The following is a 144,179-nucleotide window of genomic DNA, read 5'->3' on the forward strand; positions in this document are numbered from 1 at the left end:
ATCCCGCGACCTTGTGCTCAGCAGCCAAACACCATAGCCACTGAGCAACCACGGCGGGTATATATGGCCAAAGAGCGCCAAGACAGTGTTAGTGATTTCGCGGCAAAATGATGAGTTCTGTGACGAAGATGTGACTTGGCTGTAAAGTGGCCTAAAAATAGTCGCTGTAAAATGCGTAAAATCTACGTGCTATAAAATTATGGCGATGACTAATGACGAATACTATGAACATTAAAATCCATCGTAGAAGAATGATGCAAAATATGCAATATATAAGATGGTAAAATTACTTGCAGCACTGCTGCCTCGCCAGAGCCCTTGAAACACAAGGGCCTAGAGGCATGTGCTATACCAAAGAGCTATCACAGCGGCATCCTCTGAAGAGAGGACCCGCTACGAACAGGTGGGGCTAAGACATGCAGGACAACATCTTTCAGGAAACTTAGGACTGCGTTGGTGTCAAATAAAAGTTCTGGGCCGAGTAGCATTACGGGATGTAGGGGGATGTGCTGCCGGTATGCTAGGGAAAAATGTTTCCTTCTTTCAGATTCGGCTGCCCGACACTCCAGGAGGACGTGGAGGACGGTCAGCCTCTCCCCGCATCTACCGCAGGTTGGAGGATTATTTTCAGTGAGTAAGAAGTTATGCGTGCCAAATGTGTGTCCTATTCTGAGGCGACAGTATAGGACATCTGTTCGCCGCGATTTTGTTACGGAGGGCCAAGAACCTAACTGTGGCTTTATCACGTGCAGTTTGTTATTTGCTTCTGCGTCCCACATACGTTGCCAGTGGTTTCGCAGTTTTCTTCTTAAGAAAGGCTTCAGGTCTGTGACAGGGACCGAAGCAGTAGGACTAACTGCATGCAATGAAACTGATGTGGCCATCTGGTCCGCTAGAACGTTTCCCTCGATGCCCCTATGTCCAGGCACCCAGCATATAATCACATGTTGGTTAGATATATATGCGTTACACAGTACGGAGTAGAGTTCATTAATTACCGGATTTTTGTGGTTACAGAAAGACATCAAGGCCTTCACAACACTAAGGGAGTCCGTATATATAACCGATTTCTGGAGTTTTGATTTATTTATATGCTTTACGACCGACAGCAGTGCGTAAGCCTCAGCCGTGAAGATACTAGTTTCCGGATGCAGTACATCGGTTTCCGAGAAGGATGGACCAACGGCTGCATAGGACACCCCGTCGTGTGACTTCGATGCGTCTGTGTAGAACTCCGTGCAGGAGTATTTGTGCTGGAGTTCCCGGAAATGCATTTGGATTTCAATCTCTGGAGCGTGTTTTGTAACTTGCATGAAAGATATATCGCATTGTATCTGCTGCCACTCCCAAGGAGGTAGCAGCTTGGCTGGATGCATCAGGCGAAGCTCGAGGAGTGGAAGATGCATTTCATGACTAAGCTCCCTCACACGCAGCGAGAAAGGCTGTCTTTCGGAGGGATGATTGTGAAAGAGTGTAGCATATGCCATCTCGTTAACGGTATTATAATACGGATGTTGAGGATTAGAGTGGACTTTCAAAAAATATGTTTGGCTGATGTATGTTCTCTGGATATGAAGTGACCACTCATTCGATTCTGCATATAAACTTTGTATGGGACTCGTTCTGAAAGCTCCTGTGGCTAAACGGATACCTAGATGCTGAACAGGGTCTAGCATGTTTAGCGCACTCGGGGCGGCAGAATGATAGATCGCGGCGCCATAATCTAATCGTGAACGAATCAGGCTCTTATATCAATTAATTAAGCACTTCCTGTCACTACCCCCCGAAGTATGGGATAGAAGTTTCATTAGGTTCATTGTTTTCAGACATTTTTCTTTAAGACAGTTAATGTGGGCGACGAAAGTGAGTCTGTAGTCTAGTATAACACATAGAAATTTGTGCTCTTTGTTTACGGGTATTTGTTGTCCACATAGTTCTAAGCAGGGATCTGGGATCATTCCTCTCTTTCTTGTAAAAAGAACGCAGGAGCTTTTGTTAGGATTGATCTTAAATCCATTCTTGTCTGCCCACATTGAGATTTTGTTCAGGCCATGCTGTACCCGTCTCTCGCAGATTGCGAGGTTACAAGATTTGAAAGCTATTTGTATGTCGTCCACGTAGACAGAATAAAAGATTGCCGGTGGTAATGAAGCGCGAAGCGTGTTCATCTTCACGATGAAGAGTTTGCAGCTGAGCACGCCTCCTAGGGGTACACCCGCTTCTTGCATAAAAGGACGTGAAAGTACATTGCCGACTTTTACCCGGAAGGTACGACTGGACAGATAGCTTTCTATTAGGTTAAGCATATTACCATGGATGCCCATTTCTAACAAGTCTCTTAGCATTCCGTAAGGCCACGCTGTATCATACGCCTTTTCCATATCGAGAAATATCGATAGGAAGAACTGTTTATGTATAAATGGGTCCCGGATATTTCCTTCAACACGTACGAGATGATCGGTTGTGGAGCGCCCTTCTCGGAAGCCGCACTGATAAGGATGAAGCATTTTGCTCTGTTCAAGGAAATAAATGAGTCCCCGATTTATCATCTTTTCAAACGCCTTACAAATGCAACTTGTGAGGGCTATCGGGCGGTAACTTGCCACTGAGGGAGGGTCTCTGCCTTGTTTCAAAACAGGGACCACAATGGCTTCCTTCCATGCGGTTGGAAGGTACCCTGCATCCCAGATGGTGTTGAAAAGTGTGAGTAGCGTAACTTGCGTATCATTGTGTAAGTTTTTGAGCATTTCATACATGATTCTATCAGGTCCTGGTGCGGAGCTCTTGCATGCGCTCAGGGCAGCTCTCAAGTCGGCAATACTAAAAGGAAGGTTGTAAGGCTCATTCTCTCGACATTTTCTTGTTAATGGCTTACGTTCTTCTATTTGTTTATATTTCAGGAAGGATTGCGAATAATGATTTGAACTTGATACGCTCTCAAAGTGCTCCCCAAGTGAGCCTGCCTAATCTTGCAGTGTACCGCCCTGTGTATTTTCCAGCGGGAGTGAATATGTTTGTCGCCCTCCAATTCTATTTACCCGGTTCCAGACTTTGGCCTCATCTGTAAACGAGTTAATACTCGATAAATACTTCTGCCAGCTTTCTCTTCTGGCCTGTCGGCGGGTTCTCCTACCTTGGGACTTTACTTTTTAAAGTTGACAAGATTTTCTGCAGTGGGCGAAGCGCGTAGCAACCCCCACGCTTTGTTCTGATTCCTACGTGCGATTCTGCATTCATCGTTCCACCACGGGACATACCGTTTGCATGCCGAGCCACTTACTTCACGTATGCATTTAGATGCGGCATCTATTATGAAGGCTGTGAAGTACTCCACAGCAGCATCGATTTCTAAAGAAGACATGTCATCCTATGATATACTAGTTAAGTTTCGGAATTTCTCCCAATCTGCTGTGTCAATCTTCCACATAGGAGCCTGTGGTGGATATTCGTTTTCTTTAAGTGTTCTTAATAGTATGGAGAAGTGGTCACTTCCGTAAGGATTGTTCGTAACTCCCCATTCGACTTCAGGCAGTATGGACGGGGAAACCATGCTCAGATCAATTGAAGAAAAGGTATTGTTTGCAAGACAGTAATAAGTGGGTTTCATCTTATTCAGAAGGCACGCACCAGAAGAAAAAAGGAACTGTTCAACAAGACGACCTCGCGCATCTATACAGGAGTCGCCCCACAGGGAGCTGTGCGCATTGAAATCGCCAAGAACAACATAAGGTTCTGGCAATTGATCTATAAAGGATTGGAATTCATGTTTCGTCAATTTGTAGTGTGGCGGTACATAAAGCGAGCAAATGGTGACGAGCTTATTTAGAAGAACGGCTATAGCCACCGCTGCTTCAAGGGGCGTTTGTAGCTGTAAACGCTGACAGGAAATACTTTTATGAATAAAAACGGCAACACCGCCTGATGATACGGCAGCATCATCGCGATCTTTGCGGAACTTGACATAAGGTCGGAGAAAGTTTGTGTGTTGTCGTTTTAAGTGTGTTTCCTGTAGACACAGCACTTTCAGATTCTGTTTTTGGATAAGCTCTTGCAAGTCATCAAGGTTCCTAAGAAGACCTCTAACGTTCTATTGAATAATTAGTGTATCCATATTGAAAGTAAATAAGTGCTGTGTATGGAAACGGAGGTGACGCCTCAGGTTACAGAGCTCTTTCGAGGCCTTGTAACGGGGGTTCTGTCCTTTCTGGAGCGCTCGAGGGTGCCTCGCCGCTCCTTAGGCGTTTGGTGCGCCTTGAGGACAGGTGTAGTGTCCATTGCCTCTTGTGAGGCGCCGGACACGTGCTCTTGCGAGCGAGAAGTTACAAGAGAGAGTCCTGCCTTGGAGGGCAAGACCCCTGCGTCCACCAGTCCGGAGGTCGATGGGGCACCCTGCAGGATTTGGCTGTGCCGGCTGTTGCCAGCGCTGGAAGGGGCCGGGGAGGTTGGGACAGCTTCGGCTGCGCCCACCTTCGGGGTCGATGGTCCCTTCTGCTCGGTTGGCGGAGCAGCGCTAGCTGCAACCACTGTGGGGGCAGACGGCGTAACTGCCGACTCACTGCTTGTGGGTCGGACAGCCGCCGGAGGCGATTGTGACGCTGCCCCCTGACGCGTCACATCGGCAAAGGTTTTCTTGGGCAGGTATGAAACCCGCCTGCGTGCCTCTTTGAACAATATGTTTTCCTTAACTTTGATTGTGACTATTTCTTTTTCGTTTTTCCATGATGCAGAGGACCGCGAGTACGCGGCGTGTTCCCCATCACAAGTCACGCAGTGTGGAGCATTCTCGCAATTGTCAGATGGGTGTTCTTGGGCACTACACTTTGCGCAAGTCTGGTGACCTCGGCAGTTCTGTGAACTGTGGCCAAATCTTTGACACTTAAAGCATCGGAGAGGATTGGGGATGTACGGTCTGACTCGGATCTTTATGTAGCCAGCCTCAATGGTCTCAGGTAGCATACTTGATGCAAAAGCTAGAATTAATTGTTTTGTTTCAATATTCTTGCCATCGCGCCTTATGTTTATTCTCTTGACATTGGTCACATTTTGATCGCTCCAGCCCTCCAGTAGTTCGGCTTCAGTCAGTTCCATGAGGTCGGCATTGGAAACGACTCCGCGGGTGATGTTCATTGTGCGGTGCGGTGTGACCGTCACTGGAAGACACCCGAATGATACTAGATTAGAGAGTTTCTCGTACTGTGTTTTATCACGCAGTTCTAAGAGGAGGTCGCCACTTGCCAACTTAGAGACTTTATAACCTGGGTCAAAAGCTTCACTAAGTGCCTTTGCAACAAGAAAAGGTGAGATGATTCTCGCTGCCTTTTCTTTTTTCTCTGAATGTACAACATGAAATCTTGGGAAATTGTCATTGTTTCGGCCAAAAACTTCTTCGGTGCCCCCTCGTTTATGAAGGCGACCAGGAAGTGTTGGAAAAGAACTTGCCATAGATATATGTGAAAATTCGGCAGCGCCGCCAGCCACCCACCATGGAGCCCAACAAGGGGACACTGCAGGACCGTGAAAAGACGGCCTGCATGCGCCAGCTGTACGACACTACTATAACCAAATCTGTTATAACCAAGGTTGGCTATCCCACACAAGGTTAACCCTTGCCGCCGAGGAGAATGAAGTAAATGGAAGAGAGAAGGAGACAGGAAAGGACTAAAATTGGGAGGGAAAGACGAAGGCTGCAGGAAGAGAGAGGAAAAGGCGACTGCCGATTTCCCCTGGGTGGATCAGTCCGGGGGTGCCGTCTATGCGAAGCAGAGGACAAAGGGGTGTGTTGCCTCCACCGGGGGGCCTTAAAGGTCCAAACACCCAGCATCAGCTCAACCTCCAGGATCCCTCTTTCCCCAGACACGGCTAAGCCGCGCATGGCTACACGCGGGAGGGTCCAACCCTCGTGTGCTCGGGTACGTGGTGTCGCAACACACCAAACGCCTGCTGACGCAGAAGCCCCTGCGGGGACACGCCCACTCACGTCGCTTCACTGAAACGCGCCTCGAGTTGAGTTGAGTGGAGTTGTTGTAGGCTACTGGTGGGATTAGCCTTGCAGTTGCTGCCGGCAATTGCTCCACCGTAGCGACACTTAAAATAAACAATCAGACACAGACGTCCCAATCACAAATGGTCATTCCCCAGTTCACCATGTGGAAGCCAAATCCGTGTCCTCTAGGTAATTTAACAGAAGGCGAGAGACCTCCTTCCTACACAATGGGTTCCCGCGCGGGAAAACAATGTCCTGAAGAGAGCTGTGAGGAAGTCCTGTGTTCTTGAGGGACCCGAATAACACCCTCCTTTCCGCGTTATACACAATACAGCACATTAGGTAATGTTCTATGTCACCGCACACACCACACGTTGAACATAATGGTGATAACGCCAGGCACGTCAATTCACTCAGACCTCAGGCCTATTCACACTCAGACACGTGTTGAATAAGTCCGAGTTGGGCGACCTATGTTTATGAGCCGCATTTTTTTTGATCACACAGTTCAGGATTGCCACGTTGAAAATGATTCATTTATATATGCCTGTAACTTCAGTTTAATTTTAAACACTCCACAGCACAGTGCCTCCCAGGCTTTCTTTCTTGGCACGTTGTTTTGGGCGGTGTTTCCCGTATTGAAGCCATACCAGCAAGCCCAAGTTCGCATTCTCTTAGAGTTTATAATTTCTATGGTTTCATTTGATCTGCCGCATAAGTGTTTTATGTGGCCTTAAACTGACATGCTATGCGAAACATTGTCTCCCTTCACCTAATTATTTAAGGGAAGGGAGTTGAGTGAATCACCTAACGGTCCAATAATTAGTTTTTATCTTAGTTTTTAGAAGGTTTTTTGTAGCTTGACATACGGCATGACTGTACTTCACGCACGGCAGACATGCATGTGATTTCATTTCCGCCCAACCGATTAAACACGTGCGCGCATCGCATTCCTCCTTTAACCCTTTTGCTTTATGACTGCATCGCAAGGGTAACCGCATTTGTCTGTTAAAACCAACCCCTACTGGAACCGACCTGAATTTCTTATAGCAGCGAACATTGCTTCAATGTCCTTGTCGGTACGTGCGGCACTAAAGCGTACCTTGATTCATTCATTCTCCGCACCAGCAGCCAATGGAACTGTTTTTCTCCTCCATCAGAGATACTGCCCTCTTCAAAAATCTGCTCTTTTGCTGTTTGAATGTGCAAGCAGAGCCCTTTAATATAATGACTGCGGTATAATCTGTACGAACTAATTATGTCGATGATTATTATTATAAGGACGATGATGTTGACTTCTTTCAAAAATGGCAACTGTCCACCCATACAAAAATGGTTCCTTACTTTCTTTAGAACTTTTATCAACATCCTATCAACTTTAGTAACATCCTATTGACTTTTACTTTTTAGTAACGTTTGTCAAAAGAAAGTTACTAGAAAGTTAAGACACACTATCTTAACTTTTTAGAAACACGATTCAATAGGAAGTCAATAAAAATAATTATGTTCTTAAAGTACATAACCCAAGTTACAAAACATGCATGAATATTATTCAATAAGGTTATAATTATTCAGTGAACATGGCTGGTGCAAGACAGTCTTGTTTCATGGACAGGTGTAAATTTCCACAATTTTCAATCAACTTTCTAGTAACACTGGTTACTAGAAAGTTGTTAAAAATGATTTAGTGAAAAATGAACATATAACAGCATCTGAACTATAAATAAATATGCAAAGACTGGCTGCTTTTTAAAAAAAAAAATGTTTTTTTTGCACAGTAACTGTTTTCCTAATTTTTAATCAACTTCCTAGTAACAGATGATAGTAGAATGTTCATAGAAAAAAATTGCTTCTAATACCGGACGCTAAGAGGAAATATGGTCTCACCAATTCAAGATGAGGGCACGTATTCTTGAAAACACGACCGCTAGTGCCATGGGAAGCGTGTATATGAGCGGTGATCATGAATTTGTGCTCAGTAGGTGTCAAAGAAGCCCGTAGGCCATGCACCATAGCACTAGATGGAGCTGCACGGACGGCGCGCTGATCGGCTCGTGTTCGCCAACTAAAGCGGGAGACACACGGTCCGATTCGGTGTCCGATCCGGCATCCGACGCGCCGAAACTGCAGCCCGAATCGAGGTGTTTTGCCGTGCCGAAGCGCCGGATCGGACGTCCGGCGTGCGACAAACCGGGCAGATTTTCATCGTCCGACGTGTCCGACAACTGCACCGTCGTCTGGCCGCAGCCAATGGCAGCGCGGCTGGCATGTGACGTTCTCTGACGTTCCCTCCACGGAGGCGGTGCTGGCTGGCCGGTTTCTCGCAGTTATTCTTTTTTCTTGCCTGCTGCAGTTTGTTTCTGACATGAAATAGTTACCAGTTCAGTAAAATTATCTCGAACGTGTGCCTGTTATGCAAACCAGCGCCTTGTACACTAGCACTAAGCTACTGGTGAGATCGGGAGCCGCGACGCGAGGGCATTTCGCGAGCAGACATCACACACCGACCATCTGAGCGAGGCCGCTCGCTTCGCTTGCACGTTTGCCCTTTGCAACGACTGCGTCAAGTAAACCAATTGTATTTAATTACGGCCGACCTAAGTGTACAGTGTTAATTGTTTTGGCAAAAATAAGCACTCTTCGACGAGCTCGGGCTGGATCGCAAGCGCCGTCGGCTGCAACGTCCGCCTAGCTATGCCTACCGGCCCTATCGCTGGCTTTAGCGGAGCAGTCAGTGGACAACGCGCCGTCGTGAAGTGTTCTGTCACTCACAGGGGCATAATTTTATCGACAGCGTTCGCGTAAAGCGAAGCAGTGTTGTGCAGAGTTGTTTATATCGCGTTTCTCGACGTGGATATGAACTCAAGCTGGGGAGCTGGATGTGGGCGGAGCTTACGCGCCGCTCATGCCGTAGCATGCAGCGCCGCACGTCGGATCGGACACCGCATCGTACCGCGTGTGTCTGTATAGCTCGCTCATGGTTCGGCTGAAGTCCCCGTATATTCTTTATAAATAAGGAAGCCTACCTAGGCACTGTAAACCCAACGATTGGGGCCTAATGCCTCTCCGCCTCCCACTACGGCTTCCTTTGAGTGACAAAGTCTGATCTCGAAGGCCGTGCTTTTGCTACCTGCATGCACCTGAAGCAATTACGAATCTTGAAGGCAACATCCGCTTAGTTTTTATTATATATATACATTTCCTTAAACTTCGTATCACAAAGTACAAAGTACACACTTTTGGAACAAACAAATATATTAAAGGACTCTATCAAATGTTATTAGGAAAAAAACACGCAATTTTTTCATTTAAGATACATTTTTCTAAAAAACCGCAGAGTGGCGCTACTGCAGTATCTGTTTGGTCGACACACCACGTTGGTTGTAGTGAATGCTCCTTGCAGTATGGTGGTATTTGAATTATATTTTAGAAGTGCCTAGACAAAACGTGCTCCTTGTCGTGTGCAGTAACCATCCCAAACCCTCCGGACTCGTGTAACGCCATTAGTTCGCCGTGTGTTTCGAGCGATCCACCAGTGTCGTCAGTGAGTGCCCTAGTACAGCGCCCGTCCGAGCTGCCTTTGTTCTGCCGAGCTGCCTGCCCGCGCTCTCGTGAAAAGTCTGGTACTGGGGCTTCGAATTGTAGTGTTTGAAAGACTGTTGAAGGTTGTGCTTTTGTGGAGCTGGAGTTCATCGGAAGTTCTACAGTGCCTGCGCCAGAGAAACGTCGGTGCCTCTGTACCTGTTAGACGAAGGAGCGTTTGCCAAGTCTTGAAAGGTAAGCAAGTTTGGCGCTTGCGCGCATTCTTGAAGCTTATGATTTACGTAATGAGCGTTGTGTAACTAGCTAGAGCAAAGCGCTTTCCTATCGTATGTTAGCCATGTTGCTGTGCACATTTAGCAAGCAATTTCACGAAAGCTTCCTCTGATGTTACAGCGTACTTGCATTCTGCTACCCGCCTTGATTGCTATGCCTGAATGGGCACACAATTATGAAAACACATTGAAAGTTGGTGTTCTTTCGGTAGTTTCCTGGCAAGAAGTTATTCGCTATATAGGCATTCCCGCAAGTACAGTACATGTGTAATGTATGCGTCGATGTATCATGTGCTTCGCGCGTTCACACACGATTGCTATGTTTGACGCTTAAGCAGATAGAAACTTGTATGAAGATTTTTGTATGTATATAGTTCGGTTTCGAGGTCCGCGTCGCGAGAACCTGTGTGTATTGTTTATGTTCTTCAGTGTCTTCGCGTATTTGTCTTCTATGTTACAGAGCGGATATAGGCCGATATTACAATAACGAGGTGCATTTTTAATCTAGACATTTCAATCAGACGCCGGCCTTTAAGAAAGACAGACCAACCAAATCTTAATAACGAGATGCCAGCTCTTGCAATCGTAGGTTACGGCAGTACGTAATAATTTAAAGACTGCGATTTTGTAGCGATACTTACCCCTCGATTCTATATCACTCTTCTTGCCCACCGCTAACGGCCGGCAGCTGCAGTACGTAGCACGGGCCGGGGCGTCGGTCAGCCCACTAACGAATAGCGAAAAGGAATAGCATCGCTACAAAATCGCGGTCTTTAAATTATTACGCAAATTTTGTGCACAATGAGATGTTATAAACACACCTTGCATGTACATGAAAAAAAGGTTTACAACAGAGATGACATATATGCATGGGCACATATATGTGGCAATAAAATACTCGAGCGTCTTTCTGCCTACAGAAAAAGAAGTTATGTCTCCTCGAGGGCATGGCGGCTTGTACTAATGAACCTCTAAGGGAAGGTTTTCTCTAATACCTATTTTTGATATCTAAATGCTTATGTGGCATGTACAAACTGCTTGCATCAATTTCTCATTGGGATGAGCTGTCTAAAATTTAATTTTCAGTAATAATTGCAATAATTAACTCATTTCACCTGTCTTCTAATGACTAAAGTTCTATGCTTCTACCTTGACAAACCTTTTGTGAAATTAGTTTGATGAGGCCCAATATACAGGGCTTTCTAAATTGAAGGTATCAGTACCTATTAAAGACTATGCTAACTATGAAAATGCTGCTTGTGTATGTGGTTTATTCACTCTGTCAGACAAAATCTTTACACCCAAGTGCAGTCAGTAAATTGAAAACTGCATCTCTGCAAGGGGAAGTCAGAATTGTATTTGAAGACAATTGCATCTTGTTTGATAGTTCTCGAGCACTTGTGCATCACTAATCGAGCACAGCTTGGCCCAATACTCGATGAGGCTTGAAGCTTTCAATGTCTGCTAAGCACTAAAACAGCACCAGATCTCACTCTGTGTCAAGGGGTGGCACACATTTGCTTAGTTCTAGGCAGATGCATGTCTTTCTTTCGCATTGAAGTTCCCAATACTTTCTAGTCTTACGTAAAAGTACACAGCTCAGTACAATGCATGTATGGTATACGTAAGGCTGCTTTGTTCTTTAAACCGAATCAACGAGAAGCAGCGACTTCCGTTTTTGCAAACCTTACCCTACTTCCTAACCATTCCTTGATCAAACGTGTATAAAATGAATCTGTGGTTGTTGTATTCTTTCACAGGTAAACATCGGTGACGGTGTATACGTTGAAAAGGGCATGCTGAAGAGGCTGTGCCTGGATGCTAACAACTCAGGCTTTCACTTCGTGGAGGACCTCCTTAAGGCTCCTTTTTCAATAGAAGACGTTGAAGGGAGGTCCTTTTTTGGGCGGCTGTCAAATGCCTTCCACAGAAGGATCCGTTGGATTCCAAGAAGGTCAACACCATAGTAGGTATGTGTGTCACAAAGAAGCATCTTAATATTCTTTGTGCAGTTTTCAACAAAACTCCTTTCATGGCAATTTCAGTGCTATCTTAGGGTATACTCCTTTCTTTCCTGCTAAAATAGCTATTAACCTGATTATAATAGCATATTATAATGCAAGCTTTGTCACCATAACTAGAAAATTGACATTACTGTTGGCATATGTATTTTTGTGATAGAGGCCCTGGTCATATGAATGCACTGATAATATAATATCCTGTCTTATGGAAAGCTAACATGTTTAGTAACAAGCTCACTTTGACAATGTCTGCCTGCACAGCAAAGGCATTTTCTAATCTTGCTGTAGAACGTCTGTAATGCCTGTTCAACTGCTTACATGTTGCTTATATCATTTCGTGGTTCTTAAGTGCAACACAAAAGTCAACTCTTCTATGTACCTGTGCCCAAGTAAAGCTGCAGCACATTTATGACTGGCACCTTGCCTTTCCTAAGATAATTCACACATGAAACTTCCATGTACTGGTCACAATATGAATATCGAAGTTCATTAAACTGAAGTTGATTTACAGCTTTCATTTGTAGATGACAATTGGTATGATAGAGTTTGTGTCGTGCATCTGTTGGTGTTACGCACATCCATCACGCTCCCAGCTTTAATGCACTAATTCAGTCATTTCATGCATTTTTAGGACTTTGCACAAAACAGGTGGAGATGTTTAGAGCTCACAGGGTTGAAAGCTTGTCTCTTGTGCACTTCCTTTTTAAGAAACAGATGCATGGTGTGTTGCAATGTCACTGTAGCAAAACTAATATATTGCCTTTTTTCTTCTCTTTTCTAGACTACACAACGCAACATTTCAGCCTACTTCCAGGGCAGCTGGAGAACTCGTCCTCCTTACTAGCCTGGGGATATTAAATGGATGTGTTCAAGCACAAATGGAAACCTGGCTTCTTTTGTTGCATGCCACACCTAGCCACTTGGCAATCACTATTCGCCACAGACAGATAGTTGACAGGATGTTACTAGCAAGTCGTTAGGATATATAAAGGTGGTTAATAAATAGTCGCTGCACAGTTTTTAGGAAGCAAATAAAAATTTTATTCAGAGATAATCAAAGCTTCTTTTTGCAATATATAATTGCAAAAGTAGTTACCTCTGAATAAAATTTTTATGTACTTCCTAAAAACTGTGAAGCGACTATTTATTAACCACCTTTATACATCCTAACGACTTCCTAGTAACATCCTGTCAACTATCTGTGGCGAATAGGCGACAGGATGTTACTAGCAAGTTGTTAGGATGTATAAAGGTGGTCAATAAATAGTCGCTTCACAGTTGACACTTTCTAACGACATAAGATAATAAGCAGTCGGTAAGAATTCTATCGACATTTTATATCTATACTTTCAATTCAATATCGGTGGCCAATAGTCGGTAGGAGGTTACTAGGAAGTTGTTACGGTGTCTAAAGACGGTTTATAGAATGTCGATAGGTTCTAGTAACATTTGTCTAAAGACGGTTTATAAAATGTTACTAAAAATTTTTGTAAGGGCAGTGCAATAGATAGGCCAAACTTATCTGGTGGCGATACGAGAACAATAATTACGGCGCTTTTTTGAATTCAGGCGAATAAGATGACAATTGAGTGAGGAGAAATAAAAAAATATCTCTAATTCAAAAATATCAAATAATATAAACTAAATTTTTGAATGCGGTAGCGTCACTGATGGCAACAATAAAAGAGGGAAAGCGGTTGCATCGCAGCCGGTGCGGGTATTGAAATAATCAAGGTACGCTTTAGTGCAACACGTAGCATCTCCGACAAGGAAATGGTGTTCACTGCGAGACGAAATGTTGCACGGTTCAAGTCGGAATTCATCTTTAACATACATACAGCGGATTGTTCACGGTGCGATGACAAAACAGTCAAGATGAACTTTTATTGAAGCTGCTAGTGATACGACAATAACTAGAATTACGGTAAAGTTGGAAAACGATTCAACCTCCACTTGAAGTCGATGAAGGACAAGGGTATTCTCAGCAAGTTGGGAATGAGAATGGGGCCGAGTCACTGCACACGGCACTTTGTTGCGTCATGCTTCGCGTTAGGGGAGTAGGAGGAGCGTCGGAGAGCTTAAACGTATTGACTGCACTATGATCGGCATGGGCCAACAATTTGACATGTGATGACGCGCTCATTTTAAGTAAATTCTGGCTTTTTGCAGGCCGAAACTACCAAAACTGCGGTCTGATTATGAGGAATGGTCTAAATGCGGAAAAGCGTCGGTGGCGGGATGATTACAGTATCACGCTTCTATTCGAATCCGGCCGCCAGCCAAACTCATTTGTTTATTTACATATGTATTTATTCACGTATCCATAGTTTTATATATATATATATATATATATATATATATATAAACATATAGGTATTCAAAACATCGTGGCAACCAGTGGCCCCAGCAGCACATATTGGCCCAAATATGCATACTGGAATAGCTCTGGGATTGACCCACTATAGAAGCTAGAAACACACTCGATACAAAAAAAATACATTCATATATATATATATATATATACATTCATATATATATATATATATATACATTCATATATATATATATATACATTCATATATATATATATATATATATATATATATATATATATATATAAAGTTATTTTGGTTATGGGCTTATGGCTTTGTCCTTTGACTGTGTCTAGCCCAAAATCTACTCACGAAAACAAAATGACCTGCAGAACAGCGAATATTCCACTAGCGTTGTTTGCTGTCTGCCTATGAACAGAGCGAGACAGCTGTCCTCGCAGCAGCTGTTACCGAAGTGACAGCTCGACATTGCACATGCTGAATTTTCTTTATAACTTACATTTAATAAAAATAGTGCGTATTAAGAGCGGGGATGGAAAGCTTTCACTCATAACAGAGCAATGGGAACTAGTGTTCCACAAGCGCGCTAAACAGATCAGAACGCTCTGTTGTCGCGAAACCGCACCATCGGTAAGTGAATCGACTTGCAACAACGGCGCCATTCAGTTGAGCAGAAAACGTTAGTAAACGTATTCGTTCTTATTTTCTGTTAGAAAGATGCATTTTTAGTTCTGCTTTTTCGTTCGGTTTTTTTTTGTATTGGCATTCGATCCTATAGTCGGTTGGAATGATATAATGACGTTTTGTTCTTGTTTAAAACAGCTTATTTCTGGAGGTTATGTCCGACAAATTAAAGGTAGCAGGGAAATGTTACTAATTTAGCAAGATGATCATCTTGAAGCAAGACGGAAACACTGTGCAATTATCGCGCATCCCCTTGAGAATGTCCGATGGAGGAGATTTGCGGAACAGACAAATTAACTCGTAATTGACTTAACCAGGCTTCTAAATTCATGTTTCTACTGTGTCTTCTATATATATATATATATATATATATATATATATATATATATATATATATATATATATATATGTGTGTGTGTGTGTGTGTGTGTGTGTGTGTGTGTGTGTGTGTGTGTGTGTGTGTGTGTGAGTGTGTGTGGAATTCAGTGGAAGTGATCCTGGCCTCGCTAGTCCAGCACGATAAAAAAAAACAGAGGACACATGTGTCGTCGCCGACAACTCGCCAGTCACACAAATGAATGCTGGATACCTTATTTAATTTGGCCACTGGGTGCTCTCTGCGCCACCGATGTCCACTCCCGAATGTAGCGAGTCTGTAGCCTTCCTTTGGCTTTGGCAACTATGAATGGAGGAGTTATTCGTGTGAAGAACCCCAAGGACATTCACTCAGAGTCGCCGGCAATCTCGTCCCACTTGAAGCCCATAACACCGAGTTCCGCCATTTTGGACGGGGTGGGCTCCTCTGTTGTTCACAAGATTAGGCCTGTGTAGAGGATCTGCTGGAATGCACTAACTGTGGCACACAGACGGTGAGCTCCTTCATTCCTCCTCCACTGGCTTCCTGCAAAGGCCTAGTCCATGGTGTGGACATAAGCTTAAGTCTATCAGAAATTATAAAGATATCTTCTCGAGTAGATGTACTTTCTGCGCACCGCTCTACCAGACTCGCTGACGATGAGAGAATCCCTACATAAACAATCATAAGAACGTTTGCACGGATGGTTCGCCCATCAGAGATAAAGGCATGGCCATTAATATACAGATTTAAACCTTTAGCTCCATCACCGCTGCAATGTCTAGGGCTGGTGGCACGGACACAGCTTTAATGGCTGTCGATCAAGTGATCGCTGCCGTTTATGCGGAGAAGACTGTACTGCCTAAGGTTGCACGCCTCAGGCTCAGACATGCTGTTTCATGCTACCGACTACTCCAACTGCACTGCAAGATCGTATGAGCTCCATGTCATCGAAACAATTGAGAGGAGGCAGTGCTCTCGTCGAGAAGATCTTGCAGAAGTTAAGAGCAGGGCCCATAGTGTAACAGCCCGTCAGTCATTGCCATCAACTCGTCATTCTCCCAGACAATTGCAACAGTGATAGAAAAAGCATTAGAAAAGGTGTTACTAAACGTATATGACACTTTGCTACAAAATATGCAAGCTAATATCTGGTATGTCTCAGACAATATCAAACAGTGTACAAATTTAGGCCGCCTTATTTACAAAGTCATCTAGGTGTGACAAATACTTGCCCTCAAAGAGCGCAGACTTAGCAAGATCGTCCACTTCACATCAGGTTGATAATGAGTGTCATTCTGACTCTGACTCTCTAGGCAATCAAGGGGTGGATATGGACACCTCGAGTTCTTAAACGCACAATATCGCCTAACAACAAACAGCCTAATGCGCCTAACTCTAATACAAAAAGTGTCCGACCAAATCACCTACGAGGACTGACTATTTGAAACCCAGTATTGTGGACCAAGCAGTTGCGGCTGCTTGTCTACCGTCTACATAGGGTGCATAAGAATACTACATTGGAACTGCCGATAAATGCTGTCACGTAGTAGTGATGGCGAAGAAGGTAGCAAACCTGTGATTAATAAAACTAGCGCTTTATTAGGCAAACTTCTGCCCTCAAAAGCAATAATAATAATAATAATATTTGGGGTTTTACGTGCCAAAACCACTTTCTGATTATGAGGCACGCCGTAGTGGAGGACTCCGGAAATTTTGACCACCTGGGGTTCTTTAACGTGCACCTAAATCTAAGCACACGGGTGTTTTCGCATTTCGCCCCCATCGAAATGCGGCCGCTGTGGCCGGGATTCGATCCCGCGACCTCGTGCTCAGCAGCCCAACACCATAGCCACTGAGCAACCACGGCGGGTGCCCTCAAAAGCAGGCTACACTCAAAGAACAACGATAGCGGCGAGTACGCTCGGGGATCGTCGAGAATCTGATCAGCGGGTCAAGCGCATTGGCTTTTGTACATCAGTCATCGAATGTTCCAGAGTAATCGCTGGGACCCGCGTGTCTTCCACAAAGTTCTATGATATTCGTGTCGCGCATACGTGGAATCAGATTACACAAGCTTAAAAATAAATTATGGGCTTTTACGTGCCAAAACCAGTTTCTGATTATGAGGCATGCGGTAGTGGAGGACTCTGGAAAATTCGAATACCTGGGGCTCTTTAACGCGCACCTAAATCTAAGCACACGGGTGTTTTCGCATTTCGCCCCCATTGAAATGCGGCTGCCGTGGCCGGGGTTCAATCCCGCGACCTCGTGCTCAGCAGCCCAACACCATAGCCACTGAGCAACCACGGCGGGTATTGCACAAGCTTCGTTGACAGACAGCGGATGGAACCACCGATAACATTCGAGAAACTTCTGATACATGCAGGCGCGTTTTGTGCTGCGCTAGAACATTTTTAGGCGGTGAAACGTGGTCGCCCAATAACGATAACCAAGTACACGTCTCAATTGTTTGCAGCATCAACCCGATGCTGCAAACAAAAGAAAGTAATAAACAATAGCACCTCTAGCAAACAAATAAAAAAATGAGGAAGTTCGTCAGCGTGCGTAAAAGAGCTTAAGACGCACCCTGTCAACCACTTCATATCGCGCGCGGCGCCGCAGTGAATACGAAATGCCGCCTGGCAAGACCTTACAGTCCCGTTCGCCAATACGTCGGATGATCTTGTAGGGTCCAAAATAGCGCCTCAATAGTTTCTCCCTGAGCCGTCGTCGGCGTATCGGGGTCCAAACCCAAACACGGTCGCCGGGCTGGTGCTCGACGTAGCGTCATCTGAGGTTGTTGTGTCGGCTGTCGATACGCTGCTGGTTCTTGATCCATAGGCGGGCGAGCTGCCGGGCTTCCGCGCGCTGGAGGTTGGTGGCGACGTCAAGATTCACTACGTCAGTGACGTGCGGCAGCATGGCGTCGAGGGTCGTCGTCGGGTTCCTACTGGAAACCAGCCTGAACGGGGTGATTTGTGTTGTTTCTTGCACCACCCTGTTGTGAGCGGAGGTTACGTATGGCTCTATGGCATCCCAGGTCTTGTGTTCGACCTCGACGTACATTGCTAGCATTACGGCGAGGGTATTATTCAGGCGCTCCGTAAGAACATTCGTCTGTGCATGGTAGGCAGTTGTCCTCCTGTGCCTTGTCTGACTATACTGCAGAATGGCTTGGGTGAGCTCCGCTGTAAAGGCCATTCCTCTGTCCATGACGCGCTGGAACGTTGCAGGTGCCAAGCAGACTCCGAATGACAGGACCTTGAACTTGTAGAGGCCGTCTGGCGTGATGAAAGCGGTCTTTTCACGATCTCTCTCGTCGACATCTATTTTCCAGTAGCCGGACTTGAGCTCCATCGACGAGAAGTATTTAACGTTGCAGAGGCCATCCAATGCGTCGTCTATCCGTGGAAGGAGATATACGTCCTTCCTCGTGAACGTGTTCAGTCGACGATCATCAACGCAGAAACGTAGGACCAGGACTACAGGACTACAGGACTTCTTCACCAGGACTACAGGAGATGCCCGCGAGCTTTTGGACGGCTGGATGATGATGTCGCGCAGCATTTTATCGACTTCTTGCCTAATAGCTTCACGCTCTCGTGTCGAAACCCGGTAAGGGCTCTGGCGGAGTGGTCGAGCGCACTGTTCGGTTATTATGAATATTTTGCTAATGGTGTTTGTCGAATCCTCGATGACGTCGAAAAGCAGTCTTTGTATCACCGGAGAAGACTTCTGAGCTGTTACTGCTTACTCATGGGGGGACCTGGACTTACGTCGAGGTCTGGTTCGGGAACTACGGTCGTCGGGGTACATGCGGCAGAATCCGAGAGGACAAACGCATTGCTGGTTTCCAGAATTTCCTCGATGTAGGCGATCGTTGTGCCCTTGTTGATGTGCTTGAACTCCTGGATGAAGTTTGTCAGCAACACTTTCGTGTTTCCTCCGTGCAGTCGAGCGATTCCTCTAGCGACGCAAATGTCATGGTCAACAAGTAGATGTTGGTCGCCCTCGATGACGCCTTCTACGTCATAGGGTGTTTTGGTGCCGACGGAAATAATAATGCTGGAGCGCGGCGGGATGCTGACTTGATCTTCGAGCCCACTCAAGGCGTGGTCACTACGAGAGCTCTCCGGCGGTATCGCTTGATCTTCCGACAGCATTATCGCTTTCTACTTCAGGTCGATGATTGCGCCGTGTTGGTTCAGGAAGTCCACGCCGAGAATGACATCTCGTGAACACTGTTGGAGGATAACGAAGGTGGCAGGGCAAGTCCGGTCAAGAACAGTAATTATTGCCTTGCAGATTCCAGTTGATGTAATGAGGTGTCCTCCAGCGGTCCGAATATGAAAGCCTTCCGATGCAATTTTAACTTTCTTCAACTGTGCGGCGATGTGTCCATTCATTACGGAGCAATCGGCCCCTGTGTCCACTAAGGCGGTGACTGCATGACCATCGAAAAGGACGCCGAGGTCGGTGGTTCTTTGTCTTACGTTACAGTTAGGTCTTGGCGTCGGGTCACGCCTGCGTCGCGTTGACTGGTGGCTGGTATGTGGCGTCGTCAGGTCGTCTTTCCACGGCATATTCTTTGCTTCCAGACGTCGTCGGGAGAGCAGCCTGTCATTGCTATGTCGTCGAGATGGTCTCTTCGCCGTCTTCCTCGGTGGCGGAGGATCTTCGTCAGTTCGACGAACAGCAACCGCACCTCCATTGGTTGCTGCTTTTAGTTTTCCGCATATGGGCTCGTAGACCGGCCCCGGGCTGGGCCAGTGTTTGGTCGGCGCTGTGGCGACAGATAGCGGCCTGGAGACGGCGAACGGAACGGTCGTCGAGGGCTCCACTGAGTGGCGGCGAGGTAGTCGGCGATATCGCGAGGTCGTTCGCGAATCTGTGGCCGTGGCGCATTAACGGCGAATCCTCGAAGTCCCATCTTCCGGTATGGGCATCAGCGGTAGGTGTGACCCGCTTCTCCCCAGTGGTAACAGAGCGGGTGGTGGTCCCATACGCGCCAGACGCCTCTCTTCCTTTGGTACTTTCGCTCGTGGCGGCGGCATACGGCGGAACTCCGTCGTAACAGCACTCTGGCGCTGGCGCGGAGTGTTACTTTGACGGCGGGCGACAGCGGCGTAGGTCATTGCTTCCGGCTGGGGCTGTGGTAATTGTTATTGCACCCCAGGAACTCCAAGTGATCGCTGAACCTCTTCTTTCACGATGTTGGCGATGGAAGCCACTTATGGCTGCGACGGAGGCAAGACCTTGCGCAGTTATTCGCGGACAATGGCCCTGATGGTGTCTTCAAGGTCGTTGGAACCCAGTCCTTGGATGGCGCACTGCGGCGTGAGTACTTGCCGGTCATACTGCCGAGTGCGCATTTCCAGTTTTCTCGATAGCCGATGCCTCGGTACAAAACTCAGCTATGGTCTTCGGTGGGTTTCGAATTAGTCCGGCAAGAAGTTCTTGCTTGACGCCTTGCATCAGGAAGTGGATTTTTTTTCTTATTCCACATTTCCTGGTCCGCGTGCCGGCCATCTCCTCCATGAAGGTCCCTATGGTTTCATAGGGAAGCTGTACACGGGTTTCTAGTAGCTCTTGGGCGCACTCATTAATCACGACGCTTGTGAATGTTTGCAGGAAGCCACTTCGAAACTTCATTAAGGATTGTGCAATAGAAGTCGGTGGTGACTCCGTTAGACAGGAAACCAGTAAGCTATGGCAGGAGATAAAAGATCTTATCAAGAAACGCCAATGTATGAAAGCTTTTAACCCTACAGTTAGAATAGAACTGGCAGAACGTTCGAAGTTAATCAACAAGCGTAAGACAGCTGACATAAGTAAGTATAATATGGATAGAATTGAATATGCTCCCAGGAACGGAGGCAGCCTAAAATCAGTGAAGAAGAAACGAGGAATTGGCAAGAATCAGATGTATGCTTTAAGACACAAAGCCGGCAATATCATTACTAATATGGATTAGATAGTTCAAGTGGCTCAGGAGTTCTATAGAGATTTACACAGTACCAGTGGCACCCACGATGATAATGGAAGAGACAATAGTCTAGAGGAATTCGAAATCCCACAGGTAACGCCGGAAGAAGTAAAGAAAGCCTTGGGAGCTATGCAAAGGGGGAAAGGAGCTGGGGAGGATCAGGTAGCAGCAGATTTGTTGAAGGATGGTGCGCAGATTGTTCTAGAAAAACTAGGCCACCCTGTATACAGACTGCCTCATGACCTCGAGCGTACCGGAATCTTGGAAGAACGCTAACATAATCCCATTCCATAAGAAAGGGGACGCCAAAGACTTGAAAAATTATAGACCGGTCAGCTTACTGTCAGTTGCCTACAAACTGTTTACTAAAGTAATCGCAAATAGAATCAGGAACACCTTAGACTTCTGTCAAGCAAAGGACCAGGCAGGATTGCGTAAAGGCTACTCAACAATGGACCATATTCACACTATCAATCAGGTGATAGAGAAATGTGCGCAATATAACCAACCCTTATACATAGCTTTCATTGATTACGAGAAAGTGTTTGATTCTGTCGAATCCTCAGCAGTCATAGAGGCATTACGAAATCAGGGTTTAGACGAGCCGTATGTAAAAATACTGAAATATATCTATAGCGGCTCCATAGCCACCATAGTGCTCCATAAAGAAAGCAACAAAATCCCAATAAAGAAAGGCGTCAGGCAGGGAGATACGATCTCTCCAATGCTATTCACAGCTTGTTTACAAGAGGTATTCAGAGACCTGGACTGGCTAGAACTGGGGATAAAAGTGAATGGAGAATGCCTTAGTAACTTCCGATCCGCTGATGATATTGCCTTGCTTAGTAACTCAGGAGACCAATTGCAATGCATGCTCACTGCATTGCAATGCGCTAACCCTGGCGTCATACAAGATGTGGACGTGCTCGGCAAGGTGCGCTGCAGTGACCATAGGATGGTAAGAAGTCGAATTAGCCTAGACGTGAGGAGTTAACGTAAGAAACTGGTACATAAGAAGCCGATCGATGAGTTAGCGGTAAGAGGGAAAATAAAGGAACTCCAGATCAAGCTACAGAACAGGTATTCGGCCTTAACTCAGGAAGAGGACCTTAGTGTTGAAGCAATGAACGACAATCTTGTGGGCATCATTAAGGAGTGTGCAATAGAAGTCGGTGGTAACCCCATTAGACAGGATAGCAGTAAGCTATCGCAGGAGACGAAAGATCTGATCAATAAACGTCAATCTAAGAAAGCCTCTAACCCTACAGCTAGAATAGAACTGGCAGAACTTTCGAAGTTAATCAACAAGCGTAAGACAACTGACATAAGGAAGTATAATATGGATAGAATTGAACATGATCTCAGGCACGGAGGAAGCGTAAAAGCAGTGAAGAAGAAACGAGGAATTGGCAAGAATCAGATGTATGCTTTAAGAGACAAAGCCGGCAATATTGTTGTTCTTTGTATATATATATATATATATATATATATATATATATATATATATATATATATATATATATATATATATTTGTTCTCATAATATATCTTTGTTCTCATAAAGACGCCAAAGACTTGAAAAATTGGAGACCGATCAGCTTACTGTCCGTTGCCTGCAAAGTATTTACTAAGGTAATTGCAAATAGAATCAGGAACATCTTAGACTTCCGTCAACCAAAGGACCAGGCAGGATTCCGTAAAGGTTACTCAACAATAGACCATATTCAAACTATCAATCAGGTGATAGAAAAATGTGCGGAATATAACCAACCACTATATATAGCTTTCATTGATTACGAGAAAGCGTTTGATTGAGTCGAAACCTCAGCAGTCATGGGGGCATTGCGGAATCAGGGTGTAGACTAGCCGTATGTAAAAATACTGAATGATATCTATAGCGGCTCCACAGCCACGGTAGTCCTCCATAAAGAAAGCAACAAAATACCAATAAAGAAAGGCGTCAGACAGGGAGATTTTCACCAATGCTATTCACAGCGTGTTTACAAGAGGTATTCAGAGACCTGGATTGGGAAAAATTGGGGAAAGAAGGTAATGAAGAATACCTTAGTAACTTGCGATTCGCTGATGATATTGCCTTGCTTAGTAACTGAGGGGACCAATTGCAATGCATGCTCACTGACCTGGAGGGGCAAAGCAGAAGAGTGCGTCTAAAAATTGATCTGCAGAAAACTAATGTTTAACAGTGTCGGAAGAGAAGAGCAATTGGTAAGGGAATACATCTACTTAGGGCATGTAGTACGGCGGATCCGGACATGAGACGGAAATAATCAGAAGAATAAGAATGGGCTGGGGTGCGTTTGGCAGGCATTCGCAGATCATGAACAGCAGGTTGCCATTATCCCTCAAGAGAAAAGTGTATAATAGCTGTGTCTTACCAGTACTCACCTAGGGGGCAGAAACCTGGAGGCTTACGAAAAGGGTTCTACTTGAATTGAGGACGACGCAACGAGCTATGGAAAGAAGAATGATGGGTCTAAGTTTAAGGGATAAGAAAATAGCAGATTGGGTGAGGGAACAAACGCGAGCTAATGACATCTTAGTGTAAGTCAAGAAAAAGAAATGGTCATGGGCAAGACATGCAATGAGGAGAGAAAATAACCGATGGTCTTTAAGGGTTACGGACTGGATTACAGGGGAAGGGAAGCGTAGCAGGGGGCGGCAGTAAGTTAGGTGGGCGGATGAGATTAAGAAGTTTGCAGGGACGACATGGAGTCAATTAGTACATGACCTGGGTTGTTGGGGAAGTATGGGAGAGGCTTTTGCCCTGCAGTGGGCGTAACCAGACTGATGTTGATGATGATGATGATGATGATGACTTCGATACAGGTCCCACGTCTTTATGGTTGCTTCTCGATTCTCGAACCATGTCCTGGCGGCGTCTTCCAATGCGAAATAGACATGTCGCAGCTTGTCGTGGCTGTTCCAGCTGTTAGACGTCTCCAGTTAGACGTCTAACGTTAGATCTGTTAGACGTCTCCAGCCAGGTTTTCGGGTCCTCGACTGTGGAAGCGCAGAACGTCGGTGGCTCCCTGGACTATTAGGGACGCTGCGGCAAGCATTGGGTCTGTCTTGGCGACGATCTTCTTGGTCGTCTCTGGTAGAAGTCCGTGTTCCGGGGCAGCTGCTTTAGCCGACGGCTTCCTCGATGTTCTGGAACGACGTTGGTGATGTCTTTGCGGTCCGGGCTTGGATCACGGCTTTGTGGAGGCGTCCGGTACACGATCGTAAAGTATCTCCACCAGATGTTGCGTAGTAGTGACGGCGAAGAAGGCAATCGAACTGTGATTAGCATAACTAGCGTATTATTAGGAGAGCTTGTGCCGTCAAAAGCAGGCTGCACTCACAGAACAACGATGGCGGCGAGTTAACACACTCGGCGATTGTCGAAAATCTGATAAGCGGGTCAAGTACGTCGGCTTTTATACAGCAGTCGTCGAATGTTCTGGAGTAATCGCTGGGACCAGTGTGTCTTCCACAAAATTCTGCACTAATCGCGTCGCGCATGCGTGCATTCAGATTACACGAGGTTCAGTGACAGCAGCGGATGGAACCCTCGATAACATTCCAGAAAGGTCCGATACATGCAGGCGCGTCCTGCGTTGTGCGATAACATTTGTTAGGCGGTGCAACGTGGTCGCCCGATAACGATAAACAAGTACACGTGTGAATACTTTCTGCAGCTAGAGATTTATTATATCTAATCTCCGTACAATCTCCAGGCGCTATACTATTACAAGAAACACATTTTTCCGCGGACCAAGACTTTCATTTCATTACAAGTGTTTTCGATTGGCTTCACGAGCTGGCGGATTAGCTTTTTTTCATTTAATCTAAATTCTTTCATAAAGCAAAAATTTCACATCAGGCTCTAATATCCGAATGTGAAATCCTAATATTAGAAGTAACTATTCCGGGTTGTGCCCCGCTCTTTATAATTACCTTCTATTTTCATGCTGGGCTGCAAGACGGATGCTCACTTGATGTCACAGTGACCTACTGCAAGAAGAACATATTATTTGCAGGAGACTTCAACTCGCATCATGTGTCATGGGTATTCAGCACTGAGTCATTCGGAAAACGTTTATAGGATTCGACTAATGTTAACAATCTCACATGCTTCAGTGCTAAAGTTGTCACTTTCATGCGTTCGCAGTAGCGATCTCTCCTAGATTTGAGGCTTGCTGCCTCAGGCGTTTCCATCTACTTCGGCTGTTGTCGATGAGTAGATGCCACCGCCCGATTATCATTGTGATTAACAACCCCCTGATTTCTATACATAAACATGCGTCGAATTTTGTGGACAATTCAAAATTTAAATATATCTTACAGTAAACTATGTCTTCTATGACAAGTATGGCAAGAGGTATTACAGCGATGAGCTTTGTGCAATATTCAAAGGCACCACTAGAAAATATGAATTTGTAGTCTTATCAACAAAGGGTAGTACTAATTGCCGATGGTGGAATACTGATTGCGCACGATATTATAGATCCCGAAAAGATGCATCAAAAAGCTTTCAGCAAAAAGTGGGGATATGAAAGCACTGATTAGGTTTATCTGCTCTAAGAAGGCAGTTTCAGGGCCCATAAATATTGACTCAGTTGTCTATCACCAAATTTTTGTCAGAATCATTAGATAAAATTGTTAAAGGTTTAGAACAGCACTTCACAACTCAGCTGCAGGTAAACTTCGTGCGGATTCTTTCAGGGGATGATTTAGTAGAGTTCATGATTGTAGAACGGTGTTCGGTTGCTTCTTGGCACAGCTCCGGGTCCAGATTGCACATCAGGAATGGTGAAAATATTGTTTGATGTCGCCCCGCGAGACCTCTGCAATATAGTTATTTAATTTCTCATGAACGCATGAATACCTGTTGACAGGAAACGCGCAAAAATAATTCTCCTGTTTAAAGAGGAAGGAGTGGGAATGAATGCAGATAATTTAAAGCCAATTGCACTAAATTCGAGTGTTCTGAAATTATTAGACAGGCTATTGCACGTTCATGTCATGCAATCTTTAAATGATAACACATTATTAAGCCCATGTCAGATTGTATTTAGACCTGCATGCTCGATATGGAGCGCACATGTCGATTTAGACGGATGCATTTGCTTTGGTCGCCAAAGGCAGCAGTATGCTGCTTTAGTGACCCATGATTCAGCTAAATCATGTGACAGTGTAGAGCATGTCATGCTCCTTAACGTTTTAAATGGCGTGACTTTTCCTCAATTACAAGTAATTTCCCTATGCTGTCCTTGGTGAAGTGTTTGTTGGCTTCTTATGATATGACTAAGAAACATCAAGCCCCTCGGTTAACCCCCTTTCTTCTCGTTTATTTCATAACGTGGGTCTCGAATGCGGCAACATTGTTGCCTTCAGGTAACATGTGTGGGTTTATTCACCCAAAAAGATCACCCAAAAAGATCATGTTCTCGCGACGCCTGTGGCAGAACGGATGTTCTACATCCGCCGCCAAGGTCAGTGAGTGGTGGCGCTGGCTGAACACTCCCAGGGTTCAACTAGGAAACATAAATACCCAAGAAAGTCGCCGGGGAGACGGCGCCGTGGTAGCTCAATTGGTAGAGCATCGCACGCGAAATGCGAAGGTTGTGGGATCGTTCCCCAACTGCGGCAAGTTGTTTTTTCATCCACTTTCATTTTCATTAATTTGAAGTTTCTTTATTTTATTTATCAAGCACAAGTTTTTTCCCTTATGTTGTACTTGGTATTTATGGTATTTAAGAAGCCAACAAACACTGAAAGTGTTTGTTGGCTTCTTATGCTACAGGCCACTCTGCTTTATCGCTCATGACTAGGGATGACAATCACGAAATCTTACTCATTTCGCATTGGAATGGCCGACAACACTCTCTGCAATGCCAGTCTTTGCGAGGAGACGCTGAACACATTCTGCGCGACTGTCCTTAATATAATGCTCAGACACAGTGCCTGGCATCCGCTCTAGGGCACCTTGAAGTAGACCATTGTCAGTTGAAACAATTTTCACATGCCGCTGACCGAAAACATCACAGCTGAAGGCGACGAAGGGATTACTTCGGTTTTTGAAAGAGATGGGCGTGGACAAGCGGCTGTGACAGTGATGTCACATACCACGCAAGAGTGACGGACCGCAACTGACGATGTGTGTGCTGGGCTATGTGCTCTCTCTCTCTCCTCCCCATCTTTCATCCCCCCCATCCCGCCTCCATGTGTACGGTAGGAAACCGGTTTAGCTAAACTGGTTACCCTCCCTGCCTTTCCTTATCCAATTTTTCCATCCCCCTTCCTTCTTATGATATGACTAATAAAAATCGAGCCCCTCAGTTAAGCCCGTTTCTTCTCGTTTATTAGTTTTCCTTGGTATGTTATAAATTGGATGCATCAGTTTTTACAGGGTATGAAATTTTTTTCTTCCTAACGTGGCTTCTTGACGCAAATGTATAATCAATTAAGAGGCGTTCCCCAGGGATCTGTCCTTTCTCCTATTTTGTTTGACGTCTTATTAAGCTCAATTTTATTGATAGATTCCGCACAAGTATATGTTTATGCAGATGACAGCATTATTTGCGTATGCGAGGGATATTCGCTCATTACAAAGAGCACTGTAGTCATACTTAGGAACGGTTGAAGCTTTGTTTGCAGATATTCGTATGTCGCATAATGTCAACAAAATTTCCTTGATTGTGCTTTCATTGAATGTACCGGTTAATCCAGCTCTCAAATACCGACAGGAAATAACGTCGGAAGTTGACTTTATCAAATGTCTAGGTATAATATATGACGCAAAGCTGAGCGTGCGAAATCAACTTTATCATGTTAAATCTAGCGGAGCATGCGTTGTTTCACGATAATGAAAGTTGGCCGACATCACTCTGCACTACGCAGGGAAGCTCTAATAGTCATATATCGCATGTACGTTGAACCAATACTAAATGTGGGGTGCGCGCTATTCTCTGGTCAGCAAGCGAAATAACTCTAGTTCTTCTAGAGCCATAGGCTCTCCGGAATAGTCTCGGTTGGTGGCCGACATCACTCTACACTACGCAGGGAATCTCTAATAGTCATATATCGCATGTACGTTGAACCAATACTAAAAGTGGGGTGCGCGCTATTCTGTGGTCAGCAAGCGAAATAACTCTAGTTCTTCTAGAGCCATAGGCTCTCCGGAATAGTCTCGGTTAGTGAAAATTTGTAGCTAATAACGTTTTATATCAAGAAGCACGACTACCTACTCTTTCCTGCCGATACCGCATTTTAACAGCAAAGACGTGCCTAAATATTTATGAAACTTCTTTGAGGCTATCCCAATTTGGTGGGTACTTATTAGTGAAATGAGAGTATTTTTCAATAGGATTGGCCCCGTTTAGATAGACCTCAGGTTTTGTTCGTACAAGCTGAATTAGATCCACTAAACGTTAATGTAGCGAGGTCATTTGTCCAGACATGCCCTTACCTAATACAAGGATTGAATTTGATTATATATTTCCATCAGATGCCAAAGTCATGCCGACTACATATTTAAATGACATGCTACAAGTTCGTTTAACCCAATTGGGAATAGATCACGTGATTGAGACTGAAGCATCAGTGAATGAGCAAATCGACCTCTGGTTATTTTGTCCGAGCGACTATCCTGGTCCAATGCATTACGCCTCCCCGATTTTACGCCCATATTTCTGGCTGAAGTTTCAGCCGTTATATTAGCTGCTGCAAAACTTCCTTCAAACTATTGAACAACGGTAACAGTGACTGATTCACTGTCAGTATGCACATCACTCACTTCATCTTCAGAGACTACAGTAGCCAACACATTTACATTATTCCAACACAACTACATGAATCCCAGCAAACGTAAACCTGGTGCGGTTTCTTTGGGTTCCGGGCCATCGCGGTATAATCTTAAATGAAATGGCATACTTTCACAAAATGAAAAATACGCGCGACAATAAACGCGGTAAACACAGCACTAACAGAACATACACAATGGACACGTGATGAATAATTACATCAACGATGAAACGCGAATAAAAAAAAAAGAGTCCGGCGGTAAGTTTCGAGAGCAGGTACGAACACGAGGCTTGTATGTGGCATGCTCGCTGAGATGCTGATCTGCAGAGCGTCGCGCTGCTGGTACGTCGCTGCCGGAGACCTTGACAGACTTGCACCTCCTGTCGATCTACCGGCGAAGAGTTCGGCGTCGGGGTTTCAGCCTGCCGACCACATCTTCAGCTGTGTCTCGGTGCGCGACCGCGCTGCTGCGTCTTGCAAATCGCTCTGCTCGATCGCCGAGGTGCTCCAGCCCTCGTCATGCTCTGGCGACCCACGTGACCAACCGGTCCGGCGAGCTGAGGAACAATGGGGAGCTCTTATCCCGATCGCCGTCGGCGTTGCGGCTGCGGCGGCAGTGGCGGCCATATCGAGACGCGCGCGGGCACGCACTTTGTAACACCACCCCGACGACAAGAGTGTTATTCTAATAACATTCAAAAACCCGACATACAATCGCGCACGCGCACCTGAAGGAGGCTGCGCTCCCTACGCATTCGAAGGTCACGCGCACAATCACGTCCTCCTGTGGGTAACAGTTCGTGGAAGGTCTCGCACGAATCACTTGGCCGCGCACATCTCCGCCTCTGCCTCGCTCTCAGCCCGTCAGCGCACTCCACAACACAAGTGCAGAAAGAGAAATGAAAACTAGCGATAAAATAATGGTATGAGAAACCAGAGCTTTAAAATAGTTGCGATAAGGTATTGTCCCCTTGGGCCGTGTGACTGGCGCAAACCGCGGTACAGCCGCTACGCGCACTCGACACGAAACACGTATCACATCGAAAACAAAATACACAAAATACAGAGATATCGCTAAAGGGCGGAAAAATGAACCATTTAACAAAAGTAGTACAAGATAAAAAAAGCATGGCTGGGAAAACGAAGCTAACTTATCAATTAGGTGCCGGCAGCCCTTCTAAATTCCCGCTTCTATTTTACTCGTACTTGCTGGGGTTGCATTCCTGCCATCCCCCGAGCATTCCCGACGCAAAGGTGGCGAGACACAAAAAGCACGCCGCAGCGACATGCCATTTCGCGCCCCGACTGCCTGCTTTTTGGCTCGGTGATTGGGGTACACAGACCCGTGCCCCATCCGCACCCATGCGCAGCCCATGACCAACAGGGTGCTACGAAGGACGCGGCTCAAAGGCACCTGCCGCAGATGAGCCGAATGTCTCGATCGCGCTCTCCTCCGCAGCAAACAGCGATGCCTCGCGACTGCCAACCCCGGTCGACGCCTTCGACATTGCGACCTCTTTGTCGGTTAGATTGACGGCCCCTTCCTCACCCTCCACAATCTGTCAGCGGTCGGTACCCCGTACGCCCGCGGTGTGCGGTAACTCGCCATCCTCCGCCGCGCCGGACACTCACCGCCCCTCTATGCCTGCGATGGCACAATTTGCCTGCGCGGCGGCTGTCGTTTCTCGTGGCCAGCCTCTGACTATCAATACCCACCACACCGCCTGATTCTCGAAGCACCGGCTTCTCGTTCACTTCGAAGGCTCCGGCACCCAAGGGCTGAGGTATGAGGGAGAATTCCAGCTGGTCACAAACCTGAGCAAGGCTCACTGCGGAGGGATAAGGTTTCTCAGCGGCGGCGGTCGAGCCCGGCAGGCCCTCTGAGTTGCGAATGCTCTCGACATGGTCCACCTTCGCGCGCAACTGCGCAATCTGCGTGCAATCTGCGCAATGCACGCAATCTGCGCAATGCGTGCCCAATCGCCCTCGTCGGCCTCGCGTAGTCGCAACTCTCACGTTTTCCTGCGCTCGCGGCGATCAGTCTTTTCCTTGGAGCGTAGCTCGCGCAAAAACTCCCGGAGAGCTGGGCCTTCAAGGCCCAACTGCCTCCCGACGGCCACGATGCGCTCAAATTCATCGAGCAGTCCACCGCCCATATCTCGGCTTTCTCTCGCGCTCGGTGGTACGCATCTGCCCCGCCCACTATGCCTCGTGGTCACGGAAGATCGCGGTCAGCAAGTCCTGTCGCGGACGCCAGTTGTCAAAGATTGGTGGTAATGTATTCGCACTCTCCGAACCGCAGGGAATGGGCCGACAACAAACCCACCCTTCGTGCACTTACGCATGGTTCGACTGCTGACCGGCAATAAGGTCCAGGCCTGATCGACCGTGGACCAGAGGCGTGAGACGAGAGGCGACGTTAAAACACCCTCAATTTAATGAAATGAAATCATGCCCGAGACATGGTAAAAAACACACAAACTACAAGCAGGTGGTGCCAAGCTTTTCGGAAGGCGTGCGGGTCACACAGAACACACTTTGACGCGACCCGCGACACAAAGTCCAACACATAGAAACTTCTAACACTCGCGAAATAAACAAAAGAATACGCGACGCAAATGAAAAATACGCGCGACAACAAACGCGGTAAACGCTAAACTAACAGAACATACACAAATGAACACGCGATTAATAATTAAATAATGATGAAACGCGATTAAAAAAAAGTCCGGCGGAATGTTCCGAGAGCAGGTTGGAACACGAGCATTATCTGGGGCATGCTGGCCGAGATCCCGATCTGAAGAGCGTCGGGCTGCCGGTACCTCGCCGCCGGAGGTCTTGACGGATTTGCACCGCCTGTCGATATACCGGCGAAGAGTTTCGCCTCGGGGTTTCAGCCTGCCTACCGCAACTTCATCTCGGTGCAGGACCACGCAGCTCCGTCTTGCAAACCACTCTGCTCGGTCTCCGAGGTGCCCCGTCCCTCGTCACCCTCTGGCGACCCACGTGACCAACCGGTCCGGCGAGCTGAGGAATAATGGGGAGCCCTTTTCCCGATCGCCGTGCAAGAGGCATTAGACAGTTTTAGCAGAACGTTTTTGACGGTCCGCTCCGCTCAGCGGGCTAGCGGAAGCGCAAGTGCGCATGCGCGACGCGTTCAGCCGTGAGCGGGCGAGCGGACGGGAGCCCCCTCTCCGCTAGAAAGCTTTCTCAGCGGAGCGCGGCGAGCGCGTCTAGCGAAGCAAAATGGCTGCCCCCAGTGCTGCTGGTCCGTCAACGAGCTCGTTGGAATCGCGAGGTGCACAACGCAAACCTAGAGTACACTTTAGGAGACACGAGGATCTTCTGCTACTTCGGGAGGTTGTGGCGATAAATCCATTCCAGAACCCTGCCATGTGGGAAACACTTCTCACGAACGTGATGGCAGCCCTGCGCAGGGACGTCTCGCTTCGTGCGATCAAAGATCGCGTGGAGCTGCTGGTCGGCTACTTCAGACAGGACGACCGAGAGAACCTGCGGAAGTAAGTGACTTTTATTATTTGTGCGTAGATTGCTGTTGATTCTGCTGTTGATTCTAGCAGAAAAAAACCGTCCACGCTTGGCCTACTATTTGTTTTTAGGTCCGGCACCGAGGAACAGTACGATGAGCTGCAGCGGCTGCTGCAAGAAGTGTCTGACTTAGCGCGGGAATTCAGTTATGTAATGAAAATAAAACCGAGGAAACGGAAAGGGGCCGCGGAGGTGCGACGGCAGCAGGGACCGTCAGCTGCTGCCAAGGCAACCACCAGTGCGCAGCGTATGAGAGACGCCGCTGCCGAGACCCTCGCATCGCAGTCCAGCCATGTCGTGGACAGAGAGTTGAACGGTAATAGTCGCGCGTAAACAGGTTCATTTGCCGATTAGTACATACATGGTCTTCGAACGTAAAGTATTCGCGAAGGTAGGACAACGTAGCTTGCATTGCTTATATGAATCGTGAGGCATTTGTTAAAAAGAGTGCAGTACGAGAGGCCATTGCTTCGTGTCGCATTTGCTTGACGCATGCGGAAAGCCGCAATTTTGACACGTTCATGAATGCATATGTAGTGGGTAGCATATTGCAGTACATAATAAAGCAGGCACAATCTTGGACGTTATGTATGACATAAAGACATGTTACAGGCTCGTAAGTGTAATCGCCAAGCAGGTTTTATGATACATTAATTTCACTGAGTATCTTGGCAACCACACAGTACAGCACATTGAAAGAACGGAAAGCCTGGATAAAATATTTCTCATGTGCCATCTGCTTCTGGAACTTCTGTATAGAAGCAGCTCACGTTGAACAGTCAATACAACTTTTTTTGAGATGCTGCCGTTTTGTGTGCATGATGGTGTTCGTGTGAAAGAACAGGTCATCGCTCTAGTCTCAAGCATATTGCATCAACTGCTTCCATAACATCAAAAGGAGGACAAAGTACACAGTACCGCAAGATAGTAATAATATGTTCTACACCACATTTTACTACTGCGAAAAAAGTGTGCTATTGCACAGATTTTTCTTTTTTTTGAGCAGATCAGAATGCATTATCTGCCATTACATTGCCAGTGATTTTTTTTACTCTTTTGCTTCTGTAGAAATCGAGTCGCCAGCTGCAGAGCTGCTCTGCGGCATCTATACTGTCGAGTCACACTCCCCAGTATACGAATGCCCTATGCCGAATTCCCCTGCACCTCCGGACGCCAGGCCAGTGGAGGATGCCTCGGATGACGGCAATATCGGAACACCTGACCAGCAACCTCGACGCAAGCGACAGTGCGTTCCAGGAACTGCACGAGGTGAGGACAATCATTTACCCTGTTATTACTCATCAGAGTATATCAATAGTGCTACATGCATTTTGTTTCCCACATATGACATGGTTTCTTATGCATCATTCTTTTTAAGGTATCTTCAGTCAGAGAATGGTCATACTGTATTTTTTTACTGTTAATGTAGTGCATCGCCTCTTCATATGGAACATGGGGAGTTTCACCACAGAAAGGGCCAGCTATCCCAGAATTGTAGCTAAGGAAAGAAAAAAGGTAATCAAATAGCAAAACACTGCCAAAGTCTACAAGGTTATAAAAGTACGAGAACACAGACATAAACAGGCCATGGGATCATAGGAGTATACAAGGTTATAAAAGTATGAGAACATAGTCATAAACAGGCCATGGGATCATAGGAGAATTTATAATGTAAAGTACTGTTTAAGAGAAGCTTGTCAAGCCACTGCCTACGAAAAAATCCTATAGAGCCTTGAGAGATGTTCCGGTACCTGTGAAAGACTTCCGACTACTGCGCTGCATTGTCAGTTTTCTCACATCTTTGAAGAAACTTGTTTCTCATTGGATGATTGTTCTGCCCACAGTGGAAGAATATGAGAGGTACATGAACAGACCTCCACACGAGATAGAAGACTGGCCAACATGAACTGCTTTCTGCGACATATGGCACAGGAGAGCAATAGCCATCAGTGAGGTTCCCGTTGGCTTGCCGTTTTAAAAGAGCTACCACGAGCGAACTTGAAAAACCTGTTCCAAAGCTTATTTTTGCATATACATTGTTTTGTTGGTGTTCACATGACAGAATGTTGTTGTCTGGGCAAGTCAGCGGCGCTTAATGAAGTTGCCAGTCGCTGCATAGGTAAATGCGTCGCTAAAGAAATGAAAAGGTTGTTAAATATGCTCACTCTGAAAATGTGGTGCTTGATTTATTTGTTATAATTAACAAAAAAAAAAGAAACTGCTCTTAAGGGCAGCTTTCCTTCAATGCCGATTGTAACTCATCTTTGGCAGTGGGAGCAGCACAACATCGAGCTGAACGAGTTTGACTTGTCATTAGCGATATTGATACAACCTCCCATGACGAGTCAGCCTGGGATTAGGGTTTAAAGAGTTAATATGAGGCATCCGTATAGTTCTGCCCATCTTCATACTGCTTAGAACCTCAGCAACAGTTTTCAGTTTTCTTTTGCCGCCTCCACAGGAATCCGAGCATTACAAGAGCTGGGATTGGAGCTCCTGGCCAGACGGGAGGAGCACGAGTTTTCTGTCCGCAAAGAAGAACTGGCCCTGGCACAGCGTAGGCTAGAGTATGACGAAAGAAAGCTCGCTTTCGAAGAAGAAAAGCACAGGTACATGTGGTATATATTGCACAGGTATCTTCATCTGGAGTAGTGATGAATAACCTAGGTTGTCCATCTCCTCCCTCTCTGCATTCCTTTTGGTGCCCATTACGCTATGACTAGAGATGAGGTCACAAGACCCTTGCGAGACGAAACGGGGAAAAGCGGCAGGAGAAGATGAAATAACAGTCTACTTAATCAAAGACGGAGGAGACATAATGCTTGAAAAACTGGCGGCTCTCTATATGAAATGTTTATCTACTGCAAGTGTCCCAGAAAACTGGAATAATGCAAACATTATATTAATCCACAAAAAGGGAAAGGTTAAAGATCTGAAAATTTATAGGCCCATTAGCTTACTCCCAGTATTATATAAAATGTTTACCAAAATAATCTCCAACAGAATAAGGGCAACACTGGACTTTAGTCAACCAAGGGAACAGGCGGGCTTAAGGAAGGGATTCTCTACAATGGATAACATCCATGTCATTAATCATGTTATTGAGAAATCTGCAGTGTGCAATAAGCCCCTCTATATGGCTTTCATAGATTACAAAAAAGCATTTGATTCAGTAGAAATACCAGTAGTCATAGAGGCATTGCATAATCATGGAGTACAGACGGCTTACATAAATACCATGCAAAATATCTACAGAGAGTCCACAGCCACCTTAATTCGACACAAGAAAAATAAGAAGATGCCAATAAAAACACTGTGGTGTAAAGGTTATGAACAGGCATAAGTGCCCCAGAGAGACTGGCCAACGTTTCGATAAGTGGACCTATCTTCTTCAAAGGTGGCCTCGTCATCCTCGGCGTGTTAGTTTTGAAGGGTTAGTAGAGTGACGTCACGTGCGGTTGTTGTAGGTGGTAGCTGGCTGGCTGGTGCCACAAAAACATGCAGCCAACGACACCCTGAATCTCCCTAACCTCTTGCTTCCCCAACGCCCTCCCATGCCTTTCTTGCTCCATTTCCCTCTTGGTGACGGTTTTTTTTTCTTTTTTTTTCTCCCCGCCTTCCGACTCTCTCACTCTAGTCCGCTCGTCTTAGAAACCACGTTTACAGATGTCAAGTGACAACGCTCATTCGATTTGAAGTCTCCCTTTACAACCAGCCACCACCGACAACAACCACTTGTGATGTCACTCTACTAACAGTTTAAAACTAACACGCCGAGGATGACGAGGCCGCCTTTGATGGAGATGGGTCCACCTATCGAAACGTTAGCCAGCCTTTCTGAGGCACTTATCCCTGTTCATAACCTTTATACCACACTGTGCTATTCCATCAGTCAGTCCCGTTGATTATAAAGAAGAGAGTCAGACAAGGAGACACAATATCTCCAAGGCTATTCACTGCGTGCTTGGAAGAAGTATTCAAGCTATTAAACTGGGAAGGCTTAGGAGTAAGGATCGACGGCAAATATCTCTGCAACCTTCGGTTTGTCGAAGGCATTGTTCTATCCAGCAACAATGCAGACGAGTTACAACAAATTATTGGGGGCCTTAACAGAGAGAGTGTAAGAATGGAGCCGAAGATTAATAAGCAGAAGACAAAGATAATGATGAGTAACCGGGCAAGGGAGCAAGAGTTCAGGATTGCCAGTCAGCCTCTAGAGTCCGTGAAGGCATACATTTACCTAGGTCAACTAATCACAGGGAACCCTGACCATGAGAAATAAGTTCGCAGAACAAAAATGGGCTGGATCATGTAGGGTAGACATCATGAGCTCCTGACTGAAAGCTTACCGTTATCATTGAAAAGAAAGGTATGCAATCAGTGAATTTTACCGGTGCTGACATATGGGGCAGAGACTTGGGGACTGACAAAGTAACTTGAGAACAAGTTAAGGACTGCGCAGAGAGCGATGGAACGAAGAATGCTAAGCATAACTTTAACCGACAGAAAGAGCGGTTTGGATCAGAGAGCAAATGGGTGTAGACGATATTCCATTTGACATTAAGAGAAAAAAAAATGGCGCTTGGCAGGTCATGTAATGCGAAGATTAGATAACTGTTGGGCCATTAGGGTGACAGAATGGGTACCAAGAGAAGGGAAGCGCATTGGAAGCGGCAGTAAACTAGATGGTGCGACAAAATTAGGAGCTTTGCGGGTGCTATTTGGAATCTGTTGGCGCAAGACAGAGGTAATTGGAGATCGCAGGGAGAAGTCTTTGTCCTGCAGTGGGCATGAAATAGGCTGATGATGATGATGACACCATGACTTCTGTCTTCATTCATTGTATGTTTCTATGTACAGATGTGGCCAAAAAAATGTCTATCCCTTTGGATACCCATATTCTTCTCATTGTGTACGGTATGTACAACTGCAGTACCTTATTTCCCTAAGCATGGGAAAGCAACCTTTCGGTGGTGGTGCACTGTCATGTTCTAGAGTGGGCATACTCTTGCACAAGCCCATTTTGCATATCCCGACACACAGGAATGTATATATTAGGATAGGTGGAATATGACAGCAGGGAGCATGTTTGCCAGACAACCTAATTCTAAGATGTGTAGCAATATGCGCACACAATCTAGAGCATTGAAACTCGGCCATGAAGACCAGGCCACACATGTACACAGTGCAGGACAGCTTGTGCACGTTGAAGCGTTGATCTCTTCCACTCAAATATTGGCACAAGGGCTGCCTCGCGTCGCTGCGCAGCTACGGTGTGGAGCAGTCAATTCTCAGTGAAGCTGATTTATGTGGAGCAAGAAACTGATTTTTGTGTGCTCATTAACAACTTGAATACTAAAAATTATGTTTACAGATATTCAAGCATTTCGAAGCACTGTCAGTAGGTCCGTTTGATTCGCCTGCACCACCTGAACTAGTTACGAGGTGCTGCATCCTAACATTCACTTGAGCTGTACAGCAATGTTGCAGGATTGGTTCAACATTTTCCTGCACCCTCTAATGTTGATGCCAACTTGGTGAAGGTGTGCAAGTGGGTCACAGTAGTGCAGGACAGAGGTGCAAGTACTGTTAGAGCCCTGCTTACATGCGTCTGATGCAACTATGCGAATGTGGTGTGTATTTACCCTGAAAAGCCGATCATAACAGCAGACCGTCAAACTTATGCACTCTGCACATTAGTTAGCCAAAACATAAGGCCTGCAACAAGTCTTTGCTGTCCGAGTGTTGTGTTGTTCGTAAACTGCCGTGAACTGGTTCGGAATGGTGCAGGCGAATCGAATGGACCTAATAGCTCAATTAGCAACACTGTCTGGCAAGGCATCTATGTGTGAGCGCCATCAGCCTGTTTGAAAAATGCAACCTATTCATCCTTCAAAAATTCACACCTTTACAGGTATGAAGTGCAGCGGCAAGCTGAAGAAAGAGAGCAGCTTTTGAAACGACTGGAAAACCTCGAGAGACTTGTCGATAAAGAAAATCGCCCGAGCCTGTGATAAAAGTTTGTTTAGCTTTGAGCACAATAAATTGTTTTACAATATAAAGTACACAGAGTCCATGTGCTGTGACCTTTGGGTCATATAATTCACTTTTATTTTTGCGTCCTTGTGAACAAAGTGTGGCGACTTCTATACAGCAACCCGGTACACATTCATTGTCATACAGTGCACTACTCAAACTGTAATGTTTCTTAAAAAGCCCTTAGACCACTCTTAACATTTCAAGTGCGCATTGTACACAGGATACTGTGCCAAAAATTTTTTATGAACACAGCGGCAATACACTTTGCTGTTGTTGATACACTGTTGAACAACAAATTTTTGAGGTAACATGGGTTTAGGGGTTCCTTAAGGCATGACGCCAAGTTTGATACTGGATTTCTTGCAAAAGTATCACTTTTTATTATTTGCTTAGACGTGTTTGCTCTAGTGACACTCAGTCACTTCAACAATGGCAGTACAGGCACACTAGATATGATGTGTAAGCAGCGAACACTGCGCCTTCACTACAAGACCCTGTTTTTCTAAGAAATCGAGGTGCCTGGAAGACATTGAGGAGACAGTCCCACAAGCGGCGGGCTGCATGCCTGCAGCCTCGCCGCCACCCCTGGTTCGACCCCCCTTCACTGACTGCAGGCATCTCCCTCCGCCTCGAGTCCCGCGTTTTACGACCCTGGCGGTGTACAGTAGCCTGTGTCGGAGAGAGTAAAGTTGCATTTCAAAGAGGAAGGTTGTGTGTCTGCTTGCTCCCCCAAGTTCGCGAGGCGCCCTTGTTGCGTGGGAGCCGCTTGGGGAGAGTCTACGCGTGAGCCTTACCTTGCGTCGCGTTTTCTGGCCCACAGTGGCATATTCGCGGGCCACTGTCGGCCTGAGCTAGTGTTTTAGCCAAGTGCACGGTTAGCTAGCTGAGTCCACGTTAGAGAACTCCTTTTTGTTTACAGATGACACAAGTTGGATTGGAATGTGGCCTCCGCACAATTAAAAAATTATCTCGCAAAGCATTTGCCAAAGTCCTTCTCTGACTGCACTAGTGCTGCACAAGGTAGAAAAAGAAAAGGTGCACACAAGAAGACAAGAACAAAAGTTTGGAGGGGACAAACTAAAAATCCGTGGAAAACGAACCCTTGAAACACTTTCGTGCATAAAGCTGATGTTTAAAATCCCTTTTTTGTTCCTTTAACCATTTTTTTTTTGCAATTCTATCGTACACCAACAAGTACAAATTTTTCGAGGAAACACATTCTAGTGACATACATTCATTTTTTACATGGTTGAGCAATGAACAACAAAAGTAGTAAGCTTTTCTATAGCAAAGCATAGTCTTATATTGGGGTTTCAGTTCTGAAACCGAAGCCCCGATAAAACACCATCTCCCTCTTTTTTGAAAGTAAGTGAGGGGAAGGAACATCATTATACATTCGTTAATGGTGTACATTATACAATGCCAAAGTAACTCCCAACTCTCCCCTTGCAGAACAAAAAGAAAAGGAGAAATGTGACAAAATAGAGCACTCATTTTTTTTCAATGCAAATACAAACATGCAAAACGGGAAAATTATGTTGCAACTTGACACAGAGACAAGCAGAACACAGGACGAGCGCTCAGCGCTCGTCCTGTGTTCTGCTTGTCTCTGTGTCATATTTTGTTGCGCTATGTATCCCAGTCTGAATATAACTGGTGCCTGAATATAATCCTCAGATCCTCGGCAGTCGACGCTGCTAGCAGAGCATTTTGACTGGGCACGTCAGTCAGAATTTGAGCACGTACCCCATCATCTCACCTTTCGGCTAGGTGATTTCACCGCAAATTCAGGTACATTTCCAAGGCTGGTGGCTCAAGACCAAAGTAAGCGGACACCTGTGAGCCATAGAGGCAGGTGTGACAGTTGGCCAGAAGAGCACTTACTTTGTACATTTGCGGCAAATTCTGGCGGTACAGTTTTTGATTTTTGCGAAAGTCAACAAATGCAAATAAGCCTGCAATCTTGCCAAAACCCCATTCAACAGCTTGGCGCACTTTGCTCATTTCCTTGTTGAACAGCAACTGGTGCCCACTAGAAGATGTTCCGCTGTAGGGCTTCAGCAACAGTGGCCTCAGAGGATATGCAGGATCACCATAGATGCAATAGCTGTGGCCCTGGACAAGCTTTTCTAGTTTTTCATAGGTCTTGCTTATTCGGAGTATACCTGCAAGATCACAAAGTTGTTTTTGCGCTCAGAATATGATGCAATCTCCCAAAACCTCTGCAACCAAGACAAAATAGGCAATAGTAGACTGTTTTATCAGTTGCATCACCTACCTTTATATGTTGCATGTTATTATCTGTGCCGTCTCAAAGTACACAAGGTAAACCAACCTACAGGTCTATCCCTATTCAGCCAAGTTTCTCTGCACATAGGTCCCTATACTCTGCAGTACAGCTGTGCCGCCTGCAATTGGGTCCTCGATTGCATGGGGTGCAAGGCAAGGTGCTGACATGGTGCAGTGCACCCTTGAACCTTGCAGCGTGTGCAACGCGGCAGCCAACCTGCACTGCTTGCACCTTTTCAGAATTTTGTTTAACAAAACTAATTACTCCTTACTAATGTGACAGTCGAACACCCTGTAAAATGCATTTGCTTTGAATTTACAATTACTGATAACCAAGATTGAAATAAAGAAGTTAACCATAGAATGTTCTCAGGAGTCGTCGCAGGTCTTAATAAAAATGTTTATTTTCATATTGCTTCAGTCGTTAGGGAATAAACTGGTTTTCTCATGAGAGCCCTAATTAAATTTCGTTCAGTATTCAGCATTGCTACAATTTTCTCATTTTATCACGCATTCATTCATGCACACTCATTGTATAGCTACATTTGCTTTATCAAATAACATTGCCCTGCCACAAGTTGCTACAAATTATGAAAAATTATTTGTTTCAGTGCCCTTTCCTTCTAAACAGTTTAGAGTTATATTTTAAAATGTTTCCGTACAGTAGTTTGATATTTCTTGAAAACATACTTGTTTTTGTCTGCCTACTTAGCATAATTATTACCTTCTCGAAATACATGTGTTACAAACATATGAGCCTTGAAAGCTGTTGAATTTTAGCTCAAGGTAATCCAGGGCATTCCCATTCCTGGCACGAGAAAAATATTTTACAGAAACTCTTTCAGAAAGAGCAATACAAGGTTTTTCAAGGCTGCACGACAAGTTGATGTTCTTGCTTATGTACTTCACCACATGTATTATTTTGCTAACCTTCGTTAATTGCTGCTTACTGAAAACGTACCGTCCGTGATCTACATATTGTGAATGCATTTATGCCAATGAGCATGTAACTGAACATGACGGCTGCGTCGATCACGTCTAGTAACAACTTGCGAATAGGAACTCTCGTCTCTGTTGGATCAACTCACCTGCATCATGTCGGCTGCCGAAGTACGGTCCATTTAATTGGCAGATTATGCCGTTTGGACACATGATCGACTGGTATTTTACAGCATGGGTGCGCTTGTGCCCGGAAAAAAACATCTTCTGATTTGTCGACGGGCGGCAGATAGCCCTCGCGGTGCCGTCGATGAAGCCCCAACAGTTATCCAGGGGTGCACCTTTGGAATGCACGGCCTGCAAAGTTTAGGTGTGAAAAAAATATAAATAAATAATGACGGGCACGAACCAAAATGTCTGATACCAACCTGTGAAAATTCCTCCAAGGTAGGGATGTCAAGCCAGGAGTGACTGTTCACGTCCTTCAAAAGGTGTTTGAAGTTACTTTCGATGTGCGAAAGAACGATATTTGTCACTGATGATATAACTGAATAATGTCTCCCAAAAAGGTGCTCTAGATCGCACAGCCTGTTGGGGTACGAGAGCCGACGTAGCGTAATACACAAACTCTCCTCTCCTGGCACAGTCACTCGTTGAGCTGTTCTGATGACAGCTGGCATCCTTAAGGCATTATGAAGCCTTGATATATCATTTTTTTCAAACCGGAAATACGACCTGAAAACACCAGCGTCCATGGTATCCATGTTCAGAAGTCCGTTGGCTGAAAGCGGGTCTCTTCGTGTGCTACCAAAAACTTCACACAGCAAAATGTCTTCTAGTTCCTTCCATTTCAATTGATTGAGTAGCACTGGGTATTGCAAGATGCTCTGCCGTGTTGTCATGTCTTGCAGTGCTCCAGCAGTGCGATACACCGAAACTCTGGGAGAACAGCGGACGTGTCAGAGGTGAACAGAGATGAACACGTTTGTCACTTGTGTGCACGTTTGTTTATGCGGGCCATGTGACCACGTTTTAGGTGTACTGAAAGAGCAAAAGACCTTGCCTTGGCTACAACACAGCGTAACGGCTTTGTTAATGTAAGGATTATATATATATATAAGAAATGAAAATGCAATGTATTGCGTGAAATGCCTTCAGACATTTGGGTAATTCCAAATATATTATTTTATTGCGGCAATTCTTACAACTTGAGTATTATGTTTATAGCGGTTTTACCTTCTCCGGCAAGGTGGCGCGTCAGGCGAGCACATGCCCATACATGCTTTTCAGACGCAGCCGGGCGCTCCGCTAAAAGTGATTCTTCGCCCGCCGCTCCGCTAACTGTGAGCGGGAACGGGAGAGCGGAGCGGACCGTCAAAAACGTTCTGCTAAAACTGCCTATTAGAGTGTTTTAGTTGAGCGTGTTTACGCTCCGCTAAGCAGATAAGCGGAGCGGAAGCGCGAATGCGCATGCGCCGTCCACTTAGCCGTAAGCGGGATAGCGGAGCGAGGAACACGGTCCGCTCAGAAGCTGCCTGAGCGGAGCGTGCTGCGCAGCGCTTTGGCTAGCGTTGGCGTCAGAAAGGATTGGATTGGCTGCAGAGAGCAAGCGCGCTGGCTATCACGTGGTGTTCCCCAAGACGGCGCATTATTTTCGATTGGATAAAATGGACCGGTAACGCATTACAAGCGCACGTCTAGATAGTTCATGGAGAAATAAGTTATGTATATACATACATACGTTTTACTGTATAAGAGTGATCAATAGGTACTTTTATTTTCTTTCATTGCCCTGAATTTGACCAGGGGGCGCTGCAACTACGAAAGGTCCGCTCCACTACGCTAAACGCATAACTAAAACGTGAAAATCGCCCGCCGCTCCGGTGTGGCTCAGCGGGGCAGCTTGGAGCGGAGCGTACCGTAAAGACGCTCAACTAAAACACTCTATTGCGGCGACGGCGGCAGTGGCGGCCATCTCGAGAGTGGCGCTTGCACGCACTTTGTTACCAAGACACACTTGCGCGGATGTGTCTTGATGGACCAGCTATGTCCGTTATGCCTCATTGGCCTTATGTCAGTGCTCCTAGGTTTAGGAAATATTCTCTTCCAAGATTCTAGAAAACTGAAAATACAAACGTCGGAATTTATTCATTTGTCCTTTTCATGGAACGACAAGCTGTGTCCCACACGTAAATTAGGAATCTCCAAAACTAGGTTACAATGCCGCATCCCACCATTAAATTTTTACCTATACATGTCTGGTCTGCCGCCTGTGTCCTCACTGCAGGAACTGCAAAACATTGTTCACCTTCTGCTGGAATGCCGTCAAATCAGAAATCAGAGGAAGAAAGTGTACTTTTTATTTGGAACATTTGGCATTTCTTTAATTACTTCAAATATCTTATACTTCGGGGCTTCTTCATTGGGCTTTAGCCACAGGAACATGTGCGTGGCAATTTGCAACTATATCTGTGACACAAGTCTACCATGACAATTTTGGAAATCAATGCTTAGATAGATCATTGAATCGATGATTGTAAGTTCGAAATTATTCTAAAACCACCGAGAAAACAGGAAACTTGCTGTTCGTACATAAATAAAAATATTCTTTTCATTTCTCTATCTCCCTAGTGAATATTTTTCTGAATTAACATGAACGTTACACTTCACGCTGATTTACTTTTTCGTTCAGGATTTCTCTCTCCCCTTGCCTTCAACCTTAACCGCCGGTTTCTCGACCAAACCCTCGTAGTGGGTAAGCAACACAAGTGAGGAGCAAGCAATGCGTCATACCCTCGTAAGGAAGGAAGGAAGGAAAAAGTAGAGAAGGAAAGGCAGGGAGGTTAACCAGTTTAGCGTAACCGGCTTGCTACCCTACACATGGGAGAGGGATGGGTGCGATGAAAGATGGGGAAGGGGGAGAGAAAGAGAGAGAGAGCACATAGCACAGCACACAAACATCGTCCGGCAGAGTCTATCAATCCGGCATTGTACGTGATAACACTGTCAGAGCCGCTTGTCCAATCCCGTCTCTTTCAAAAACTGAAGTAGTCCCTTTGTCGCCTTCACCTGCGATGTCTTCTGTCGGCGGCATGTGAAAATCGTGTCGAGGGACAATGGTCTAGTGTCAAGGTGCGCTAGAACGGATGCCAGGGACTGTCGCTGAACATTATATTCAGGACAGTCGCACAGAATGTGTTGCAGCGTCTCCTCGCAAAGACAGGCATTGCAGAGAGCGTTGTCCGCCATTCCAATGCGGAATGAGTAAGATTTCGTGAAAGCCACCCCTAACCATAAGCGATAAAGCAGAGTCGCCTCGCTTCGGCGGAGTCCAGTTGGCATATAGAGATGCATCAAAGAGGGCAGGTGGTATTGACGGTTGCTCTGGTTGGTCTGGCTGTTTGGTGTGCACCATGAAGAGAGCGTCATCTCCTGTGCAAGCACTCGAAGTCTGCTAGCTGCGTCGGATCGTGAAAGCGGTATGACCTCTTCTTGTGCGTCTTCAAGAGCTGCCCGAGCTGCATTATCGGCGTCTTCGTTTCCAGTGACGCCGCAGTGACTTGGCAGCCACTGAAACGTCACGTGGTGTCCTTTCTCCTGTGATGTATGGAGTAGGCATCTAATATCGAATACGAGCTGTTCGAATGGCCCGCGACGCAGAGCTGATAGTACAGATTGTAGGGCTGCCTTTGAGTCGCTGAAGATGGACCATTGTCGAGGTGGCTCCCGACTGACGAAACGGAGTGCAGCACGAAGAGCAGCTAGTTCAGCAGATGTCGATGTTGTCGGGTGGTCAGTCCTGAAGCTGATGGTAATAGCTTTTGCTGGGACAACCACAGCACCGGACGAACACTGGATGTTTGTGGAACCATCAGTATAAATGTGTTCACTGTCCGCGTACCTCTCGTGCAGAAGAAGCAGAGACAGTTGTTTGAGGACAGGCGACGACAGTTCAGACTTTTTTCCGATTCCTGGTACACTGAGATGTACTGTGGGGCTGATAAGACACCAAGGGGGTATCGATGGTTTAGATGCAGCGGTGAAGCCCGAGGGAAGTTTGTCGTTGTACTTGTTGATAGTTTTAGAGAATGATGATTGGTGCCTGTCTGAAGGTAGTGCTGCAAGGTGGTGATAGGGGGCACGTGCAAAATGTCTGATGTGCGTTCTCAGGGCTTCCACCGTAATGTGAGTTCGCATTGGATGGTCCCGAGCAATCGCAAGAGTCGCCTCTGTTGACGTACATCTGGGCAAACCAAGGCAGACTCTGAGTGCTTGAGCTTGTACTGCCTGCAGAACACGAATATTTGTCTTGCAGGTGTTGTTCAGTACAGGTAGACTGTATCTTAAAAAACCGAGAAAGAGAGCTCTGTAGAGTTTAAGCATTGCGTCTACTGACATCCCCCACGTCTTCCCTGTCAAGTATTTGAACAACTGGGAAGTAGCTGTCAGGCGCCGTTTCATGTAGGCCACGTGTGGGCTCCAACAGAGGTCTCGGTCAATAATGACGCCAAGGAATCTGTGGTTTCGGACATAAGAAATGGGTCATACCCTCGTAAGTAAGCAAAAACGCAATGGCTCATATTCCCGTAAGGTTCACGGCTGCAAAATGTATGTATGGCTACAAACTCGCAAGAAGACAATGCCAGCTACTGTGGTCATGGATATCTATGCCGTACAAATGAAAGACAGAATTGTGATATTCAATGTGCATCTATCTCCTGGCACGCCCAAGTGTGATATTGAGATGTTCATGACAACGCACTTTTCATGGGTTATCCATGATGACGCTACGCCTGTGATCATCGTTGGAAACTTCAAAGTGGGTAATTCCAAACCAAACAAGAAATGGTACACTCTGCCTGTGCTATAAAAGTTTGGCTTGAAGTGCCACGCCAATCCAAGTCACTCAACTACTCAGCCGGGGTCGTGCGTACATTTAACTTTGACCAAGGTTCTGCATAAGGCAGTAACCGAACCAGTCAGTATATATCAAAGTAATCGCAAAGCTACCATCACTGCCTTGACCAAATAAGCAAACTAAATACATTTACCCTTGTCTAACCCTGTGTAATCTGCTACAGCTTCACTGGTGTCATTCGACCTTCCATAGCCACTCCACCGTCGCAGAGTGGAATGGCTCCTCAATTTTCGCCACCCCTGCAGTAGCTTTTTAGCAGCACGGTATGACATACGGTATATTATGGTTAAACAAATGGGTGTAGTCCTTGGTCGGGACGAATCTGCATAAGCAGTATGTAGAACTTCTCGTCCATAATTAACAGTTTGCCCCTGCTTATGGGAAGCACAGACAACAAAACCCCCTATCTTCTCCCCGATCGTTTTCTGGCTTCTCGGTACACTCGAACAGAACATTTTGACTTCCCATATCTTACGCCCGCGATAAAGGGAACTGCACTGAACACAATACTCCACGCACCCACTTATTCTTCTCCTCCATTAGGGGTAAAGGAGATCGACTACCATAAGGGTTTTCAAAGAAAGTAGTTTGCTCGCTTTTTTCGAGCTCCTGCTTGGCCACAGTGGTTGGCGTGAGGCTCCGGCCTCGATACAGGTTTATCGATTTATAGATCGATTATTTTTGAGAAACTTTGATTCGGTAAGTGCACTTATGTAATTTACAAACACGCTGTTTGAAATAAGCGAAGACAGATGCTTTAGTATAAGGTTATGTGTGTACTCCTCAATTCATCTGCGCAAGGTACTTTCTTCGCCAACATGGCCTCACTGTGCAAATTTGGCAATTTTAAAAGGCTTGGTCTGAGAGATTTGCTTGAAAAATCTTTTAGAAGGTTTGGTCCGGAGTACTCGGGCATTAGCGCAGGAACTTCAGCCAGATCACGAAGCATCACGACGTGCTATGCGTGTGCTCGCGCGCAAATTATCTGTTGTGTGTACGTCAATTCGAGTGTTGTTCGGTGCTGTAGGAATTTCAGGAGGGTTCAACTTCCTCAAGAACCTTCTGCCAATTTTTCGCCTGTTAGCAGTAATGTTCAGGCTTATTTCACTCATAATTTACTAACTCTGCACTCGCACTGCCACGTAACTAAAATGTCTAGCAACAAAAGTGAAACGTGTAGCCTGAAATTGACATAAGGGGGTCGCGTCAATGAAGGCTTAGGACACATGGCAGTGGTCAATTGCTTTCAACTGCAGAAAGACAAAAGTAACAAGAAACTGCGACAGCAGGTGCAATGGCAGTGACCACAGTGGCAGATATCCAGCGCCTGGCAGAGGCAAGGATGGAGGAAGGCGCGAGGACCTACATCGCCATCGGAGCAGGCGTTGGACAGACCCTCGGGGAGAACATCGAAGCCTTCAAGAGGTAGGGGATTGTCGCCTTCTTACGTACACAGGTGTACAGAGGCTTCCTTGTACCCATCCATGAGGGAGGGAGAGAAAATATATCTCTACCGAATCGTACGCGGTCGAGATAGTATCAGCTCGCTCCAGTTTTCGTAGGAGCAATCGGGGTATGCGGCGAATGCGTGCCGTGAGGGAGGAGAAAATCTCCAGAATGGAATGACGCAGTTTGTTTCTCTGTAAGTATGATCATTTTCATTTGGAATAAGGCGCATGCTCTTCCACAATCCTCCAAGGCTCCTGAAAGGTTATTCATTACGCGGTCGTGCAGTATACAGGGCGATAATTCTAAAGCTTTGTGGAATTCTTAAACATTGTCTTTCGCAGATAGCAAAAATTTTATACTTGACCTTGGTTATCCAACGAGGCTGACATTACTAGCACGGGAAACCAAAACACATATTAAACTAAATATTATTAAACTCTCTAATTAATGTCTTTAATAATTTATTTACGGCAAATATTGCAATTTACCAATTATAGCTTCTGAGATTGCAAGACGTATCCATTTGAAATAAATCACGAGGGATGACACCAGATTTCCAAAGTGTGGGATCAATTACGTGGGGGTTCCAGTTACTTTTGTGCTTCAATGCATAAAAGAGCGTTTCCTTAAAAAAATGTTAGTGGAACGACCGTACAGTTTTACGGCCAGTTTTATAGTGCATGTCTGGAAATCATTTTTAACCTGAAAATTGATTCGAAAGAGAATACCCTTCCAAGCTCACCGGCTATAATTCGTGAATTGCAATACGTGCCATCGCATTTTTAATGCAGAAGGTAATTTGTCAATGCTTGTTGATTAGTTGAATATCTTTTTCGGTTTCCCGTGCAGCTAATGTCCGCCTCTCCGTATAACGCAACTCAAGGACTAGATTTACATTAGCTGCTGTGCGAAATTTCAAAAAAATTCATAAAACCTAAATAAGATCACCATATTTATGTACGCGTGGAAGCGTTGCAAAGCTAGGAAATAACGACGCCTGCACAATAATTGTTGTGGTAATATATAAATATATAGGTCGATTTTCTAGATGCACCAAATTATAGAAAATTGCTTGTAATGGATAGCACAATTCTAACCCTTCATCTAAATTACTCAGAGAAGCAACTATTACTTCAATGAGAAATCAAAATGTTTAATTGAATGAGAAACAAAATTACAGTAGTTAAGATTTTCATTAATCGCTTTATGGCAGATATGTGAAGCTAAGAATAGCTATGAGCTGGTGAGTGTGCAAGGCATGCCTACTTAGAAGGAATTCTGAGTATGGCACTTGTTCCGGGAAACTCTCCGTCAAGCTTGCAATAAAAATTCACTGTTCTTCCACTTACTTTTTTTGAGGAAACACTGGTTTACGTATTGAAGCACAAAAATAACTGGAAGGCCCAACACATTTCGTCAAATAATGCGGAAATAAATATCTGGAAACTGCCTTAGCGTTGAGAATCCGTTAAAAGTAGATATGCCTTGCCTCGTTTCTAGCTACAATTCATTTATTGAAATATGTTCTGTAGAGCAATTATTTAATAAGCTAATTAGCACAATTAGGGTATTTATTCCGTCCTACATATCGACTGCCCGTGGAAATACTGGCCGCCGTATCTAATAATTTAGGCCAAAAGTTAGACTTATGGAGTCTGCAGCAGGCAATTTTTAAAAATTGGTGCGGCTGGAGAAAACACTCTTTATTGTGGTATACGTACGTGCAATGCTGATGGTATACATAGAAATTATGGTACGCATATAGAAGTTGGAAGAGAACATGAAGCAAAGAAATGAAAGAAGATGAGTGTTTTCTTAAGCCTGCTGTGTGCCTCTGTGTCCCGACAGTTCAAACAGGGGGGACAAAGTAAATAAGGCAACAGGGTTTGGCACGCAATCACCCTTAGCACTATTGCGGGGTATATTGAGCCCTTTACGTCCCTTCCGCGCCTAGATCCAAAGCGATGAAGACTATCTCATTGGCCACATGCAAACTGAGCTGTCGTGCCAAGCATGATTTCTTGTGACCTGCCTGTCGCGAAGCTGCATGACTCGACTGACACGCCAGGAGAAACGAGGCGGGAGAGTGAAGCGATGATTTCGCGGAGGTCGGCTGTATTCTAGAAATGCAGACCATTTGTAACTCCAATCTGTTTTAAACTCATCTTTGCGTTAACTACTATGACCCGCCGTGGTTGCTCAGGGGCTGCTGATCACGAGGTCCCGGGATCAAATCCCTGCCGCGGCGGCCGCTTTTCGATGGGGCGAAATGTTAAAACACCCGTGCACTTAGATTTAGGTGCACGTTTAAGAACTCCAGGTGGTCGAAATTTCCGGAGCTCTCCACGACAGCGTGCCTCCTAATCAGAAAGTGGTTTTGGCACGCTAAACCCCCTAATTTATTTGAATAACTACTAAGGTTGTAAATATAGTATTTGCAAGAAAAATCTGGCAGAATTATTCTACGATTATCATCGAAGCTACCCGCCGTGGTAGTTTAGTAGTTAATGCGTTGCCTCTTAATCAAGAGGCGGTGGCATCAAATCCTGGACGCTGCAACTGCATTTCAATATGAGCGAAATGCAAAACACTCGTGTGCCTTGCATTGGGTGAAAGGCAAAGGTACCGAGATGGTCAAAATTTATCCGGAGTCCTCCACTAAGGTGTGCCTCATAATAAGAACCTGGTTTTGTCAATGTAATGAGGGAGTGGAAAGCGTTTGCTGAATACTGTTGATAAATGCACTGACAAAATCCTGCGGAAAAATGTATGCTTTAAGTACCCTCGAGTGGCAGACAAAGATGTTGGACGGTGGGGGCACCAGCTTTCACACGAGGGAGAAAGAACACCTTCCAATCAGAGGGCAGCGCAAAACCAGCAGGATGAGGAACCAGGAGAGAGAAAAAGCATAGAGGGGAATGCGGGGAAAAATGTCGCTCGGATGGGGCCCGAAGATCACTGTTTTCGAGTTTGGTATCGTTGGGGTCCAGACCCGAACCCGGGAGCTTCGATAGAACTAGGACGACCCCGGCTGTTCTGGTTCCACCTGCTGCTGCTGGTGCTGATCCTGATCCTGGTACTGATCCTGAGCTGCTGTGTGGAGAGCGGAGGTCGCTTGGAGGCGTCCAGAGGCCTGAGGCGATGGTGGTGAGGCGCCCGGGTAGAACCTCGAACCAAGGAACCGGTACGGGCGCCGTCCAGACGTAGCGGTCGGATTTGGATGACCTTGGACAACGACAACCTTAGCCTGGGACTTGGGCCTTGGACTCGAATGTCCGTGGCTGGCTCTATTGTGCATGTGTGTCCCTCGTTTGCCACTGCCCGCCCATCCACTACCACTGTCAATGCAAAGGCAATTGCTGTCAACGCATGGCCACCCGAGTAAATAGGACTTCGGATGCCCGAGTATTTTCTGGTTGGGACCGTGAATGATTTGAAGTCATTGCACGGACCAACGCAGTCAACTGTGCTTTTGGTTTTTTTTACTTCTTGTGCGCTCCTTCTTGTTCTAATTTTTTTTGCCGTCATGAATTCAAGGTTTGGTTTTAGAAAAAAATATCTTCTTCTTTTCTGCGCTGAGGCTCTGCCTCAGTTGAATAACTGGTACTCGAACAACCAGTCAAAACCAAATTGGCGTCCGCGCCAGGACACGACAAAGCCATTTGTTCCAGTTTGAATGACCGTATAAACCTCGAGGTAAGTTTGTCGGAGCTTACGGCGTTGGGCGAGCCTATGAGTCTGCAGGGCGCTTAACTGAGGAAATGGGTAGATGAGAAAGCTTACAAGGTGCAGGAGGGGGCTGCGAAAGCGTGCGAGGAATTTGTCGCGGAGTGAAAGGCAACCACGCAACGTTTGCCGCTTGAAGAGTGGGCACTGGAGCTACGCCATAGGTTGACCGAGGCGGGATCTTGCACAGAATAGGCGACACCAGGCCGTGAATCGGAAAGAAATCGTCCATCATATGTGAATTCTCAAAAATTGAACTCCTGTGTTTAATGAGAATCGATACGACTTAGACGCTGATCTAAAGAGATTCGAGCGTATCGCCACTTGTCAGGAATGGCCTAAAGAGAAATGGGCCATGGCACTGAGCTTGCGTCTTGATGGGGAAGCGTTGAAGGTATTTAACCGCTTGTAGTGGAGCGAATCGATGGACTACGAAAAGGTAAAAATGGCATTGCTACAATGGTTTCGTTGTACTGCCGAAAGCGGCCGAAAAAAATTTCGTTGCATTCAACCCCACGACAATGAGACAGCCAAGTAGTGTGCTATTCGGGTTTAAGTTTTTTCTTTAGATCGGTATACAGCTTTTTAATAACTGCCATATCGTCTTTCACTGTTTCTTCGCAAACGGTACTGCCGAATCGCTGAAAAAATCACAGAAGCAGCTCACTACTACATGCAAGCCCAGCGACAAAATACTTTCCTGTTTTCCTGGAGAAACAAGAACAAAGCAAAGAAAAGGATAATGACCAGACAGTGAGGTTCAAGATCAAATGCTTTGTTTGTGGCAAATTAATACATAAAGCATCACATTACCGTGCAAGGGTCAACCAACCTTATTGTGGGTATTGTCGAAGGGGACATGACGCCAATTCCTGCAAACAGAAATATGCGAGTGCAAAAGGAACATTGGCTTGTGTCTCGTCACGTTTCGTAGTTCAGCGCAAGAATGAAGAGTCGAAATTTCACAAGAAAGACGCGTCAGAAGTGTCTCCGAATAAATCGACTAGAGCCTACGACAAGCCTTATTTTGCCAGTGGAAGCATATGAAAAAGCAGTATGGTACTACGGTACACTGGAAGTAAGACCCTCATCGTACGCCACTCGCTTCGACGCTGCTGCTCGCCATTGGAAGCACCATTGACGTTCTTAAAGCGCAGCTTCACGTCTCTTTACCATATTTTTGAGATATTGCCGTCGCAGAACCTTTGAAACCCATTGTACGATGTCGGGAATAATAGTCGGGAATGTTACTGAATCACGGGGCCCGACAGATTCTGACCACATCAGGAAACTTCCTGACAACATCAACACGCTCCCTGAAAGTAGGGGAATGACCTTTATAAAGAAGCACCGCAACACAGCTGTTGTGGGAGCGAAAGTTGCGAAAGAGAAGCACACGACGGACGTGTACTTACTTCAAGCAACAAGGCAGATGTTCCAAAAGGAACAAGAACAAAATGCCAGTTTAGAAATCTGCACGAAGAAGGTCGGCAAAACGTTTCCTGGCGTGGGGTCAATGGCACAGTCGTTTTACGCGGAAAAAGTAATATTGTATCGCGATTGGTAGTTTTATCCCGCGAATACCGCGCAACAAGCGGTAGTCCCAGAGAAACTCCATGCCCAAATTTATGTACTCGCACATAAAAATTCATTGTCCGGTCACGGGGACATTAAGAAGACTACGGAGAAAGTACTTGGTGCATGCTTCGGCCCGGCGCTCAAGCAGATATCAAAAGATGTGCTGGATATTGCGACTGGTGTCAAGCAACGTTTTCCAAAGAAAAGCACGGTAAGGCACCACACGGTCGTTTGCTGGTTATCAACAGACCATTCGAGCGAGTGGCTGTGGACATAATCGGTCCTTTGTCTCCGACTTCTACTGAAGGGAACCGGTAAATCCTAACATAGGTAGACTTCATACGTGGTACCCTGACGCTGTAGCGCTGCCGGCTCTTGATTCGGCTGCAGTAGTGGGAGGTTTACTGGGAGTGTTTTCTAGTATCAGCTTTCCATGAGAAATACTGTACGATAAGGCTTCCTATTTTACATGGTGTTTAATGAAACAAGTGAATGAACTGCTTGCAATCCAACACATCAGCTCTGCTCTCTACCATTCAATGTGCAGTGGTTTGGTTGAACGGTTTAAAGGGGTACTGAAGGAAATGCTGTGCAAGATGTGTCAAGAGCAGCCGAAGATGTGGGATCAGTACTAGCGCCTCTTCGCGTAAAGAGAGGTGCCACAAAGAAGACATGGATTGTCACCCTTTGAACTGATATATGGTTATCAGGCAAAAGGGCCAATGAACGTGCTTAAAGAGATGTGGAAAAAAGATGAACTCAGTGAGGAAGCCAAAACACTCATGGATATGTAGCTGCCCTTAGGGAACGATTGGAAGAAAGGCTTCATCAAGCACATCAAAGCCTTGCCAAGGTACAAGCATCACAAAAGAAATATTATGGCAAAAAGAGTTGTTACAGACAGTTGAAGGTTGAGGAACGGGCACTGCTATTTCTTCCAACAAAACATAATAAATTGTTGATGCACTTCAACTGATCCTTCGTCATCACGGGAAAGAAGACCGATTTCTACTATTGGTTGGACCTTGGCAATAGCAGGAAGTTATTCCACATCAACATGTTGAAGCGTTACGAGGCAACCCCTACAGAAAGTCTGAGCGTCGATATTCATTAGTGTTGAGGAAGAGGAAAGGGCTTCCCAGCCTTAACACTAGTGGAGGACCCGGTATTGAAGCCATCAAGCATTCAAAGGAATTGAATGAAACGCAGAAGTTGCAGATGAAAGAATTGTTGGAATCTTATAAGCATATATTTTCAGAAGTTCCTTGACGAATAAATTTGTTAGAATGTGGACTCGAACTGACAATGCCAGAACCTATCAATACACCTCAGTGTTCATAGCTTTTAGCCATGCAAGATGTTGTTGCAAAAGAGGTAAATGTCATGCTTAAATTAGGAGTGTTCGAACGATGCCAGTACCCATAAAATTATCATCTGTTCTTTGTAAAGAAACCGAATAACACCTATCGGGCTGGCAGAGAGTTCTGCCACATAAATAGCGTTCTCGTGTCTTATGCGGAGCACATTCCGAGAACAGATATGATCTTAGCTGAAGCAGGAATAAAAATATACTTCTCCAAACTTGATCAGACAAAGGGATATTGGCAAGTGCCACTGGAAAAAAAATCCAGAGGCAAGATCGTTTTTTCGATAAAGTGGGACCATTACCTTTTTTCTACGTCTCATTCGGTATTAGGACGGCTTCAGCCACTTTTATCCGACCTATCAGGACTGTTAATGGGCATTGCCAATGTCGTGCGTTATATAGATTATGTACTTATTGCCACTCCTACGTGGAGCGAGCATCTAAAGGCAGTCCAACAACTGTTTGACAGAATACTGGTATGAGAATCAAGCCTCAAAATTGTGAAATTGGAGGCCAATCTATCAGTTTCTTAGGACATACATAAGGAAGTGGAGAGATTCGACCAGTGGGAGGTGGTAGAGAATATTTTGAAAACTCTAATACCTGAAACCAAGAAACATGTTCGGCCATTTTTAGGTATTGCTCCCTACTACCGTGAAATCATCCCACAATATGCCGAGAAAGCGCAGCCATTGGTGCAAATGACTAGAAAACGAGAAAACAAGCGCGTGATTTAGACCCCAGAACGAGAAACAGCGTTCGAAGCTCCCAAGAGCGTCCTGGCTTCCAAGCCTATCGTCAAGGCGACGGACCTCAACAAGGAATTCCTACTCCACTCCTACGCCTCGGTCAAAGGCGTAGGGACTGTTCTCATTCAAGAGCACGACTGCGTTATGCACGCTATTTGCTATGAAAAGAGACAGTTGGACCCACGTGAACTCGATACTTCGCCATTGAGCGTGAATGCGGGGCACTAGTTTGGGCGATCCACAAATTTTATATTTTACTTTATACTTTATTTTACTTTTACTTATTTTACTTTTATATCTTACTTTTTACTTTTATATGTTACTTTTATATTTTACTTTTTACTTTATAATTCAGGCTGATCACCAACCTTTGATGTATCTCGCACATGCTAAACACTTCAAAAGTAGGGTCCTGGGGTGGAGCCTAGCTCTACCAGAGTATTCTTTTAGAGTTGAGCCCATAAAAGGCTCTGAGAATGTGGGTCCAAATTTTTTTAGTAGACTACAAGGTTAAATTTTCTACCCTAGGCTGTTTCACAGTTTGTGTTTAGCATTCAGGTGTTGCGTCATCCAAGGTAACCAGTGATTTGTTTTTCGCTATACCGCTCACCTTGTACGGCATTTCTTTCTTAAACTTATGGCGGGGGAGACTCATTGCAATGAGTAAGTGGAAAGCTTCTACTGAAGACTGTTGAAAAATGCGGTGACAAAACACTGCGGAACAGCGGCAGCTCGAGCGACCGACAAGGAACAATTTGACGGGCGGTGGCAGGAGCTGTAGAATGAAATAGCCCGAACTTTACCCAATCAGGGTGGGGGGGGGGGGCCCGAGATAAGCAGGACGAGTAAGCAGGCGAGAAAAGGGGGATAGACTGACAAGCGGGGATAAGCGATCGTTCAGAAACGGGGCTCGAAGAGCGCTGGTGTCGAGGGCGGTGTCGTTGGGGTCAAGACCAGAACCCGAGAGCCTCGACAGAAGCAGGATGACCCCGGCTGTTCCTGGAGAGATCCGCGGAGCATAGGGGTCGGCTGTTTTGACTGAACCTGCTGTTGTTGTTACTTATCCTCATACTGAGCCGTTGTGCGGAGAGCGGATGTTGCCTGAAGGGGACCAAGGCTTGGGGCAACACCGGTGACGCGCCTGGGCAGTACCTCAAGCCAAGGAACTGGTACGGTCACACTTGGATAGCCATGGACTCCGCCGGTCTTAGCCTTGGACTTTCGGCCTTGGACTCGGACGTCCGGGGTTGGTTCTACCGTGCCTCCGTGTCTCTCGTTTGCCACTGCCCGCCACGCCGCTATCATCGTCAATGCAACGGCAATCGCAGTCATCGCATCGCTGCCCGACTAATGAAGATTTCCGATGTCTGAGTTTCATTATTGTTTCGAACCGTGAGTTATTTGAACCCATTGCATGAACTACCGCGGTTTACTGCACTTTTATTATTTTCTACTTTTTGTGCAAAAACGGCAACAATTATTTTGCCGTTGCTATGCTGAGGCTGTGCCTCAGTTGAATAACCCGTACTTGAGAACGCTATCATCGTAGTCATGTAAAACCCAAGAATACAATACAATTCAACGTCATCCAGCATGAAAGCAGCAGGACATTGCAAAGGCAGCAGCCGTTTAGTTCGAGTTTTGAGAAAGCGGCGCACACGGATCACACAAATTGGCGCCAAAGAGGTTGGTGGAAGAGCGGTGCATATCCATTGGCGCATGCCAGTGGTCCTTGGGGCACGTTCCCAACGGCTCATACCCAGGGACATCCGGTGGCACATACCAAGTGGCATATTCCCCGTAGCACATATCCAGTCACGTGTACGTAGTGGCAGATGCCTCGTGCTCTTATTGCATATACAAAATCCACATACACAGTGACACTTTACAAATGACGCATATACAAATGCACAACACAGATGAAAACTGTTTGTGGGCATCTGACTTGGAAAAAGCTACACAAAAAAGCTTTTCCAAGAAGAAATTGACATTACGTAATGTTAGCTGCCTAAAATTGTATAAATTTTCAGCCAGAAAGTCTCCGAACTATCCCCTTCAGAAGAAATCGTTTCCGCATCCTAAGGGGGTTTGTAGTCAGATCGGCCGGTTGTAGGGACTCCCCGAGAAAAGGTTTCATACCTTAGCGCGTTTTTAAAGCTACTAATAATGCAATTGTTTGCGAAATGATCACATTCTTATTGATTGTCGAAGAACGCGCGATGCTGTGCTCAAAGGCAGAATGCATTTACCCACTGCGATGAGTTTGGTGATCAACTTACAATGCTAATTGTGTAACGCGAACATTTTATTTTATTTCAGGAAAAGAATAGGCATTCTTGAACACCGCGCCACACATAACATGACCAGACTGAATCGTAGCGCGGCAAGCATAATGGCAGATGCAGCTATTGCGGGCGATCATGCCTCCTTTGTACAGAGCTCATGTGGTTGCACACGCTGTCAAGTTCGTGCCGCAGTCCGAGGAATGTTGTTGCCTTGTGCGGAAACTGGTCTTTGTACAAACGTTTCTGATCTTTTTTGAGGAAACTCATCCAAGCCGTCTCTTCTATGGGCAGGCGCGGCAGGGTGTCCCCCTTTAAGCTCAGGAAAGACCTTCAAATTATTGCACAGTGATATCCGGGACATGAACGCAGGCTGCGTTTCCGACCGCGAATCCTCGTGGACGTGGAAAAGGTTAACACCACAACCACCCTCCTGGGCCGTGCAGTATCCTTCCCAGTGGGGCTTTCTCCGTCAGCGGCACACATGTTGGTAAACCCAGCAGGAGAGATCGGCTCTGCTCAAGGCAAGACCTTCCATCATTTCTTCTACGCATGTAGTGGTGTCAACGTTTCGATTAAGGCTTCTGCTTTCCAATCCTGCGATCTTTGGGCTCATGGTGTTGACACTAAAGGGAATCGTATAGCAAGCGACTCCATGCGCACTATTGGCACATATTTCTCTGGAAGGTAGGGACAGATTTACCACGAATATGACGTTGCTTTTATTGTGTGTTTCTTTCGGGAAGGGAAAGGCGTTTTCTTACCCTTGAAGTAAACGTTGAGCATCGCCAAAATGATTCCGGTCATCCATAAATGTGGTGAATAAGTCTTTTTATCGCCGTCATTTCGGTTTCGTTAGGACAGTTCAAAAATCAGCGCTCGGGGCATGATTTATCGATATATTTGAATTAACTTGCATTACATATAGTGTCCCAGCAACACCTCGGCGCATTTAAGTAAGACCTGGCATCTGAAATACAAAATCCTAACGAGCTCTATGAATTCGATTTAAGCAATTTTCCGCAATGCGTGCGCGCACTTATTTTGCATGTGAAATTCCACGTGTCCAAGGGTCGCATTGCGAAGCAATAAACATTCTTTCTCCGTCACCACTTTGTTACGGAAGTTTGACGTGACGGGAAGCGGGTACAATGCCTAATGCGCTTTAATTGAAGCCTATGTTGAAGGACGCTTCACCACTGGCTACGTGAAAAGTCTGGTATTATTTGCTTACAACAGGCACAAATAACGCAGTTCGATTCTTTGGAAAAGCGATGCCCATCGACTGCCGTAACCAGCCTAGCGTGCGAGGCAGTTTCATTACTCTATGCTGAAGCAAGGTGTCACACCAGGCTTGTTGGCACTGCATAATGATATTAACCAGCCCAGAAGTACACACGAAACACAAAAAGAAGCGACAAGGACAAGCAGTGACTTCCAACAGGCGTTTGTCAGAGGCACATACTTCTTTCTAATAAACATCAGTTGGAAATCAGTACTTGTCTTTGTCGCTTCTTTTGTGTTCCGTGTCTATTATAACGATGGTTACGTCATTATAACGATACAGTGGGCACAGCAGGCAATTTGGTTCTTGATTTAACGAGCTTTTTAATTAATAGTTTCACAGATGTTTAGCGCACAGCTGCTCTGCCTTAAAGCGAACGCGTCTTCTACAGTTGATATTGAAATCCAAACAGCGGCGCAGGGTGCAGGCACGGTGATGATATTGAGCAGCCAGAGCACCGTGAGGCTCGAGGACGTGAAGGCCGCGGCGCCCAATTGTCTTCTCTGGCAGCACACGTATATTTTTCGCAACCGGTCGCTCACCGAGTCACTGGTCAAGAGGGCAGCTGCCCGTGGCTTCGCGGCCATTGTCGTCACCGCGGACTCTCCCGAGCCTGGACATGCTGTATCGGACCATCCGTATATGTCACAACTGCCGCCTGGCCTCAGGTATGGTAGCGTTTCTTCAAACGCATACGCACTCTTCAGAAAAGCCTCCATCGTTCGAGCTTTGAATAATTTGTCCCTAAACAATATTTCCCATATATCCTTTGTGCTACTTGAGCTCCTGGTACTTTCAGCTTAGGAAAGGCACGCACGTGTCAGCGGACAAAGCGTTCTTGAAAGGAAAGTACACCGTATGCAAAGTGTTCTATGAGAACAGTCACACCACGCAGATAATGATTTTTTGGTGACAGCATAGACCGTAAGGAGTGTAAGGAGTGTAAGAGGAGTGTTTTGTTTGTATATAAGGATGAATATGGTGGTTTTTTAGGTGTGACAATTTATATTTTGCTGATTTAATGAGATGCTTTAAGCACTCCAGAAGGATACTACACTTCCACTAATGCTCGTACAACGGGGTTCTTTTTTATTATTTAGTGAGAAAGAATGGGGCAGGGCAGGTCTGTGGCTTCGTAAATGAGCCACCAGTCGGTGAATGCTTCAGTGGTCCAACAACCAAGGGACCACTCAGAGAAGCAGTTTACCGAAAGGCGAGAACAATCAGCAGAGTAAGTTTTCGCCAGCAGAAGCTGTGTATCCCCTGTGGTTTATGTACATTTCAATACTTTCAGCGAATGTGCGGGACATATCATGCATATATAACCTACCGGAAATGGCTGTGAAACAGCTGACACTTTGCCATATCTACAATGCCTACGGAGATTACATTCAAGTCACACATGACTCGTGTAGAAAGGAAATTCAACGTCTGCATTTCGTTAACCCTGTATAACAGAACACAGCACGTCCAAATTATAACTTCACAGCAAGACATTGCGCAATAATGTCTGCGATGACCTTCATATGGTCACAACCACACCCACTCAAATGAGTCATCCAAAGGCTTCTAGGTGTGGCTATTGAGAATTATTTCCACAAGCATAAACAAAAAATGGTCATGCTCTAGTGTACAAAATATATATAAAAAAGCGATAATCTTGCAAAATTAGATTTCATTTCAGTGGGTTCCTAGTCCCTGCAGCATTCAAGACAACACCATGGCAGATAGTTTAGCGCATGCTACCTACAATCAACTGGCTTCATCACGAAATTGAAGCGGCGAATTGAAATTCGGAGACAGCCAAAACACTACAAACGAACATAAACATAATCCGGATCTCCCAATAAGGCGGTGACGCTCTTGGATCAGCTCTTTTTACGCTTTCTTATCTTCCCACGTATAGTAGAATTGCTTTATTTAAGAATTTGATTAAGCATTACATATACTGTCTCCCGTATCCGACTATGGCATTGTCGCAGTTTCGCCAATTTGGAGGCGGCATATGCGGATGAGGTCCATGGGTGCAGGCTCCAAGAAGCGCATGTGAGTGACATGGATTGTCTGGCTTCGGCTACGTTGAACGACATCGAATGGCTACGAGGGCTCTCGAAGCTGCCTGTAGTCGTCAAGGGAGTCCTTACTGGTAAGCGCGTAGTTTCTTAACGGCGCTGCGAAGCTGTTCAGCCGTAAAATGCTGAACACGTGTGATTCAAACCATGCAGCCTGCTATACGATGAAAGATGGCCGCTTTTACTGGATTTGTTGGACGTCTTGCTTGGATAATCAGTCGTAGGAACAATCATATGGTGGTTACACGAAAATGGGAAACACAGGCGCGTCACAAACATCCTATCTGTCGAAAGATGTGTAGTAAATAAATTCTCGCGCTTTGCGTGCAACAACTACGATCTGATTATATAATGCACGCTGTAGTCGGGAACTCCGGATTAATTTTGACCACCTGGGTTTCTTTAACATGCACCCTAATATAAGTACGCGGGTGTTTTCGCATTTCACCCCCATCGAACTGTGGCCGGCGCGGCCGCGACTTGATCGTGCGACCTCGTGCTTAGCAGCGCAACACCAAAGACACTAAGCAACCACGGCGGGTGAAGATGTGTAGCAATAATGTTTAGCCTGCTCAAAGTGGTCCCAAACTTAGACTAATACACGTGCTGTTCAGTTGGGCCCGCGCCCAGGCAGAGTCCGAAAGTGCCATGCGTCGGCCCGCCAAGACCGGCCTAGTGATTTCAAACCTGGCTTGTATTCAGTCCGGGCGCTACAGATTCACGCTTGGCCTCACCTGCCCGAGTTGGTTCGACCCATGGTTTAGTGAGCCTATATATTGGTCGAGTTCATCGTTATCGTGAGACACTGCCATGTGATAAAAGGGCGCCGGGTGACCTTAATGTTGCGAAAAGCAGCGCTTTGCACTGTGTCAGGTCTTTCTGGCTGCTGTTCAACTGTGAGAGAAATAATCATTTCATTTTATTTGATTTTATTTTAGTACACGCCTAATATTGACAGATTATTACTCGATTAGCTGACACGAAAACACAAATATAAAATTGACAGAAGAGGAATAGGGACAGATAAGAATAATAAATACTACCGAGCGTGGCACAACGGCTGCTTTATTATAGGAAGGTTCCTATAATAAAGTTTAAGAATATTTAGAAGAGGCAGATTTGACTGCGCTAGGTTTTCCTCTAATATTGAAGCTAAAAAAAAGGAAGTACATCCTCTGATCACCTTGTATGCTCCTTGCAGTGTAATACCGAAGGACCCTACTATAAATTCTAAACAGCTGTTTGGCAACATATAGGGTGCCCGAAATAACGTTAGCCAAGCCGTTGAAAAAGCATATTTATAGAACGTGGTGCAAGATACCACATTAAAGTCCATGGTTTTCGGTCGTCAGGTCTCTGACAGTGTTACAATAGCATTTGTCACCGTGTTTTCTGAACATTTATTTTTCCGTTGCCCCTTTCCTGTTAAGTCAAGGAGGCACTGTCACCGGGCTGTAAACAACTTGCCTAATATTACCTGCGACCCATGGTATAGCGCTAAAATAGACGAATACTCTTATACGCACCGCTATCCATTTAATCTCACACTTGAATCTCATATAACCGATGTAGAGTGATAGAATACGAGCCAACAAGTTTGGCTCCAATGCAAATTTAAATACGCAGTCTAGTGGATTTCCAAGATCTCATAAGCTCTTACTAACAGAAATTCGTCGCCCACAGGCGCCACGCTCATGTGCAAATATATTCTCACACGGAACATGTGATTTTAATTGCTTTATTCGAATTTATTCTAATGGCGTGCATTTATCACTGGACAGCTTAAGCTACTTTTGTGGCGACTGTGCAAATTTCAACTGTTTCGAATTTTGTTTCATCACTCAGGTTTTAAGTAAAGCGCATGGACAGCTTAGGCAACGCGTTGCTTTTTTTTCTTCAGGTTGTTATATGATATTCTTATTTGTTCACGTAAGTTCCCGGGGATCCAACCCGGTGCTAGAAAAACATTTACAAGACGGCGAACACAAGGTTTGAGCCACCTAAGGTGTCAAAAGAGCATTAAAAGAAAAAATTCACCGTGAGAATAAAATTTTCCTCTTTCCGTTTTCTTTTTGACATATCTGTCACCAAAATCGCAAAATTTTGCAACAGCCCCGTAGGCTTGAACCATTTTATTTAAGCTTGACACTTGAAAGTATCAATTTAGTGTTATTTGGTATATTTGTGTGACAAACAACTACAGAACATTCAACTGGAACAAATAATGAACACAGATAATGGAAACCAATAGCGAGTTGCACTGTGCCTTAGCACACATAAAAATGTGAATACATTTTCCAGAATTTATTTGTTAGCACGTTATTTATTACCTTAAAAACTTGTTTAAAGTTTATTTTATTTTCGTATTTCAATTAAAATGATCACGGACAAGGCAGAGCAAGTGGCACATCAATGACACCTCCCGAAAACCTTCATATCTTTTGCAGCAGAAATAAATCTTGCTGACGCCTCTGCTTTTAGGCGCGCCTTCTGCTCTTGAAAAACTTAACCAGCTGTAATGATTTTCCTTTGATTGATTTTCCGTATGCTATACTAAAGATTCTTTGCACAATTGAAGACAGTCTAGGAAAATCTTTTGAAGCACGTCTCACACCATTTTAAATAGTTTGAAATCTCTCCAACGCCATTGCAATGCAAATATGTAACTCTTCGTCATTTTAAACCGAACATAATATGTCTCGTCATATTTGAAATTCATCACTCGCCGCTTCTCCCAGACCCGCCCATGCGCTCCCCCTTATTGATAGGTGGGGCCGCTGTCGTAATCACAGCTCTTCCTCAATTCAGACGTCGCGTGGTCGATCTCTCGCCCGAGCACATTCACCTATACGAATCCGAGGCGTTAATAACATGAGATTAATACTGACAAGAACCTTTTATTTTCGTGTTACAAAACAATTCTGGCAAAGCCCTGCCTTTTTGAGATGATTATCGAATTTTATGCGCTTAGAAATCAAGCTATGGAGCGACCACCTAGCGTCACTACGTATCGCCCAAGGTATCTTTAGTTAGAATCTGTAATGGTCGTTCTCAAAATTCAAGCCCTTCCTCTACATGCGACATGCACTGTATCTGTAATCGACCTGCTTTCCTATGACCCTCGCCCGCCAAGGTCACTCGTGACCATGACGGCAAGACGACGGCGGTACCTTGACCTGCATGCAGTGACGATGGGGTAAATACGACGAATCAATGGCGTCGATCGAACATCGAAGGCAGTATTAAGACGAAAGCAAGAAGACAATGGGATGATTTTTGTGAAAGATTATAGTATAACGAAGTCGGCATCGTGACGACGACATAAGGACAATGGGGATGACGACGAATGCATGACGACGATAGCGTGACAACGACGGTGCCGAGAATCAGATGACGAAGCTGGAATCGCGATAATCAAACGACGACAGCGAAATCATCACGATGGTATGACAAAAAATGTATGAAGACGATGTAATGATGACGGTTCCGTGACGAAGGTGGCATAATCAACGACTGATTGACGATAGCACGATTCCCCACAAGGGCGTCTGCATAAACAGGCGTTTGGCGTGCTGCGACACGACGTACCCGAAGACATGAGGTCGGGACCTTCTTGCATTTGGCTGTGCACGGCTGAGCCGTGTCTGGGGAAAGAGGGATCCCGGATGCTGGGCCGATACCGCGTGTTTGGACCTTTTAGATTTAGATAGATTTGTTTCTCAGAACAAAGTACAGAAATGAGAGAGGATGGAAGGGAAAAAGCTGCCAAATGCAGCTCGAGGACCCACTACGCCCTACAGAGCAGCAGTATGGTGAAAAACAAAGGCAATGCGACAGTTTCCAAGGTATACACAGAAGCCCCCTGGCGGAGGCGACACACCACTTTGGCCCCTGCTTCGCATAGACGGCACCTCCAGACTGACCTACCTGGAAGAAATCGGCAGTGACCTTTTTACTGTCGTTCTCTTCATTCTTTTTTTCTTTTTCTCTCTCATTTTCATATTTCCTGTCTCCTTTTTGCTTCTCACTTCAGAATTTCTGGGTTGCAAGGGTTAACATGGTGCAGCTTGCACGAAAATTTAATAAAGCAAAAAATAACGGAATTAAGAACGCGTTCTTAAACGATCCCTACACAACTCTAGTCCACGCAAGAAAGCGTGCTTAAATTCGTTAATACTTCTCTTATTAAATGTTAGTGCAAGCGGGCCCTCGTGTCCGTGCCCAAGCGTGGGTTTTTTATATTAGGCTGTAACGGCGATGCATTGCCGCGCTTGCCGCTATTCTCCCAAGCTTGTAGCATCTCCTTGTTGGACTCGGAGGTGGGTGGCTACCATCACCCCCGAATTTTCCAAGGTTATATGGTAAATGCTTTTGCATCACTACTACATTGTTCCCTCAAGAGGAGGCCCACCAATGAAGCATTCACTTTTTTGATGCAACCGAGACAGTCTCTTTCCAACTACCATGTTGTACACGTCAGCATGGTACTCAAACAGCTCGAATGATCTCACCATTTCTCGTAGCAAAATATCTCACGGAAGCAATCGCGCCAGGCTATATAGTAAAAGGATCGAAAGCAGGGAGTTTCCTCTCGCAGTTTGCGACAAAGTATAGTATCACTATCTCCCGAAACTTGTAGCGTTTAGGGATGTTCCCGTTTCAGTGGGCCCATACAGGTCGATGAACACAGTGCGCCGGTGTCGTTCGGAATATGACCTTCTCGAACTTAGGAAAAGCGAACTACTTGAATGACGGCAAGATCAGAACGTAGTCAAGATTCAACGGCTAACAATGAGGCGAGAGGACAAGGAAACACCGACCAAGCACATAATCATTACTTTCGGTACCGGGAACCTACCTGAATAATTAGCAACTGGTCACTGTAAGCAGCGTGTCAGACCATCCATCCCAAACCGGCGTCTATGCTTGAAATGTCAGCGTTTTGGGCAAGCGTCGCAAAGCTCCACAGGGCGTGCTACTTGTGATAAGTCTAGTTCAACTGAACACTATTAAGGCATCTGCATTTCAGCAACCCGCTGTGCCAACTGTGAAGGAGACCACCCCGCCTACTCGCGATCATGCCCCTCGTGGAAAAAAGAGAAAGCAATACCGAAATGAACGTCCGCCCGATTCACACGCAGCGTGACGGTAATCATCGCATAAGCCTCTCTAGCAGGAGTAGCAAGCATTACTCCACCCAGAGCCCCGAAAGGTCCCAGACCACCAGGCCTACCACTCCCAGGACCGCTGGTCATGCAGACAGACCCCCCCCCCCAAAAAAAAGAAAGAACACCGTTTGTGCCCATCGAGCAGGCGTCATACAGCGCCTCCGAAGCGGCGCTGCTTAATAAGGTATTCCCATTTAGTTCATTATACATCCCTCCCAGCCTTCAACTTTCCAGAACAGAACTCAAGAGCTTCATTACGACACTTCCAGAGCCTTATATTGCAATAGGAGACTGAAATGCACATAAAACTCTTTGAGGAGATTCTCTGCGTGACGCGATAGTGCATTTAGTTGAACCTTCCTCTTCTCCGCAGGTGCATGCTTACTTAATAAGAAAGAGCCCACAATCTACATTGGTGCAAAGAAAGCCTTCTAATATATAGATTTTATCATAGCATAAAGTACACTCGTGCAGTACCTGGAGTGGAACGTCTTTAGGAATCCATTGTCATAAAGTTATCAGAAGATGAATGCTCTCAATGTGTGCCCTGTTGGAAAGTCAACCGCGCAGACTGGAAACCATACAGGGAGCACACACATTTCACCTTGGATGATACTCATGCATATATATGGATGACACTCATAGATCATATTTGGTGGCGCTTATAGTTGATGCGGCATCAGTATGTATCCCCGAAAGGAATGGATCGCCCTCTTAACCAAGTGTTCCATGGCGGCACGAGTTTAGGACAGGGTGTGCAAACCAAAATAAGCCTTGAAGCCGCGTTCGCGCCTCCCCAACTATAGAGAATTGATTATCCTAAAGAAAATAAATTCTGAGGTTAGATGAACGCGCGACCGTGTCAACAGGGGGGGGGAGGAAGAGGAGGAGAAGGAACTTTATTATTACAGAAGTCGTTGCGCGGGTTATTCCTATTACTCCTGGGTGGTTCCTTCTTACAGCGCTCCACTAGCGATCGCGGCTCGCTGGGCCTGGTCGAGGGTCGCCAGTTGGCTTCCCAGGCCCAGTTCGGAGAGTCTCGCCTCCCAAGACCACGTAGTGAGTGTGTGTGTTCTGACTCGTGGCGAAATTGCGTCGCCCGGACGGTCGGTGCATTCGTGCGTAATTTGCGCGAGTGTCGCTGTGTGGTTGCTACACTAGAGACATGTCCGGGACGTATACCTGTCTGGGGAGATTGCGTGTAGACGAGAGAAGTGTGGGTATGTGTTCGTTTGCATACGGCACCAGTCATTTGCCTGGAGTTTATTGAGAACTTTGTGCGGAGGAGCGTATTCTCTTCTTTCGAGTCGTTGGCCTAGAAGTATTTGCTGACTTGTGGTTAACTCGTGGGTAGCTTGTCGGTCTGTCGAAGAACGGTGTGGTCTGCCGCTCGGCTAGTGAGACCTCGAGCTGCGCAGTCCGCCTCTTCCCCGCGGGCCTTCGTGCCCGGGGCACCAGACCATACCGTGGGTCCATTCTACTGAGAGGCCCAGGGTTCGAATGGCTTGTATAGGGAGTGTTCCATTCATGTATAAGCGACGCGCCTCTTGTGAGTCCGTAAGGACGCGGGCGGACCTTCGCTTGCTCTAGGCGTCGCTAAGTGCGAGAGCGATCGCTGCTGCTTCTTCTGCAGCGCTGCATGTGGCGCGGATGGAGGCAGAGGCTACGAGGTTCCCCTGATTGACGACGGCAATAGTGTATTTGGGACCAAGACGTGGCGACGAAGGATACGGGTTAGCGTCCGTGTAGTAGGTATCTGGGTCTCTGAAACAGTGTTTGTGCAACATGCGGGCACGCGCTGCTCTCCTCTCTTGATTGTGGGTCGGGTGCATGTTCTTGGGGATAGGGTCTACTACAATGTTCTCTCTAATGCGGTTAGGCAGGAGTTGTGTTTCTTCTTTGCAGTACTGGGACGTCACCAGGTACCCTAGCCGTTGAAGAAGCTGCCTTCCCTGTTGTGTTTTCTTGAGGCGCTCCCTCTGGGCTATGAGGGTGGCAATAGGGGGGAAGAGAAAAACAGAAGGCAGGCAGGGTAACCAGAATAACTTCCGGTTGGCTGCCCTACACCGGAGAATGGGAAAGGGGAAAACAAAGATGAGAGGGAGAGACATGAAGGAAGGAAAGAAGGAAATTAGTGGTGTGTTCACTGACGCGTGTGGTCTAATAGAAATCGCATTAGTAGTCACAGACATTCGCACAAGCCGGCCGTCCTCAAAAAGCTAAAAAAAAGCCTTCACCGCTTTATGGGCCGACCAGCGATAGGGGCGGTGTTCCAGCAACACCTACACAGTTTTCGGAGAGCGTTAGCAAGTTCTTGTCTTTATGGGACATATCATGGACAGTGGCACGGCAGGTGGTCCATATCTTCTTCGGTGCCGCAGACCTCGCATGGTGCACTGTCGGTCAGTCCAATTAATGTAGAGTATGCCTTTGTGAAGGCAACTTATAATCAAAGACGACAGAGAAGCGTAGCTTCACGTCCAGGAAGTCCTAGTACAGGTCGGAGTTGCAGTGAGCGGTTTAATCTATGCAGTCGTGTAAGTCGTAACTTTGGCCGGTTCCACTCGGTCAGAGAGAGACTGCGTGTCAGGTTTTGAAGCTGGCTTGCGGCGTCTGTCCTTGAAAGCGGAATTGGAACGCTGTGCTCTTCTTGATGTGCTGTGCGAGCAGCGTTATCGGCGGAATCATTGCCACTGACTCCACAATGGACAGGTACCCATTGAAAAACACCCTCGTGACCTTTTTGTTGGACGCGATGGTGAAGTTTCGCGATTTCGTATGTCAATTGTTCATGACATCCGCGTTGTAGAACTGACTGCGTGCACTGTAATACCGGCTTTGAATCACAGAACACAGGCCAATTTCTAGGTCTTTCAGAATCAATGAATTCCAGTGCACGGCGCAGAGCCGCTAGTTCTGCCGCCGTTGAGGTCGTGACACGCTATGTCTTGAAGCGCAATGTTATTTCTCGCGTTTGTACAACCACCACACCACCAGAACTGGACGACGCAGTCGATCCATCGGCATAGATGTGCACGTGGTTGCTTTACTTTTCATTGAAAAGAAGTAAGCTCAGCTGTTTTAGAGCAGGGGCTGGTATACCTGTCTTCTTCTGTAGTGCTGGAACCGTTATATGTACTTGTGGACAGCTCAAACACCACGGAGGAAATACTGGCTTGGCCGCAGGTGCGTACCCTGAAGCGAACGACGAACGATGTGCACTGACAGTGAGGCTAAATGTCGAGGAGGGTTTTGCAGCAGTGAGGCTCGCCAGGTGGCGGGAAGGGGTCCTAGTATAATGTCTGAGATGCGTACGCATTCTTTCAATGGTAACGTGCGTCGTGAGTGGGTAATCCTGCGCAATGGCAATGGTTTCAGCCGTTGATGCCCTGCGTGGTGCGCCAAGACATACTTTAAGGGCTTGGGCTTGAAAGCTCTGAATTAAATGCAGGTTCATCTTGCAGGTGTTGGGTATTGCAGGCAGGCTGTACTGCAGGAATCCAATGAACAGCGCCATGTACAGCTGTAACATAGCGCGTATAGATAATCCCCAACTTTTTCTTGCAAGGAACCTGAACAGGTAACAGATAGCAGTCCGTCGCTTTTTCACTTATTTTTACGTGCGGAGTCCAAGACAGGTTTCTGTCAATTACGACTCCCAAGTTCCTTTCTGCTGTATGGTATACGCTGTCCGCTAATAGATATGCTGCAAGCAGACATTTGCTTCCTCGTGAATGCCACCATTGTGCACTTTCCGCATAAAATTTCTAGTCCTTGTTGACGAAGGTAGGAAGATGTCAATTTGGCTGCCTTCTGAAGCCGAGCGCGAAGCTGAAGTGTTACACCTGATACCCAAATGCAGATGTCGTCCGCATAGATGGAAGGTCGTACGGTGCTAGGCAGGTTGTCAAGTAATCCAATGAGGGTCACATTGAAAAGCGTCGGGCTAAGCACACCGCCTTGAGGGACTCGTCGGCTACCATAATGCTCGGATGTCGGGCCATGTTCTGTGTGCACGTAGAATGATCTCCTCTGCAATTAGTTGCACACCTACATACATATATTACCACCAAATCCGACGGCTTCTAACGCGCTAAGGATGTCTTCATGGGTGACATTATCCTAAGCCACCTTAACGTCTAGAAACAGAGCAGCAGATAGTCGTTTACAGGCCTTTTGGTGTTGCAAAAGTGTTACGAAGTCAACAGCATTGTCTGTTGACAAACGGCCACGTCTGAATTCGGCCATAGCATCTGGGTTCATTTCATGGTACTCTAAGTACCATTCCAGACACTGTATAATTATTCTTTCCTTTGTTTTTTCGACACAGCTGGCAAGTGCGATCGGACGGTATGAAGAAATGTCCAAAGGCGACTTGGCAGCTTTTAGAAGTAGAATAAGGCGAGTTGACTTCTATTCCTATGGAACTGTACCCGTCTGCCAGGAGTCGTTGTACAGGAGCAAGAGTGCCTTCCGAGCTTGGTCTCCTGAATTACACAGGGCACGGTATGTAATGCCTCCCGGTCTTGGCGCTGAAGAACGCCTGCACAAAGCCAGCACAGCTTCTAGTTCTTCGATAGAAAAGTGGCATTCCATGCGGGGACCGCGTAAGAACAGTGGGTGGTCGAACGTTCACGTATACGCGTTCTATCGGAATTTGCTTCGCAGCAGTCTTTCGGCAGAAAGATTCAGCGACGTCAGTATCTCTGCATTGTAGATGGAGTGCCAGAGATTTAAACGGGTGGCGCTGACCAAAGGTTGTGCGAAGGCCACGAACAGTCCTCCATATAAGCGACAAAGGTTTTCGCAGATCCAGGGACTCGCAAAAGGATACTCATTGCCGCGAAGCCAGCTTGTTCATGTGATGCTGTTTTTTCTTATGTGTTCGTCTAGCCACTCTCAAATCATGATTGGACTTCATGCGTCTGTATCTTCGTTCCGCACGACGGCGAATCGCTCAAGTTTCGCAAGTTTCATGTCGAAATCCGTGCGGGAGGAACTCTTCAAAAGCGAATGCATGGTTGTTTTATTGACATCCTTTATCGCGCCCTGTACGTTATAGGAACTGCCGTCATGACAACAGTCTTCCAAGATTATTTTGTATCTAGCCCAATCGGTGCACTGGACGGTTCTGGAAGACTTGGAGGTAGTCAAACCTTCGATCTTCATGTAGGCTGGGATGTGGTCTCCACCCTGCGTTTTTAAATCCGAAAAGCATTGCGCTCTTCTTGAAAGTGAACGTGAAACGATGGTAAGGTCCAAGCAGCTACTGTGCACTGATCCACGTAGATAAGTAGGGCTTGCATCATTTGACAGAAAAAATTCGCATTCAGACGCAAAGAACACCAACGTTCTGCCCCTAGTGATCACTTTCGAGCTTCCCCATAGGTAATTGTGGGCATTAAAGTAGCAAATGATCACCCACAGCTGTGAAGTCGATGTCAAAATTTCGCGTAAGCGCTCACAGTCTAGACGGCTTGTTGGAGATAAGTAGGCTCCAAGAATTGTGAACGTGAGCTTTTTCTACTTCACTGTTAAGCAAACGTAATGATTTACTTCGTCAAGAGGCACTTGGTGATCCACATCAGTCAAGTCACGGCGTAAAAACACAACAACGTTGCTGCACTCTCCGTAGGTAGAGGACATAAAGCACCCACACCCGGACAGTCGCACGGGAGCCGACAGGTAGGGCTTGCAAATCACGATAATGGGGAACTGGTGCGTAAAGACGAACTGTCTAAATTCGGACATGCGTGAATGCGTGCCAAAAGGGAAAACTGGAGAAGATACATATCCACCATTAATCCTATACTGACGAACTGAAAGTTTGTTACAGGGTGAACAATATAAAGGTCCGGCAAAGTCAGCCTCCACCATTAATTAATGCGCAAGCAGACACACTTGACGACAAGGCGGATTCTGTACGTGCACACTTCGAGCATATTTCATGTACTTTCCATTACGCAGGTACATTTCTAAGACACTAGCGACAAGCAGAGCGACTGCCCCTGGGTCGGAAAGGCAAAGCCAATGATACAATCGTCCATTTAGCCTGGCATAGATTCAGACTTCACTGAATTGTTGTAACCAGTCCGCTCCAGGAAGTCATTCATCCTCAGAACCAAAAATCACTAATGTCACTATTTAACTCCATGTTCTTTGCAGGCTATATTCTCTCCCCGTGGAAAGAAACAATCATTTTTCCTATTTTCACAAAGGGCAAGGCCCCGTCCTCAGCCAGTAGTTATAGGCCTACAGCTCTGACAAGTTGTATATGCAAAATGTTTGAGAAAATGTGTAACTGTCAGCACCTTCATTTTATTGGAACAAACAATATAATAGACACCTTATAGGGAAGTTTCAGACAAGGTAGATCCACAACAGATCACCTTATCCGCATTAGGACTAATATCCCTGATGCCTTTGTGCATAAATAGCTCTTGGTAGTGTTCTTCTTTTTTGGAAAAGGCATGCGACACAACTTCACGCTTTGAAATTATCCATGGTCAGGCTGAAATGGAAATTACAGGCAACTTGGTGAACGTGATTCCGAGTTACCTCGCCTATCACACATTCCATGTTAGGGTTGGCAACGTTCTTCCACGTCCATTTGCGGAGGAGGCTGCTGTACCACAAGGTGGTGTGCTGAGCTGTACCCTATTGATTGTCAGAATGAACTCGCTCCATACTATCATACAAGGTACAATGTTTGATGATGTTGTGAGTGGAAGAAGCGGGCGGAATGGGTGGAAAACTTTTAATTGGGCAGAATTACAAAGTACGGTCATATTGTAGGAGGCTGAAAAACCCCGGCTTTCCGCTCTTGTCCGGAAACCTTCGAACGGCTCTTAGGTATGCTTAACCTGGTTTCTGAGTACAGCTATGTTTAGTGCTGAAGCTCATATCCCACCCCACCTAGAAGCCGACGTCCACTTGAAAAAGAAAAACTACTTTTGCATTGACAGGTCATAGTCTTGTAGATGTCGGGGTTGTGTGCGATGACGTAGTGGTCGTTGACTTGGAGGGTGGGCCGAGGCTTCATCTACAGGTGAAGGTGAGGTATGGGCGTCTACAAGTTCAGCGCAGCCGTCAACAGGGACGTGGTCCTCGGGCGGCGACTCGGCGGAGTCTGGAGTAGGGGGTTCATCTCCCTCAGTCGGCAGGGCCAGGATTGGGTCGAATTATGGTTGACGGTACCTCTTCATCTGGCTTACATGAATAACTCGAGTGTCTTGTCTAGACATTGTGGAGTCGGTTACCTGTTGGTTACCTCAAGCTTTTGAACTTGGAATCAAGCTTTTCAGATCCCTGTAGGATAGGCTCTTGTTGTCATACCCATACAAAGTCGCCAATGTCAAATGATGCATCGCAGTGGGTCCTGTCATATATTGTTTTCCGAGTTTCTTGCGCGTGTTTTCAGTTACTGACTGCTCCGTTTCGCCGGTCTGGCAGTGTCAGTAGCCTTTCGCTGTGGTTAGAGGCTTGATGTGGGTGAGCTTTTTGATGTGGCAGCTTTGGTATGAACCCAAACAAAAGTTCGAAGGGCAAAAAGCCAGTGCTTCGATTGTGGGTTCTATTGACAGCAAAAGCGGCTTCTTCTAGTTTCGCGACCAAAAGTTACTGATCACCATAGCACAGTTTCCGAAGTACCGTCACAAGTGTTCAATTGGCACACTCAACAAGTCCGTTGTTGGCAGCACGGTATGCTACAGAAAAATGCATGTTACCACCATGCATGCGCATAAAGTTATTGAAGGGGTGAGGCTCAAATCACTTGGCATGATCGGAGAGACAGTCAACAGGGGCTCAAAATCTGTAGAACAACGAATGCAAGTGCTTCAGCACATCTTTGGTTGAGGTTGTGGGCACCGCTGCTGGGATGATGTATCTGGCTATTGTTTTTTCCGTGACTAGATACAAAGAAGTGTGCGTCCTTAACCTTCAACAAGCAACAACCAAAAAAACCTTTATTGTCTGGAAGCAACGGCTTTTATAGACCACATCGCTAGTGCCACAGCGGCGCTGCAACTGCTGACGCTACCTAAGATGGCGAGCTATCTTATCACGCGTCTTCCTTTCTCTCTCTTAAATGAAGCCACTCTTGTTACGAAGCTCGAACTCGTTCTGGAGGAATCACACGCCTTCCGTTTCGTGTGTGATTGTGACAGGGATCGCTACACTGTTGCGCACTGCTTCTTTCATCACTGCACATTTCTGGTGATTCCGCTGTCAGTTGCGTTGCTCCTCGGCCGTCTTCTAAACTAGTCCGATGCAGCGGGACGAGATGAGTGCGATTTCTGCGTAGAGTAGTTTCCCCGGATTCGACCCAGTACGATCTGGGATCGTCGGTGCTTCCTCGAACGACTCCTTCTCTTTGGAGGTCTACGCCCCATATGTCGTTTCCTTCGGACAGCTCGGGCAGATCGCGCACTCCGTGGTGTCAGTCGTAGAGTCTCTTCTGGCGCTGACGCTGCGACCTCTCGAAAGCTGCTATTTCTTGGAGGTCTGGTGTCCAAGGCTGGAGGCTTTCGCTCGACGTGGGCAGGGCTGAGCTGCTCCCCATGAGCAGCTCGGCGGGGCTGTACCCTTTCTTCAGTGAGCTTATTCTGTAGGCCAGAAGAGTTTTATAAGCGTCAGCGGTTTTCTTTAGAAGCCCTTGATGATTTTCACGGCGGACTCTGCCAGTCCGTTGCTCTGATGATAATGAGGGCTGGACGTCACGTGTTGAAAGTTGTACTCCGATGCAAACTTTGAAATTTCAGCGCCGGAGGCTCTTGACAATTGCGGCCCATTATCGGAAACAACTACTTCCCGAATCCTGTGTCTGACGATAATGGATTTGCAGTGGTATATTACTGCTGATGAAGTCAGGTTATTCATCGGTACGAGCTCTGGGTAACGTGAAAAATAATCCGTGATGATCAGCCACCATTTTTCCTCAAGAAAGAATAAATCCATCGCAATGTGCTGCCATGGCCTATCTGGAAACTTGGGCTGCCGCAGAGGCATCTTTTGACTGATGCTCTGCTTGAGGCAGCTGTGGCAGTTCTTAACAAATCGTTCAATGATCGCTTCGATACTTGGCCACCAAAGTGAGCTCTTGGAACGTGCCCGGCGCTTCTCGATTCTAAACTGTCCCTCGGGAATTATTTTAAGGATGGGCTGCCGAAGTGTCAATGGGACACTATCCGAAAGCCACACATGAGCAGGTTTTCAACAAGGGCAATGCTTTGCCTCTCATTCCAGTAAGGCTTCAGGTCGAACCCAACGTCTCGACGGCTGGGAATGCCTTTTGTACACAAGTTGATAAGAGCATGAGATACCGTGTCTTGCTCTTGCTCCTGGGCGATAAGCTGTAAACTCTGCGCTGTTAGTGGGACTGACGAAGACACTAATCGCAGATAGCCCTGAATCTTGTCCTCCAGTTCCAGAGATTTCATTTGTGGAAGAGGTGACCGAGAAAGCACGTTCGCCACCGTCAAGTCCCGGTCTGAAACATATACAATGTCACACGTGTAGCGCATCAGACTCACGCGCATTCTTTGTAGCCTTGGTGTTCGTCAATTCCTTTTGACCCAAACAAAGATACGAGTGGTTTGTGATCTGTCTCGAGACTAAAGCGCTTTCCTACGAGATAATCACGGAACTTTTCACTAGCCCACACGAGGGCAGCTTCTTCTTCTTCAATTTAGGCGTATCGCCGCTCGGGGGGCGTAAGACTTCTGGAAGCATAACAAATCAATTTGAACTGACCGTCTTTTTGCCTTTGGCGCAGGGCAGCTCCAAGACAGTACGATGAGGCGTCTGCTGTGACCACTGTTTCCATATTTGAATCGCAGATTCCCAGAACAGGGTCCGATGAAAGAAGATTCTTCCACTTCTTGAAGGTGGCTTCCTGCGAGGGACCCCACACAACATGCTACCTTGAGCTCTTCATGGATGAAAGAGACTGAAGGACTTCCGCCATGCGTGGCAGAAAGCGGGCCAGATCATTTATGCCCATCACCCACCGTAACTCTGTCTTGGACGTTGGATGTGGCATTTCTGTCACCGCGTCAAGCTTTTGCTTATCTGAACGTACTGTGTTGTTCCCGATTGTATGTCACCAAAATGAAATCTGGGTGACACTGAACTCGCTCTTATCTCTGTTCAAAGCAATGCCCGCTGTGCGGAGGCGGTCTATCACTGCCTGAAGCCGCTCGTCATGCTGCGCCTTCGTGGCACCTCAAATAAGCACATCGTCCATGGGGCAGACGACTACCTCCTGTCCTGAAAGAACCTGTCCCATTCGTCTTTGAAAATGTTTGGGTGCCGATAAAATTTCGAACGGAAGTCGGTTGAAATAAAATCGTCCGAATGGCGTGATAAAAGTTGTGTATTTTTTGCTTCCTTCCCTCAGCGGTACCTGCCAGAAACCCGAGTTCGCGTCGAGTTTCGAAAACGTGCTGGCTCCCCGTAGCATTCCGATGGTGTACTCGAATGGCGGGATGGGATGCCATTTTCGTTAACGTATCTGTTGAGTTTTGTGAAGTCAACAGAGACTCGAACAGCACCCGAGGGCTTAAGAACGGCAACGATAGGTGCGCACCATGCAGTAGGCTCAGTGACAGGAGAAATGACGCCTAGTGCCTGCACCTGCTCGAGCTCCTGTCTTCTTTTTTTTTGACCAAAGTCCGGGGGACTCTACGTGGGGACGACAGCGCGAAAGGCTTTGCTTCCGGATTCAACTTGAGGTCATACCCTTCTTTGCAGATCCCCAGTCCCCGGAACACTTGTGGAAAGTCATTCGGGGTCCAGTTTCTTCACTAGGTTGATTTGTGGTGGTACGCAGAGCCTTTCTATCGCTGGTTTCCCAAGAAGAGGGGTTCGGAGGCCTTGAAGTACGTACACGTCCTCGCGGCTGCTCGTTCCCGCAAACGTCATATTCATGGCAGCCATACCAGATATGGCAAGGGATTTACCATCAGATCCCTGAAGCCGGCGCCTTGCTGGTTGAAGGTTTATCGCGGAAAAGATACGAGTGAAGAGCTCCACCGGAATGACCGTTTCGCCCGCGCCAGTATCTACTTTAAATACCCCATTCGAGGATTCAACAAGAACGGGAACTTCCTACCTGTAAGCGGATGAACGGGATGAGACTAAGGAAGCCTGGTTCCTCAGTCCGGTTTTCGACGTTTCTGACAGCTCTGGTTGATCGGCAAACCGCCTCGAAGTGTCCTGTTTTCTCACTCTTTCCGCAGATTGCATCTTTCACTGGACAGGGCACTCGATTGTGCCTGTTTCTTCCGCACCAGCCGCATGGTTTGGGAACGTTGCTTCCACTTTCAGGCGGAGGCGCGTTCTTCCCCGCTTGTCGCGTACTCCGCTGGGACTGTATTTGTTGGACTTCTTGTTCTCGCACGCGGTGAAGCTCTGCCTGCTGGTTGTTGATGGTCTCGTGCTGTCGTGCCACCAACAATGCTTTGTGTAGCTTTAGGTCCGGATCGAGCGGGAGCTCTCGAGATCTTACGGCCTTGGAGAACCACCACGAGACGATCTCGAAATAAATCTTCTCGCAGCTCCCCGTAGTCGCACACGGAAGCAAGCGCGTGCAGTGCAGTAACAGAATCGACGGATTCGCCGTCTTGTTGCGTTCGAGTGTTAAACTTGACCCTTTCATAAATAATGCTCCGTCGTGGAACAAAGTAGGCCTTGTATTTCTTCAGTACGACGTCAAGCTTCTGGTCGCCAGGCTCAAGTTTGAACGTTTTGAAGAAATGCTCGGCTTGAGGTCCCATTAGATACACCGATGCAACTACTTGACTCTTTTCTGGCTTCCCGTGAAGTCTAGACGCAGTTCGGAAGCGAAGAAATTGCTGTTTTCTTGGGGAGCCAGTCGTTGGGCGTTGAGAAACTGAAGGGCTCGTGTGGAGAAATTTGAAACAAAGTCATCTTACTCGGTTTTTCCTGGTAAGGTACCTGTTGGCTTGTGCGGCGTCTGGCACTGTTTAGGGGGCCGCGGCATCCTCGTTTCAGGGCTAGTCCGACGTCCGCGAGCCGTGATGCCTCAGATAGGCGGGCGCCACTTCTGACAATATGTTTGTGTCGCGACTAGACGCAAAGAAGAGTCCGTCCTTCACCTTCAACAAGCAACAACCAAAGAACATTTATTATCAGGGAGCAGTGGACTTTATAGACCACATCGCTGTAACTGCTGACGCTGCCTAAGCTGGCGAGCAATCTTACCACACAGCTGTGAAGTCAATGAAGTTGAGGATGTACTTCTCTTCTGCTGCTAGCATCGTGATGTGGTCAAGAGCTATGGCATTGAAGAGAATCTATGTAGTAGGCATGTAACACATCGTGCCCACTTCATGAACGTGTGCTAGGCCTGTTGTGCACTTGGCAAACTTGAGAGGCTTCGACATACTCTTTCGTAGTAGCAGCCATTTTCGGCCACCAATAGCGGTATTTGATCTTTGTGAGAATGCGTGACACATCCATGTGTCCAGTGGCACCATGAGCAAGTTCAAGGATTTGATGTTGCATCTAGGCTGGGACAACAATTGTGTACATGTCTGGACTCACAACCCTGCAAAGGATTTCATTGGCCACAACAAAGTTCTGGTTCTCCTGTCCTGACAGAAGCTTTGCACGGATGGCCTTGCATGTTTCATCTTCAGCTTACATCGTGATGAGGGTGTGGACTTGAGACACTGTGGCGCATTAGTAACGTGAAAGCATGTCAGCTACATGGTTCTGACGTCCTGGTCGATGTTGAACAGAGAAGTCAAACTCTGCTAGATCGAGTAGCATTCCTGTGAATCGTCGAGACGGCTTAAGGTTTGTCGTCAAGCAGGCGACTGACTAGTTGTCTGTCAGAAGATGGAACCGTCGTCCGGGTAGACAATGTCGAAACTTCACTGCTGTAATTGCCCAATACACGGCGAAAGCTTCCCAAACGTTGCTCTGCAGTTTACGCTCAGGTTCTGTGAGCAATCGGCTGGCAAACTCGATCACAGTCTCTCTGCCGTCTTTCTTTTGGGGGAGGCTGGCCCACGGGCTGTAGCAGATGCGTCTGTGGCGACTGTCGTAGGTACATCAGCGTCAAAATGGTCCGGTATTGCCGCTGATGTTAGTGCAGAGCGAATAGTGTCAAAGGCCCTCTGGCACACAGGTGTCCACTCTAACACAAAAGTCCGAAAGGCGGTTTGGAGAGGCGCAGCAATCTTCGAAGAGTTACGAATGAAGCGTCTGTAGAAATTGGCTGTTTGGAGCCAAGAGAGCCCCTGTGTTGACGTTTTTGGCACCGGTGTTCGCAGGAGCGCTTCAATCTTTGAGGGGTCTGGTTGTTTGCCCTGTTCCGAGATCACAAATCCGAGAAACTTCCCCGAAGAAACAGCAAACCTACACTTCTTCAGGGAAGCCTTGAAGCCGGCCCGCTGCAGGAGAGTCAGAGTCAGTCTCCTCCAGATGATCTACGAACTCCGATAATGTGTTGGCGAAGATGATGATTTTCTCCAGATATGTGTGAACAGCTGATGTGGACTGTCGAGGCTTTAGCTGAGAAAGTATTTTGTGAATCGCCTTTTGAGAGGTGGATGGTGCGTTCTTCAATCCGAAAGTCATTCGCGTCTATATGAGAGTACACTGGTGCGTGATGAATGTGGTTTTCTCTTGGTATTCCTCTTTTACTCTGATTATCCAGTATGCACAGCACAAATCCAAGACCGCAAACAGGGAGCTTCCCGCAAGTTCATCAGAAGTGTCATCAGCGTGGGGAAGTGGGTGCAGGACATTCACTGTCATATGGTTCAGAGGTATATAATTCACGCACAGCCTCTTTTGGTCGTTTTACATCACTACCACTGCTGGGAAGCCCCATGGGCCATAGAATGTTCGGATCATGTCACTCTCAAGCAGCGTCGCTATCTGACGCTCGAGAAATTGTCTATCACTGGCTGTGTAACGGTACGAATGTCAACCGTACGGCTTGGCGTCAGGCGCCAGCTTGATCTCGTGTTCAATGCCTTCATAGAGACCGATGTCTTCGGGGCTCGTGCTGAGAAGACCAGCATGACGTTGCACAATGCACTTTACGGCTGCTTGTTCTTCAGGATTGAGCTGAGCTCCGAGGCAGATGCCAGTCAGGGGATCATAAGGCACGTTATCAAGTCGGTCTGAAGGCAACGGGCTGGAGCAGCTTGTCTCGAGTGGGCTTGTGGGGCATGTTGTTTCCAGTTGAACTAGGGCCGCCTTGTTGAGCTGACTCTACAAGGGTTCATTCTCGTCCGGCTCATACTCGAATAGAAGCGGCTCTGCTGTGGGCTGAGAGGGATCAAAACGTGACAATGCAGATGCTGTCGACATTACTGAATTCGATATTCTTGGGCGATAGTTCCTCTTTCCACTGCACTACAACGTTGGTAGATGGCTGGCAGGTCACAGGCAGCTTCGGAGGTTTGCAGTGGAGTTCAGCTTGAGCTGTGTAAAACCAATCCTCTCCCAGAATGAGAGGAAGGGCGTTGCGTTCAAGGATGGCTGCTATGACAACTGCAGATAGAGGTCCAATGGGGATTCTCAAAAAGACAGATCCTTCAAAAATGACGGAGCTTCGGCTGACGACAAGCAAAGGTGACTTCGTCCACGGTTCGATGTTGAGGTTTGATGCTAAGCTTCCTGGAAGAATGGTGATGTTTGAGCCGCTGTCTGGGAAAGCACTGATCTCTCCCAGTCCTTTGACTTTAGCACTAGCGTCGGCCCGTCTGAACTTGGATCCATACAGGGTATCATCGACACGGCCAACAGAGGCTGTTGGTGCTTTGAGGACTTTCGGGAACAGAAGGTTGCTTTGGTGTAGTATATTTACTTGCAAGGTGACCCTTCTCTTGAAAGTTGTAGCACACTGCATCTTTCAAGTCTTGCTCTCTTCTGTATGCTAGGGCACCATACTTAGCTGAAATGGCTTCGTACTTCAACTCTTGGTCCGCAGGTGGTAGGCTGTTAATACGAGGAGGCTGCGTCATGCGTGTGGCGTACTGGAACGTTCACAGTACTGTCAGTTCTGGCAGTAGCACTCTGGAGCTGGTGACTGTCTTGCGAATTGCTGTGCTGACTGCGGAGATTGGATCAGGTGGGCTTGGTCCAATGTAGCGTTGCATCCACTTCGGATACAACGCTGAGGAAGTCGTCGACGGTACGGGGTCGCTGAACAGCGATAGATGTGGCTACCTGGTTGCCACAAATGCCTTGAACGAGGTAATCGATGCGTTCCTTGTAAGTAATAGAAGCTGGACAGCATGACATGATCTTGAGTTTTGGAAAGATGTACTGCTGCAGGCTCTCTCCGGCATTTCGTATAAGGGCTGTGATATTCTGTTGCCACTGCATGATAGAAAGTTGTTCACCGAATTGTTCTTGGAGTCCCGCCTTCCAGATGGTCCATGTGGTAAGCTGTCGCCTTGTTGAGGCACGCCAGTCTGCTGCGACTCCACGTAGCTTTCCTTGCGCGATTGTGAGCAGAGTTGGGTCTCCCCATCGTGCAAGTCGTTGAATGCGCTCGAGCTCTTCCATCCAGTGCTTGAAAGTGGGGGTGCCACTTCCGTTGAAGGTAGGTAGCGAAGCTGAGACGTCTGGTAGCGTTGTCACGTGGACTGGGTTCGCGTGACTTGCTATTGTGATCATCATAATGGCCATGTTCTGGTGAAGAAAAGCTGCCATGCGCTGCATGTTTTCTGCTGGGTCTTACGTGAAGGTTGGCATGACTGGGAAGGACATCGTAGGCGCTGACATGGTCGGGAACGACGTTGAAATTGCGGGCACGCATGGCGCGGGTTCGTGGTTTGGCGCAGGGTCTTTCGCGGTATCAACCAAAAGTCGGTCGTTTAGTTCCTCCTTGTTGCCGGTTGTGCAGAGGCTTCGGCGGTGCAGCTCAGTTTTAATCAACTCTGCATTCAAGGTGGCGAGATCTTCTGCGGTGGCAACACGCCAGTTTATGAACGACGTCGTTGTTGACGCGCCGGGCTGGGTAGACTCAGGAATTGTTTGGCGTTCAACAGCGCTCAGTCGAGGGCATCATGACTTACTTGGCAGGCGAAGTGACTATGGCAGGTTGCGGATGTCGACTGCGCCATGTGTGAGTGGAGGAAGCTTGTGGAAAGCGTGGAAAACATTTAATTGGGCAGAATTGCAAAGTACGGTCACATTGTACGAGGCTGAAAAACCCCGGCTCTCCGCTTTTGTCCGGAAAACATCCAATGGCTCTCAGGGTTGCTTAATCTGGTTTCTGAATACCGCTATGTTTAGAACTAAGTCTCACAATACGTATGTGTTGAAATCCAAATACGTTAGACAAATAAGTTGTCTAAGCGGGCGGAAAAACATATGGTTTTAAACTGAACGCTAAGAAAAGTACGTGCGTCCGCTTCTCGAACATGAGAGGTGTACTACCGGACCCCGCGATAGAACTCCACGAATAATGACTACCTGTGAGCTCCGAAAATAAATTACTGGACAATAAAATAACCTTTATCTGCGGCCTGAAGTATCTCAAGACCAAGTGCCTCAAGGCTACGAATCTGCTGAAGCTCTTGTCACGCACATTCAGGCAAAGTGACACGTAATGCCTGATTAGCTTGTACAAAAGTCTAATACGATCACGCCTTGACTACGGAGCCGTAGTTTATAATTCCGCTACGCCTACAATTCTTTGAAAATATTAGGTCCTACTTACCACTGGGGTATACGCCTTGCGACAGGCGTCTCCAGGACTCGTCCTGAACAAATAGCGTTCTTGGAATGTAACGAATGGTCTCTATTATTCCAAAGGACATATTTAAGCTTATCATCGGCTTCAAGGTACGATCATATGTAGACTTCAAGCTAAGCATCTTGAAAGAGTTCCCGGTCCAGTTGGATTAATTATTTATGACTTTGAAGTGGCTCTAAAGAAAAAAGCTAGTTTATTTTTCCAATGTTACGGAACAAAATTCGCTCCTCCTTCAGGGAGGATGATGAAGGACCTGGGGAGGAGCCATGTTTAAGCTTTCATGTTTCGGCGTGGGAGGTGGTGGAGTGAGGGGTGTGGAATTCGTCTTGGCTGATTGAGAGTGGTAGGCCGGGAACTGCCCGGGATAGTTCTGTGCTTATTGTGAATTTAACCTAAAGGCAGCTTTTCTTTGAAGTGGTTGAATCTGTCGGTTTTGTTCGTTCGTCTCGCTTGTAAGAATGTCGGTTCTTTCGAACGGGTCTTCTGAGTTTCCGGCCAGGGGATTTCGCGGTATCATCTGTCTTGTCTCTGTGACATGTCTTGAGCTTTTCATCGTTCCTGTGCTGCTGAGGGGGGGAAGGGGAGGGCGGCTTCTTCATGGCTACACAAGGGTGGTGGGCAGGCCAGGTCCGACATGGTTGGTTCCATTTTTGGCTGTGCTTAAACCGTGAATACAAACTTAAGGCAGGTTTTCTTTTGAACAGTTTAAGCTCTTTCTGATGTTTTGCATATACCACGACTCCAGCAACAGTCGTCTCTACTGGATGGCCTTGATTGTTAAAATTTCCGTTTCTTCCAACGCAACTTAATGGTTGTTATCTTCTCAGTGTTCGGCTAGCGAGTTTCTTTCTCTGGACAACGTTCTGACATGGATCTTGTGTCGCTTCATACTTTCGGTCAAGTTCTTCGTTTCACCAATGTATGCTGCCTAACAGTCGGAAAAATTGAATTAGTAGACGACCCCTTGGGAGGAACCGTCCTTGAGTTTCGGTAGGATATGGTTTATGGTGTTAATCAATTTGTGTGTCAGCTTTAAATCTTCTGTCTTTAACATTCTGCTGATGGCTTCACTGGTACATTTGACGTAGGGAAGAGATATTCATTTCCGGGAAGAAAACAGTCCTCGACTAACCCAACTTCCCCAAAACGGATAACCGTCCCGTAGATCAAAGGTGCCAGTTAAGCCATCAGCAGAATTTTTAAAAAGAAGGCATAAAGTTCATGCACAAACCGAGTAACTCAATAAACCACCTCCTGCCGAAACCCAAGCACCATTGAGCAAGACTGAGAGCCCAGGGGGTCGTCTACAAAATCAAACATTCCGACTGCCAGGCAGCATGCATTGGCGAAACGAAATGTTGACCGTCATCTGACAACTGCATCACGTCAAAGGTGATGTCACCGATCTAGTTTTCGTCAGTGACGTCACCTGAGGGCGTCATGTCATGCCTCTTGGAGAAGCATTACAATGAGCGTTTCTCGCTTCTTTTCACTGTCTCCGGGATAGACTCACCTCTTTGTGTGAGTATCCCCCACGCGGACAAGAAAAATCGCGACCAACCAGAGGCTAGCAGCTTGACTGTAAAACGCCAGATAGCTAGTACGTAGCCTGTGGCAACTTCTTCATCATTGGTGAGCTAGCCTATAAACCCCATGTGGCATTATTATAATCGTGTTGAAGCGTCTAAACACAGACATGTATTTCAAAGGTGTCCGCATGTGTAGCACAAAATTCGGGCATCGTATAAGACCAAAAGCTAACTCAGGCAAAGCGGATACGGGACACACACTCTCGTCTTTATCGCAAGCGTTGTTTTTTTTTCGGCGCAAACTAAAAAAATCGCACAAGCTGCTGCAATTATACCGTGGATTTTTGCATTGCAGCCGAAGCAGCGCTCCAAGCACACCACCATGGCGCAGCGGCCGTCATCGTGTCCAACCACGGAGGCCGCCAGCTCGATGGAACGCCGGCCACAGTGCGTAATTGAAACTCAAAATACCTCATCGACCAATGCTGCCGAAAGCAGCGCAAAGAAAAGAAATTTCCAGGGTCTTGGAACTTCGTCTAATACTAGCAGAACCCTCCCCCACACCAGCTCTAATAAAAAGGGTAAAAGAAAACTTTCTATAGCTGGCACAATATTTGCATCTACAAAAGGAGTAGCCATTAGTAGAATACCTTATTTATAGAATATCAGAGATGTGGGCCGGAGCATGACCGCTCAAACCTACTATCCTTCACTGGCAAGAGAAAGGATGATGGACGATGATGATCATCATCACTCGACTATTGTTGTGTTGATGGATACCTTCTTTGTCGCATTTTTTCGAGCGTCGGGCCCACGCATGCCTTACGAATGAGACATCCGGGGACTTTCGCTTCTCGGAATCGGTCTCGGAAACTGCCCACTGACGACAAACAACTGCCGCTTTGCCAGAAGTTTAACCGGCGGGCACGGGAAACGAGCCAATCGCGCACTAATCCGTGGTGCCTATGCGACCGCATACTAGAATCAAGAGTGCCCAGAACCAAGTCGCATTTATGTCCTGAAGGCGAAGCATCGGCTGCAATATCAAATTGGTGGAGAGCGGTGGCGTAGAGGTAGAGTATGCGCCTCGCGTGCAAGAGGACCGTGGTTCAAATCTCGGTGGCGCGCAATTCCCCACCGGATTAAAAAGAAATCCCCGTGTTAATAAAGTTGCATAAACAGGCCTGGAGTGCGGCCTGATCCCGGTTACCAGAACCGGTAACGCACTCCCTCACCCGAGCAGGATTGGCCACCCTGGTGCAGTACTTGGCCACAACCTCGTATATGAATACAACAATCAAACCCCGGCCCTCAGTCCCCAACGGTGACGAGGCAACTCACCACGGCGGCGGTTAGACCTGTGACGCCTCAGAGGCTGCCAAAAATACCGGGGTCCGAACAGGCCGCCATTGGAATCTGAACCTGGCAACGTTTAACGCTAGAACGTTATTTAGTGAGGCGAGTCCAGCAGTGCTGTTGGAGAAATTAGAGGGCAGACAATGGGATATAATAGGGCTCAGTGAAGTTAGGAGGACAAAAGAAGCATATGCAGTGCGAACAAGCGGGCACGTCCTATGCTACTGGGGCTTAGCGGAGAGACGAGAACTAGGAGTCGGATTCCTGATTAATAAGGATATAGCTGGTAACATACAGGATTTCTATAGCATTAACGAGAGGGTGGCATGTCTTGTGGTGAAACTTTATAAGACGTACAAATTTAAGGTCGTACAGGCCTCTACGCCCCTACATCCAGTCATGATGACCAGGAAGTCGAAACCTTCTATGAAGAAATGGAATCGGCGATGGGTAAAGTCAAAATGAAATACACAATACTGATGGGTGACTTCAATGCCAGGGTAGGCAAGAAGCAGGCTGGAGACAAGTCAGTGGGGTAATATGGCATAGGGTCTAGGAATAGCAGGGGAGAGTGATTAGTAGAGTTTGCAGCACAGAATAATATGCGGATAATGAATACCTTCTTCCGCAAGCGGGAAAGCCGAAAGTCGATGTGGAGGAGCCCGAATGGCGAGACTAGAAATGAGATAGACTCTTATTCTCTGCGCTAACCCTGGCATCATACAAGATTTGAACGTGCTCCGCAAGGTGCGCTGCAGTCACCATAGGATGGGAAGAACTCCAATTAGCCTAGACTTGAGCAGGGAACGGAAGAAACTGCTACATAAGAAGCCGATCAATGAGTTAGCGGTAAGAAGGACAATAGAGCAATTCCGGATCAATCTACAGAACAGGTATCCGGCTTTAACTCAGGAAGAGGAACTTACTGGTGAAGCAATGAACGACAAACTAATGAGCATGATTACCGAGCGTGCAATAGAAGTTGGTGGTAACTTCGTTAGACAGGGTACCAGTAAGCTATCGCAGGAGACGAAAGATCTGATTAAGAAACGCCAATGTATGAAAGCTTCTATCCCCACAGCTGGAATAGAAATAGCAGAACGTTCCAAGTTAATCAATAAGCGTAAGACAGCTGACATACGGAAGTATAATATTGATAGATATGAACATGCTCTCAGGAACGGAGGAAGCCTAAAAGCAGTGAAGAAGAAACTAGGAATAGGCAAGAATCAGATGTATGCGTTAAGAGACAAAGCCGGCAATATCATGACTTATATAGATGAGATAGTTCGAGTGGTTGAGGAGTTCTATAGAGGTTTATGCAGTACCAGTGTCACCCACGACGATAATGTAAGATAGAATTGCCTAGAAAAATTTGAAATCCCACATGCAACGCCGGAAAAATTAAACAAAGCCATGGGAGCTATGCAAAGAGGGAAGGCAGCTGGGGAGTATCTGGTAACACTAAATTTGTTGAAGGATGGTGGGCAGATTGTTCTAGAAGAACTGGCCAACCTGTATACGCAATGCCTCATGACCTCAAGCGTACCGGAATCTTGGAAGAACGCTAACATAACCCTAATCCATAAGAAAGGGGACGGCAAGGACTTCAAAAATTAAAGACCGTTCAGATTACTCTCCGTTGCCGACAAGGTATTTACTAAAGTAATCGCAAACAGAATCAGGGATACCGTGGGCTTCTTTCAACCAAAGGAACAGGCAGGATTCCGTAAAGGCTACTCAACAATAGACCATATTCACACCATCAATCAGGTGATAGAGAAATGTGGGGAATATAACCAACCCTTGTATAGAGCTTTCAATGATTACAAGAAAGCGTTTGATTCAGTCGGAACCTGAGCAGTCATGGAGGCATTTCGGAATCAGGGTGTAGACGAGCCGTATGTAAAAATACTGAAAGATATCTATAGCGGCTCCACAGCCACTGTAGTCTTCCATAAAGAAAGCAACGAAATCTCAATAAAGAAATGCGTCAGGTAGGGAGATAGGATCTCTCCAATGCTATTCAAAACGTGTTTACAGGAGGTATTCAGAGACCTGAATTCGGAAGAATTGGCAATAAGAGGTAATGGAGAATACCTTAGTAACTTGCGATTCGCTGATAATGTTGCCTTGCTCAGTAACTCAGGGGACCAATTGCAATGCATGTTCACTGACCTGGAGAGGCCAAGCAAAAGGCTGGGTCAAAAAATAAGATAATCTTTAACAGTCTCGGAAGAGAACAGCAGTTTACGATGGGCAGCGAGGCGCTGGAAGTGGTAAGGGGATACATCTACTTAGGGCGGGTAGTGACGGCGGATCCGGATCATGAGACGGAAATGATAAGAAGAATACGTATGGGCTGGGGTGCGCTCGGCAGGCAGTCTCAGATCATGAACAGCAGCTTGCAATTATCCCTTAAGAGAAAAGTGTATAACAACTGTATCGTACCAGTACTTACCTACGGTGCAGAAACTTGGAGGCTTACGGAAAGGGTTCTACTTAAATTGAGGACGATGCAACGAGTTATGGAAAAAAGAATGATGAGTGTAACGTCAGGGGGATAAGAAGCGAGCAGATTGGGTGAGGGAACAAACGCTAGTTAATGACATCTTAGTTAAAATCAGGAAAAAGAAATGGGCATGGGCATGGGCAGGGCATGTAATGAGGAGGGAAGATAACTGGTAGTCATTAAGGGTTACGGACTGGATTCAAAAAGAATGAAAGCGTAGCAAGGGGCGGCAGAAAGTTAGGTGGACGGATTGATTAAGAAGTCTGCAGGGACAAAATGGTCGCAATTAGCACATGACCGAGGTAGTTGGAGAAGTATGGGAGAGGCCTTTGCCCTGCACTGGGCGTAGCCAGGCTGATGATGATTATGATGATGACTCATCTGCTATAAACTTTCACATTAGAGTTATGCTCAACTACAAAAGAAAAGACCAATTAGTGTACAATACGTCTAAGGCACAAGATACCGAATTCCAACTGCTGATTGGTGTGCAGACCTACCGAGCAGACAACGTTGCCATTGCGTAAGTTTGTTTACAATGAATGATTGTTGCATGCCAGATATAAAGGATATTTTAACTTAACATAAAACATTGTTTCTATGCTTCAAACAACGTTATATGCTGAGGCAGACAATATATTCAAATATGAATGCTCAAGCCTTTATAATGGTAGGACTAATTTCCTTAAGATGTTCAAAATGCAACTCATGTAAAGTTGAAGCAATAGTGAACTGTTACGTTACATAAATTTACACACTAAGGTTGTAAGCGCTCGCTCTGTGCATTCATGTACCATGCAACATGTGTTCACCTCTGCCAATATCTACACCTTACCATTGTGAGGGAATAAAATATGCAGAAACTGCACTGGAGTATTTTATATATGCATAAGCAAGTCCTGAAATTTCATTTGGTGCGCCTCCAAATTTCAAGTTGGCCCTATGCGATTAAGTTGGCCCAGTCAAATTTTGGTTGGCCCTCCCTTAAATTTCAAGTTGCCCACCCCTACATTTAGAGTTGGCCAACCGCCAAATGGCCAGTTCGCACACTCCTAAATTTCAAGTATGCCCACTATCCGATTTCCATCGGCTCACCCCCAATTTAAGTTGGCGCACCTCCCAATTTAGGTTTGCCAATACCCAAATTTCTCATTCCACAAAGCCCTAATTTTAAGTTTGGCCCACTGCCGAATTTAGGTTGTTCCATATGTCAAATTGACCCAACCCCAAATTGAAGTTTGTGCACACCTACTACAAGCTTTCCCGGGCATTTTTTTTGCAGCCCTATGTATCCCTATGGGTATTCTCTCTGATAATTCTTTTTGTTTCACTTGTTCCTTATCGCTTATAAAGCTACCAACCATGTGAATTTACACTATTATAACGATTGAATGCCTGCGCAACTTACGTACATTTGTGCAGATATTTTTCGCGTGGCAGAGTGATTTGTCTGCGGTGCTCGCCAGAGAATGCTTGCGCTTTTAAAGCGCGATATTCGAAGCCCGGCGCAGTGGACAAATATTCTCAAGCTATGCGCAGTGCTCAGCGATTGAAATGCGATTCCGGGAGTTTATGGCTGCTGGTGGCTTCCGCGCCACCGCTGAGCGGACGCCGAGCTGGTGCACTGTGGCACACGATAGAAGAGAGCCTTTTGAGACGAACTGTGCCCTAATTTGGTCTCGAAGCAATCACCCACCGCTCTCCGGTGGTGCAAAAGCGCCGACCGTCATGCGATCCGGGTATAGCAATTCAATTGTTGAGCACTGCAGACGCCGAGAACGAAGTAACGCTGTAAAAAAAAAAAGCATTAAACGCGGGTATCGTTGTGTAGTACAAGGCTTCCATTAGCCCTAACCGTCAGGCAAGATTGAGTCACTACGACCTATTTGGACAACGCGCGACGAATTTCGCATTTATAAATCACGTTTTATCTCGACATAAGACTGATAGTCTAAGCAGAAAGACAAGGTGAGCAAGAACTCGGCCTCAGTTTGCAGATCGATAAGTTAAACTTGTCGCCGATAACAGGGCATGTAGACATCGCCGACTTCATTGCGTCCGACGTGCCGAATTGTACAGAGCACGACCGTTTAACATAGAGCAATATAGTAAACGTTAAGAGTGGACACTCCCGTAATCGCCTGCGGCCGACTTTGGCTATCAGCGCACCTAAACGAATCGGAGAAACGCATCTGCCTCCAAGATGGTCGCCGCGCGCCGCCGAATCTCGGAGGCCATGATTTCAATTTCGCTTCTTTTTATTGCGAAAGCAATACTGCTCACACTTTCGGCCCATCTGTGGTCGTGGCGCCTTCTTACACAGCCGCGCGTCACGTGACTGTGTGACGTCACGCCAGACCGAGAGACGAGGCCCCAGCTCGCGGCATCGATGGTGGAGGCGAAGCCTTGCGCGCCGCTGCTGCGGCGCTACCGAGAGAGGGCGCTCGCTGGTGGGACGTCATAAAGCCCCTTGATAATTTGAAAGTAGCGCCATTCTGTGAACTTTGCCGCCGCGCCGCCGACCCTCGCACATCCTCCTCTCCCGCCTCTCCACTCGGCCCTTTTCTGACCGATGATTGGCCGCTCCGACCGGCCCCAGCCGTCGCCTTGGAAACGCGCGCGAAAGCGTCGCTTTGCTTGTGTTGTTGTTTTTTTTCGGCGCCATGGGCAGGCCGTGTTCATCTGTCGCGGGTCGAGCTTTATTCAGCTAATTCGAACTCTGCATTTCGCACCGCGTTATGCCGCGTTGCTGCGCATTTCAATCCAAAAGCCGGCGTGAAAATGCCTTCATGCTTTTCACGATTCCTCGAGGGAAGAATGACATTAGTTGCAGAAAAAAGTAGATTCACAACATCGGACGTAAGGACTTCACTCCGACGAATCACACTGTCCTCTGCGAGGTACTGTGCATTGATTGGTGCATAAACTTAAGAGTACTTAAGAGTGCGAATGCAAATATTTGTTCGAACAGAGGCTTCTGTGAGAGCACTTACCGTTACCAGTAGCAAGTGTGGAAGCAAAAGTGTCGGCATGCATGCTGCGGTATCCGGAATACGGTAAAATATTTGAACCTTTGCTACTGGTGCATATGGCAGCAATACGGCGCGTGTCATCAGCCAGGCTTCTACAAGTAATAAAGGCAGCATCTACAAGGATTTACGCGCATTCGCTGTCCTTGGGCCGATTCGTTGCATTTCTACTTTAAGGGACCTAATATTATATTCATATGACGCTTTCATTTCTTCACCGACTTGAATGCTTTTCTGTGTTGCCTGAATGTATTCTAGTAATATATGTCGTATTTGTATATATATTCTAATTCTTTGCGTGATAATCTTGTTTATTTCATTTGCTGTACATGAGTGTTATCGCGCGGCTTTTTGTTGTACCACCTGCCCAAAACTTTGTGAGCATACAAACCAGCTGCTTCGTTTCCTTCAGTTATGTTATGTTGTAAAATTTTAATGTTGCATCTGGTGCGCTACTCTGAATAATATTTGTTCCTTTTTCACGCATATCGTGTGGAGGCTAACACCATGCAATGTTTCATGTTACTGGGTTCGAGCTTATGCTACTTCTAACCAGGGGTTTATATAAATATTTTTATTTTCCTAAGTGTGTGCCATCCTGGATGTTTTTTGTGTTTTCCGTGTAACGTTTCAGGAGTCACCTGCAATAAAAATTGCATCTGGCCAGATATGTGCTGGTGTGTCACAGCGGCTGTGTATTCTATGCTCCAGACCTGTGCTCTGCGTCTGAAATTTGTGTTGGGGTGGCACGATGTTTTCAGTAAGTAGCTGAAAAAACTGGCAAAACCCTGCCGCCCTCTCAGACCTATGGTAATGGCTGCGGCTGGCTCCTTTTCCAGCTCTTACGAAACAGCTTTATTGGCAAATTGCAAAAGGAATGACATCTGGGAGAGTCAATAATGCTACAGATTGGAAGAATAATGTGCAAAGGAGGACCAAAACTTCGCGCAAATAAGCTTTGCGCATATTCTTGTCTGCTATGGATCTTTAGAGCGATGAAGGCATTCGTGTGACCGCCGCGACTGTGAAAGTCTACCGCGATTCCGAGGTCTAGCGGCACGTGAGGAGCGAGTCAGCAGAGATGCCTTTTAAGGCGGACTTTCATTCGCCATAGGTGAAATCTTTACAATTTATATTTAGTTATGCTATCAAAATAACGTCAGATTCTTAAGCTCTGTGTTTCTAAAATAGTACGAATTGTTTCCTTGAAACCAACCCAGTCACAGAATGGCTAAATCCTTTCTTATCGTCCTTTACAGCGCTGAATATTGCATCACCGCGGGCGTCTGAGGCACTAATTGAATGCATTCGATGGGCTACACTGAATAAGTCACAGAGACAGCATCACCTTCCCATCTCTTAACCTACTCGTCCGTTGCCATCAGCAATCATTCATAAATTTCAAGCCAACGCTTGGCTACGCTCACTTCTACAGTAGTCAATAAAAATATATCTCTCTTGAGAGCACGAAAAACAAGAAAAAAATGTTCTCTTTCAAGCAGGAATGAAATTTCTATAGCCCAGGTATTAAATGCGCGGCATATGCATTACACCGAGGCCCCAAGCCTTTTAGGACTGAACCCCTCCCCCCTGCCCCCCCCCCAAAAAAATATCCATAATCACGTTAAAGCGATTTCGCATCATTTTTGCGGCCACTGTCTTGCTTCTGAAGCTTCACGCACGCAATGACATCCAACTAAATTATCGCAATCTCTGCCTGGCTCGACTGCAAAAATACAGTGTCTTAAATAGTACTTCCGCGAAAATGCAGCGCTAGTTGAAATTGCATTTAACGGAGCGTCACTGTGTCGAAAAATATTAAAGAATGTACAAATTTAAATTAAATACTGCGTTAATTAAAGCTCTGCCCTGTTGAAGTGACCAGTATAAAGATATCAAAGCCAATGTGGGCCATATACAGTACGCTGTGATTGTTGATTCATGCCGCAAACGCGCACGTTTAGCGCTTTCATTGCTCAAACGAGAAGGTGATAAATGTGGGTCATGGTAGAGTCAAGCACATTTGCATCCCTTTCTAGTGCTTTCGTTTAATAATAGAGCGAGAAAAAAATCACGAAGTTAGGTGCGATCACGGGTGCCAGCTAATGCATCGGGCCGGCGAGCGCGCGATGGCCTGCGAAGCGTGCCGTGCGCAGCGCGCACAGCCGGTGGGCGAGGAGAATCGAGGAGGAAAGCGCGGGAGTGGAGGAGAGTGTCGCTACTTTCAGTATCATGGGGCTTTAGGACGTCACGCTAGGAGGATAAATGGGGCTACAGCTCGGCTCCTCGCAGTGGTCGGCGCGCTGCCTTGCGCTATGTTGGATGATGTATAGCGATAAGTTTAACAAAGGGCAACCATGTCCACACCATCAGCCGAACCAAGGGTATTGCTTTCGCAGGGTTCCAGGCTTAACCAAGCTAAGCCTTCAGCCAATTTTTTTTCCCGCTTCCGCCTGCTCCGAGACCAAGTGTGAATGTAGCCTAAGGGAAAGAAATGAAACTGGGCAGGTCATGTAATGCGTAGGTTCGATAACGGGTGAACCATTATGGTTGCAGAATTGGAACCAAGGGAGGGGAAGCACAGTCGAGGACGGCAGAAGACTAGGTGGGCTGATGAAATTAAGAAATTCGCAGGCGCTAGTTGGAATCGGTTGGCGGAGGACAGGGCTAATTGGAGATTGCAGGGAGAGGTCTTCGTCCTGAAGTGGACATCAAATAGGCTGCTGATGACGTTGAAACATTACAGGGCTGCCACTCGCCACTGTCCCGCTTTTGAACCAGGTGGAAAGGCGAAGACCAACTGCTAGAGGAAAGACAAATAACGCCAAGGAGAAGCATGTGTTCCAACTCACAGCGGGCGACTTCGAACCCCCGTCCAGCAAGCCTCCGGGGCCTCGCGGCGACAGATGGGCCAGTGGTGGTGATATGATGCGTCACCTTGTGCGATACGGGGTGCATCGTTTCCGTGCTTCGTGAGTTGTGGGACTCGGCAAGTATGTTGTACATTTAGAGCAGCCGAAACGTACGAATGCCAGATGAGGTGAGGTTGGACTGCAGGCCAAGTGCATCCAGGGATGTGACTTTATTCTTTCGGCACCGATCGCGAACACTCACATCTAGGTTGAAATGGCTGAGGAAGTCTGCTCCCAGTATAGCAGAGCTTACGTCGGCGATCACGAAGACCCATCTGTGCAAGCGCCGGAGTCCGATGTCTGCCGTTGTTGAACGGAGCCCATACGATGGGATGACAGTGTTGTTAACTGCGTGTAGCGTGGATGTGGATTTGCCTCGTTGCCGATCTTCGGCTGTTGCGGGAACGGTCAATAGCTCGGTTCCGGTGCCAACGAGGAGGCGGGTGCCGGTGATGCGGTCGACTACAAAGAATAGACAACTTGCGCGAGGGCCACAACCGGAACCCGAGGCGGTCGCTGGCCCTACACGAGCCACCAAATTGTCACCGACAAAGAGCTTTTGAGAGTGCGCATCTGCATCCCGCACGTGCGGGCTGCGTGTACTCGGCGGCCTGATCTGGGGTCGTGTGTTTGGCGTGCCGCTGTCCTGCGGCCCCGCGTTGCATGTTTTCATGCTCGCGTTCCACCAGCTATCTCGTCGGCCCATAGCTTCGCCTCCTGTCTTGCTGATTCCATACGCATCGCATTCATCTGTCGTGTCTGCTGAGCCTTTGCGCTGTTACACTCCTCTTCCGCCTGATACTTCGAGGGCCTATTGTTGTACCTGCAATTAGAGGCCTACGGGCGACATAGCGCAGCTAGCGCATCTGGGCCACGTCTATTCGCGGATAGCGCACACACACCCTCGGGTGGTGAAAGGATACGCCAAGACAATAGTGGCTTGCGAGCGGAAGCGTGGAGGTGCGAGAGCAACGGCGAGCGACAAACTCTCTTTCCTTGGGTGGCCTCGAGTTTGATGTTGGCTCTGACTAGACCCAAAGGAATACTTCGTACTTTCAATTCGCAGAAGGTTTATAAATGGAGCGGAGGGATCAAGGTACGTTTCGTACTATTAAAAGGGTTCACATACTGGCAAAGTCTGTGAAGCACGGCTCTAGCTGCAGAGCAAGGTATATTTCTCACAACTCCAAATATGTTACAAACATAATACTTGCTTTTATCTTGTCATATACATTATGCTAAAGAAGACGCACGTTAAGGAACAGGTATACTGTGTCTATCACGAAAAATATAGAGTTCCGCGAGGACAACTATAGACGTTGTTTCGACAGAACACTACCTTGTCCTCCGCACTCTTTATTGTCCCACTTTCCTCATTGTTCGGGCATGAAGCCATACAACATGCCTAAATTGAGACTCGTTTGCGATATACCAAAACTTTCGGAGCGAAGCTTGTATTGCCTCACATGTGGCGCTGTTGTGGTCACCCAAAAACCCAGATGCTCCCAGAACAGAGCAGCTGCGGGAAAGGACGCCTTGATGAGCTGACAGCTGCGCCATCGCCGGAGCGTGAGTCACAAGCAAGTATTCCGGAAGAAGTCAGAGCTGTCTGGCTCCCGCCGGGCAGAGAAAGGGCAGGAATGTGTTTCGTGCGTGCTGCGCCGGCTTCGTTTCATTTCACTCCATTCGCGGAAAACATGGAATGGCCACGCGCTGGGTGTTCCCCCGAGGAACGCAGCGTTCGACGAGCGGTGGTGAGAACTCGTCCGTAAAAGGGCTCGCCGTCGGCGCTTCGATCCAGCTATAGACAAGAACGGCACTGAGAGCGGCGCCCGAGCCCAGGCAGTCCGACAGCAACCAGAAGGTCCCGAGCTGAGAGGGCGGGAGACCAAATTAATTCGGCACCGTTGCCTCTGAGGTAATTAAGCGTGGCGAAGGTCAATTGCACGCAGGCCAAGCTTCGCGCACTCCCATTTTGTGGTAGAAGGGTTGGTCATTTTTTTCACTTTGATTTTTTATTTTGAACGTATTGTTAAAAATAGCTTTGAGAGTACTTTCGGCCGTTTCGGAAGAGTTATCTGAAGAGGATATACTTCTCTCGGAAAATCGCGATCTCTATGTACGTACGATTGAAAAGATTCAATAATAATTTCTTTAATTGTTCGGTATGAGATATGCCGAAAATTGACCTTGAGCCTATCGAAAAATCTCATTACGTGTATGCCTCGTATGACACGTATGGCGCGCCTTATGATGTGTTGCATACGTGTCATATGATATTTTCTGATAGGGATATATTAATTATGCCAGCATAGCGGTAATGCTGAGACTAGAACCAATGCTGCGATCTGCGTCTTGGAAGCAGGCGAAATGTGTTGGCGCTCCTGTTAACATTTTAACAAGAGTTCCATAATAGTTTGGAAGGTTAACTACAATGCCAAAGCATAATTTAGTACATTTTGAGTACGTATGCCTCCAAAGTTCTGCTACAGTCTCAATATTTCGGCTCTGCAAATGGGACTCTACTACGTCTCGGTTCCAGTTTTGGAATTTTAACACGTAATGAAACTGTAAATTTTATTGGTGTGTCGTTTTAATTAGTTAAACGGTCATTTCACTTAGCATGCAAGTAATATCCGCCTCTTAACGAAATTAATTCGAACGAACTGAAGTATATCAACCTTCGCAGGTGATCTTCCAGAAATTTATTCCTACTAGAGAAAAAAAAATAACGAAACGAGAAACGCGGGCGGTACTGCTGGCAGCGAAATGTTAATATCGCCCGATAAAATACACATGCTTCACATGTCAAGAATTAGTGTGTTCGTTACATCGGGAAGACTTTGAAAGCGTGCTGTTTTACAGAGTTCAACATGGATGCATCTGTGTTCTTGCTTCATACAAAAAAAAAAAACGGCTCGGTGGGATACATTGCGACCACCGCAACCAGTGGCTAAAATTGCATTTTGTCAAGATAACATCGTGTAGATTGTGTTCAGGATTTACCGTTTGCTCAGGACCAGTCATCTTGCAGTTACCAGCTTCCCTTGTTTCAAAGGCGCTTACATAACTTCCCAGGAGGGTGCCAACGCGGTACTTCGTTTGAGAGTCGCTAGCCAAAGTGAGGAAAGCGCCCTTCCCTCCCTTACACCTCGTTCTACCGGAAGGTGGCGCCACCATGTGTCATCGCCCCCAACAGTCTCGTGCCGTGGAACAATTGAAGCGTGACCCTTACGGTAATTCTAGCACATCTCGGGTGGGCTCAAGGAGCCGAAATAAACACCTCACATTGTGAGTGAATCAGCGCAATGAACTGGACAATGCGGAGAGCACAAAGGAAACACGACACTCGATGCTTGTGTTCTCTCCGGTTGGTCCCATTCAGTGCGCTGCTTCACTCACACGGTATGATGATAGTCACCAACTCGCCCTACTTTCCACATTGTAGAACTCAAAATCAAGTCCTCCGAGACTGGCCTAGAGTCGACGTTTCCCGGAGAAGAAACTGAAAACTCGCAGAGTTATCCATAGCAAGGAACAAGGGCCAACCATATAAGGAAATGTTTCCTTTTATCTCGAATTTCTATCACATCTTTACTTTATCAGAGGGCCTTCGCTTTAAACATGAAGAAGCAATATTGAAACCACTTCTGACATTGAGAAACTCACTGCTCGAACGTTTAACTAAGGTGAAGAAACAATCATATGTCGTGCCAATGTGTCCCCTCTGATTAGGATACCTAATCCTTAGTGCTCGAAATGACCATCGAATAAGAGGTTTTTTAAAGATTTCTTTAATAAATTCAAAAATGATGCTTAACGCCTCTAAACCGCGAAGTAGTTTTCTTAGATAACTGCCTGGACGTTGTGTTTTGTAGGGCAAGTAAAGCGTGTCCACCTCTGCTGGTAATCGAGCAGAAAATGTAAAGAAATTTACACCTAACAGGGGATCGGAAAGAGAAATAGGTTCTAACTGAAAGAAAGATAACAAGGAATATGTCACATGGGATCAATAGCCTAGATAGAGATAGCGGAAATCAACAGTGGCCAGGTGTCCATTATACATTTTGCCTGTGACCATTTTCATCCAACTATCATGTTATCTCTTTCGCGCCACACAGGCGTACTGTGTCGAAAGTAGTCCAAAGTTTCTCTCGCCCGACATCCGTTCTATGAACAGAGCCAGGATCTTCTTTTGTGAAGTGTACACGTGTCCTTCCATTTCTCTGCCGCACCGGAAACCGTGCATACCCACCTGCAATGCTTCTATGCTGTTTATAAGCCGCATACGCCTGTTTCAGATTAACGTCCTGCCCGAGATCGTCGCCGCCGTTGGTGACAAGATGGAAGTGTACCTGGACAGCGGAGTGCGAACAGGTGCGGACGTGGTCAAGGCACTCGCGCTGGGAGCTCGGGCTGTGTTCGTAGGACGACCTGTACTCTGGGGACTCGCATACGACGTAAGACAGTTTCCTTCTTTTTCGATGTCTTACGGGAACGTTGCACCGATCCTTCGGGGCACGTTCAAGGGTGGCCATTAACAAGCGGCGCTTTTTCTGCCTAACCGGTTGTGCACATCACTTCAGTCAGCCTGTCAGAAAAAAAGTGCTTCTCCGAACATGTGTTTGCCGTCGCAAAGGTCATGGTCCCGTTTCGCTGCTGTCACATCACTGCATATGACGACGCAGACCTGGTTTCGCATTTACGAGCAATTCTGCATTCGCGTTCTAAACCATTCTTCACTGCAGCTCGGCCTCACTCTGTTTCGCATTTCACGTTTCTGGGTGATATATTCGCTGATATTACTAAATGCTCATCGCCACCATAAGACGCTCCTCCACTTTGCACTTACGAACCAACGCGCTCATGCGATTTAATTCTACTGCGCTTCGCTGTATACCGAAGACGTGGCTGATCCCCTCGATGCTTCTGCCGGGCCTATGTCTCGTCTATGGTTCGTACACGTTTCCACCCAATTTAGTTTGTCTTGAAAATCACACCTGTACTTGGTGTGGCATGTGCGTGGTTTCCCCGGCTCTTTTGATTTGCATTATTTCTGGAACTGGCCAGTCGTGCGAGACAGCAGCCAGCAGGCGTAATGCATGTAGGCGGGACGAAAACCGAACCCACCATGAACCATCATTGGCACAGTGCCAATGAGCATTTGAGGCTTGAATCCTGGCTCTCCATGACGCATCGTGCAAAAATCGTGCAGCATGCCCGACGGGGCAATGAGGCAAAGAAAGCTCCGCTTTAATTGCTATTTCACCATCGATAACAAATGATATTTGTCATAAGGGCAGTTTATGTATGGTTGTCACCTTCGCATGCCTGGTTGGAACTTTTTTTGCGAGTTGTGCTGCAAGCCATAGGTTCCCCCCAAAAAATGAACTGCGTGCATACATTGCCAAACAATTACCAAATTGAACTTCGATTGGATATAATTACAGAAAAGCTTTGCCTCTTCCTTCCACTTTCCGATTGCTGGCCGCTGCTCCGCTTTACACGATGGGTGGCGAAAGGTCAACGTTCGAACTATACTTATTGGCTTTGTAGTAGTTGTGGCGGGATAGCGGGCTTGGTCCAACACGGTACCACATTTATTATGAACCTTCCTTCGTGTCTTCCTATCATATCGAGACGTCTTCTTGCTTACAAGATGAGGCGTTGTCGGAGATGGTGAAAGCCGGTCCCTCAACGAGTGCAAAGGAGGTGACACGGGGAAGCCAGGAGCTCGACGCACCGAACACATACGCGATTTTCGCAACTTACAAAAGTGGGCAAGGCATGTGTTGAGCGCACAGGAGACAGACTCGGAAGAAACGTTGAGCGGGGCAGAAACTTCTTCGGTGCGCTGAAAAGCCCTGTTTGGAACGCGACCGCCTACTGGCTCCCAAAAACGAAGTTAAGCAGCGTCGAGTGGCCGGGAGTAGTGCAAAGGAACGTGGCGGACATTTCGCCTAGAAACGTGAAGCGGATCAGCCTCGATAGGCACCAGGCAGGTGGCTTGAAATTCGAGTGCTCACTTGCGCGGCAGAGAGGCTTATAGCGTTGGTACCGTGCGACGAAACAGCAGTGCATGGGGACCGCACGCGTCATTCTTATGGGCCCAGACAAATTTTCTGATAAGCGCTTCATACGAAACGAGTTCCGGTTGGCTTGCAGCGATCGACGATGTCTACGGTGTCGGACAGTCACATGCAAGATTACGTTGGACGAGATTCCATTCGGAATCTCGTCCAACTCCGTCGTCTCGCCTATGGTCGAAAATGGTAGCTAGGCAAGCATGGCGCGTTTCGTAAGCATCAACTGTTGCGTGTCTCAAGATATTCTCACGGCGCGTGGTCCTCGCCTAATATTTATGCATTGTATTTATTATTTTCTTCTTCAACCGAACGCGGCAACCTCCACATGAAGTGAAAACGTGCTAAAGTGAATAAATATTACAGTGCATTGAGCAACGGCAATGCTTGAACATTTATAATGTGCGTGCTCAGCTTGTAGTCTTCTGAATTCTTGGAAAGTGTGCGTTTTATGGAGGTGTTCTCTCTCCAACGCTATTTTCCGCTTCGCAGGGCAGGCAAGGTGTTGACAGAGTGTTGCACATATTGAGAGAGGAACTTGAACACACTATGCGACTCCTCGGTGAGCTACTCGCACTTTTTTCTTGTTCTATTGACTATCCACTCCGTATGTTTTGCGTTTTTGAAGTAACATAAGCCTACACGATCTCGCCCCTCCCCACCCCCCACCTCACCTCTCTAATAAGAAAGAAGTACAGATGCCTTGCTTAGTAGCCCCGGGAACAGATGAACGTTCCCATTTGGAGATTTCTAGTATTTCTTGTTCCTTTCAATAAAAGGTTTGGGATTGGGAAAATAGGACAAAACGAAGGGCCAGCTATCCCTAAACCATTAAAAACAATACCCATCGACGTCAGAATTTTGTGCCCTGCTGCTACACCATGGGCTTTATGCGATGCCGTAGCGGAAGGCTCCGTCATGAATAGAAATTTTTAGAATAGCCGCCGCTCAAGTTTGGCGCCCCAAAGAGCTTTGAGGATGTTAGCACTTAAGCACACAGTAGTGAAGACTTTTAGAACAGGGCGTTGCTTTCATGGATTGGATCTTGCGCTAACAGCGTCATTAGGGCGTCAAAGAAAAGCTGTTAGAAATAAATAAATAAGATATATTAATTTATGACACGAAGAGTAATTTTTACTTTCCTGTTTTCGCATCTATTTGCAATGTAGAGGTTATTCTATTAGCAACAAGCAATTAGCTGCACTTAGCCTTGTGTAACCAACTTTGCGTGCGTTCACCAGCCAAGCTAAGCCGTGCAAAGCCTACAAGCCAAGAAATCGACAATCAGATTCGGAATCAGTGGTGTCAAATGAATCAATCTTCCTAAAACACGCTAGTTCAGAGAAAGCGATAACCGCAGTCACTTCTCCTAGCTTGCGAACTTCACGCGTTACCACGAACGAGTCCCGTTTGGTGCTATGTTAGAGCCGTCGCTTCGATGGGTGCCGCCATGCTTGTTGACGCAAATCTTTTGGGGAAGCTTTTGGGGCTCCCACTAAATCAACGAAATGGTGCGCCGGACGAAAAACCCAAACGCAGTTAGCGTCTCGCGCATGCGCAGTGGCTTCGACGCTTTCTTTGGGCCGCCAAACATTTCGGGCCCCTATTCTGGAACTCTCCAACCCTCTAAGTCCAGTAACTTTAGAGGAAGCTTTAGCTCGGGTGCTCCTACCTAAATACATGTAAAAGGAGAATTCGTTTTTCACAGCAACCACTGCATTAAAGTTGACGAGCTTTGCTGGATTTAAAAGAAAAGCCTAAATTCTTGCGACTATTTGTTACCACTTTTTCTTTAGGTCGTCATTTTTTTACTGAATATCGGCAAAAATCGCAAGTTTTCAGAAAACGATACTATCAGGTTTACGACTCTGTAATTCAGCAAAGAAAAATGATATGGCCATTCTGTGAGTTGCATCTAATACTACATCTAAAGCGGACAACATTGATATGTTACACATGAACCTCAAAAAACTTGGTAATATGGAAATACGGTTTTTGCCGAACAATTGTACACAACGTAACAAGTTCACCTAATGTATCAATTGACATATCAAATTTGTCCGCTTTAAATGATCTAATGGATTCCGCTTCCAGAACCGCGATATCTGCTCTTGATGGAGAGCTAATAATTTGTAAACTTCGTGCTTCTATATCTTTTAACATTCTAAGTTTAGAAAATTCTTTCGAAATTCCGTTTCCAACTGTCAATAGAATTTATCCTTCTCTTTCACATCCAACAAATTTCTTTTTTCAGCGGTTATCTCAGAAAAGCGCTTTTTCGTTTTACGTGTATTTGAATATGCCACATCGGAGTTGGGCCCGAGCTAGGACTTCCTCTTAAACCCAAATCTTGGCACGGGGGTAGTTTCGCATTCGAACTTCATGCGAATACGGCCGCCAGCTGCGAGAAAGCAACCGTTGGGTTCAGCGGGAGAGCGCCATAGCGGCACCTGTGTGGGATTGCTTCCTCCGGCTTCGGGTAAATCCAGTGATTGTCATGACAGGGGGACAATTGACGCGCGATGGTCAACCGCAGACAGTGCCTTTACCTGCATGCAGTAACTTCATTGTTCTCGGGGCTGTGGAAGTGCATTTTGTGTTGTGGGGCAGGATGATGGGTTCATTTCATCTACATCATCATCATCCTCGTCAGCCTTGTTTATGTCCACTGCAGGACGAAGGCCTCTCCCTGCGATCTTTAATTTCCCCTTTCCTGCGCCCACAGAATACAACTTGCGCCTACGAATTTCTAACTTCATCGACCCACCCAGTCTTCTGCCGTTCTCGACTGCGCTTCCCTTCTGTTGTGACCCATTCTGTAACCATAATGCCCCACCGGTTAGCTAACCTATGCATTGCATGACTTTCCCAGCTCTATATTTTTTTCCTAATGTGAATTAGAATACAGGCTATCCCCGTTCGCTCTCTGATCCACACCGCTCTCTTTCTGTTTCTTAACATTACGCCTAACATCCTTCGTTCCATCAGTTTTTGCGCGGTCCCTAACTTGTTCTCAAGCTTGTTTGTCGGTATCCAAATTCCTGTCCCCTATGTCAGTACCGGTAAAGTCCACTGGATGCATAACTTTCTTTTCTCTGATAATGGTCAGCTTCCAGTAGAGAACTAACAGTGTCTGGCGTATGCGCTCCAACACATTTTTATTTTTCTGTAAATTTCCTTCTCATGATCAGGGTTGCGTGTGAGTGAGGCACATACGTAAGCGTACTGCTTCACAGACTCTAGATGACTCGCGATCCTGAACGCTTCTTCCCTTTCCTGGCTGTTGATCATTATTTCTGTCTTCTGCATATTAACCATCAACCCCACTCTTACACCCTCTCTGTTAAGGTCTTCAATCATTTGTTGTAACTCGTCCCCAATGTTGTTGAACAGGACAATGTAGTCTGCAAACGAAGGTTGCTCAGATATTCACCCTTGATCCTCACTTCTAAGTCTTCTCAGTTTAATAGCTTGAATACTTCTTCCAGGCACACAGTGAATAGCATTGGAGAGATTGTGTCTCCTTGTCTGACCCCTTTCTTTATAGGTATATTACTACTTTTTTATGGAGTATTAGGGTAGCTGTGGAATGCCTGCAGATATTTTAAAAGATATTTATATAAGCGTCTTGTACTCCTCAATTACGTAATGCCTCTATGACTGCTGCTATCTCGACAAAATCAAATGCATTTTCGTAATTTGTGAGTCGTATAGAGAGGCTGATTGTACTCTGCAGATTTATCGATTATCTCATTGATGACATGGATGTGACCTATTGTGTAGTATCCCCTCCTGAAGCCGGCCTGTTCCCTTGGTTGAGTGAAGTCCAGAGTTGTTATTCTATTGGAAATTATCTTGGTGAACATTTCATACAGAGTGTCCCACGTAACTTGAGCCAAAAACTTAAAAATGAAACGCGCGTCGGAAGCAAATCAAACGAAACGCATACAATTCGCAATAGCCAATAGTATCTCGGACGTTTTTTTTTTCTACGTAACTCACTAATTAATTAGGTTTAATTGCCTAACTTCTTAATTATTGGCTGAGGACCCCAATTATGCTAGGCAGATTTAAAGAGCACCTTCAGAAACTGCCGACCGAGTTGTTTCCTTTACGATACGTCTCAGTTAGACCTTATTTCAGGGTTTCAAAGACAGCCCACAATATATGATAAAAGCCACGTGACGGAGCGTTTGCGCAGTGGTATTGTGCTGCCCTCAAGCGTGCGTTCGGTGAATAAGATCGGCTGCATCGTGACTGGCGACAAGGAAGCGGCAGGGCTTTCTTTATCTCATCGGCAGCGCTCGTCCACCAGCATGCATTTTCGCCTTCATCCGACGGGAGCCGACCTTGTTCACGGAACACACGCTTGAAAGCAGCACATCACTGTGCAAACGCTCCGTCACAAGGCTTTTTTCATATTTCGCGGGCTTTTTTGCCACCAGGGAAAAAACAACTACGTAAGACGTATAGTAAGGGAAACAACTCGATTGGTGGTTTCTGAAGGTGCTCTACAAGCCTGCGTATTATACTTGGGGTCCTCAGCCAATAATCAAAAAGCTGGGTAATTAAATTTAATTAATTTTTGAGCTATAGAGAAAACAAAGAATATCTGAGTTACTATAGGGTATTGCGAGTACTATGCGTTCGGTTCAATTCGCTCCCGACATACCTTTCGTTTTTAATTTCTTGGCTCAAGTTATGTGGGACACCCTGTATAATACTGAGAGTAATCTTATTGGTCTTTGCTTTTACACTTCTTTAACGCCTTCCTTTTTGTCGATCAGCATAATATTGACATTCATCCAGTTCTCTCGGACTCTTTAGGTCGATAGACAGTTCGTATAAATGGCCGCCAGTTATTAAACCATTATGTCTCCTCTAGCTTTGACGAAATCGATTGTTATTCCTCCTTCTCCTGCCGCTTTTCTCCATTTCATGTCTTGCAAGGCCCTTCTAACGTCGTCGCTAGTTATAGAAGAAGCTTCTATAAGCTGCTCATTACTACTTCTAATGGAGGCATCGTGGCTCACCTGCGTGCTTTACAGGTCAGTAAAGAATTCTTCCGCTGCTTTTACTATATCTTCGAGATTGCTGATGATATTACCCTACCTATCTTTCAGTGCATACATCTTGGTTTGTCCGATGCCTAGTTTCCTTCTCACTGATTTCATGCTCCGTCCACTTTTTACTGCTTCTGAAGCGAGCTAGTTACGGTTTCCATTCATTGATTCTACATCATCTTCATCTCACGGTTCCAAGGCTGCATAATTGTTTGCAAGCACCAGCCTGAAATGGTCTGCTTTTATCCTTATTGCAATTGCCTGTTTCCTCTTGACAAATTTTACTCTTTCTCTTCAAACTTAGGTGATCCTAAACCTCACTAAAGTATGATCACTGCGCTTTACCTTACCTAATACTTCTATATCCTGCAATATGCGGAGATAGGCAGAAAGCTTGGAATCTATTTCATTTATTCTTTCACCATTAGGGCTTTACCAGGTCCACTTTCTGTTGTTACACATGCTGAAAATGGTGTTCATTATTCTCAGCTTATTCCTTTCTGCGAATTCTAGCAGCATCTCTCCTCTGGCGTTTCTAGAATGGAAGCCGTATTTGACAACATATTGTTCACCAGCCTGCTTTTTCCACACTTTTGCATTGAAGTCGCCCACTGCTACATTATATTGAGTTTCCGATTTTCTCATCGCTAATTCAACATCTTCATAAAACTGATCTGTTTCATCATCATCGGGACTGGAGGTTGGAACGTAGGCTTGGCCTACCTTTATTCTGTGCCAATTAGATTTTATTACGACTTACACAAGCCACTTTCTTCTTGATGTATAAGGGCCCACATAACTATGTTAGATGGGGGGGGGGCGGCCAACATGAATGGGGTGGTGTGTGTGTGAGCGGAGAAGGCAGCTGCTTGCAGTGGAACCTGTAGGTCACTCGAAAATCATTTTGAGATTAAAGCACTTGCCAAAAGCGTTTGCAACACAAATGCTACCACTAAGCCGTACCAACTTACCTATTTTATACATTAAACACAAAACAAACAGAGTAAACACACTCAAAGCGCTCTTATCCTCAAGTTAGTGAGCCAAACACCTAATAAAAAAGATACGCCGATACCATGCAGTAAGTGAAACTTGCGCGTACACTAAGCCACCACGACCGACCAAGCGCTGTTTCATCCTGCCAATCCTGGCACTCGTGATGTCGTGATGTCTCCCTTTCGGTGTCGCGACCATATGACTTCATCGCTTCCACCAACCAATAATAGACTCGACCACCTCCCACCATATGACGTCACTGCTTGCGCCAGCAAATGGGCGCGCGTTAATGACTCTCCGCCCGCCTTCCTCCTATCGGCACCCGCACCTCTGCACCTACTCACCTAAAAGATGTTTGTAGAGCGCAATTACCTCAGAAAGAAGAACGAATAGTCGTGATAGAGCGCTATGTGTAACAATGCACATTGCGCTGTCTCAATGATAAATTTATCCCTCGTTGCCGTCTGCCACCGTCCTCTCCACAGCACAACCACCACCGCAACAGAACACGGTTCTAATACCCGTGTCACACGGGCAACTCGGATCTCCTTCATACTTCCTTCCCTTAAAGGACCGCAAGGGAGTTTCACCTCAAAGGAGTTAGCTACGTGTCGCACGGCCTATAAGCGAGCTTTTGAAAGGTGCCGCTGGGGGCCCATTAGGCGCTGCTCACCTTGTACGCAGTCACGAAAGAAGCACGTTATATATTGCTAAAAAGTCTTGGGAAAGACGTGAATCACTCATTCCGCATGCGCGAGACGTCCGATTGCGTTGACCAAAACAACAACAACAAAAAAAAAAAAATGGCGCAGTCAGGCAAGCGCAGCAGCCATTCCGAGAATGCCCGGTTCGGGAGTCGAATGTAGCTGCTCAACTCAAATATATTTGTCAGTGCTCAAATACTATATTATATGCAATAAAAACAATTATAATTGCTGGTAAAAGTGAAATTAATAAAGATGAGGGTGATTTCTTGACTCGAAATTCAAGCACGCTGGGAACAAGAGTACTCCCTTCAGTCTGCAAGGGAGATCTTCCATCTCCTTTCGCTAAAAACTTCATTAAACTTCCTTTGCTAAAGGACTGCCGTGTGAAAGGGCGCGCATCTCCCTCGAGGTAAAGACGTCCTAGGTTGAAGTGAGTTAAAAGGACTTTAGTCGCGTCCGTGTGACAGCAGTATAAATCCATCAGAGCCACGAAGAAAGCTTCCCTTTAAAAAAGGGACGTTTCTTCTCCCGGGCTGCCCTTGTAGTTTCTTTGTGTTGTAATTCTCCAGCGCATCGCAATCACTGGACGATCGGCCGGTATCCGTGCAGGAGTTAGTCGAGCACCGCCCCTATCGCTCGCCGTACCACAAGACTCTGAAGGCGCTTCTGCGTTTCTTGAGGGCGACTGACCTGGTCGAACGCCTTTGACTTACTGGTGCCTACCACGCGTATGTGAAAATTCACACAACTTTCCTTCCTCTCTCTCTCACCTTTCTATTACCCCTTTTATGTCCCCCAGCCTAGGGTAGCCAACCAGACGCTTTTCTGGTTAACATCCCTGCCTTCTCCATTTCTGTCCGCCGCCTCCTACTGCTGCACAGCACGCCAATGCATAAGGGGAAGTTGTAGTGATGCATTGGTCCGAAGTTAGACTCTATCTGTTTTGTTCAGTAGAAACCACAAATTATGTGGTTTCTTTCTACCTCCCTTCTAGGTTGCTCCGACATTAAGGACCTGAACGAAGAATTTGTCATCAGCGAGAGGCACTGTTCGCGACCATTGCGATCCACCCTATAAGCCAGGAAGACATGGTTGCAGGGCCTGCTCAGTGGAGCGGTGCTGTATACGCTGCAAATTTGGAAGCCGTCGTAGAGAAATGACCCCGGACGTGCTGCTTTGTGTTTAGTATGCGTTAATGTTACGACGAACGACTATTTTCTTTTTCTGTGGCATTCTGTGTGTCTCCGACTGGTTATGGGCATCTATTGAACAACGTTCAATAGAAGAGAAACTTCCATAGATTTCTTATTTCCCAACATTTGTAATCGACGATACCTGAATCTCTTGTTCAAGGGAATATGTACCGGAATTTGTTGAATAAAAAAACCGCGTATGAAACCCTCGTTGGCTTTAGTACGAGTGGGATCCGAATAACGAAATCGCACCAGAATTCAGTTTCTTGAACAATGGCTGCTTTCTTTTCCCTTAACGTTACACCCATCATTCTTCTTTCCATAGCTCGTTGCATCGTCCTCAACTTAAGTAGAAGCCTTTTGGTAAATTTTTGCGCCTATTACCCACACCAAAAAGTACGAAAAGTATAGCGGTAATATCGGCGTGCCCGTTAATACGAAATTCGCATTGAGATTCGGTTTTGCAACAATGAGAAGGTTGCCTTGAGGTGTAGCTTCACACCAACGCCCGTTGCGCTGCCCTGAAGTCGCACTTGAAGGCAAAGGTCGCCGCCAATCGAAGTTTTGTTATCTACTATAAAAACCCAACCATTCCCCAACCCTGCCGTGTTAAGGCACCCTTCATCCTTCTTTCATGGTCGCGCGTTCTCCTTGTCTTTTCGCGTCATTATTTTGCATTTAGCAGTTCTCGAATAGACAACGCGGCAACGGCGAGCCAGGACTCGAATCACGATGAGCTGCACCGAAGAATACATTATTAACACCGCCAAAACTAAGGAATAGAGCCACACAGCGAGACTACGACGTCGATGAGTCGTGCATCCGCAAACAGAGACTGTTTTTACAAAGATTTGAATGTTATTTGATGCAGTTATTTGCCCGGGTTAAACGCGCAGATTAAATTTTTTTTCGTGCGTTGTAATTGAAGATGGAAGGTTATACCCTGAAAAATACGATAATCATTCAGGCACCTCAACCGTTTCCACCTCCCCATCCGCCAGGAAAACGGACAATTTTCTTTCGCCCGTCTCGGCCACAAAAGAGCCTATGTAGTTTGGCAGTTTGAGAACTTTTATGTAGTTGTTGCAGGGATGACAGATGCAGCGTGCAGGGATGACACGATAACGAAACGCTTCAGGATATATTTGGCCAAGACGGAGCTCTGTAAAGCTATACCCACGTCCTATCAAGCAACACGATTCCGCGTCGATCACTATACGGCCACCATGCAGTAGAAACAAATCCAAACCTTGGGCTCAGGGGGAACGCGGGAGCCGCACCGTGCAGCGGCGGGTAATATTTATTTATCTATAATTTACTGCTATGTGTTATGTACACCTGCTCTTGGATGCCTTGTTCAGGGCGTTATCGCTTGTTCCCCGTGCGGACACATGATCAACCCAGCATTGAAACAGTTCGTTGTCACTAGGTGACTTTCGGCTCCACAACCGTCTACGTCGGTCGCTACAGATATCCCGTCGGTCGCCTGTATATATGTAGTTTGTTTCAGTGCCCATCGCTTACGTGACTCCCACACCTCGGATTAATAGGCGAATCGGTCTACAATATCAATTCCTGCGACTTTACAGATTAGGGTGCGTGTTAACAAAACTGCGTAAGACAGTACAATAATAGACCAGCGTTCAAGCACTCGCTTCTCATGAGACATTTGGCGTTGCAGCGTTTTCCGGGTAGCAGCTAAAGAAGGTTCGACGAAGGGAAGGAAGCTTAAGGAGGTGTATACAAGATTGTGAAAAAAGATATATATTGTGTAACTGATTAAATCAAGCTGACTGGGGGACTATGCCACCGCCGTGTTTCAAAGAAGATGAAAATATATCATCATCATGACAATCTTTAGGATCGTATCGTGCGACTTGTCAAATCAAGCTGGCTATGTGACTACCTCAACGCCGTGCTTTAAAGGAGGTGCCATCATGTATTGTGCTACTTCTCTTGCGATGAGGGATGCGCGCAGCGTAGCCTCTATACCTGCGTCCTTGGCATTGCAGTTGCCTATTATTGCACCAGGTGGCACGCGATGTAGCAGTTGCATAGGTAGCTGTACAAGGTAGATAGATAAGTCTTGAAGAAAAAGAAGATTATCGAGATTTATAAATATTGATATAACGAGAAACATGTATGGCATACATAATTAATTCGAGCAGGCTAGGTGACCTATTCTCATCGTCCCGCTTGAAAGGGAATGCCATTCAATCATCATCGTTTGCATCGTATTGTGCCATTTGGCACGCAATGTCACCTGCGCGCCGCTTAGCGTCGATGCGCACAAACTTTGCATTCCAGTTCCGCTGTATTGAACAAGGAGTCCCGTCATCGAGCAGTTGCGTATAGCACTTCCGTGCTGCATGTAGCTAGACCTGGTTAACTCAAGAAGGCTAGGTGCCTATTTGTCACCGCCCCCATATTGAACGGCATGCGAATAAACCATTATACTCATCATCATAAACAGCGATGTACCGTGCCGTGGGTCAAGGTATTGGACATTTGCGCCATGTCCTATAGATACCTGTCTTTGCTCTACGGTACTTGATATGGCGCCACCTCGCCAAGTACGAACCACTGCTGAAGAAGCGAATCGCACAGCAACACGCATGGCTGCAAAGCTGAGTGCGGAGAGCAGGACAGGCCGCAGCTCGTCGACGCAAGGCGGGCAGTTCAGATCATTTTCGTGAAAATGACGCGGAGAGACTTTGCCGCAAAGACCCTTTAGTGCATGGTGCCGAAAATGGAGCTTCTATGTAGACGCTAAGCCAGCTTACGCTGTGAGTGTGCTGCATGTGCCAAGCGCCCCTGTGACTTTTTCTTAAGTGTCGACTTGAACATTCTTTAAATGTTATCTACCCGTTTTTGTTTAAATTCTCTGTGCTGCTGTCTATTGTATCTTAAAGTTATACTACTATCATTTTTATCTATCCATCGATTCCTAGAGGTTGGCTTCCTTCGGTGTTCCTTTCTTGTGCTCCAAGTAGGGCAGGACAAGCACAACAGTTTGTCTTTGCTCTACTGTGACAACAAAATCTATATTAGGGGAACCGAAACATATTCAAGCCAAACAGAATATTTGATAGGCAAACAAGATTAGGAATTCGCTGTAACAAGATAGGGCTAACTGAAGATTTCTGCATGAAACCTTTTGACCTACCGTCAAGTAAAAAACAAAAATTCCAAGCAAAGGTTATTCTGAATTAGCGCGTGCAACTTTAGGTGCTTAGCCATTAGTAATATGCCGAACGATTGAAAAGTGGGTGAGTTGGAACCCATCCATTCTTGGGCAGCGAACATAAAAACGAAACACGAGAGAGGCTATAGGACAATAATACAGGTTTGTCGTGTATTTTTTTGGTGTTACGTTCTTTGTGCGCATGACCACAGAATGCATCAGCGATATCTTTTATAAAAATATGTCGCGTACGTAATATAATAATGATCTTGAACTGGACAAAAGCAAACAAGCAACTCGTGTGGCATTTTATACCTCAGCAAACACCGATTGAAATCTTGAGAGACAGAACAGGCAACGAATGTGCGAAAGAGACCAGTTGTATTAGTCACAGTTACCCTACTGGAGATATCCTACCCGTTAGCTCTTGCATTGCCATTGTGGACCCTATATCTTGAAATCTTTGCATGAAAAAATGGAGAAAGAATGCAACTAACATTTCTGGTGAAACTAAAGGTGAACACGTTCACCTTTAGTTTGCTAAAAAACACAAATTAGCTCTTACAACAATACGCCACTACTCTTTCGAACATCAAATACAGAAATAAGGCTACGGATGTAGTCAAAACATTCTTACTGATTACTGAACAAATAAAAAAATCTCTTCATATATATTCTGTTCCATATATTCATTCTTGCGGTTTGCTTGCATTCTACACAATCCAACATTAAGAGATTGTCCGAAATGAGCATTATAAAAATAAGTTCTTGCAGCAACTCAATGCAGTTTATCTATTTAGTTTTTTTTTTCAAAACCTTTCGTCAATAAAACATTTTTTATCTATATGTTAAATTGTTCCAACACTACGGACCTATGAGAAGACTTTGTCTTGTCCGATAAGTGCTGCTGACATCAATTTCTATCTGCTTCATATCTATGGAATATATGACTGAGGGTTGCTTGATGAGGTGAGGGTATGCGGCAATCGTTGGAAAGCATAATAAATTGACGATATCAGATATCGTGTGCTGATATTTATCTAGTGCTACACTGTAAACGGAAATGAGCCGAAAAGGGCATTTTAAGGGATATGACCTCCCTTGAGACTACGTGCCTGAAATCCGTGCTGCCTTACATTGGTGTAGAAAGGTTCAGCGTCCTCCATTTCGCTCCCTCGCAAAACGGGGATGAAAGAAGAAAGAAGAACCTAATTCTGCATCCTTTTTAAAAGGTAATTTAGAATATAGAGGGCTCCCTCTAGCGTAAACGGAGTTGTATTTCTTATTTTATGCGTTATTTTATTTTACACAACCGTGAGAAGGAAACGAGAAAGGAGAGATAAATTGCCCAAGTGTTTTTTTTTCTTTTGTTGTTACTTCTGCAAATTTATACATTTCCAGAATGCAAGCCAACTTATTTAGGGCGATATAATAGACGATTTGTTCGTGTCGTCGACCACCATTTCCTGTCGCGCTGCCAGAATCCCCGGTCGGCACCCGACGACCTCACTTCGGAAGCAAGACCGTGCCAAACTTTGACGGCTTAATTCGGCCGCAGAATGTCCTCGCTTCTGTTCGTTTTCCTATCAACTAAAAGTGAAACTGAAGGCAAAGCCCGCAAAGCGCCACTGTCCTCGGCGCAGGTGACGGCTTATGTTTTGCTCTTCGTGGTTCTGCGTGTGTGTCTATATGTGTGCTTATGAGAGAATTTTGGCGGCCGTCGGAGAGTGTTTCATGCGCTGTGGAATCTCAGGAAAAAAACTACCTGCCCCACTGCGCATCACGGCGGTAATCGGCCACCACGTAACCATCGCCGTGTCGTGATCTGCGTACTACAATACACTTTCGTGGTTCGCGTGGCCGTGCTCGGGCATTCCCTACTACACCACGATATGAAAGCGGCTAGTGAAACCTCACCCGCAGTCCTCACAAAATCGGAGCGCGTACGGTGTCGACTGCTTTGGAAACGGAGCGCTTCGGATTATCGCTTACCCTGTTCCCTAATGTTTCACGCGGCCTTTTTCAGCTGCGGTGGTGAGTACGGCGCGGACCCAATGCGCTATGCGCATAATGCTCGCACCTTTCATGTCGCACTGTTCTAGACCCATCGGTCAGCTCAAGAAAACTCAAGGAGCTAGTGCCACACGAAAAACAGACATTTCATTTTTTTTTTCATTTCTCGCGTTTCACGTGCCAGAACCACGATATGATTATGAGGCACGCCGCAGTTGCGGACTTCGGAATAATATTGACCTCCTGGGGTTCTTTACGTGCACAGTTCCTTAATGCTCGCCACGCGGGCGTTCTTGCACGCCCTCGTATCGAAGGGCGGCCGCCGTGGCCAGGATTTGATCCTGCGACCTCGTGCTTAATTAATACTAAGCCTAACGCCAAGGACATTTATAGCAACCACGGCGGGCCAAAGACTCTTCGAATTTCGTCATCGGGTGCGTTTCGTAACCATGTCGCCCAAGTGTCGATATACGTTGCGACAGCGATTTGTGTCACAGCAACATTATTTTTTTAGGGCGGCAAATTACTGTTACGCAATGGTGTTGTGCTGCTAAGCACGAGCTCGGGGGATCGAATCCCGGCCACGGCGGCCACATTTTGATGGGGGCGAAGTGCGAAGACACCCGTGTACGTGAATTTAGGTGCACGTTTAGGTACCCCAGGTGGTCTAAATTTCCGGACTCCCCCACTACGGCGTGCCTCATGATCAGAAAGTGGTTTTTGCACATAGAACCCCATAATTTTAAAAACCGTTATGCAGCGTGAGAAATGCGAACAGCCAGCCTGTTTGTATGTTAAATGGAGGAACGCAGTGTGTGCACACAAGGATGTTCATTTTATCAGTTTTGTGAAATAACCTTGAAACTGCATGCATTTTCGTTGGGAAACCTGTACCTGCACTTTCTTGTACCAAATTGTTAATGCACAAAAGTTTGTGCCTTAGAAAGCACAGTTTCAGGCAGTTCCAGCATAAAACTTTTTTTCGCTATGCAGACGCTGCATTTTCATAGTCATGTGTTGCACATTTGACCAGTGGTGAAAAGGATGAATGGAATAAGTTCAAAGAGGCCTGCGAATTTGTCTGCTTGGTCAGGGTTTGATGTATTTTAGTAACATGTTCATGTGCAGATGTCGTGTGAATGCATAGTTGGACTTTAGTTATGTTTCACTGCATTAAAAGAAAGCACCTAGCCAATGTCCATTTTTTTTATTGTTTATTCCCCTTGGTGTCGACATACCTGAATATATTCTGAGTTTTTGTACCAAGAAAATGGCAGAGCATCACACATGGTAGAATGATTGAAACAAAGAAAAAGGAATGTGGCACGAATTGCCCAGACTCAAAAAGCAACAAAAAGGCTTCAAAGAAGCAGAGACGGTCAGACTTGCGAAAGCATTCGTTATTAGCAGGGTGGCTATCGCCTCCCCTTTCGAAAACTAAATAAGGCTGAAATGACTAAAGGGAGCTCTATCATCAGGACAGCTAGGGCTCCCAAAAACTCAAGTGCCAAAAAACTGGAGGCTCTAGGTATTCACAACACATATGGAGACCATGCCACGGCAGTGGTCACGCCACAGAGAGAAGGTCCAAATTCGACAGAACAAGGAAAGGCCCTGTTGCAAAAGGTGGGATATCGCCTGAGAGCGCAGTATGGCTGGCAAAAAGCAGTTTTGCGACCCAGACAAACAAGAGAGAAAATTATAGTTTCAGCAATCCCAAAGAATATGAGCATAGAACACCACCAAAGCAGAAGAGAAGTGCAATCAAAGACTTTACAAAAGAAATATGAAATAAATCGACACATATACCACGCAGATGCGTGTAGAGTGGTGTGTGCATAACTCCGGTGTGTGCATAATGAAGCCTTGGTAAATATGTCAATATACTAGCACTACCACCCAGTACTGCTGTGTTCCTGAATGATGGCTTATATTTTCAGGCAGCAATGGGTGCAGCGACATCCATCATTCGTTCATCGCTCGTTTTGAACAATACAAACCTTACTGAAAGGAAAGGGAGCCACAATATAACTTTCTAACAATTCATGGCAATTAGATTGAGAGAAGCGTTTCCAACCGCACCAGACTAGACCAGCATTGCCTTGGAGCATGCTCGGAACCGGTAACGTAAGTCCTTGCCCCCGAACCCAACATTTCTGTTTACCTGGCATAAGACGATGTACAGACAATGCTCACCTGCTGCCTGCCCTTCTGCTCCCCCCCCCCAACACACACACCAAAATATTCCTTGCTACGGCCCTGGTCCTTGTTAAAAGAAATAGAACTACAGGTCCGTGGTCTCGAATTTCGCCAGTCCGGAACGAGATCAAATTGGCTAGGCAAAAGAAAGACGACATCAATGTCAACCTACCACCTGATATGAAGGATTGCTTCTAAATGTGGAGGAGCATGTACCGAAAGAGTTAGTAATGTTGTTTGGTCTGTACTCCAGCCATGTATTATTTATCAGGCTCAGTTTTATTGGTTCTCACTGAAACAGAGGGACCAGATTGAGATCATTATTCAGAACGTGATGAGGGTAATAGCTGCTCTCCCTCTGTTCGCTCGAGAACATGCCCAGGTGAATACCATGGCAGCGTTGATAATCCAACGTGAATGAACATGTTAATTAAAGAGTTTGCATGTTGCAATTACTCCTGATTGCTTGGGTGCAAGAACACACTTAAGGCCATGGTACGGCTGTACACTGATGTTCCTTTGGACCAATGCATTTTGTACAGATGCTGCTATTACAGGAGATGGAGGCATAGTATGCGTCAGCCTTAAGTTCTTCCCTCTTTATAAACATAAAGATGATACAATGGATGTCTGCAACTCTACTTGAGCTTCATACCATACATCACGAGTCTGCAGAACAGGGCTGGTACACGGTAAAGTCGCACATGACACAAATGAGGCAGCCTCATTTTTATCAAACATCGCCCAAATACAGACGCACGCCGATTACTTGAGTGCCATTTAACAGCTGAAGCAAGACAGTAAAGCCCCGTTGCTTTGTTAGAAGATACACAAGCTTCACAACTACTCACTTTTAATGTTTGCTTGCACTAGGTACAGGGACACATCTCTGGCCTTTTCAGTGACATGGCAGATAACAAAACACATAACAACATGAAGCACATATATCTACCCACACCTCTTGTGCTAGGCTCACCGTCTGTCTACCCCGAAAAGTTTGCTCCGATGTGACGCATGCTTTTACGCTCAAGTTTGACAGCCTTTGCTGCATCAATTTTGACAGCACTGTCAAGGACGCAATATTCTTAACTGCAATTTATTATCAGGAAAAATGTAATTTTAATAATGTGAGCACAGGTATTTTGACTCCCTTATTATAAATCGAAAGAAATGTCACTGCTGCCTGAATGAAGACAGTAATCTTCTGCATTTGTGGAGAGTCAGTGTATCTTCATGTAATACTGTTTCACCGCAAGTTTGTACATAGGATCATTACAGGCAGGGAATTATAGGCCTAATTGTGCCTTTAACTTGCTCTGAATGTGACCTTCAACAAAGCATTGTGTGTAAAAAGCCAAATGTTTTTTTTTTAAATGGAGCATCCATCAGCGAGCAGCATTCTGCCTTTTTAGACTTTTTAGCATACATGGTGGAGATTTGGATTGTAAAACTTTATTTGTCCAACAGATGTAGGGAAGGCTTTAAGTCTTCCCACCTAGACGACGGCCAGGAGTCCTTGGACCCTAGCGGCGATTTCGGCCAGTTGGACGGTCTTCAGTTGAATCTCCGGATCGGAGCTGAGTAATAAGGTCTCCCATTGTTCTAAAGACTTTATTCTTCCCTCAGAGGGAGCCTGTGGGCATTCCCACAGAATGTGATTAAGATTAGCCCTGGCTTTACATAGCTTACACTCGCTGGAGTACTGACCCGGGTAGTAGAGGCTGCACGACACCGGGCTTGGAAACGAGTTGGTTTGCAGGCGACGCCAAGTGGAGGCCTGGCTCTTGTTTAAGGATGCATCAGCGGGAGGATATTTAACCCGCCCTAGTCTGTAGTGTTGTGTGATTTCTCTGTAGCACACTAAGCGGTCTCGCCCCGTGAAGCCTTCGGCTAGCCCACCAGCTCGGAATGTAAGTCCTCGAGCTAATTCGTGGGCCGCCTCGTTCCCAGCGAGGGAGGCGTGCGCAGGTGCCCAGATTATTTCAATTTTCCTGTTATCTCTGCAGGTCTGCAGGATTCTGTTCGCCTCGGGAGAAATTCTGCCTCTAGCAAAGTTCATCACCGCAACCTTAGAGTCGCTTACTATAATTTTGGCTGAAGTACTTGCAATTGCATGTGCTATGGCAGATTCTTCTACAATCTGAGAGCAATCCGTTGGAACTGTGCCACTGGCTATCAATCTAGTTTCAGCGCTCGCTACAGCTAGGGCCATGCGGCCGTTGCCATAGTCTGGAGCATCAACGTAGAGCACGTCCTTCGAGTTTTTGAAACGCTTCTCAAGAGCCTCGGCCCGTTTCTCTCTGCGTTCCTTGTGATGGATTGGGTGCATGTTTTGAGGTAGTGGTGGGATTATTAGTCGGTTCCGCACGCTTCGCGGCAGGTCGACTTTGATGCCTTCCTGCCCCTCATAGTTTATGCCTAGCCTAGCTAGGATTTTCCTGCCCGTAGGGCTTCCCGCAAGTCTCTCATACTGCGAGATCCTCACTGCTTCAATAATCTCCTCAAGAGTGTTGTGGAACCCTAGAGCTAAAAGCTTTTCATTTGCAGTGCGGATGGGAAGCCCCAGCGCCTGTTTTATACATTTACGTATGATGCCCTCAATCTTCTTCTTCTCGAATGACCTAAAATTGAGGAAGGGAGCAACATAAGCAATTCTACCTATCACAAAGGCCTGGACTAGCCTAACTAGATTCGCTTCTCTCATCCCGGACCGCCTGTTGGCGATCCTGCGGATCAGCCTCATGGTCGGCAGTGCGCAGCCGTCTAGTTTCCTTATTGTTTCGCTATTAAAGCTGTTGGCCTGAATCAAAAGTCCCAGAGCTCTGATTTTGTCCACTGTTGGAATGGGGGTCCCCCCAGCTGTGAGAGAGATTTGCGGTTCCTCCTTACTGGCCCTGCCTTTCGGCTGGTATAGAAGCAGTTCCGATTTTTGCGGTGAACATTTAAGTCCCCTAGGTCCGACGTAACCTTCAGCTGCCTGGATAGCCCTCTGGAGCGTCTCCTCTATTTGGGCATCGCTGCCCCTAGCTATCCACAACGTAATGTCATCAGCGTATATGCTGTGATTTAGTCCTTCAATAGCCTCCAGTCTTTCAGGGAGTTTGATCATGGCCACATTAAAAAGAAAGGGCGAGAGCACAGAGCCCTGTGGGGTCCCTTTGCTGCCTAATTTAATGTCATCCGATTGGCATTCTCCAATCTGGATTTTTGCTTCTCGGTCTGACAAGAAGTCCCTAATGTAATTGTAGGTTCGTACGCCTACTCCCAAGTCCTGAAGGTTCTCAAGAATGGCGTTATGTGTGACGTTATCAAAAGTCTTCGCTAGGTCAAGCCCTAGGATTGCCTTTGCGTCCCCCGTTTCCGCATCGATGATTTGGTGTTTTAGTTGCAGCATCACGTCCTGGGTGGAGAGCCTGGCCGAAAGCCCACCATCGAATGCGGATAGAGGTCATTATCCTCCATGTAGTTATTGAGCCGCGTTTGAATAACGTGCTCCAAAAGCTTGCCTGCACAAGAGGTTAGAGAGATAGGTCTTAAGTTCTCTATCTGGAGTTTCTTGCCTGGTTTTGGGATCATCACCACCTTAGCGGTTTTCCACTGATTTGGTAGTTTACCCTCTTCCCAGCACTTCTGCATAAAGTTAGTTAATGCAGTTATAGAGTTATCGTCTAGATTGCGTAGCATTTTATTGCTAACGCCATCCGGGCCTGAAGCTGATTTGGTTTTGAGCTTGGCAATCTCCGCCCGGACCTCCGCCTCGCTGATGGGTTCGTCTAGGCTGGAGTTGCCTACGCCTTCATAGTTAGGTAGGGGTTCCTTGCTAGTGTCGCCTATGTATCTCTCCTGTATGTCCTTCATTAGATCTACCTCCGTACCTTCGTACAAGTGAAGAATTTTTTGAAGGTTCTGTCGCTGCGCTGTTTTGCAGCCCTGTGGATCCAGCATGGTGGAGAAATTAAATTGCCAATGTATTTCTGTAAGTGTTGTATCTAAAGGTGCAAATGGCGTTTAGGAAGGTAAATCTTTTGAAACCAGGGACATGTCAGAGATACACAAATGTATTGTTCCAAATATGGTACAGTGCTACTCCACTGTTATTAAGGTGATTCAGAAGAGCTCTAACTCAATTGACTAAATTACTAGAGGTGATTGCATTGGGTGATTCCCCTGCGACTCTAGTATTGCTAGTCTGCTGCTTACTGTCTGTGATATACAAAGCATACCAGTCTAGGAGCTCAAGTTTCAAGAGTCAAGGGACCTGTCATGGGTGATTTAATCATGGATTTTCTCAGACAGATGAAATTGTCACATTAAAACTGTGTACAAGCGTATCATCATCAGTACAGCTGTGAAAAGGTGGTAGTTTTGTGTGGTATAGCCTCAAAAATGCCTGACCAATGGCATTTTTTGTTGAGCCCACCATTCAGGCCTCCCCACTAGCTAAGTCGTGGACACCACAGGTAGTATCTCCTCCATGCTGTATTACCAGTTTATTAGGCTCTTTTTTTTACGCAAAAAAATTATTTATTCTTTATTTTGCTGTCATTTTGATGGCCTGTCTGTGCTTGTTTTCAAAGCTTATATTATTTCATTCACATGGCCTTCAATGTTTCAATGACTTGCATTATCCCACATAATGGAGCGTGATCACTCGTAAAAGAAAAATCAATAAAGAACAAACTGTAGAAGTGGGCAAAATATGTGTATTGACTTGTACAGTCACCTGCAATGGTTTAAAGTCAGGTTGCTCAATGGATTGAATAATCTCACTAGGAAAGCAGCTATGAGTGTGTTCATATGCCTTTAACTCATCCGGTATAAGTAAATGCATGCCTAACCAACACACTTTCAGACTTTAGGGCAATAAGCTTATATGTTGTGCAACACTGCTCAGTTGAGACTGTTAATGGAACCATTATTAAAATGAGCAAACTCGAGAGAACTAATGCACTGTTTAATTCGTGGTAAGTGCAGCATGATATTGCAAAAGAACAGAAATAATGCTCGTCTCAGTGTTTCTATCTATGCGTTTCATTCATATCTTAATCCCTCTGAAATATAAGCAGCAGGGCATCACCCGGGCAGTGCTGCTAACGTTTATAATGGATACATCAGTGGGTTTCAGACAGAGCCAACTGCTGTCCCCTATGCACAAAAGGTTTGGTATTGTCAAGACTGTTCCTGTCATACCAAAGCCAAGGCACACTGGCCTCTCATGGTATTGAAGCTTGCTCACCAATTACTTAGAGTGGATGATACATTTACTGGATTTTGTCAGGTGCCATCTGCCTTGCCTTAATTATGGTATGAAAAGAAGGTCCTGCTGGTCCAATGCAACTACCTTAATAAAAGCTATTATAATTAGCGTGTTTCTTCTCTTGGCCACCGGAGTGCGTCATCCAAACAGAATACAAACAATTTCCTTCTTAGGTGCACTCTTGAAAACAAAGGCTTGCAGCCACATGCATGCAGTAAGTACAAAACAGATTACACAACACGCTCTGCAGTGTGCAGATTATGGAATGTGCAATGTGTACAGTAACTTAAGCTGCACCTCTAGTGCATTGTGGCTGTATTCGAGATTATACATACTTTTTGCTAATTAAGCCATGTTCTAAAATTGGCTTGCACACAATAGCTGCATGCCACTCAAAAATGTGGGAGCTAAGTTGTAATATCGTCAAGTGACATTACAGTAGGGTATGTTTGTTCATTTGAAAAGCAGATTTTACTCAGTTGGTCATTTGACAATAAATTTGGTTTTGTGTTCCTAATACTTCATTTATACATTGCATATTATATTACACGCTGAAGGTCCATATAGCCCACATATATCATCATTAATATAACAAAATGTGAATACCATGAGCACATTTGTAATATTCGTCTTCAGGCGAATATGTACGGTACTGCACATATATGCCGCGTTCATCATTCGTCTACACGCTAATAGAAAGTTCGTTTATAGTTGTGCGCCAAAAAATACTAAACAGCATTTTATCGGCATGCAGTCTGGCTAGCATATCTCATGAGCGCCTTTCAATTGTACGTGCCAATTCGACCGAGTCATACATACATAAGGTGCGATTCGGCCTACATGAACCTATCTACAGGGCCAGTTTGTCACATGGTCCCTTTCTCGGGGTTACATTTATTATTATTACCTACCGTCCATATAAACGAACTAGCAGTGACAGCGTACGCGCAGCACGGCAAGGAGGGGCCCTAGCCAGTACGGCACCTCGAGCCAGCCTGCCTGCTCTATCGCCGACGACCTCGAAGGAAAATATACATATATTGGCTTTAAGCATAACCGCCGGAATAAAGTGATCGCAATCGCACCTACTATCCGTAAGAAAAAAAAACGCGAATGCCTACAAAGCTGCGATACGGAAGCGGCCGACGTTTCACGTACCGTTAACGCGCTAACTTAATTGTTGACAAAACATGATTCTACGACTAGCGATGGCCAGACAGAAAGCGTCGTCGGTCGCACATGCCAAACTCGGTCCGAGGACTCACGGGGCTGACTCGGGCCCTGGCCAGGCTTGGACGCGTCTGGGGAACATTCACTGGCGACAGCCGGGAAGTCAGCGATTGGTTAAAAGTTCGTTTGCGAGCGAAACGCAAGCGAAATTCACATATGTTCATTCCGGTAACAACTTTACAATATCCACCGTCTACATTGGAGCAGCGCGATCAATTGGGCCGCGAAACTGCTACGCACTTAATTGCAGGCGATATATCGAACCCCGCGTTGTAAGAATGGGCTATTTTACCATGCCCTTCACCTGCGGGGTTCCCTCACGCAGCGAGCATATCATCCAAAAGTAAATCTATTATTGCCCGGCCGGCATCGCGTACGGCGGACGTGAGGCGGCAGACAACGACGGAAGCTTTGCCCAAGGCGCATTACCAAACGGCAAGAAACTGTCGTATTGTAATAAGTCGGGGTTATCAGTGCGTGAAATAACAAGGAAGAGCTCGATCATAGCCTACGCTTATCTATGCTGGCCTGGTCTCCGTGGTCGTGGATATGACATATAGCATTACAGAAAAGTATTCACAAACCATTTACAGCGCTGCGCGTGTATTTAATAACATTTTCTACTCATCGTACTTTTGCGCTAGCTGTTAGCAAAAGTAAGATAAATCCTGACCAATTCGCCCACCTTGCTGTCTTGCTGACACAATATGACTTATGAAAGTTATTGCAGTGCATGCAGATATCGTATTCACATGTACATATATTGTTTACTTCAGCCTGAAAAAAAAATATGCTCCATCTGTATAATTTCACATAATTACATTGTCCTTCCTTTCTTTTTTGTTACTCTTGCGGTGAGTTGAGCACAATATGTACAAATAAAATATACGCCACTTTTACATTTTTTTAATATACAGCACTCAGACGGGGTCTGTCTGAGTGGCCGGATATTTTCGTAATGCGTGTGTGCATCTGTGTGCGTGGGCATTTCTCAATTTAACTTTCATTTAATTGTCTGCGTCTTCTTGTGTCTTCTCCCCGTGTGCGCATAGAGAAAGAAATTTCAACAAGAGCGGACCCTCCCATAGGTCCCAGCGGCCGAATTGACTGTAGCGCACCAAGCGGATGGTATTAGAGACCTTTAGCGTGTCCGCTAGTCCGGCAAACGGCAGTGTTTTGGGCGGATTGCCGGATGTGCGGGTGCGTAAACGTGAGCGGCCGGAGCGATGCAGCCGCCTGGAGTTGTACAGGTCAACCAGACAAACACAGAGCTAGAATTGCAGTAACCAACTTTATTCTGCTTCGTCGCTGGTGCAAATTTTCGGCAGCGGCGTAATGGTGTTCGCAATAACGCTGCTGCAGAGAGTTTACATCCCAGCTAAGAAGAATATAGTAATTGGCTCTGTCTTTAAGTGGTTCAGTTTTGCACCACCAGCTGGCGCCGCCAATCTGGCCGCTCACGTTTACGCCCCCGCTCATCTGGCAAATCGGCAGCGCTTGCCGGAATACAGGATGGACTCAAATTCCCTATTAACACACCTACCGGTTTCGGTCATGGGCGCGCGCGTTTTGAGTGCCCGTTGGAACAGGCCACGCCGGCTCCGCTGAGGGGCGCAGAATTTTTTTTTCGCTTCTACTGCTGTATCACGCCCGGCCTTGGCGCGAAATCGTTTTATTATTTAGTAAAAATGATTGCGAACGATCTTTACAAGCCTCCACCAAATCTGTGTCACGTGTAATTTCACAAAGAAAACGCAGGAAGTCTTCTGAAATGATGAAATGTTTATTTGGCTCTATATAAATGCTCGCTCCGGGCTTCTTGTGCATTCATCCAAAGCTGTGGCACCAGGTAAGCAGCAGTCGTTGCCGTACGAGGCTCCACTGGATGCCATCAGCGAAAAAAAAAGTAAATTACAAGCATTTATCATTTTGGTATACTGACCTAACAGGAATATTGCGTGTAGATGCAGCACGTGGGTAAGTGGTGAAAGAGCGACGTTACAGATAAATGCACTTTTACATACATTTCGTAGCAGATGGACTCCTTCCAAGCAATGCCATGAAATCTGAAGAAAAGATCCGATTTTCAAGCATCCCTCCCTTCCCGGGCATTATTTCGTGCACTTCAAGAGCACAAATATACAAGTGACTGCGCATTTCCAAAATAACTTGGCCTCAGTGGACGCGATGGTACGCCAAGTACACAGAGGTGGCTACAACAGAGGCTCTCAGCCAGACCATGTTACACGCTCGCAGAATGCCTTCTAGTCGCACTCAAAATATTCGTGAATGCAAAGCCTGTCTTAAGTTGCTCAGAAGACAGAAATGTCAACTTCTTGTGTTCATCAGTGTCATTTTTTACGCGTCCTGACGGTGCAAGCAACACACTCCCATGTTATCACTCTCTGTTATCAAACGCAGTAGTGCAGCGTTGCCGTGTAATGCAGACGTAACACAAGAGAACGCCGGCAGCCCAAGAAACGGGCTGCATCCAAAACAGACGGGTCGCCGAGCACGCGAGCTTCGCATGCGCAGCCGGCCTCGCTCGTTCCTGTGGTATGTCTGCCGCATGGCGTATGCACGCGCGTCTGGCGTGCCGCTAGCTTGTGGCTAGGCAACGCAAGAAAAATAAGCCGAAAGTATCAGGTCATTTACACGCAAAACATTTGTAGTTCTAGTAGGAAAGAATAAGAAAAATAATACGTTGTCTGCGAGCTCACTTCACATTCTTTTTTTTCTGATGCTCGCGTCAACTAACGGATGGAGTTGACTTTAGGCATGACGTGTTTCCTTTTGCCAGTTTTTGCCGAGTGTCCCCTCTTGTTGAATTTCTTTATGATGTGCGTGTGTTTTCATCTATGTATGCTTGTGCGTGTGCATGCTTATGTATATCTGCGTGTGTGTGCCTGTTTGTTGCATGAGCGCGCGCGTGTCTGTGCGTTTCTGCGTACATATGCATATTTAGGCACCCGCCGTGGTTGCTCAGTGGCTATGGTGTTGGGCTGCTGAGCACGAGGTCGCGGGATCGAATCCCGGCCACGGCGGCCGCATTTCGATGGGGGCGAAATGCGAAAACACGCGTGTGCTTAGATTTAGGTGCACGTTAAAGAACCACAGGTGGTCAAAATTTCCGGAGTCCTCCACTACGGCGTGCCTCATAATCAGAAAGTGGTTTTGGCACGTAAAACCCCAAATATTATTATTATGCATATTTAGGCGTGCACGTCAGTGCGCGAGTAAACGTTTGTACTCCACACGGGCAGCAAAGATATATACCTGCAAAAAACCTTTTCCAAATTACTTAAGTGGTGCCGTTTACATGTATTTAGATAGGGGCTCGTGAATACACCTTCCTCTAAAGTGCCCAATTGCGTATTTAAAAGTTTCTTGCGAATATATTATGAAACCTAACACTTCCTTTTACGAAATCCCTACTTATAATTCCCTTAGCGCTCGCAAATGTGGTCGATTTCGACAATATCTCGAGGGCTTCTATACACGCTCCAAGACGACGCGATGGATGTCAGAACCTCTATCGCGCCGGCGAAGGCCGTAGACCGACCAAGGAGGTTGCATAAAACTTCTGGAGTAGCAGTCCCAGCCGCCGCTTACGGGAACGAGTGAAGCCGCCCGCGGCCATGTTACTAGAGGCAAAAAAGCGAGGCCCTATGTTTCTGGTTCCGCGTTGAAAAATAAAAAAGAAGCCCATTAGGAAGTATATGAGACCGCACTCGCTCTCGCTCTTATCGATAAAAAGATATATTCCTGCGTCGATTTATTGCCGCGAGCTTTCAGAAAAGCTAACGACAGGTCGCATCACCAATCGCCCTTCAACGCTTGGTTAGTAATAAGTAGTCTCTCCACGCAAATCAAACTTGTGCGATCTGAGTGCGTAATGAACATTCATCGCTGTTTACCCGCTAATTGACGTGAAGGATACGACCGTCACTGTTGTTCGCCGCGTCAAGTGAACGGTTTTCGCAAGCGTGGAGAACATCACAGCGCAATCTGAGTAAGGCTTTGCCGTGTTCAGTTGTGTTGCGAGCATTTATGAAGTGAAGTTTGTCCAATGACCTTGGCGGATGTTGTGGACGACGGCGCCGTTCACGCCGGCAGGGATAAATACGTCAGAACTTGCCCTTTCACAATATTTTGCGACGACAGCCCGAAATAACGATGACTAAAGCCCTGCGAGCATCCGTTTTCTGACATGAAAGTGTTTTATGCCGGGGTCGACCGTCAGCTTCGTGTAACGGATATGACGTCGGCGCTAACGCGTAAAATGTGTTCTCTCTCGACAAGCATGGGGCTGCCATCCAGGGGCGGTGAAACGAAGTGCTGCATCATGACACTAACACGCGCCGACAGTGAGCGCTTCGGTAGTTTCAGCGTAGCGAAAGCTCCAACGCGGTGTAGCCCGGCGTAGGCGGTGTAGGCCTTCTGCTGAGGTGACGACGCAGCTTCCGCGCATGGCTTGTCTTTCGTGTCCGGTTAGCCTTTGATGCCTAGTCGCCTCCCGAGTGCAGCTCTAAGATACATCAGCATTGCTTACACGGCGCCTACCGCTTCGCTTGCGATGGCACCAACTAAGAAAACTGCTGCGCTAAGCGACGCAGAAAGGCAACGACGTCCATGGGCGAATCTCGCTTTGGTCCGGCGAGAGACCCGCCAGCGTGAAGCAGAACGCCTTCGCACGTTCACGGCGCACGCTGCGAGCTCAGCCACGCGCATTTCTGAAGCTGAGCGCGTCGCAACTCAACTGGCTGCCCAAGGCACTGCGGAGCCACACCAAAATGCTCGTGCCTTCGTCGAAGCGACTTGGCAGCACGTCGCCACTCGCAAGCAGGACGCCGCGCCCAAAGCAAAACTGCAACACGGTCGCCGACACACAAATCGTGCGCCTTTCGTTGCAGTGGACCGTGAGTTTGCTTCTGTTAAGACACGTTTCACTTTCGTTTTCTACCGATTCCTATGAAAGATGGATTCACTATACGTTTTTGCATTGTTTCCTGTATCTATAACAATAATACCTGTTGGTACAGTAATTTCTATAGTAAGCATTTTTTTCCTTTCTTTGAGAGCGACTGCAAGTACTTCTCGCGTTATATTCGTGGCAGCGTTATTTACGTGCAAATACGGTAATTACTCTTTATTTTAGTACACAACTTTACCGAGCTGCTTTACACGGGGTGCCGCAAGCTATATGTGTTTAGAATACTGAACAACTTGTCAGTCATATGCGGAAGCCAGAGCTTGCACCATGAACTTCTCTCTGGACGTGCTCCTATATTTCATATGTGCTTAGAAAAGTTAGTTAGTTAGTTAGTTTGGGTTTAGTGGCACAAAGGCAACTAAGGCCATGCTGCGCCAGTCACAAGACAAAATAAAACGGAACGTTAGGGCAGGGAAACCTGAATTACATTATAGTTGGTGTAAATAACCAGTTTTTTCTAAAAAGTCGAAGAGGTTAGGAAATGGCACTAGGGGGTCATCTGCTAGTAATAGGGTAGGGTGTAATGGAATGTGCAATTTATACAGGCTGTGTAAAAACCTCCGTCTCAGTGTATTGATGTGTGGACATGTTATTAAGATGTGCATCACTGTAAGAGCTTCATTACATTTTTCGCAAGTTGGCGGTTTTTGTTTTCGGAGAAGGAAATTGTGCGTCAGATGTGTGTGTCCAATTCGAAGTCGACACAAGATCACCTCGTAGAATCGTTGCTGGTGACTGCATGATTCCCACTCGCCAATTACAGGTTTAATTAGATGAAGCTTGTTGCTTAAACAAGTGTCCCAATCGCGTTGCCATTTTGACGTCAAGGCCTTCCGAATCGCATTTACACTGTCTTTATATGGAAGTACTGTATTTTGAATGTTTTTTCACGCTGCCATTGATGCGCATCTATCCGCCGCTTCGTTACCCAATATTCCAACATGGCTTGGTACCCAGCAAAACTTTATTGATCTGCCATATTTGTTTGATGTTAATGCATTCAAAATATCGCCTAACAAGGGTTCACTTTGGGATTTCATGTGTAGAGCCTTCAGTACGCTTAATGAATCTGTGTATATGACAGTGTTTTCAAGTTTGTCAGCAATGATCTTTTGAACTACCGTGCATATCGCGTACACTTCGGCTGTGTAGACAGAGGCATGCTGAGGTAATCGAATACATGTTTCCCAATTTTCTGTTATGGCCCCTACACCCACGTGTTTTTCCGTTTTAGAGCCATCAGTATAAAATTCTATGTAGTTTATATACTTGTCTTGAAGAGAGCGGAATTCTTGTATAATGTGTTGATGTGGTGTGTCTCTTTTCTTTAGATGTGTTAGTGTCCAATCACATAACGCTGTGAAATCACACCACGGGGGTAAACGTTCTGGCTCTCTGGCAACCTGGAGGACTTCCCGAGGGATGTCATAATCCCGACAGTATTCCTCGTATCGCACGATAAGCGGCCTGATCAAGTTTGGTTTATTTGTGTAATGTAAGCGTGAGCTGCACTTTGTGACGATGTTGTAGCATATGTGTTGTGGTGAGGATCGGATTCTCAGTATGTAGAAAAAAGTTATTAGCGCTCTGCGATGCTGTAAAGGAGGTTCATTACATTCAACATGTAAGCTCTGTATAGGTGATGTTCTGTATGCACCGCATGCTAGTCGCAGTCCTAGGTTATGGACTGGATCAAGTCGTCGGACGTAAGATAGTCTGGCTGAACCATATGTAATGCTACCATAGTCTAATATGCTACGCACCAAAGTGCGGTAGATGTGTAGCAGGCATTTACGGTCAGAGCCCCACCGTTTCCGGGAGATGATTTTTAGAATGTTAAGTGCATTGTTCGCTTTGATTTTAATACTATTGATGTGTGCGAGAAAGTTCAACTTTTTATCAAACAGAACACCGAGAAACTTGTGTTCTTGTTTCACGGGTAGTGTGGCATCCTGTAGTCTAAGGATGGGATCTGGTTGTAGGCCTCGTTTTTTTGTAAAGACAACACTAATCGTTTTTTCCCTTGAGAAGCCAAAGCCGTTTTCAGATGCCCACTGCGTTAGTTTGTTTAGTGTAATTTGAATTTGTCGTTCGCAGGTTCCCATGTTCGATGCGCGACATGCAATTTGAAGATCATCCACATATAGTGAACGCATTATAGAAGATGGAATTACATTATTGAGCGAATTCATTTTCACCACAAACAATGTTGTGCTCAATACGCATCCCTGAGGTACTTACTCCGTTTTCCTGAATAAATACGCTGGACAGCACCGTTCCTAAACGCACCTGGAATGTTCGATCGGACATGAAATCAGCTAGACATTTAAGCATTCTGCCGCGGATCCTTAAATCCGCTAGATCCCTTAAAATACCGAACCTCCATGTTGTGTCGTACGCTTTTTCAAGATCAAAGAAAACTGTGAGACAATATTGCTTTTGTAGAAAGGCCGCACGTATCTCGTGTTCTAACCGAACTAGATGATCTGTTGTGGAGCAGCCTTTCTTGTACCCACACTGATGATTATCGAGCAGGTTCTCAGTTTCGAGGACGTATGCCAATTTGATATTTATAACGGATTCATAGGACTTGGCGAGACAGCTTGTGAGTGCTGTAGGTCGGTAGCTGGTAGCTGCTGTAGGATGCTTTCCAGCTTTCAAGAAAGGGATTATAATGGCTTTTTTCCACGCATTAGGCATTTTTCCTGTTTCCCAGATTATGTTAAAGAAGCGGAGCAAGGTCTTAACTGCTTTTGAGAAAAGGTGTGCGAGCATTGTGTAATGTAATCTGTCCGGGCCTGGCGCTGTTTTTTTGCCAGTAGTGAGTACTCTGTTAATTTCGGAAAGTGTTAGGGGAGCATTACATGGTTTCTCGGAACTTCCTGCTGTCGGAAGCTTTTGTTTTTCTGCTGATTGTTTATACTTTTGAAATTCAGTGGAGTAGTTTAGTGAGCTTGATATGTTATGGAAATGCTGCCCTAATATATCTGCTTGTTCTTTTAAATTCGTTTGTGTACCTGGAGGTGAGAGTATGGGGATCGTACAGGGAGCGTACTCGCTTCTAAACTTTCGAAGCTGATCCCACATTCTTTTGGATGTTATTGAGCTATCGATGGAGGATACATATGTTTGCCAAGACTGTCTTTCGGCTTGCCTACGCGTGTACCTGGCTTTCGCCTTAGCTGTTTTGAAATACAGGAGGTTATCATGTGTTGGATATCGCCGAAAGATACCCCATGCTTTGTTTTGTGCTTCTTTAGTTTGAGTGCATTCATTCGTCCACCAGGGTTTTAGTTTTTTCCTTAAGAAGCCGGAGGATTGCGGGATCGTCTGTTCTGCTGCAGCAAGTATGGAGGCAATAATCTTTTCATTCATTTCGTCTATTGTTTGATGATCTGATATGTGATCAAGACTGGCCTTCTCGCTGAAGAGAGGCCAGTCTGCTAGACGGAGTTTCCAACGGGGTGGTCTTAACGGTACTGTAGGGAAAGGAGATGTGTTTTCAATAATGCCGGGCATATGATCACTACCATAAGTATTGTTAATAACACTCCATTTAAAATCGATCAACAGAGATGGAGTGCACAGAGCCAGATAAAGACAGCTCATAGCTCCTGTGCTTGGGGAGCAGTAGGTTGGCGCACCAGTGTTTAAAAGGCATATTTCGTTAGTCAGGATAAAATCTTCAAGTGTTTGTCCCCTGGTGTCAGTTGTTTTGCTACCCCATAATATGTTATGAGCATTAAAATCACCTGCTATTAAAAAAGGTTTGGGTAGCTGGTTTAAAACTAACTCCAGGTCTCCTACAGTAAAATGGGAATGTGGTGGAATGTACATTGAACAAATGGTAATGGTTTTATGTGCTAAAACTGTGACAGCAATGGCTTCCAAGTGAGTATTAATGGCAACTTCTCTAGCTGCAATGCTGTTCCGTAGAACTATAGCTACGCCACCCGAAAGCCGGTTCGCCTGAGTACGATCGCGCCGTACAACAGTGAATCCTTTTAAAATGTTTTTGTGCTTTTCGCCTAAGTTTGTTTCTTGTAAGCACAAGGCCACAGGAGAGAAGTTACTTAACAAGTCTTTGATGTCACCTAAGTTGTGTAAAAGGCCTCTACAATTCCAATGGATAATACAAGCCATATTGAAATTGAAAGGTCAGAAATGGCACTACGGAAAAGTAAGAAGTGGGATTATAGGTGACATGCATTAAGAAGGCTGATACAAATGAGCGATAACCTTTAGGTTATCGCTTTCTTATTTTGAGTGGTTACTAGGATTTTGTCCCTCTTACCGCGCTCGAGAGAGCGCTTGTCCTTTGGTGTCAATGACACCGGAGTTTTTGTGTCGACCTCCATCGCTCTCTCTGAGGCGCTGAAGGACCGAGAGTTTGGCGCCGAGACACGTGCCTCGGGCCATGGAGTTCGGTTGATCTTAGGGCCCTGCGGGGCGGGTGGTTGCAGGGCCTTGGAAGAGGATGGAGCAGCGTCGGCTGCTTCCATCACGGGGGCGGGAGGAGTCACTGCAGCACCGCTGCGCGTGGGCTCGGAGGACTCCGGAGGCCTCTGTGACGCTGCCCCCGACTGCGTCACATCGGCGTAACTTCTTCGCGGAAGATACGATAGCCGCTTTCTGGCTTCAAAGAACGATATTTTTTCTTTGACAGTTAGTGCTATTACTTCTTTTTCTTTTTTCCAGCGTGGGCAAGACCGCGAGTAGGCTGGATGGTCTCCTTTGCAGTTAATACAATGTGGGGAAGAAGCGCAGTTTTCAGATTGATGATCATTTGAGGTGCATTTAGCACAGGTTGTTTGGCCTCGGCATGCATGTCAAGCATGTCCGAACCTTTGACACTTGAAACACCGTCTTGGGTTCGGGATATATGGCCTGACATTTACTTTTACGTACCCTGCATCCAGAGAGGTAGGCATTACGCTTGTACCAAATGTAAGTATGACATGTTTGATGGGGATTTCTTGGTCGTTTCTACGGATTACTATTCTTTGTACCTTTGTCACATTTTGTTCCTGGAAACCTTCCAGCAGTTCCTCGTCACTTAAGCCAATAAAGCCTTCTTCAGATATTACTGCCCTGCTTGTATTAAGTGTTCTGTGGGCTGAAACAGTCACTGTCGCGTCGCCAATACTGGTAAGTTCAGAGAGCTTATCTGCTTGATCTTTGTTATTCAGTTCTAGGAGGAGGTCCCCGCTAGACATTTTGGATGCTTTGTATGTTGGTCCGATTTTGTCTTTCAGACACTTCGCTACCAGGAATCGAGAGAGTTTCCTTACCGGTATGTTGCTTTCACTATGCAGTACATAGTACTTTGGAAATGTTGGGGCGTTGCTTTGAAAGGAAAATTGAAATGGTACTTCTGTGCGGCCTCTCTTCAGACGCCGATCATAAACAGATGCTTGCGCTGCCATAGGAAAATGTGTATGTTCGGCATCAGCGCCGACCGCCCACCACGGAGCCCAACGAGGGGACGCGGCACAGTTTGTGTACAAGCCTGCAGGACGCCAGCCGTACGCCATCACTATAACCCAATATGGTGTATCCAAGGTAGGATATCCACACAAGGTTAACCCTTGCCGCCGTGGAGAAAGGAAGTAAATGGAACAGAGAAGAAGCCAGGAAAGATATAAAGTGAGAGATAAAGACGAAGGTTTGAGAAGAAAGAGACAGGAAAAGGCGACTACCGATTTCCCCCGGGTGGGTCAGTCCGGGTGTGCCGTCTACGTGAAGCAGAGGCCAAAGAGGTGTGTTGCCTCCGCCGGGGGGCCTTAAAGGTCCGAACACCTGGCATCAGCTCAACCTCCAGGATCCCCCTTTCCCCGGACACGGCTGAGCCGCGCACGGCTACACGCGGGAGGGTCCAACCCTCATGTGCTCGGGTACGTGGTGTGCTTAGAAAAATTGACGCCATTAATCCATTCCGCCTAGAACTTCGTACAGTAGTGCACACGACAAATGAAACATCAGTGAGAAATTATGTGCAGACATAGGAACAGCAGAAAACATCTGAAATTGACAACTGAACGTTTACAATGCATAATGTTTCCCTATATGCAAGCTAAGCTTGTTCAGATATTACAATCTTGAAAGCAGTGCTCACGCTTTTTCATCGCAATTTTCTCGTTTAGTATTTTTGCTAATGTCGAGTACCCCAAGCCTTAGATGGCACGCTGCAATACTCTCGTAAAAGGACTCGCGCCCTTGTGTTCAAGCCAACCTTTCAGAGCAGAATTTTTCGCTGGGCTAGTTGTTGCAGATAATTGAACAGGAAACCCTCGAAGCATAAGTACGCGTACGTACATGCTGAGCTTACAACTCTTCTCTTGTAAATCCAGGGCTCGTCCTGTCCACGTGTTCTGCTGTGTACTTGTTTGTCTCGCTGTTTTTCCTCGTTAAAACACATTCGCTGCACGGAACGTACACGGTACAAACCAAACCGAGCATGTCGTCGTACAAGCACACCGCACATGTATTCGAGCACAAACCGAGACCTCTTCATGCCAGTGGTCTGCGTGTGCTTTTCCTGTTGGTCCTCCACTCGCAGTGGGTCGACTCCAATTAGCACAGAAAAAGAAGTCTGCTCGACTCTAGGTAGCGTTTCGCTTAAAGAGGTTGCCTTACCCACTAGCTCGGATTCAGGTCTTAGTACTAAACTTACCACTTATTTATTTGAAAACTCCTAACGTTTAGTTGCCTGGTACTTTCGTGACAACCACTCTTAACATCTCGTTTTGAAAGTTCCCTATAACTGCTCTTGAAGCAAGTGCTTGGTATTTCCGGGACTTCCGTGCGTGGTGACAAGAAACTCAAAGTTAAGCTATATCTTTAGCTTTTGTTGCGATAGCAATCGTATGGACACTCCAGGCGAATTTACGTCGCTGCCGTCGCCGAGATGTTCTGTATAAAATACAAGTGCGATAGCATCGCGGCCGCGCGCCGTATGCTGTAGGTTCGAGCGAAGACTTGCGAAAGTGAGCCGAGCAGTATGGTGGCTTGATGCGGCGGTGTCTGCTCGCGCTCTCAAGGGACGAAGGCGGGGAGGCTGCGCGCACACCTCTGATGAGCGCAAGGGGGCTGGGGGACGGTGCCAGGTTAGTGCGCATCTCTTTTACTAAAGCTGCGGCGGCTGAGCGAGGCCGCCGCGCGTCGTATCTTGGAGACAATCTGCGCTGGGTTCGAAGGCTAGCCGACTGGAGATAGATGATGGCTTCGTGTGTGCCGTGTTCTCGAGCGCCTTGTTCGCCTTGAAGCTAGAGGGAGCCCGAAGCGGAATTCGCTCACTGCTGCTGCCGTTCTTCATTGCGCCAGTGTTCTGACTGCGAATGTCCGCGGTCATCGAGTTGGATGTGTTCGTGTTCTGTGTGTGCACGCGTGAAAATGTGCTTGTTAATTTATTTACTAAGCCAACGTGTACAGAAGTTTATGCAGCTGATAAAGCGACTAAACTTGCTTCGTGTAGCTGTCTGATAATTTGCTATTAATTTTTTTTGCATTAAATGCTTTGCTTGCCGGTCGAAACTGTGACTTTTTTTTTGATGGACACATCTTCAGAAGTGTCGGCGTGTAAAATTTCTTACATTTTACAGCGCACATTTAAAACCAACCCAAATGCTGCGACAGGGTAGCTAGTTTTGTGGGCAGGGGTTCCACAGACGTAGGAGACAGGGCTGGGCGAATGTTCTTTCTTTCTTTCTTTCTTTCTTTCTTCATTTATTCAAGACATTCCTTACAGAAATGCCTTGGGGGACGCGACAAAAGGCACTAAACGTGCCTAACGGGGCCTCGCCACCCTTGGCAGCTGCGGTCACACAAGCACATAAATTAATGAAAAAAAGTATAAGATAGAAAAGCCGTAACTTGAAACATGGCAAAACGGAGACATCAATAACTGTTTTCTTTTCTTTACATCAATAACATAAATACAGATACAATCAAATACATGATACAGGTATGTTGAAACAGCAGTCGTCCGGGTACAGAAAATATATCGGACTTTCACAATGAAAAGCAAAGATTAACAGAGTAGGTAAAGGCGAGGCGCAGAAGACCAGGACTTAGGAAGAAGAACACAAACGACAAGACGGGCGCCACTCACAACTAAGTTTATTTTCGCAACAAGCCTGCCTTATGTAGGTCATTCACGCCGAGTCACGCACAAAACTTTAGAAGTAAAAAAACACAGCAATCTATCGACCATTCAGGAATGTTATCTGCACAGCTATCGAAAGAGTAAACAAGAACCACGCGTGGATCAGCACAGGAGGCAACTGATCTAGTACAGTCTTTTTCCAAGCCAACGGAGACAAAAAAAAAGCAGACATAAAAAGTACCGTCTACACTTCACTACCAACCAATCTATCCACAACATAACACACTTCAAACGCCTAAGGCCCAGTCAGTGATAAAACCAGCACGGCTATGGGAATAATGACCAACGAATAACACGGAAATAACATGAAAAATGCGTCTAAGTACAGTGTCTACGTCAAAACTAAAATCTCTAATAGTCACTCACCTAAAATTGATAAAACATGTATCCGCGCGAAAAAAGAAGAACCACGCGACAAACAATGAAATGGACAGAAGTGATGAACGATAAAGGTCTAAGAACAGCGTCTGCGTCAAAAAAAAACAACAACAAAAGTCTTTTAGAAAATCGTCAGCAAAATAAAACTAGTTAAAAAGAAGACAGACGGTAAAACAAATGAAATCACTCTAACAAGAGGCCTAAATGAAACCTTCCAAAAAAGTCGTCTCCTTGTCACTAAGCGTAATGGACGGCCTGCTGACGCATGCGTTCCCCTCTTTTTTGATGAAAAAGGCTTCAATTTCCCGCTCATACCTGTCTTTTCCATACTTCAAAAATTTAGTTTTGTCAAACTTAGGGCGGCAATTAGAGCAGTCCCTGCAATGCTCTGCAAGGAAACTCCCTTCCTTGTTGCGCAGATTACGACAATGTTCCATTCCACGCACATTGAAACATCGACCTGTTTGTCCGATATAGCTGCGACCACAGCTTAGGGGTATTTGGTAGACTACACGTGTCCTGCATTCAGTGAACTTCTTCTGATGCTGGATTGAACAAGCCGGGCGTTTCTCTCCGTTCATGGCACAAAGCTTAGACAGCTTGCAAGGCACCGAGAAAACAACCTGAACGTTATGCCTACTTGCCACATTGTTAATGTAGTGCGATACCTTATGAAGGTACGGAATTACCGCAACAGAACTGCGTGAAACTGGCTCCCTGATAAGAGGCGGGTGCTTTAGTTTTTGGAGCATTGTTTCGCAGACAGCTGAAATCAGACATGGCGGGAAGCCTGCCTGTTGTAGTCGTTGCACTTGAGTGCTAAAGCTACTTGACACCAAATGGATGCAAGACTTAGTTAAAGCCGTTTGCAGAGAATTTGTAGCAATTGCACGCTTTACAATCTTCGAATGGGCGCTCTCAAACGGAAGCAGGCCTTTCAAAGAACGCGGATTGTACCTCCAACAAAAGCCTTCCTTTGGAAACACTAGCCTGATATCCAAGAACTGGAGTTGACCGCAGCTCGGAACTTCCTTGGTAAACCTGAGACCCTGACTGTGGTTCAAGAAGATAGTCATGGTTCTCTCAACGGTAGAAGCTGATTCGTGCTCAGGGACGTCCTTCAAAATGACCAAGAAATCATCAACATATCTGTAAATGGACACTGCATGAGGATCACAAAGATTATTACTGATCTCAGTTCCTACAACAGATAGGGAGATATCGCAAAGGACAGGAGCTACAGAAGAACCAATGCATATACCTTTCTTCTGCACATAAAACTTGCCTTCAAACAAAATGGCGGTTGAGTTCAGGTAGAACTCTAATAAGGAAATGAAATTGTCCACGCTTACACCTGCCGCATCTAAAGTTTTGTGCATGACTCGGCGTGAATTACCTACATAAGGCGGGCTTGTTGCGAAAATAAAGTAAGTTGTGAGTGGCGCCCCTCTTGTCGTTTGTGTTCTTCTTCCTAAGTCCTGGTCTTCTGCTCCTCGCCTTTACCTACTTCAAGCATGAACCAACTAGCCCAAGCAAGAGTTTTACTTGAGCAAATTAACAGAGTAAGCGGAAACCAACTAGGATCAGTCCGGCACGATTGTTAGTCTGTAATAAGAAAAAACATTTCTGAGCATTTTTCTGAAAATCTGCACCGAGGTAGCTGTAACGAGTGCTTAAGCTATTTCCGGATATTCGTTTAATAGGTCTGGTATCATAAAAGTTAATTTTCGATCGCCATATTTTGTACGGGAACGTGGCCTGGGTATTAAATTCTTTCATAGGCAGTACAAACCAGGTTTCGCTTGATATTTGGTTTGGAAAGGTGTCGTTTGGTACTGGTGAAAAATTTCTAGGGCCAGTTTATATTTATAAAATTTATGAATAGGCAGTATTTTATTTGATTTAAAAAGGGCGTAGTGTCTTCCGAAAGTTCTAAATTTCCGATTGCACGCACCGCTCGCTTTTGCAATGAAAAAAAGCAGGCTAGGTTGGTTTTTGTCGTTGTTTTCCACACCAAAAAACAGTAACACAACCGGGAATGAATAAGCGCGTAGTATATGTGCCTTTTCACCGCAGACTGGATAAAATATCTTACTTTATTTAATATTCCAACAGATCGCCCTAGCTCACTTCGGAGCTTGTGAACGTGAGGCGTCCATGAAAGGTTTTCTTCAAATGCCACTCCCCAAAATCTAACAGATACATATTGTTCCATGGTAACGTTCTGAAATTTTAAATCTAAGTTTACAGTCCGGTGGTTTCCTTGCGGCTGGAAGGGTAAGCATTTCGTTTTACTGATGTTTAATTGAAGTCTATTAGATTGAAGCCACAAATCCAGACTTGTCAGCCATTCGTTAGCTCGTTGAAATACCTCGCTTACATGAGCACGTGAGAAGAATACATTCGTATCGTCTGCATATAAAATTAACTTTGTATTTTTGTAATGTTTGCAATATCTTTAATGCATAATAAAAATAACGTCGGTCCTAGTAGTGATCCCTGTGGTGCACCAAATTTTACAAATTTTAAGACAGAGTTTACGCCATTTATGCGTGTAAATTGAGCTCTCGAAGTTAAGTAGCCTTTTATCAAAGATCAAGCTTTGCCGCGTATTCCATACGATGGTAATGTCTTTAAGAGCACATCGTGTTGGACACAATCAGAAGCCTTTCTAAAATCCAGAAGTATTCCCAGGGTAACTATTTTCCTTTCAGTATAGTCTAGTATGTTCTCCTTTATTTGAACAAGTGCATTTACAGCCGACTTGTTCTTCCTAAACCCGAATTGTTCACTTACAATTATATTGTTTGTCGTCAGAACAACCAGAAAGTCTTTTTTGTATTATGTTCTTCGCCATCTTCGCAAAGATAGGAAGCACTGAGATTGGTCTGTAATTGTTCTTGCCTTTAATGGAACCACTTTTATGTATTACGGCCACACGGGTTAGCTTCATTGCGTCTGGGAACACTGCGGTTGAAAGAATAAGGTTGAGAATGTGCATAAGGGGGTTGCTTACCATCTTCGCGACAGCTTTCAGTGGTCTAAGTTTAATATCGTCAGCTCCAGCAGCGAAATCGTTTTTTAAGGCCAATATGACATGAGCTATCTCATATTGATCAGTGGGTCACATAAATATAGTATTTTCCGCGTTTTCACAAAATTTTCGCAAGGTATTTTAGCACGGTCATCTGCGGAAGCACCCACATTAATAAAGTGTACGTTAAACAAGTTTGCGACCTCGATGTCACTCATCGTCTCACTTTCATACAAAACACGTTTTGGCGAACTTGTCTTGCTTATAATGTGCTGGATGGCTTTCCATGCAAGACGAGAATTTCCCACGATTTCAGAAAAATGTTTTATGTAGAATTCTCGTTTTGCTTTTTTAATATCAGCACTTAATTGGTTTCTCACTTTCTTAAATATTTCAAGATCACCTTCACATCGTGTTTCTAAGAACTTCTGGAAAAGTGTATGCCTGTGTTTAATTATGGCATATAATTCATGCGATACCCAAGGTTTCCTTGTTCTTTTGTGTTTTTTAAGAGCTTTTAACGGAAAGGAGGCATTGTAGGCAGAAGTAAAACACTTCAGAAAGACATATACAAGCAACATTTGGCTTGTGTTGTTTTGTGACAGTATCCCATTTCTGTTGTTCCATGAGTTCTCTAAACCTTAACATGTTTTCACCAGTAGTCTCTAACCAGAGTTTCTTTCTCTAATATACGCTTTTGTTGCGATGGTATTAGACAATAAATTGGTAAATGATCGGAAAGATCACAAGTGATAACACCTGACTTAACTTCATCAGGGCAAAAGCGTGTAATACAGAGGGTGATATCGTTTCAGTATTTGAGGTGACACGGGTAGGCGCATTAATTACATTTGAACCACCATATGATTTGAAAAGTTTTTGAAATGCAAGAAGGTAGGATTATTTTCAGAAGCATTTATGCTAAAGTCGCCGACAAAAACACATTCACGGTTGATTTCAATACTACTCATAAATACTCCTTCGGCAAACTGCATAAATTCACTTATACATCCAGATGGCGGTCGGTACAAGACTGCAAGAACTATGTCGTAGCAGTGAATAAAAACACACTCATAATCGTCGTTTAGGATATTATAGTTTGGTGCAATTCGGTACGGCAGATCCGAACGGACATACAGAGCAAACACTACTTCCATGCTTCAATGAATGACAGGCTGACACACAGTCATATCCCGGTAGTAAACAACAATCACCCGATGTGAACCATATCTCACTAAAACAAATGAAATGGAATTCATGGTTTAGGCTCGATAAAAATAAGGTAACCTCATCCAATTTATTTCGCAAGCTTTGGCAGTTCAAATGAAACAAAGAAAGCTTTTGCTCATCCTTCAGCTGCACAGTATGATAAGCGATATTTGACATGAATGGAGTGGCGCTTTCATGCAAGTTTAACAGAAGACTGTGCTATCATTTCAGGTTTGCAAGATCATCCTTATCACGGACAACTGCACGTGCGCCGGCCTTTTTTTCGTACAAGTAGTTTTCCATTCGCGTGCCAAACGAACGCGTAGCCAGATTCCTTCGCCCAGTGTTTTGCCCTTGCCAGAAGTGTACGAGAGAACCGAGTCAGATTTTCGCAGATAAACATGCCGGTATTAGCGTCTCGTAACGCCTTCCTTTCTTCCAGCCAAGCGTCGCGAATTTCTGATTTTGCGAAGCTAACAATTACGCCCCGTCCCTTACAAAAAAATTATTGAGAATGCATTGAATTATTATTGGTCAATGTTGAGTTTTTCATTGAGGAACTGTGGAAACTTTGTTGGAGAATTGTTGGGCTGATTGTTGAGTGGTCTTGAATATTGGCCACTGAAATTTAATTGGAACAACATTGGGTGTCTCAATGTTGAATAACTGTTAAGTTACCATTGAAATTCCATTGCGCTTAAACAGCTCGTTGTGTTCATTTTGCTGAATTGTTGTTGGATTACAATTGATAATGCATTGAACTGACGTTGTGATAGTTCTGTTCACCTGTTGTTGAGTTATTGTCAGGCACTGAAAAGTACGTTGTGGCCCAGTTGAGATGAATTGAGATTTCAGAAGTGGCGATTGATATATGATTGACATTTCGTTGGGCTAGTGGATTTTTATTCATATATTGAAATTGCTTTGCTATTCACACTTGCATGCCCCGGTGTCTGCTCATAACTTTCACAAACAAAAGCAGAGGAGAGACTGATCAATTTGCAGTACCTTTATTTACACTAAAGATGCGTGCCCATGAAACATTATTACATTACATAAGGCACCACTACAACGAACCTGGAGACAGGCTAGTACCTACAGCACTCTTAACAGTATAAATATATCTGAAAAAACCCATACATATGAATTAAATCAAAACGATCGTTGTGGTCTTCCCTTGCGACTTAAGTTTATAACTAGAAGGCAAAGCAACTGAAAAGGCAGGGCTTAAGCATACCCTTTTAACAAACAACTTTGAACACATGAACACTTGAAGCTGCTTGCGTGTGAACACACACAAGACATCTGAATACATTATTTTAAAATGTTTAGCACACTAACCCATCGCAGGAACAGTTACGGCTGATTGTGAGAAGGCAAAATAACAGACTTGAAACAAATGACCACGTAAATATATGCAAGCTTTAGCACACGTCTTTTACCGCGATTAAAATTTAATGATGTACCAAAGTAGACTTGTCTGAGCTTTTTGTCTTCGAGATGTACATATTTTCAGGTTGCCCAATTATTTTATCAAATACCATCACTAAATTAGCTATTAATTGATGAGACATCATTTAGAAAGTTGTCTGGCATGGTGAACACCTGAATCATGTTTCTGACGAGCCAGGTTTGCAAGAACAGTACACCGTTTGTATATCTTAAATTGAGGTACAGAAGAGTTTGTTGTTGGTATTTCCTCAATTTAGTGAGCTCATTTACAGTTAATTTTTCTGGACTTGCACAAAGCTAATTAGAGCACTTTTTGGGGCCTTTTTCACTATACCCAGCAACTAAGTGGTACCTCAGTCAATAAAGAGATAAGGCAAGGCTAATACCTTGAAGGATAAGAGAAAATTATTTAGCACAGAAAATTAGTAGTAACACACGGCTAACACAATTCCAAAGAGCCAAATAGATGGTCACCTGCACTTGCAATATCAAGTGTTGACTGCGGACACTTGATATTGGCGCACCTAAAAGCTAGTCAAGAGATTTACGTGGCCTCACATGAAAGAAGACTTCAATCAATACGTTCGTTCATGCCACATTTGTCAAGTCAACAAAGTGAAATATAAGCAGCCTACGGACGCCATGATAATACCTTGCCACTCGAACGTGCCTTTTGAAGTTATACACCTTGATTTTGCCGAGCTAAACGTTAGAAAGGAATATTGAAGACTGTGTGGTACATTGGAGAACGGGGCGAAGTTGAATGTGCTTCGATTGGAAACGTTTTCAAGTATTACCCCAGGAGGGGTTAGCAAAAGAAACCTGGAAGGGTAAAGCGGTATGAGCCTTCGAATAGAAGATGAAGAAGCGCGTGAACCGGGAGACAGGAGAAGAGAAGAAGGAAGTGAGAATAAAATGTAGACAAGATGGACGCCAGTTCCACAGCAATGCTTTACGTCTACTGTATCCTTTAAGTGGGAACGCTACATCAAGTACCCCAGAAATCGTCATAAAGAATGGGAAAAGGTTTCAATGACTGGACAGCCAGGTTGGTGAGACAGTGAAAAACGCAAATAAATGCGTATACGAAAAACCAATGACCTGAATTGCGCAGGTAAAATGTTATTAAAATGCTACCAGAATTTTATTGCATAAGATACATAAAAGTTGCAAGAAAATTGGACAAAGCAGTAACAAAGACGGAGGGAGATACAGCACCCGTGTTGAAAAGAAATTACAAGTGATATACATGCATATTTAAGCTCAAGGCAATTTTTTCTCCATTATTTACAAAAAGAGCCCATGCACTGACGGCATAAAAGAAGGTTCCTGCGCCTGGAGAATGCAGCACAGTACAAAGCAGCGTCATGAGAACCGAAAACTAGAGCTTAGTATGTTTAAAACTTACTAATACTTGCATACCTACACGCTTGTGACATTTCATGCCTTGAATGGATGAAATTCATAAATCTCACACAAATGAAGTTAACATCACTCTTATTGGCTTCCTCAGGGGACTCCTTGAAGTTGAACTAGAAAAATGTACATCAGTGTTAAAAACAGAGAAGACCCTATAGCGTTCTTCCTGAAATAAACAGCGCAAATATTTCATGTATCAATTCTATGCACACTTCGACAATTCGGTGTACATTTATATTTGACAACCACCCAAACAGAGACGAGAAGGATGAATTAAGGTAGGAACACACATGAACGCTGACTCAACTAGAAGTTTACTCGTGAAGACAAAGATTTTAAACACATTGGCCAACTTCACAAAGAACAAGCCATGGATTTGGAGCAGAAACAGCCCGGCACAACAGAAAAGGACCGAAAGACATGTCCTGTAGAACAAACATGTGCGTCAAAAACAAAAAAAAACACATCTAAACTGAAAGGTTTGTCCTGCAAGTGATATTAACGCGAAAAACTGCAGCAACTCTTTCCCACTAAGGGTCACAGAAATCTTGCTTGCGAATTTTCTTCGTGATCAATAAATAATTCTTCCATAAGTCCTCTTGTGTTCTGGTCTTTGTGATGACACAACCGTTCTTTCTGCTCTATACCTCAACACCAGAGGAGTTCCAGAAGCAATATTTATTGATCACAAACGAAACAAATGCATAACCAAGTTATCTGCTGCCCTTAGTGGGAAAGACTTGCAATTCTCAAGAGTATTTCTCGTTGGGTAGTATCACTCATCGGACAAATATTTCGCTTTTTCGAAAGATTTGTCCGATAGTTCTCGTTTTTCACGCACGTTTATTCTACATTACATTTCTTTTTCTTGTCGCTCGTGGCTGTTTCTGCCACGCATGCACGGCTCTTGACCTTTGTCAAGTTGACCAGCGTCTTTAATACCCCTGTCTTCAAAAATAAACTTAGTTGAACTTGCGCTCGTGTGTGCTCCTACCTATTTCGTCATCCGTCGTACGCCTCTGTTCGCGTTGCTGTTTTCAGTACGCTCGTATCACTTGCTTAGGCTGGTAAACATTCTCGCAAGAAAAAGGAAATACCTCCCTCAAAAGGTAGCCCGTCCTT

General features: G+C 45.9%; 3 protein-coding genes, 1 long non-coding RNA gene and 1 pseudogene across 5 annotated transcripts; 3 read left to right on the plus strand and 2 right to left on the minus strand.

Annotated features, from left to right (window-relative positions):
* The first annotated feature begins 9,385 nt into the window (after positions 1 to 9,385).
* Positions 9,386 to 12,698, plus strand: LOC142558012 (uncharacterized). Its single transcript, XR_012822917.1, has 3 exons — positions 9,386 to 9,760; positions 11,559 to 11,768; positions 12,601 to 12,698. It is a non-coding gene; the product is annotated as an uncharacterized LOC142558012 (long non-coding RNA).
* A 2,014-nt stretch (positions 12,699 to 14,712) lies between these two features.
* Positions 14,713 to 108,750, plus strand: LOC142592714 (uncharacterized). 2 transcript variants are annotated; one of them, XM_075704311.1, is made up of 9 exons: positions 14,713 to 14,782; positions 47,980 to 48,148; positions 58,246 to 58,397; positions 59,571 to 59,826; positions 61,141 to 61,304; positions 85,030 to 85,121; positions 98,785 to 98,943; positions 101,059 to 101,128; positions 108,327 to 108,750. In XM_075704311.1, the coding sequence occupies exons 2-9, from the start codon at positions 48,018 to 48,020 to the stop codon at positions 108,407 to 108,409; spliced, it is 1,107 nt and encodes a 368-aa protein (XP_075560426.1). In that variant the 5' UTR covers positions 14,713 to 14,782; positions 47,980 to 48,017; the 3' UTR covers positions 108,410 to 108,750. The 2 variants fall into 2 exon arrangements, with proteins under 2 accessions (XP_075560426.1, XP_075560427.1); XM_075704312.1 differs by having other exon boundaries at positions 14,769 to 14,831.
* Positions 32,089 to 38,552, plus strand: LOC142558360 (uncharacterized). Its single transcript, XM_075670504.1, has 6 exons — positions 32,089 to 32,510; positions 32,610 to 32,854; positions 33,607 to 33,807; positions 35,000 to 35,147; positions 37,399 to 37,455; positions 38,453 to 38,552. The coding sequence occupies exons 1-6, from the start codon at positions 32,236 to 32,238 to the stop codon at positions 38,550 to 38,552; spliced, it is 1,026 nt and encodes a 341-aa protein (XP_075526619.1). The 5' UTR covers positions 32,089 to 32,235.
* LOC142558013 (uncharacterized) lies at positions 40,210 to 43,089 on the minus strand. The gene is made up of 3 exons (XM_075670180.1): positions 42,234 to 43,089; positions 41,955 to 42,162; positions 40,210 to 40,742 (listed from the first exon to the last, which is right to left on the minus strand). The coding sequence occupies exons 1-3, from the start codon at positions 42,705 to 42,707 to the stop codon at positions 40,354 to 40,356; spliced, it is 1,071 nt and encodes a 356-aa protein (XP_075526295.1). The 5' UTR covers positions 42,708 to 43,089; the 3' UTR covers positions 40,210 to 40,353.
* LOC142557878 (uncharacterized) lies at positions 73,853 to 76,440 on the minus strand (annotated as a pseudogene).
* Positions 108,751 to 144,179: the final 35,429 nt, after the last annotated feature.

Source organism: Dermacentor variabilis, chromosome 9 (genome assembly GCF_050947875.1).
Source record: "Dermacentor variabilis isolate Ectoservices chromosome 9, ASM5094787v1, whole genome shotgun sequence".
In the NCBI taxonomy this organism is placed as follows: Eukaryota; Metazoa; Arthropoda; class Arachnida; order Ixodida; family Ixodidae; genus Dermacentor; species Dermacentor variabilis.

Coding starts and splice junctions, on each gene's coding strand:
- LOC142558360 (XM_075670504.1), top strand. CDS start 32,236: ATGGCTGCCCCCAGTGCTGCTGGTCCGTCAACGAGCTCGTTGGAATCG. Junction 33,808..34,999: donor CGTTCCAGGAACTGCACGAG/GTGAGGACAATC, acceptor CCGCCTCCACAG/GAATCCGAGCATTACAAGAG. Junction 35,148..37,398: donor TTCGAAGAAGAAAAGCACAG/GTACATGTGGTA, acceptor TTCTATGTACAG/ATGTGGCCAAAAAAATGTCT.
- LOC142558013 (XM_075670180.1), bottom strand. CDS start 42,707: ATGACAACACGGCAGAGCATCTTGCAATACCCAGTGCTACTCAATCAA. Junction 42,163..42,233: donor CCTTGGAGGAATTTTCACAG/GTTGGTATCAGA, acceptor TAAACTTTGCAG/GCCGTGCATTCCAAAGGTGC. Junction 40,743..41,954: donor CGGCAGCCGACATGATGCAG/GTGAGTTGATCC, acceptor GTGATCTTGCAG/GTATACTCCGAATAAGCAAG.
- LOC142592714 (XM_075704311.1), top strand. CDS start 48,018: ATGGCAGTGACCACAGTGGCAGATATCCAGCGCCTGGCAGAGGCAAGG. Junction 58,398..59,570: donor AGAGATCGGCTCTGCTCAAG/GCAAGACCTTCC, acceptor AAATCCAAACAG/CGGCGCAGGGTGCAGGCACG. Junction 85,122..98,784: donor TCGATGGAACGCCGGCCACA/GTGCGTAATTGA, acceptor CGCCTGTTTCAG/ATTAACGTCCTGCCCGAGAT.